This window comes from Mirounga angustirostris, unplaced genomic scaffold, assembly GCF_029215605.1.
Source record: "Mirounga angustirostris isolate CCGP_5_RB_7025 unplaced genomic scaffold, mMirAng1.0.hap1 SCAF_2, whole genome shotgun sequence".
Lineage (NCBI taxonomy): Eukaryota > Metazoa > Chordata > Mammalia > Carnivora > Phocidae > Mirounga > Mirounga angustirostris.
Window position 1 is genome coordinate 11,275,677 of NW_026991710.1, and position 144,179 is coordinate 11,419,855.

Consider the following 144,179-nt stretch of genomic DNA (forward strand, 5'->3'; position numbering starts at 1 on the left):
TACAGTTACATATGCAACAAATCTCTTTGAGAAAAGCCTGAAAACTAGCTGAACAGGTCCTCCACAGCAAAGGACACAAAGACCACATCTAGAGGAGTAAGGAAGGCAGAGACAGTGTCACCAAACCCCCGCCCCCCACCGCAACCCACAGTTCGGCAGAGTCACGAGAGATCACACACATCAGGCACACAACTCCTGGGATCTATACCGGAAAGACAGCCCCCAAAAGAGCTGTCTTCAAAGACCAACAGAGCTTGCATGCAGGAGAAACACAGGGCTGTAGGGAATGGATATTCCACTGTTAGAGGGCTCATGTGCAGACTCATTCACTCGGGAACCCTGTGGAAAAGCAGCATTTGAAAAGCGCCGAGACCACATCTGAACTAGATTGGTTTGCTAACCTTAAATCAGCCATGGGGAGAAGCCTGTTGGGACTCTCTCTGGGGATGGAGGTGTTGGCAGGCACCACTCTGGGTGTTCCCCTCCACCTTGCAGGCGCCATGTGGGTGGCAGCCATCTTCAAACTCTCCCTGCTGGCTAGCCCCATTGACCGTCTTGCTCCCACTGGAGCCTGACCCCTGACCCTGGGCAGCACGCCCCGCCCCCCATTCCTCCTCACTGTTCTTGCACGCTCGAGTTTGGAAGATTCAATATTATTCAAATGTTCATATTATCCAAAACAATTTATAGATTCAATGCAATTCCTATCAAAATTCCAGTGGCATTTTTCACATACGTAGAAAAAAATTGAAAATTTACATGGACCCACAAAAGATCATACAGCTCAATAAGAAAAAATAACCCAATTAAAAATGGGCAGAGGATCTGAATAGACATTTTTCCCAAGAAAACATGATGTTCAACATCACAGTCGGGAAAATGCAAATCAAAACCACAATGAGATAACACCTCACACCTGTCAGAATGGCTAGTATCAAAAAGACAAGAAATAACAAGTGTTGGTGAGGATGTGGAAGAAAGAGAGTCCTGTGCACTGTGGTGGGAATGTAAATTGGGGCAGCCACTGTGGGAAACAGTATGGAGATTCTACAAAAAATTAAAATTAGAAATATTCCACTTCAGGGCGCCTGGGTGGCTCAGTTGGTTAAGCGACTGCCTTCGGCTAGGGTCATGATCCCAGGGTCCTGGGATCGAGCCCTGTGTCGGGCTCCCTGCTCGGCGGGAAGCCTGCTTCTCCCTCTCCCACTCCCCCTGCTTGTGTTACCTCTCTCACTATCTCTCTCTCTCTGTCAATTAAATAAATAAAATCTTAAAAAAAAAAAAAAGAAAGAAATATTCCACTTCTGGGTATTCATCCAAAGAAAATAAAAACACTAATTCAAAAAAGATATATGTATCCCTATAATCATTGCAGCATTATTTGCAATAGCCAAGATATGGAAACAACTGAAGTGTCCATTGATAGATAAATGGATAAAGAAGATATGGTATACACACATACCCACCCATCCACCCCACACACACATATACACATGGAATACTACTCAGCCATAAAAAAGAATAAATCTTGCCATTTGTGACAATATGATAGAACTTGAGGATATTATGCTAAATGAAATAGGTCTGACAGAGAAAGGCAAATACTGTATGATTTCACTTACACGTGGAATCTAAAAATCAAAACAAATGAACAAATAAAACTCATAGAGATACAGAGGACAGATTGGTGGTTGTCAGAGAGGACAGAGGTTGGAGGGGTGGGCAAACAGATGAAGGGGAACAAGAGGTACAAACTCTCAGTTAGAAAAGAAGTAAGTCATGGGGATGTAATGTACAGCATGATGACTATAATCAATAATATTGTATTGAATATTTGGAATTTATAAGAGTAGATCTTGAAAGTTCTCATCACAAGAAAAAAAATGTTTATAACTTGTAGGAAGGCAGAGGATAAGCCCTAGTGTGATGATCACTTCATAATGCATGCAAATATTGGATCATTATGTTGTACTCCTGAAACCAACACAATGTTATATGCATATTATGCATCATATACATGTATATATGTCAATTATACATCAATTAAAAAATAAATAAATAGAAAAACAATTAGTTGTATGGTTATCTTGTATTCCATCATCTTTCTGAACTTTTAAGTTCTACAAGAGGGTTTTGGGTTTTATCATTTGCTTTTTGTAGATGCCTTAAATTTTCTATACAGGCAATCATATCATCTGCAAATGACAGTTTTATTTCTTCCTTCCTGATCTGTTTGCCTTTTATTTCTTTTCTTGTCTTATTTTCACCAGCTAGAACTTCAGTATTATATTGATTAAATGTGATGAGAGCTAACATCCATGTCTTTTTCCCAATTTTAAAGGGAAATTATTCAGTCATTCACCACTAAATGGTAACTGTAAATATTTTGTAGGTTCTTTTTATCAAGTTGAGAAAGTTCTCTGGTATACCTATTTTTCTGAAAAAAAAATTTTAATCATGAACAGGTATTGAGTTTTGTCAAATTCGTTTTCTGCATTGGTTGGCAAGATCGTATAATTTTTCTTCTTTACCTGTTAATATAGTGAGTTACACTGATTGATTTTTCAATATTGAACAAGTTTTGCATTCTTAGATAAATATCATTTGATCATGAAGCATAATTCTTCATATATAACTTAATTTTATTTATTTTTAATATATTAAATATTAAAGTTTTTTGTATCTTTTATTATTTTATTGAATATATCTTGTTAAATATTTTATATTTTTAAAGATTTTTATGTTTATGTTCATAAGGGATATTCATCTATAGTTTTCTTTTCCTGTACTGTCTTTTTTGAGCTTTCATTTCAGAGTTAATATTAGCTTCAGAAAATGAATAGGGAAATGTTACCTTCTAATTTTGGGGGGGAAAGGTTGTGTAGAACAGATTTATTTTTAAAGATTTATTTATTTATTTTAGAGAGAGTGGGAGAGAGAATCCCAAGCAGACTCTGCAGGGCTTGATCCCCACAACCCCAAGACTACGACCCGAGCTGAAACCAAGAGCTGGAAGCTCAATAAACTGCACTACTCAGATATCCCCGGAATGGATTTTAATTATTCTTCAAGTGTTTGGTGGAATAATCCAGTGAAACCATCTGGGCCTGGAGATTTCTTTTTTGACAGTTTTTAAATTACCAATTCAATTTCTTTAAGTGTTGTTGGGCTATTCAAATTATCTCTCTTATCTGTGTGGAGTCATTCACTTATTATCTTTCAAATGCCTGCAGGATCTATAGTAATATCCTCTGATTCATTGTTTATGTGGGAAATCTGAATCTCCTTTCTGTTTTTGTCAGGCTTGCTAGTGGCTTGCCAATGATATTGATCCTTTGTAAGAGCCAGTTTTTTGTTCATTGATTTTCTCTACTTTTCTGTTTTCAGTTTTATTAATTTCTGCTTTCATCATTATTATTTTCTTCCTTCTGTTCACTTTGGGTTTATTTCTCTCATCCTTTAATTTCTTGATGTGAGAGCTTAGATTATTAATTTGAAATTTGTCCTATGTTCAAATGTAAGCAGTTAGCATTAAATTTTCCTCTCTGCACTATTTTAGCTGCACTTCACAAATTTTGATATATTTTACTTTCATTTTCTTTCAGTCCAATATGTTTTTTAAAGATTTATTTGTTTAGAGAGAGAGAGAAAGAGAAAGTGTGTGAGTGGGGGCAGGGTCAGAGGGAGAGAATCTCAAGTAGGGTCCCCGTTGAGTGCGGAGCCTGATGCGGGGCTTGATCTCACAACCCTGAGATCACGACCCAAGCCTAAAGAAATCAAGATGCTTAACCAACTGAGCCAGGTGCCCCATCAGTGTATTTTTTTTTAATTTCCCTTGAGAATTCCTCTTTGACTCATGGGTTATTTAAAAGTGTATTGTCTAATTGTTAAGTGGAAATTTTCCTGTTACTTTTCTATTAATGACTTCTAGTTTGATTCCATGTGGTCAGAGAACATGCTCTGAATAATTCTCATTCTCATAAATTTGCTGTGGTTGGCTTTATGGCCCAGCATATGGTTAGTAGCTTATTATATGTCTCATGGGGTGCTTGAAAAGAACATGTATTCTGTTGTTGGGTGGAGTGGTTTGTAAATGTGTATTTGATCTTATTGGTTGATGGTGTGGAGTTCTACTATGTTGCTGATGATTTTCGATCTAGCTATTCTATCAGTTGTTGAGAGAGGAATGTTAAAGTCTCCATGTACGATTGTGGATTTTTTTATTTCTTTGTTCAGTTCTATGAGTTTTGCTTCCTGTAAAATAATTATTGATATATTAGGACTTAGGTTTGCCATTTAATTCCATCTTTTGTTTGTTCTGTTTTTCTTTTCTGTTTTCTTTTCTTACCTTCCTATGGGCTACTGAAACACTTTCAGAACTCAATTTTGATTTATCTGTGATGTCTTTGAGTATATCTTTTTGCACAGTGTTTTAGTGGTGGCTCTATGTGATAGATACAGAATTTATCACAATTTACTGGTGCCAACATTTTACCAGTTAGAATGAAGTATAGAAACTTTACTCCTCTTATGTCTCTTTACCCTACTATACTCAAAATATAATTGTCTTAAATATTTTCTCTACATACCTTTAGCACCATATCAGACTGTATTACTATTTTTGTTACAACTGTCAAACATAATTTAGAAACTCAAAAGACACCGTTATATGTGCTTACCACGTTCCTTCTTCCTTCCCTAATGTTCCAAGATTCTTTTTGTTTAAAGAACTTCCTTTACCCATTCTTTTAGAGTAGTTGTCCTAGTGACAAATTCCTTTATCTTAGACTATCTCCCTTTTATTGCTGAAGGATATTCTTACAGATCTAGAATTCTGGATTAATAGTTATTTTCTTTCAGCAGTTAAAAAAATGCCATGCCATTTTCTTTTGGCCTCTGTGATTTCAAATGAGGAATGTGCTGTCCTTTGAATGGTGTTTCTTGTATAGTTAAGGTGTTGTTTCTCTCACTGCTTTAGGAGTTTTTCTTCAACTTTTAGATGTATGACCATAATGTGTCTTGGTGTGGATTTTTTCTTAGTTCACCCTGTTTGGAGTTCACTCAGCTTCTTGAATCTATAAGGCTTATGTCTTTTGCCAAATTTGGGAAGCCACTATTTCTTCAAACACTTTCCATTCTCAACCTCTTTCTCCTCTCTTTGCAGTACTCTAGTGACACAGATATTAGGTCTCTCGTTTTTGTCATACAGGTTCCTTAGTCTCTGGTACTTTTACTTTAGTCTATCTTCTCTCTGTGTTAAGATTGAGTAATTTCTATTTTCTTTCTTTGGATTTGCTGATTTTTTTCCTCTGATCCCTCCATTCAGCTATTGAGTCCATCCACTGAGCTTTCTATTTTGGTTACTGTATTTTGAAATTCTAAAGTTTAGGTTTCTTTATAGCTTCTGTTTCTTTGCTGAGACTTTCATTTTTTAATTTGTCTCAAACATGTTTATAATTGCTCATTGAAGCATTTTTATGATGGCTGCTTTAAAATTTTTATCAGCTGAGCAGAAGGGACAGAAAAAAGAACTTGTAAACTGGGAGAAAGAACAATACAAATTTACCAATCTTAACAACAAAGAGAATAAACTGAAAAAAGAGATAGACACTCAGGGACCTGTGTGACTATAATAAATGTTCTAACATTTGTATCACCAGAATATGGAAGAGAGAAAAGAAAAAAAAGCTGAAAGAAATAATATCTGAAGACTTCCCAAATTCTAACATTTCTGTCATCTTGGTGTTAGCACTCATTGTCTTTATTCATTGATGTTGAGATTTTCCTGGTTCTTGGTAGTATAAGTTATTTTCAGCTGGAACGTGGATATTCTTAGTATTCTGTTAAGAAACTCCAGATTTTACTTCAGCTTTCTGTTTTCATGAGCTTTCTATGGTATTTCCTCAGTACTGCCAGGTTGAGATAGACAAGGTCCTCCTTGGCCTCTGTTGACACCTGAGGAGGACAGGGCAGGAGGCTCCATGATACTACTGGGAAGAAGTGGGCTATCCAACTTCTCAGTAGGCCTCCCCCAGTAACCCCAAGGATAGGAGTAAGAATGCCTCATAAATGCTCCCCACACACCATCCAATGTCACCACAGGGGTTGTATGGTCTCATTACCTCTAGACATTGGTAAAATCTTGACTATCCACTAGCTCCTCTGAAATCAGCCCACTAAGTGTCTTTCCCACAGTCCTATAGCTAGGAGAATTGGAGTGACATATTAACTTCAGGGAGGAGAGGGAGGTGAACTTCATTATTGTAGGTTGTGGGTACACACATGACACTGTAGTTGGAATGGGGGGCAGAAGGAGGGTTCAAGCCTGCTTAGCAAGAATGAAAGTCCTTTTCTAATGCCATCCAGTGAGTGGAAGGGCACCTTGTTATACCCAAGCTAGGGTGGAGCCCTAGGATACCCTCGGTGTTTGCTGACATGGGTGGGGGTGGGGCCACAATCTCTTTCTTGTGGTGTTTGGCTAGAATAGAGCAGCTATTGTCTAAAAATTATCTGTGATGTGCGACTACCCTTTTCTTGGTCCTTTGGTTTCAGAGAGCAGGCTTTTTGGGGGGCTTTCTTTTCCCTGTACCTGTTAGCTTTTCAGTGTTCTAATTTCTCCAATTCCAATTTTGACACATGTAAGGCAAAAAGAAAATCCAAGGACCTAATTAACTCGTTGTTCCTTGGGTTCCGAGGTCCCTAGACAGTTTGCCCTCTTTTCTCACCTAACAGACATTCTATGTTTGCTTTATTTATAATGTCAGCGGTTATTAGTTGTACTCAGTGGGAGGAACAGAGAAAAATCATCTATCTTCATAGAAGTTGAAGTTATGAATATTCACCTTTATTAAAATGTTATTACAAAAACAGTTTTGAGTCACATTAAATAAAATGTGAAAGCTAGAAAAAAGAATTCTAGATGAGTTTGCTAATATTAAAGTTGCAATCACACACAAGATTAAGACTTGGAAGTGGTACTTATTTGCTCATATCTGTAGCAAAGGCACATATATGTCTGGCCAATGATCCAAACTAAAAGCTAGTCTTAGTAAGCAGATAGATAACTGCCTTTGGGTGTGTGGTTTGATGCTGCTAAGTAAGCCAGCCTTCCTCAAATAAATCCTCTCTCTGGCTAGTGCATAGCATGACCAGGCTTAAGCTTTATCCCCTAGCTTATGTCTATAATACCTGTTGAAATATAAACATCCATGGAGAATATATGGTACTATTCTAGACCCCAATAGTGCTGCATGCTGTGAGAATTTACCAGTAGAGAGGAGCAAACAGATACTTAACAGAACCAAATAGATATGAGGACTGGTCCTCACAATCCCCCAAATATGTTCTTTTAGACACACATACACAGTCACATACATAATCTCCAAAATAACAACCAAATGAGCAAACAAAATATCCCATTTAAATGGCACTTTGGATTATAACTAATATATTTGTTGACAGCTGCTTGGTGTGTTCACAAGGTGCCAAGAAGTTGGGTGCAATATGTCCTCCCCACTAGCTGGAAGAAAGAAGATTTGGTCCCCTCTGTTCTCTTGCAGCCAATTCAGGAGCTAAGCTCAGTAAGTATTTATTAAGCATTTACTGTATGACAGGCACCAGATTATGTACTAGGGATAAGAATTTATAAATCACTTCTCTATGCTTTCTCTTATTTGATGGCTCTTACACCAAAGAGATGTTTCTAGGAAATTGGCTTTCTTTATCATTCACCTGTACTGAAGTTTAAAAACTGTCTTCCCTTATCCCAACACATTAATTCTCGAATAAGGTAGAAACCTCACCTATTGTTGCTCTTGTTCACCAAAAGAAGACAGTAAGGTCCAGAAATGTAAGTGTCTTGCCCATAGTCCCCCAAGCAGAAGAATTGGAGTGAGGTCTTAAATAGTGGCTTTTAACCCCCAGGCCCAAGACACTTTTCACACCACACTGAAATGCTGCTCAGGTCCTGAGAACCATTTTCCCCCGAAGCTCTGTCAGTCTTTGGTTAAAATCCTACCTTATGATTATGTTAATTTTTCTAAACCCTTCCACCAAACCAAAAACTCCACAAGGGTGGGAACTTTATCATTATAATTCATTATCATTTTATACATCTGTCCTTGTTGGTATTCTATTAGTATTTGTTGAATTAACTTCAGTGACTGCCAGAGAATCTAGTTTCTGAAGTGAAAAAATAACCCTTGATGCTCTTCCTTGTGATTAATCGATGTGGTTCACTCCCTTCCTAGCTTAGTGATCCCAGCTAAATTAATAAAATTCCCTTAGCTTAGGGTTCTTTTTGGAAAATGAGCATAAAAGTGCTTACCTGACAAGGTTGTTATGAATATAAGAAATACTCAGTAAATGGTAATTATTTAAAATATGTAAAATTTCTAAGACACTGTTTGGTTTGGAGCAGGCCTTCTTCCCTCCCCTCTGCTGGATAACAAACTTCATGAGGACAGGAATATGACCATTTATAAACCATAGCACAGTGCCTTGTACTCATCAGCCACTGGAAAGAAATTTGCTAAATGAATGGGTAAAGAATACAATACTGCAAAAGGATGTCTAATTGTCAGTGTTACAAAATATTTAACTTTACTAAGAGCAAGTTGGTACTGTATTTTGGCAGTTTAGTAAATCTATGTATATCTTCTAGACTAAAATAAAATATATGATCACCAATCACTCTGAATCTTCTCACTTTAACACATTTACTCTATTATTTATTTTACTTTTGAAGTCCCCATCAGCGCCCTACAACTTACCTTTATCCTTTTCTGGGAACTAATCATTCATTCATGCAGGCAATTAACATTTACTGAACACTTACTGTCTACCACAAGCCAGGTTGCAAAGATTCATAAGACTCTCTCTCTGCCTCTAAAGGATTTATATGCTATAAGGAAAAACCAATGCATAAACAATTTATAATTAATGGAGGTGTTATGATAGAAGTACAAAAAAGTGCTATGGTTATAAGAGTGATTCATTCTGCCTGGGGAGTTTGCTTATGGGAGCTTACATGTAGGGAAGTGATTTTTTTCTCTTTGTAAACTAAATTGACTTACTGGGAATAAAAATAGTTTCCATTTGTGTAATACTTTGCACATGCTTTCACATCCATTTATTCTTTTTATCCTCACAATGAAGGCTCTATAGTTTAGTGATTTTTGAAAAAAATATAGTCATCAAAAAAGGTAGCTAAGAGGAAATTTTTGGAAATTTTTTGAAAGCCCCTAGGTAGATGATACAAGCCAAAACAGAAGCAAGACTTTGTTAAAGTTTCACAGAAATCATTCCAAGAAGAGTTAATAGCAAAAACCCATTCCTTCCCCTTCATCCTCAGTGCCATGCCTGATCTACCATCTTGTTTGTGGGTTATTGTAACAACTTTCTAAGTGGATTCCCTGATTCATATCTCAACTCCCTCGAAGCCATTTGCTATACTGGCCACAGATGATAATTTTTACATACAAATGGAACCATGTAGCTTTCCTGCTTATAGCTCTTTTACTCTCTAGAGCTACTCACTCCCTATAGTATAAAGTCTGAATGCTTTTGCATACTGCATGAAACTCTCCATTGTCTAAACTTACCAAATTCTTCAAATTCTTTATTGGTTACTCTCTTCCAACCATTTTATTGATTTTGCTCAAAGCCATCATACTATTTCCATCTCTATGCCTTTTTTGGTCTGTAATGCCTTAGCTCTTCACCTATTTGTCTAGTAAAATGATGATAGGCATAGAAAGTGTGCAATTTTTGGTAGTTTTATGGTTTTATTAACACAAATACGACATGTACATAAGCTGTCTATTCATTTTCTTCACTGCACAGCTTGGCATTAGGATTGCTGATTTTGACGGCCAGTTGGGCTGCTCTTTCCACAGTGTCTTGGTGGTTCTTGGAGGAGACATTGTGAGCAATCTCTGCACAGTGAAATTTGTTGCACATCAGCAGCATTTCAAGCTCCTTGACATTGTGGACTAAGAACTTCTGGAAGCCACTGGGCAGCATGTGCTTTGTTTGCTTGTTGCTCCTATAACCAGTGTTGGGCAACAAGATGTGGCCCTTGAATCTTCTGCACACTCTATTGTCAATGCTTCTGGGTTTCCATCAGTTGTGCTTAATTTTGACACAAAGGTCTGATTGGAGTTGGATGAATTTCTTGAGCCTCTTTTTAATGATCTTACACTTCACTGGAGGTCTGGGAGCGACCATGATGTCGAGTAAGAGATGGCTGCCACTTCCGCAGGCAGCAGTGAGGAAGAGAGGGGTGAAAGTGTGCATTTTTTATACAGTTTATATGTAGACTTACCTAATAGTAAAATCTTGGCAACACAATTTGGCTCTTGTTTTTGTTTTTTTTTTTCCCCTTAATTCACTACTGAATAAAATACAGTTTGGGAACCACTAATCTAGTCTTTTCTCTCTCTCTTTTTTAAAGATTTTATTTATTTATTTAGAGAGGGAGAGCATGCACGAGCAGGGGAGGGGCAGAGGAAGAGGAAGAGAGATTGCATCTCAAGCAGACTCTGCACTGAGCACAGAGCCAGCCTCAGGGCTCAATCTCACGACCCTGAGATCACAACTTGAGCCGAAATCAAGAGTCTGATGCTCAACCAACTAAGCCACACAGATGCCCCTAGCCTTTACTCTTTTTTAGGAAAAGAAGGAAAAAGATCTTTATGGTTTTTCTAATTACATACCAAAGATTCATGATATTTATACTCATTTAACATAGAACTAGTCTTTTGAGAGTATATTCTGTGCCATGTGCTAAGGCACCAGCCAGGGATAAGTTATAACAAGGCAGGCATTAATCTGTCATGGATCTTATATTCTGTGAAATAAACAGACAATAAAATTAATTAATTAATTTAATTTTATGGATTGGTGGTAAGGGCTATTAAGGAAATAAAGGATGGCCTGAGAAGAGAGGTACTTTGGAGCAGATGGTCCATGAAGATCTCTATGAGGAAATCACATTTAGACGAGACATAAGAAAGAGGAGAAGCCAGCCATGTAGTTGAGAGAAGAGTCTGCTGGGCCAGGGGAAATCTTGAGGTCTTTGAGAAACTGGAAGACCAGTGTGGTTGAGCATGTGGGAGAAGGGGAGAGTGGTACAGTTCACTGTGGATCATGCAGGACCTCGTAGGCCAAGGCAAGGAAAACACTGAAAGAATGTAAGCAAGTGAATGATGCGCCTGCATCAACTGCAACAGATGATACAGGAGAAAGGATTATAAAAGGGCAGGAGTGGAGCTGAGGAGAGCAGTTAGGAGGCTATCATAATGTTCATAAAAGCATCCAGTATTCCTGAAACCTTGAAGCTCAAATAATATGTGATGAACTGCAGGTAATTTTTAAAACATTATCACCATACACAGGCGCTGTGTTGTTTAGGTCCTGAAAGTGGATTTTCAGTGATGAAACTTCTCTTTGTCTCTCCTGGTCTGGCCTTTGCCTGCTTCTCTAACCTTGTTGTAATGGCTGCACCTCACACTCTTCCCCCATTCAGGCAACCTTCTCTCCACTTCCTCCAACATGTCCTACAGTTTTACTCCTTCAGTCCTTTGCTGATCCCTCTTCCTGAGGTGCTTTTCTCATTCTGCTCTGATCATCCCACCCCCAAGCTACACATATTTTAAGGCTTAGTTCAAATACAACCTCTTCTCACAACCCTGAGATCACGATCTGAGTCAAAATCAAGAATCAGACACTTAACTGCCTGAGCCACCAAGGCACCCCCTTTTTTTTCCTCAGATGGCCATTTTTAAAACCATGTTTGAGCCTTCATAAAAGCCTTCATGAACCCTTGCCTTATTTATTTATATATGTATTTATTTAATTATCAACACCTGGCATAGAATTTGGCTATTTTAAGTAATTTCACTGACTTAGAGGAATGGAAGGGAGGAAGGGAAGAAAGAAGGAATGATATCCTTTTGTATGGTGTTTGAGGGGTGCCTTCAGTGGGCAAGAATGCACCCATGAGAATTGATGGCCCCCATTTCAATAAGATCAACAGGAAAACCATCCCAGCACAAAGCCATTAGCTTCTCATAGACCTGAGACCCCATCATGACTGCTGCATAGAGAGACCTTGCTTCAGATTTCAGTGAGACTCAGTTATCTGAGTAAGTAGAAGAATCCCTCAAAGCTACACAAGAGGGTTTATTTACAAACACTGTAAATTGTCTAGCTCTCCATTTTTCTAAATTTGTTCCCATCTTTGATTTTCTACAGTCCCGCTAAAAGACTGAAGTCTTTTCAGTTTGGTGGGAACAAAGTCATTGGACTCACAACTATTTTAGCCCAGCAGATTAAGAGTAGGAGCTCTGGGATTCTGGCTCTACTATTAGCTCTGTGGTTTTAGGACAGCTGCTTAACACTTCTCTGCCTCAGTTTGTTCATGTGTGAAATGAGGACAATAATAGAATTTTTACCATAGACTTGTAAAGTGGATTAAATCTTTAGAATAGCACTGTGCATGTAAGAGAGTACTAGGTAAATGTTAATATTTAATATTATAAATTGTTAACAGTTAAAATTATGTGTTAGTTAACATATAGCCAAGAACTACTGAATTCCTTTTCTTCATTCCATCCTTCCTTAAATAGGAAGAATGCAGGTGCCTCTGTTTTAATTATCATAACATTGCTTATTTTAGAAGTCATGGGATTAAATATATTGGCTACATTGAGGATATATTTTCACCTTCTGCATAAATATGTCTACACTTAACTTAAAAAATAGGAGTTTTTTCATCTTTGAATCCTCTGTGGTATTTGTTGCCTCAGAGTCTATATTGGCAATGGTGAAATTTGGCAAGATAGCCAAACTTGTATAATGGCAGAGAAATGGCAGAACAACCTTGCCTATGATTCATAAAATTTAAATAAGGCAGTATCTGTCAGACACACCAGGACATTTTTTTTTCTATACTGGACTGAGCTGAACACAAGTATAAAGCTTATTATCAATCTCATTTTCAGTTCCTTTGAAATCTTTTTATGAGTCTCCCCTATCTAAGGAGACCAGCCATCAGAGAACAGTCTATGTGTCATAGGGAATTAGGTTAAAAAAATGCTTACAGAAATTCAGTATCCATCGTTCTCTTTCCATTCTATTATTAAGAGGGCATATCTTATCCTCCTTAATAAATGAACCACAGAAGGCTCTAAAGAGGGTGGGACCTTTAGCCTGGCAAGGGATGCCTGATGTTTCACCATGGACAGATTCCAGATTATGTCCCCAAGAAGGATGAATAAATAACAAGTCAATAGATCATCTTTCATTTACACTTAAAGTCAACAAACCAATATTTTTTTTACACATGGGTTGTGCCTAAATTTGAACACTCATGATTATTAATAAAAGGGAGACTATGCTAGTATTCACAAGCAATTTGGGCCCACAGACATCTCACAGTCTTACCAGAACCAAGTTCCTAAGTCCCTCAAGGAAATAGAAACTCCTAGCCAAAGAGTTTTCTCACTTTTTCCACAGCCCCTCTCTCCAGATTCCTCTGGACACCTGCTGAAGCATTCCATCTTCTTGAAGGTTAGGGGAAACAACTGGACTCACAGTGAGCAAGACTGAAACAGGACATGGGGTGTAACTCAGGAGACGGGGGTTTTGCTTGGTTTTGCCATTTCCTAGCTGTGTTTCCTCATGAATTCAGTTAACTTTAACTTTCATTTACTCAATAATAATATTGCACCCTCCCTCCATCTCACAGAGTTACTCTGAGGATATTAGAATTTTCTAGAAAATGTTGTTGTGTAGACAGTTCTAAGCTGCAAAGTGACATGCAGATGTCACTCTGACTCCACTTGTTCCATAGCATGGGAGTTAGGTGCAGGTGGCCTCTTGTGTTAGACCACCTGAGTTTAAATCCAGGCTCCCACCCACTAACTGTGACCCTGAACAAGTTCATGTTTCCGTTTCCTCATCTGTGAAGTATGAATTGGAAGGGCACCTGCATGGCTCTTAGAACAATGCCTAAAACTTCAAAAGCATTCCATAAAAGTTTGGTTATGATCCAGAAAGGATTTTTTTTTAAGTGGCTACCCTTTGACTATGTGTGAGTTTGCAGGATGCCAAGGAATGGATAAGATCTACATCCCACCTTTGGAGGTCTCACAGACTTGTGAAGGGCGGACACTCAGATAAACAAGTGTTATGATGGAGATACAATGGGATAAAGCATAGGGCACAGATTCACTCCTAATCCCCTGCTCTGTCCTTTTGCTCTTACTCAGTTTCCCCACTCTCCCAAGACAGATTATTTTGATAACTGCATCCATTGTCATGGCTTCAGCTATCAACGGCGCATGAACAGAGTCAAGACCCCTAGCCCAGAATTCCACTCTCACTGCAAGATACCTCCATGTAGCTTACTCTCTTCCCCCTGTACCTGACCTGGTACCTGTTTCAACTAACCCTTCAACCTCGTCATTGACTGAACTATGATAATTCTATCACAGAAATGTTACACCCCACTTCACGACTCCTATACACACCTACTACATTCATCTTAATTGTTACAAGAGCTTCTTCAGCATCTTGATGCCTGTAGTCTCAACCTCCCTTCCCCCATCCTCTCCCCATTCAGTCACCTGAGTTATTCTAAAGCTGTTATCTGTTCACAATAATCCCTCTAGGAAATCTTCAGTGGCTTCCTATTGCAGATCCAACAGTGTCTTCTTAGGCCTATAGGACTTTTAACATAAGTCTCAGGCTCCTTTCTACTTTTTTCCATATTTCTCAGACCTCAACACACAAAAAACTGAATGCATCTTTCCAGAACACATCTATACCCTCTATACCTCTCCACTTTTGCTCTTGTTGATCCTTCTATTTCAAATGTCTTATCTGCCTTCTATCCATCCACTCACCTTCTTTCTCATCCTTCAGTGTTCAGCCCAAATGCCACCCACCACATATCACTTTCCCTGATTAGTAAATCTATTGTTCTTTCATTTGGATTTACACTTCCATGTAGGTTGAACCAAATGAATTGGCAGTTTTTGGTAAGTCAAAAATGGTCAAATAGCAGTAATTTAATATATTCCTCTTCTGATAGCATTTATCCCACTTCATTAGACTTCTTAATTTAAATGTATTCCTCACGTACCCCGTCTTCTTCACCATTGCATGCCCAGTGCCCAGCAGAGTGCCAGACAAGAAGTAGATGCTCACAAAATACTTACAGCATTCAAGGTGATTGCTATGTATGGATCATAATACTTTGTTGGCCTCCCTTAAATCTTGGTCTCAATCTTTCTCTCAGGTTCCTGGGGTCTGACAAGGGAAAAGCTAGTCACTTGGGGCTATCTTCTCAAGTCAGGAATAAAGAATTCCCCCCCCCCTTTTCCATCAGGACCCTGTTCTCTCTACCTACCAACTAATAATTACCTAACCCAGATAGGGAAAAATCTATCTCCAGGCCCATCCTTCTTTTAAGCAGCAGGTATATAATTTGTAATGTTACTATTCACTATATTCATTCATTCATTCACTCACTCATTCATTCAGTCAGTCAGTCATGGGGATCTGATTGGCACTGGGAATATAGCAGTAAATAAGGCAACTAGAGATGATGAATTTGAAATACTTTGCTCTTTGTGCCTAGTCTTCAAACATTTTTCCTCAAGAATCACCCAGAGAAATTTTGAACATTTAAAAAATCTTGTATATTTGAAGTTTTTTTTAAATTTTTTTATTAACATATAATGTATTATTTGTTTCAGGGGTACAGGTATGTGATTCATCAGTCTTACACAATTCACAGCACTCACCATAGTACCTACCCTCCCCAGTGTCCATCACCCAGCCACTCCATCCCTCTCACCCCCCTCCACTACAGCAACCCTCAGTTTGTTTCCTGAGATTAAGAGTCTCTTATGGTTTGTCTCCCTCTCCAGTTTCGTCTTGTTTCATTTTTCCCTCCCTTCCCCTATGATTTTTGTCTCGTTTCTCAAATTCCTCATATCATTGAGATCATATGATACTTGTCTTTCTCTGATTGACTTATTTCGCTCAGCATAATACCCTCTAGTTCCATCCATGTCATTGCAAATGGCAAGATTTCATGTTGGGAAAATTGGACAACCAAATGCAGAAGAATGAAACCAGACCATTTCCTTACACCACACACAAAAATAGACTCAAAATAGATGAAAGACCTAAATGTGAGACAGGAATCCATCAAAATCCTAGAGGAGAACACAGGCAGCAACCTCTTTGATCTCAGCCACAGCAACTTCTTCCTAGAAACATCACCAAAGGCAAGGGAAGCAAGGGCAAAAATGAACTATTGGGGCTTCATCAAGATAAAAAGCTTTTGCACAGCAAAAGAAACAGTCAACAAAACCAAAAGAAAACTGACAGAATGGGAGAAGATATTTGCAAATGACATATTTGAACAGTTTTAAGTGTTTTATATATTTGGGATGCCCAGGTGGCTCAGTCGATTGAGCGTCTGCCTTCGGCTCAAGTCATGATCCCACGGTCTTGGCATCGAGTCCCACTTCAGGCTCCTTGTTGGGCAAGGAGCGTGCTTCTCCTTCTGGCTACTGCTCCCCTGCTTGTGCTTTCTCTTTCTCTATCTCTGACAAATAAATAAAATCTTTAAAAAAAAAAAAAAGTGTATTGTACATTTTAAGTCACCTAAAAATTTTTATCATAAGTTCAAATTGTTGCAAAGGATGTAATTTTAGCATATATTTAAACATAATGACTATATCATTTCAAATATATACAATGAAATTTGAATATTATAGTAATTTAATACCCATGACCAGCTATTAAAAATATACTAAAAAGTTATTTTGGAAATTTTAGACCTTTCCTATTTCTCTTTGAGCTCACATTTCCAATATACTTTTTCCCTGGATTTTATACATACACATGAAATCAAAACTGTGGAACTGCATATTTAGCTCAATTTACGGAAATTGTCCATCATATATCTTATTGGCAAACCAATAAGCTAAATTACACTTTCTTTCAGAAAAATTCTGCCTTTATCTTTCTAGTTTAAATAAATGTACTAATAAGCATTGCAATATTATAAAAACATTGAGAAATAAATTACAAAATGAATCTTGTAGGATTATGAAAAGTAGTCAAATTTAAAATAATATAGATCAAATATAAATAATACATGTTCATAAATTGTAAAAGATGAATCAATATGCTAGTTCTCATTAACCAATTTGTAAAAGAGTGATGAGTGTACAGCTTATGAAACAATGATGGTGTAATTCTTCCAATAAGAATGTGTGTCTCTCTGCAGTTGAAAGACAGAGAATGGTAGAATGAAACAAACTTGATCCAACTACGTGCCATCTGAGAGACACCCTAGATGCAAAGATACAAATAAGTGGGAAGTAAAAAGATAGAAAAATATGGACCATGCAAACAGTATCCAAAAGAGAGCTGGAGTGGCTAAACCAGTATCTCACAAAATAGACTTAAAGACAAAAATGTGTTCCTAAAGACAAAAAAAAGGGGGGGGGGGGTGCCATAGTAATAAGAAAGACAACCCATCAGGAATACAAAACAGTTAAAAACACAATGCACCTAACAACAGAGTCCCCCAGAACATGAAATAAGATACATAAATTAAAGGGAGAAATAGATGATTCAACAATGATATTTGGAAACTTCAATAACCCACTTTCAGGAGTGGCTAGAACAACTTGGCACAAGATCAACAAGGAAATAGAAAACTTGAATACTATAAACCAACTAAATGTAACACATATCTATAGAACACTCTGGATCAACAACAGCAAAGTAGATCTTTTTCTCAAGAACACGTGGAACATCCTCGAAAATAGAGTATATGTTAAGAAGCTATAACACAAATCTCGGGGGGTGGAGCAAGATGGTGGAGGAGTAGGAGACCTGGATTTCGTCTCCTCTCAGGAATTCAGCTGGATAGGGATCAAACCATTCTGAACACCTACGAACTCAACAGGAGATTGAAGAAAAGAAGAGCAACAACTCTCTGAACAGAAAAGAGACCACTTTCTGGAAGGTAGAACATGCGGAGAAGTGAATCTGAGGCGATATTCGGGAGGATAGACGGCGGGGGAGGGGCCTCCGTCGGCCGCTTCTGGCAAGTGATAGAGCCGCGGAGCACAAAATCGGAACTTTTAAAAGTCTGCTCCACTGAGGGACGTCGCTCCAGTGGCTAAGCGGGGGGTGGAACCCTCCGGGACAGTGTGGTCTCAGGACCCTCGGGGTCACAGAAAGACCAGGGGTGCCTGAGTGCGGCAGAGCTCCCAGGTAACGGAGCAGGGAAGCTGCCTGCAGAGACAGAGAGGAGGAGTGGGCTCTCAGCTCGGGGTGGCCATAAGCCGTGATCCGCGGCACAGTCGGGCCCCTGCTCCTCCAGCAGGGACCCAACAAGCGGCAGATCCGGGGAGACTCACCTTCCTCCCCGGGGAGGAGCCGCGCGGGAGGGCACCGCAGGGATCTGCTGGGTTTGGAGACTCCACCCGGGGTCGGGTGCCAGAGATAGAGGCGCGCAGTCGCAGGCCGGGCGAGCACGGAGTGCGGCCGGAGACCGGGGAGACGGGAGTGACTGAGGGCTTTTCTCTGGGGGCTCACTGAGGAGCGGGCCGAGTTCTCGGCTCCTCCGGGCCGGAGATTGGGAGGCCACCATTTTCACTCTCCGCCTCCAAAGCTGTACGGAAAGCTCGCAGGGAACAAAAGCCCCGGAGAGCAAGCCCGAGCAGATTACTTAGCCCAGACCCGACAAGGACGGGGCAATTCCGCCTCCGGCAGAGACATTTGGAAGCCACGGCAACAGGCCCCTCCCCAGAAGATCAGCAAGAACAGCCAGCCAAGGCCAAGTTTACCGATGAATGAGAATGGCAGAACTCCAGCGCTAGGGGAATACAGGACATAGAATCCATGGCTTTTTTACCATGATTCTGTAGTCTTTCGAAGTTAATTTTTTTTAACTTTTTTTTTTTGAATTTTTCTTTTTCCCTTTTTCAACCAACATCTTGTCAATCCCTTTTTTAAAAAAATTTTTATTTTTCATTTTTAGAGTCATATTCTATCCCTTCATAGTAGTTACCCATATTTTTGGCATATATATATATAAGTTGTTCTCTCTTTAAAATTTTGAGATAGTTTCTTCTAACAGATCAAAATATACCCTAAATCTCTAGTGTACACTTTTTTTCTTCTCCCCTGCCTGATCACATTCTCTCCTTTTTCTTTTTTTTTTAAATCCTCTTCTTTCTTTTTTCAAACAACTTCTTATCAATTCCTTTTATAAAATTTTTTATGATTTCCATCGTTACAGTCATATTGCATCCCTTCATCCTATCAACCCTTATTTTTGTACATATATAAGTTTTTCTTTCTTTAAAATTTTGGAGGCACTTTCTTCTAATAGACCAAAATACATCCAAAATCTAGTGTGTGGCACTGATCTATATACCAGCCTGATCATATTTGATCACATTCTGTTTTTTTGTTTTGTTTTGTTCTGTTTTTGTTTGTTTTTATCTTTATCTTTTTCTTTTTTTTTTTTTTTTCTTCTTTTTCTCTCTTTCCCTTTTTTTCCCCACTGCTTCAGGTCTTTTCTGATTTGTTTAGAGTATATTTTCTGGGGACGTTGTTACCCTGTTAGCATTTTGTTCTCTCATTAATCTATTCTCCTCTGGGCAAAATGACAAGATGGAAAAAATCACCTCAACAAAAAAAACAAGAGATAGTACCGACTGCCAGGGACCTACTCAATACGGACATTAGTACGATGTCGGATCTAGAGTTCAGAATCATCACTTTAAAGATACTAGTTGGGCTTGAAAAAAATATGGAAGTTATTAGAGAAACCCTTTCTGGAGAAGTAAAACAACTAAAATCTAACGAAGTCAAAATCAAAAAGGCTATTAATGAGGTGCAATCAAAAATGGGGGCACTAACTGCTAGGATAAATGAGGCAGAAGAGAAAATCAGTGATATAGAAGGCCAAATGATGGAAAATAAAGAAGCTGAGAAAAAGAGAGATAAACAACTACTAGATCACGAGGGCAGAATTCAAGAGATAAGAGATACCATAAGACGAAACAACATTAGAATAATTGGGATCCCAGAAGAAGAAGAAAGAGAGAGAGTGGCAGAAGTATAATGGAGCAAATTATACCAGAGAACTTCCCTAATTTGGGGAAAGAAACAGGCATCAAAATCCAGGAAGCACAGAGAACCCCTCTCAAAATCAGTAAAAATAGGTCAACACCCCGACATCTAATAGTAAAACTTACGAGTCTCAGAGACAAAGAGAAAATCCTGAAAGCAGCTCGGGAGAAGAGATATGTAACCTACAATGGTAGAAACATTAGATTGGCAACAAACCTATCCACAGAGACCTGGCAGGCCAGAAAGGACTGGCAGGATACATTCAGAGCACTAACTGAGAAAAATATGCAGCCAAGAATACTATATCCAGCTAGGGTGTCATGGAAAATAGAAGGAGAGATAAAAAGCTTCCAGGACAAACAAAAACTAAAGGAATTTGCAAACACAAAACCAGCCCTACAAGAAATATTGAAAGGGATCCTCTAAGCAAAGAGAGAGCCTAAAAGCAACATAGACCAGAAAGGAACACAGACAATACACAGTAACAGTCACCTTACAGGCAATACAATGGCACTAAATTCATATCTTTCAATAGTTACCCTGAATGTAAATGGGCTAAATGCCCCAATCAAAAGACACAGGATACCAGATTGGATTAAAAAACAAGACCCATCGATATGCTGTCTGCAAGAGACTCATTTTAGACCCAAAGACACCCCCAAATTGAAAGTAAGGGGGTGGAAAACCATTTACCGTGCTAATGGACAAAAAAGAAAGCTGGTGTGGCAATCTTTATATCCGACAAATTAGATTTTAAACCAAAGACTGTAATAAGAGATGAGGAAGGACACTATATTCTACTTAAAGGGTCTATCCAACAAGAAGATCTAACAAGTGTAAATATCTATGCCCTAACATGGGAGCAGCCAATTATATAAGCCAATTAATAACAAAAGCAAAGAAACACATCAATAACAATACAATAATAGTGGGGGACTTTAACACACCCCTCACTGAAATGGACAGATCATCTAAGCAAAAGATCAACAAGGAAATAAAGACTTTATTTATTTATTTTTTAATATTTTATTTATTTGACAGAAAGAGACACAGCGAGAGAGGGAACACAAGCAGGGGGAGTGGGAGAGGGAGAAGCAGGCTTCCCGGGGAGCAGGGAGCCGGATGCGGGGCTCAATCCCAGGACCCTGGGACCATGACCTGAGCCGAAGGCAGGCGCTTAACGACTGAGCCTCCCAGGCGCTCTGGAAATAAAGACTTTAAATGACACACTGGACCAAATGGACTTCAAAGACATATTCAGAACATTCCATCCCAAAGCAATGGAATACTCATTCTTCTCTAGTGCCCATGGAACATTCTCCAGAATCGATCACATCCTAGGTCATAAATCAGGTCTCAACCGGTATCAAAAGATTGGGATCATTCCCTGCCTATTTTCAGACCACAATGCTTTGAAACTAGAACTCAATCACAAGAGGAAAGTCAGAAAGAACTCAAATACATGGAGGCTAAAGAGCATCCTACTAAAGAATGAATGGGTCAACCAGGAAATTAAAGAAGAATTTAAAAAATTCATGGAAACCAATGAAAATGAAAACACAACTGTTCAAAATCTTTGGGATGCAGCAAAGGCAGTCCTAAGAAGAAAGTATATAGCAATACACGCCTTTCTCAAGAAACAAGAAAGGTCTCAAATACACAACCTAACCCTACACATAAAGGAGCTGGAGAAAGAACAGCAAATAAAGCCTAAACCCAGCAGGAGAAAAGAAATAATGAAGATCAGAGCAGAAATCAATGAAACAGAAACCAAAAGAACAGTAGAACAGATCAACGAAACTAGGAGCTGGTTCTTTGAAAGAATTAACAAGATTGATAAACCCCTGGCCAGACTTATCAAAAACAAAAGAGAAATGACCCAAATCAACAAAATCATGAATGAAAGAGGAGAGATCACAACCAACACCAAAGAAATACAAACAATTATAAGAACATATTATGAGCAACTCTATGCCAGCAAATTAGATAACCTGGAAGAAATGGGTGCATTCCTAGAGATGTATCAACTACCAAACTGAACCAGGAAGAAATAGAAAACCTGAACAGACCTATAACCACTAAGGAAATTGAAGCAGTCATCAAAAATCTCCCAAAAAACAAAAGCCCAGGGCAAGATGGCTTCCCAGGAGAATTCTACCAAACATTTAAAGATGAATTAATACCTATTCTTCTGAAACTGTTCCAAAAAATAGAAATGGAAGGAAAACTTCCAAACTCATTTTATGAGGCCATCATTACCTTGATCCCAAAACCAGACAAAGACCCCATCAAAAAGGAGAATTACGGACCAATATCCCTGATGAACATGGATGCAAAAATTCTCACCAAAATACTAGCCAATAGGATCCAACAGTACATTAAAAGGATTATTCACCACGACCAAGTGGGATTTTTCCCTGGGCTGCAAGTTTGGTTCAACATCCACAAATCAATCAACATGATACAATACGTTAACAAAAGAAAGAACAAGAACCATATGATCCTCTCAATAGACGCAGAAAAAGCATTTGACAAAGTACAGCATCCTTTCTTGATCAAAACTCTTCAGAGTATAGGGATCGAGGGTACATACCTCAATATCATAAAAGCCATCTATGAAAAACCTACAGCGAATATCATTCTCAATGGGGAAAAACTGAGAGCTTTCCCCCTAAGGTCAGAAACACAGCAGGGATGTCCACTATCACCACTGATATTCAACATAGTATTAGAAGTCCTAGCCACAGCAATCAGACAACAAAAAGAAATCAAAGGCATCCAAATCGGCAAAGAAGAAGTCAAACTCTCACTCTTTGCAGATGATTTGATACTTTTTGTGGTAAACCCCAAAGACTCCACCCCAAAACTGCTAGAACTCATACAGGAATTCAGTAAAATGGCAGGATATAAAATCAATGCACAGAAGTCAGTGGCATTCCTATACACCAACAACAAGACAGAAGAAAGAGAAATTAAGGAGTCGATCCCATTTACAATTGCACCCAAAACCATAAGATACCTAGGAATAAATCTAACCAAAGAGGCAAAGGATCTGTACTCAGAAAACTATAAAATACTCATGAAGAAATTGAGGAAGACGCAAAGAAATGGAAAAGCGTTCCATGCTCATGGATTGGAAGAACAAATACTGTGAAGATGTCAATGCTACCTAGAGCAATCTACACATTCAATGCAATCCCCATCAAAATACCATCCACTTTTTTCAAAGAAATGGAACAAATCATCCTAAAATTTGTATGGAACCAGAAAAGACCCTGAATAGCCAGAGGAATGCTGAAAAAGAAAAGCAAAGCTGGCGGCATCACAATTCCAGACTCCATGCTCTATTACAAAGCTGTCATCATCAAGACAGTATGGTACTGGCACAAAAACTGACACATAGATCAATGGAACAGAATAGAGAGCCCAGAAATGGACCCTCAACTCTATGGTCAACTCATCTTTGACAAAGCAGGAAAGAATGTCCAGTGGAAAAAAGACAGTCTCTTCAACAAATGGTGTTGGTAAAAGTGGACAGCCACATGCAGAAGAATGAAACTGGACCATTTCCTTACACCCCACACAAAAATAGACTCCACATGGTTGAAAGACCTAAATGTGAGACAAGAGTCCATCAAAATCCTGAAGGAGAACACAGGCAGCAACCTCTTCGACCTCAGCCACAGGAACTTCTTCCTAGAAGCTTCGCCAAAGGCAAGGGAAGCAAAGGCAAAAATGAACTCTTGAGACTTCATCAAGATAAGAAGCTTTTGCACAGCAAAGGAAACAGTCAACAAAACCAAAAGACAACCGACAGAATGGGAGAAGATATTTGCAAATGACGTATCAGATAAAGGGCTAGTATCCAAAATCTATAAAGAACTGATCAAACTCAACACCCAAAGAACAAAGAATCCAATCAAGAAATGGGCAGAAGACACGAACAGACATTTTTCCAAAGAAGACATTCAAATGGCCAACAGACACATGAAAAAGTACTCAACATCGCTCGGCATCAGGAAAATCCAAATCAAAACCTCAATGAGATACCACCTCACATCAGTCAGAATGGCTAAAATTAACAAGTCAGGAAATGACAGATGTTGGCGGGGATGAGGAAAAAGGGGAACCCTCCTACACTGTTGGTGGGAATGCAAGCTGGTGCAGCCACTCTGGAAAACAGTATGGAGGTTCCTCAAACAGTTGAAAATAGAGCTACCGTATGATCCAGCAATGGCACTACTGGGTATTTACCCTAAAGATACAAAAGTAGGGATCAGAAAGGGTACATGCACCCTGATGTTTATAGCAGCAATGTCTACAATAGCCAAACTGTGGAAAGAGCCAAGATGTCCATCGACAGATGAGTGGATAAAGAAGAAGTGGTATATATATACAATGGAATATTATGCAGCCATCAAAAGGAATGAGATCTTGCCATTTGCAATGACGTGGATGGAACTGGAGGGTATTATGCTGAGCAAAATAAGTCAAACAGAGAAAGACATGTATCATATGACCTCACTGATATGAGGAATTCTTAATCTCAGGAAACAAACTGAGGGTTGCTGGAATGGGGGGTGGGGTGGGAGGGATGGGGTGACTGGGTGATAGACACTGGGGAGGGTATGTGCTCTGGAAGCGCTGTGAATTGTGCAAGACTGTTGAATCTCAGATCTGTACCTCTGAAACAAATAATGCAATATATGTTAAGAAAAAAAAAAAGATAGCAGGAGGGGAAGAATGAAGGGGGGGAAATCGGAGGGGTAGACGAACCATGAGAGTCTATGAACTCTGAAAAACAAACTGAGGGTTCTAGAGGGGAGGGAGGTGGGAGGAGGGGTTAGCGTGGTGATGGGTATTAAAGAGGGCACGTTCTGCATGGAGCACTGGGTGTTATGCACAAACAATGAATCATGGAACACTACATCTAAAACTAATGATGTAATGTATGGGGATTAACATAACAATAAAAAATTTTTTAAAAAAAGAAGCTATAACACAAATCTCAATAAATTTAGAATTTTAGTATGTTCTTTGTCCACAATAGAATGAAGTTACAGTCATAATAACAGAAGGAAATTTGAGAATTCATGATATGTGAAAATTAAACAAAATGCACCTAAACAATAAATAGGTCAAAGAAGAAATCACGACGCAAATATGACATAATTTGAGATAAATGAAAACAAAACACAATATACTACAACTTATGAGACTCAACTAAAGCAGCAATCAGAGGGGAATAATGCTATAATGCAAGATATAATGCTTGCATTTAAAAAGGAATAAAGATCTCAAATCGATAACCTAAATTTCTGCCATAAGAAACTAGCAAAGATGGGGCGCCTGGGTGGCTCAGTCGTTAAACGTCTGCCTTCGGCTCAGGTCATGATCCCAGGGTCCTGGGATCGAGCCCCGCATCGGGCTCCCTGCTCAGCGGGAAGCCTGCTTCTCCCTCTCCCACTCCCCCTGCTTGTGTTCCCTCTCTTGCTGTGCCTCTCTCTGTCAAATAAATAAAAAGAATATTTAAAAAAAAAAAGAAAGAAACTAGCAAAAAGACGAATAAACTAAACCCAAAGCAAGCAGAAAGAAGATCATAAAGATTTAGAGCACAAACAAATGAAATAGAGAATAGAAATAATAATGAACACCAATGAAATCCAAAGTTAGGTCTTTGAAAAAAATCAACAAAAGTGACTTTTAGCTAGGCTGACAAAGAAAAAAGTAAAGGACTCAAGTTACTAGAATCAGAAATAAAAGAGAGGATCTGGAAACCAACCTCACAGAAATAAAAAGGATTGTAAGGAAATACTATGAACAATTATATGCCAACAAATTAAAAACCTAGACAAAATAGATGTATTTCCAGCTAGACACAAACAACTGAAACAGAAGTAAGAAGAAATAAAAAATCTGAATATACCTAAAATAAAGGGATTGAATTAGCAATTTTAAAACTTCCCACAAAGAAAAGTCTGGGCCCAGATGGCTTTACTGGTGAATTCTACACATTTAAAGAAGAATTAATGCCAATCCTTCACATACTCTTACAAAAAATTAGAAGAATGAACATTTCCCGACTTATTCTATGAGACCAGTATTACCTGGATACTAAAACCAAAGACATCACAATAAAACTACAGACCAATATCCCCTATGAACATAGATGCAAATATCCTCAACAAAATACCAGCAATCCAAATCCAGATATATATATTAAACAGCATAACCAAGAGGGATTTTTCTCAGAAATGCAAGATTGGTCTAACATCTGGAAATCAATGTAATATATTATATTAATAGAATAAACCACAGAAACCACAATCATCTAAATAGATGTAGAAAAAATAGTAATTACTCATATCAATTACATGATGAACTAATAACATTTTGCATGTGTTGAGTTAAAATATAATACTCGAGTTAATTTCACTTGTCTCATTTTCTTTTTTTAGATGTGGCTACCAGAAAATTCCACATTACATATGCAGCTTGCATTTGTGGCTCATATTATGTATCTGTGGGACCAAGATGATCTAGATGTATCTTTGAAGACCAGGACTCTAACAGCATTGGGTATCTTTTGTGCACAGCTCCCTGTATTACTTGCCAGAGGAGAAAAGTGAGACTGAGAATGGTTAACCTGCCCAGGTTAACAAACTCCACCCTGTAGGTATGAGAACTGATACTGGAATTCAGTTCTGTCCTTAAGCTAGAGTATGCCCTATTTACATCCATCGTCTTCCTTAGGCATCAAGCCATTACCATCATTTATGTGCATGTTTTGGGTAATTGTTTCATTTTGTTGTTTTCTTTTTGCTTTTGTTATCCACTGAGCCCCCCTACCCCCCTGCCCCCCATTCCCCCCACCCCTCACCTGGCCAGGACTACCACTGAGTTCTTCTATCTGGCCTTTGAGTCTACTCTTTCCTTTAAGCTGCATGGCACATAATAGCTAGGAGTTTTTGTTCCTTTGTTTAAATATCTATTCTGTCTCAAACATTATAGAAGACTCTCTACTTAAAATATTGCTAATCATCTTCACAACCCATACTTCGCAGATGATAGTTGTTGCTCCCTTCACTTTCACAAAGAAGAGAAAACTAAGGTCCCCAAAACTGTACTGCTAAAGTTACACAGGAACAGAGGGAGTTGGGACTGAAAGCCAGGTCTCTGACTCAAGAGCACTTATGTGTCCAGCATATCCCTCTTCCCTGACTCCTAAAGTGAGAGGAATATGGATCAACTGTGGGCCCTGAAACACATTACTATTTATAGATATGATTCATGTACTTATGAAAACTTTCTAAAGTATTTTTTCATAAAAATTTGTCTATAATTATTTTCTATTGAAAACTGAAGTCTATTTTTCTTCTTGCTATGGATTATGTTCTGCAAATTTAATACAATGATGTATACTTATACATGAATTTTGGATATAAGATGATATAAACTCCTACAGTAAATGTGAATTGATAGCAGTAAGGATGAAGCACTAATCTGGGCTAATATTAAATATCCACCTTGAATGTTACTCAGACATTGTCTTTATACTTAATCCTTATATAAAGGAGGGAGGTAATGCCTGGTACAACTAAACTTCATGATTTTTCTTTGTTATCAAACATTCAGAGTTGCCAAAAAAAAAAAATTTTTAAACTTTTAATCTTTCTAAGATTCTAAAAATATTAAGATCAAATTTGATAGATGGAAGATTCTTCATCCATATGAAGTTTAAATATTTAATAGTCAAAATGCTTCCCTACTTTGCAGAGCATAATTTATCAAGTGAAAGAGTTAGCTTTCTAGAATGAAAGAAAAGAATTAAATGCAATATATCCAATATATACTGCCAGGCCTCATTATTCTAATAGGAGAAAAATTAGTATGCACATTTGAGAAGTATTTCTGAATTTTTTGGGCTATGTATTTTGAAAACAAAATGCTTTCATTCTGAGATCACTACTGCCAATTGTTATTCATTTAGTGAGGTGTTACTGAAAAGTTTTAAAGCATTACACTTTCCAACAAAGAAAAATCATGAAGTTTAGTTGTACCAGGCATTACCTCCCTCCTTTATATAAGGATTAAGTATAAAGACACTTTCAGGAACAACCACTGTCCCTGTGGCTGTGTTTGGCTCAGACATGGTGCATATCTTTGATAGCCCAAGGGACAGCTAATGGAGCAGAAGCCTGAGCAATGAGGAGATGGGGGCTTTAAGCCCAGGCTCTGCAAACTACGGGAAGCAAATTACTTTATTTCTGGGCTTTGGTTTTCCACCTCTAAAACAAGAATATTATTTGCTTTATCTAGTCACCAAGTATACTGTGACAAGTTAAGGAGATAAACAGTGAAAATCCCTTTTCCAGCTAGGATTACAATGTGTTTCAGCCGTGTGATTTCTTCTGCCTTCCTGAGTTTGCCTTAGCTCAATATTCCACATTCACCCTGGGGCTTCACCCATGACCAGTCCAGCAAGGCTATGTTGCAGCGTGTAGGACTCCAATTTAATAGGTCAGTTTCGGCCTAGAATCTCACTGTTTATGACTCTGTCTCGATAATTAGGGCCAGGAATTATCATAGCTGATACTAACAGCCTCTGTGATGCCACGGAATAGTGCGTGTGTCTTTGGTTTTGCTCTTGTTGGATCCCCAGGGCCTAGTACAGCGTCTAACACAGCAGTCACTCAATCAATAGTTTCTGGGTACATAAATGCATCAAGAAGAACAAGGAAAAGAAAGGAATATAGAAGGCATAGCCACTGCTTCCAAAGATTTATAATCCAGTCAAGGTGACAACACCTAAAAATAGAAGTCAAGAAGTGATAGAACAGTTAAGTCAGTCTACATGCCACTGAGCATGTGGCAGGAATTACTGCAGAGGTTGACGGCTCCCTTACTGGAGCTGGATGACAAATGTCCCAAGCTGCACAAAGGGTGACATAAACTGTGAAGACCTTGTATTGTGTTTGGCCCCCAAACATTAGCAGCAGGGAAAGATTCCAGATATTTTCCCTTGTCAGTGGATTCATCCTTGGATAGCATAACAACCAGAATGGAGTTTTCAGATTGGTATAGCCAAAGAAAACGATGGGAAGGGGAGTGAAATTTCGTTGTTCATTGTTACGATCTGTTCTTTTTTTTTTTTTTTTCTTCCTCTAGCAAACATAAGTCACTAATATTATGGTTCTCTAGAAAATGGCATATCTCCTTATAAGTGTGCTTTGGAAACATTTTTCTCCTTCCCTTCTTTCTTCTCTCCTTCCCTTCTTTCCATTGTTTCTCTCTTCCCCTTCTTTTCATTTTTCCTTCCTACAGCATTCACTGGGCAATTCACTAATCTACAAACATTTACTGAGCCCTTGTGTTTCAAGTAAAATGGCAGGTAAACATATGTAGAGAAATACATAAAGGAAAGTCCATGACCTAGAGCAACTCAGAGTCTAAAAGGGCAGATAGCCAAGGAGACAGATAATTATTGTCCATGTGACAAGTGTTCTAACAAAAAAAAGTTATTATGACAATATTGTCAGAGAACATAGAAGAGGGTTTAACTCACTGTCCAGGAAAAGCCAAGAAAGGCTATAGCATTGGGACTGTGTCCTGAATAGTAAGGAAGCATTAGCTGATGAAAAGAGGTAAGAGGCATTCCAGAAAATAGACACATCATGTGCAAAGGACCAGAGCTATGAAAAGACATGTCTGATCCAGAGGATTGGGTACTATGGGGAGTGACAGGTGATAAAGGCAAAGAGGCAAGTTGCAAATAACTTTTGAAAGGTCCTATTCCCCAGCAAGTTTGGATGTGATATGGTAGAAGCTAGGAAGGTGCTTATTGACCAGGACATGTGGCGGGATTATAGTTGTTTTTTGACACCATTAAAGGGAAGAGATTCAGAGAGGAACTGGTAGGAAAACCAGCTAAGAGGCTGTGCAGTAGGGCAGGACAGAGAAAAGACTGAGAGTTAAGGCACAGGTAGAGGAGTGGACTGAGGGGACAACATTTGAGCAGTATTTCTGCAATAGAATTAACAGAGTATGGTGACCAATTGTTTTTGGAGGGTGAGAGAGGGAAGAAGAGGACAACTCATGCTTCCAGCTCAAGCAACTTGTGTAATGACGCCATCAACCCAGATAAGGAGCAAAAGAAGAGGAGTGGGTCTGGGGGAAGATGGTAAGTTCAGGTATGGACATACTGAGTTGATATGTCTGAGGGACATCCAGGTCAAGCTGGTTAATGGGCAATTGGAAATACAAATTTGGCCTCTGGGCTAGAAAGAAATTTGTTAGACATTAGCATAAAGATGGTATTTGAAAACATGATAGTGGATAAGGTCACCTAGAAAGAGTATATAGAAGTAGAGAAGAGGACCAAGAAGAAAGAGTATATAGAAGTAGAGAAGAGGACCAAGAATATAAGCCTAAGGAACTCCAACATGTAAGGGATATGTAAAGAGAAGGAAGGCAATGGAGGACAGTATGAAGGGAAGTGTGGAAAAGTAGAAAAAGAACCAGAAGTATTAAAGATGGTGGTACTCCTGGGTGCTGTGTCAATTAAGCAACTTGAAGTTGGACAAGGCCAATATGGGCCTTAATATTTTTCCCCAATACAAAGCCAGGTCAATGAGCCTCCAATGAAGACTAACCCTTTCCCATTTATAGGACAAGTAGCAGTAGGAAACCAGCAGCGTGGTGGCTCAGCATCAAGTTGGCCTCACGGCCATTCTATGTGAACTCATTCTGTTTCTATGAGCTGGAGTCTTGCTCAAATTCCTGTGATGAACCCTTGCATTTCAGTCTCCTTCCTCAATAACCCATTCTCTAAAGTCTGGAATCCTCCTCTAGTCTCCTAAAACAGAAGTCTTGCCTCCTGGAGTCTAGGTTTATCTATCCCCTGGTTTTTCAATCCTGAGCTGCCCTATCTGTGTGTCCTCACACATGTATCCTGTCGATGCCTGGAACTGTCTTGCTTTGCTTATAATTCCTAGCAGCATGCGGGTGGTGTTTGGGTAACCCCTGCCAACAAACAAAGACCTTCATATTACTATAGTATACTTATAGCTATTATTTTCTAAAACTGTTATTCATTTATGGAGCAGTGCATGCAATTTAACAACTCTTGGGTGCCTGCTGTGCGCCAGGATTTCTAGGTGTGGAAGATGCAGCAGTGAACAAAACAATGTACCTTTCCTCAAGGGGTTTGCCATCTAACAGGTAGGACAGATAAACAATGTTAAGTATAAAGAGTGCCCGATGGGGGATAAAAATCAAACCACTTACGAGTAATAGGGAGGCTGGAGCGGAAGGAAGGAGTTGCTATTTTATAATGGTGGTCGGGGAAGAGATCACTGACCAAATGAGCTTGAGCAGAGACCTAAAAGAAGTGAGACAGAGACACAAAAAACATGAGAGTGAGCCCTGCTGGTATTTAGCGGACAAGTATTCCAGGCAGTGAGAATCACAAGGGCAAAGACTCTGAGGCTGACTTGGCCTGGTGTGTCAAAGAAATACGGATTCCATTGTGGGTAGAAATGGTCAGAGGGGTTAGTGGAGGCAGGAGGCAATCCTGAATAACCATTTGGTTACTGAAAATGTCTTGACTGTTATTCTAGGAAAATATAAGTATTTAGTCAGGAAAGTTGACAAGATCTGTCTTCCATTTTGAAAGGAGCCTTTCTAGCTGGGAGGCTAGTTAGGAGGTAAGAGCAACAAGCCAGGGAGAGATTGCATTGGTCTGGCCTGGTCTGCTTGTGGTGGGCATGATGAGAAGTAGTTGGATTCTGGATATAATTTAAAAATAGGACAAGCAGCATGCAATAATGGTTTGAATATGCTGTAAGAAAAATAAAAATCAAGGATGACCTTTTAATTTATTATTTTAATTTTGGCCTGAGCAACTATAACAGTGGAGTGCCATTTACCAAGATGGGGGAGTTCAATATTGGACCTTTAAATGCAGGATGGCTAGGAGACTGGGATGTCTATGAAGCCATGTCCTGAGCAGGTGTGGGATCTGGTGCACCAGTGGAGGGGATGGCCTTAGATGGGAATGTGGGGTCTGGGCAGGCCCTCCACGTAGCAGGAGGGAAGAAGGTGTGTAGGAACGGATGCACAGTGGACTGGAAAAGGGTACAGTTGAAGACCTGTGGAAGTTCTCCTAGAACTGCTTCTATTTTCTCAGGGAAATAGCCAGGTCAGCTGAGAATGAGGGGAGGAGAGAAGGTGTCAGGAGGCTTTGAGATAGAGGCGAAGGTGTGAAATAGTCTTCTAGGAACAGTGTTAATAAATTTCAGCTCATGGCCTAATCGTGGGACTTAAAATCAACTAAGTGATTTGAGATCAATTTAGCAATTTAACACAGTACATAGAATTTAAAAATAGAGTTTATTGCATGTATAAAAAGAATTGCTTAGGGTGCACGGGTGTATGTGTGTGTTCTAGGTTGTAGCTAAAATATTTTTTAAAACACTGGCCCAGAACAATGGTAGGCAATGAACAAGAGACTGTCGAATAAGGACAGGGACTGAGTTAATGATCATATGGTCAACATAGAATATAGCCTCATAAGATTTTGGCATTGTAGCTGCTAGAGGACCACAATCCCTCCTCTCACCCACCTCCACCTCCACTATAGGAAACCTTTCTGTTTGAGTATTTTCAATGATGGCATGCTCACCAGTTTAAAAGATAGAGATTTCAGGATGTAACTTTCTTCTCTATAAAAAAATGAGGTCCTCACAACACTCTGAGATGTTAAAGTGGTGAGCAGGGGTCTGGCATTTGGATTTTGGAATTTGGTGTACTTAAAATGAAATTTGACCTTATTACATAATATTAAACGTGATGGCTTTTCTCTGTTTTGGAGATCTCTAAATCCTCCAAAACAAAACCAGAACACTAGGAAATCTTGTTTTTATTCAAACTTTAGCCCAGAATGGCAGCATTTGACTTGTAAAGGTATGCTCTCTCTCTCCTCCATACATTACACTAACTGCAATTTTGGTGATGATTGAGCTAATTTTCATGCCTATATTTTCTTCCTCTTTCAAGATTTGTTGTTGGATCTGCAGATGATTCCAAATATAACTTTAGAAAAAAAGTCTTCATTTTTAAGACAGTCTTAAAGTCCTCAGTTGTGAAGTAGTTTTTCCCTGTAAAATACATTAATAAATAATAGTTAAGAATATGTCAACAGGTGCTGTGGAAATGGCCATTTATATTTTTAATTGTAATGAGCTCAAGTTATTTTCTAGACATTGTAATTTAGAATAATAAAAGTACTTCTCCAGTTCTATATTTTGCCTGATTATTAAAAATGGTTTTGAGATTATTAGCTCAAACCAATTTACTATACGCCTGACCAATTTCTGAACCATTTGAGTTTTTTAAGATTACTTTCTCCTATTGTAAAGGCAATATCAAACTTAGTTCATTAGACAGGATATCAGACATAAACGTAATACATGGAACATATTTTGCTTCTGCAATGTTGTTCTCTTTCTAGCATGCTTAATATGATTTATGTAAATTTGAAACACTGAAATAAAAGTAGAAATGAAATTGAATAGAGAATGAGGACTCATGAAAATGTACACTCTGCCTACATCAGTAGGAGTGTACATTTATGATCTGTAACACTAATCTTAGTCCAGTTGTAAATCAAAATCAAGTAGAGTCTCACAAGAAAAAAAAATTGTAACTGTGTGGTGGTGGATGTTAACTAGACTTATTGTGGTAATTACTTCCCAACATATAGATATATCAAATCATTATGTTGCACATCTAAAACCAATAGGATGTTATAGGTCAATAATATCTCAACTAAAAAAAGAATTTAAAAAGTCAAGTAGTCTGGACACCCCTCTATTGCTTTTGGGGTTAGTCTGTGTTCTGGGATTCTTTAATAGTTTCACTTCTCTAAGTGCCAAGAAAAAGTTAAAATTGCAAAACAGGATCATTCTGTTATTCGTTATCTAGACCCTCATATAATTTTTTTTCCTCTATGTTAAATGCTTCTTTAGAAAAGGAAATACACAGGATTAGTTCCTCTTCTAACCATGGAAAACTCTCCCCTTCCATTTTGCAAGCCTCAACAAGTCTGTTGCTGAGTCAGAACCTCCTTTTTTCCCTGATGTGAGAAATCTTTCTCCCTGGAAAACTCGTAAAGCTTAGGAAATGCTTAATTTTGAGTCTCCCTGGGGGGCAGGGACAGGGGAGCCTGAACCCATGTGGCAGGGAGGAGTCCCACACGGCAGTCCTGATGATGGCACATTAAATGGTTTTATGAAATACGAAGACTTGGAGCCGGCCCAGGGTTACCATGTGAGCTCGCCTCCTAACCTATTATATGCATGCATGTGTGTAGACAGCCACACCGAGCCCTGGTTAGGTTCCTGGGACTTTGCTCCTCATTGCCGAAGTGAAAACGTTTGGTGTACAGCTGGGGTTTCATGTTTGCCCTGCAGAAAACACCTTCAAGCGGCTGCAGGAAGGTCCAAACAGCACGCAGCAGGAGAAGCCAAAAACAGAAACAAGCCCGAGAAGGCGCTTTCTAGGGCGCCGACGAGAGCTCCAAGTCGGGGACGTGGTGGGGCACGAGGTGTGGAGAGAGCCGCTCAGAGGTCTGCCAGGCAGGCAGCGCCCACAAGACCTAGAGGGCCTACGGACCCCCGGGGCTGAGCCCGAAGGGCGGGGGGGGCCCGCGTCTCCGCTGCGCTCGCAAAGCGCAGGCCGCGCGCGACCGCCGCGACCGGGAGCCGCTCCCAGTCGCGTCCCCCGGCCTCAGTTTCCCCCGCCGGGCAGCACGACCCCGGGAGGCGGCCCAGCGGCCAAGCCTCATGTGACCGAGGGCGGGACCGAGGTGACAGGAAGGAGGCGGGCCGCGAGGGCGACGGGGGCGGGGCGGAGCGCGTGCGGCCACGGGCAGCCTTGGCGCGAACCCCGCGCCGGGAGGGGCCGTTGCCCAGGAACCGTCGGCGCCGCCCGCGAGCGCTTGCCCTTGTGCGCGCGCGCGCGCGGCGGGCGCTCAGACCCGAGTCTGCCGCCGGCTACCGCCACCGGCCTCCTCTTTTCCCTAGCTGCCGAAGGGGCGCGAGGAGACACGCCGCTCGCTCCCGCGCTCCCCCGCCCTCCTGGGAGCTCAAGCGCGCCCCTGGCCGAGCCTGCATATTAATGAGGGGCGGGGCGGGGGCGGGGCAGCGGGGGCGCGGCGGCCTCGCGCCCGCGCGTGCCGAGACGCACCGCGGGGGGCGGTGCGATTGTGAGGTGGCGCTGACGCACGTTCCGGAGTTCTTAAGCGGCGAGGGCGGCGGCGGCGGCGGTAGCGGCGGCGGCGGCGTCCGAGCGGGTCTCGGGAGGCGGCGGTGACTGCCGCGAGGGCTGGCGGGGCCGAAGTGGGTGCCCCTGGCTCAGTCACGGTGTTCCTCTCACTGACTCCCCCTCCTTCCACCACGGCCGTGCCGCCCCAGATCCGGCGGCTTCCTAGGCGGGGCAGCGGACGGGGCGCGTCCCCTCCCGCTGCCGCCCGCCTGATAAATGAGGGACTTAGGGTTTGGGGTGCTGCAGACCGCCCCGCTCCGAAGCAGCAGCCCCGGGTCCCTGTTCAGCAGCGGGGCGTACCGTCCCTACGCTGCGGGGCCCGCCGCGGCCACCGCCCCGCAGCCCTCCGCCACGCCCTTCGGCCCGCTCTCGCCGCCGCCGTTGCCTGTCACCGGCATCTCGGAGGCCGCCTCCCCCTTTCCTATCCCCCTCGGCGGCGGCGGCGCGGGCAGCTCGGCCGCCGCCGCTTCCTCTTCCTCCCCGTTCCTGGCGCATCAGCAGACCATGCAGGATGAGCTGCTGCTGGGGCTGACACAGCAACCGGCGCGGCCGCTCTCGGGGGCGGCGGCCGCGGAGAAACTCCCCAACCACCACCCCGGCGGCGGCACGAACGCGGGTGTGACCCACCTCCTCCCCTCCCAGGACTTCAAACCGAGTCTGCACCACCCCTCCTCCTCCTCCGCCTCCTCCTGCTGCTGCTGCCGCACCTCCTCCCCGCAGGACTTCAGTAAGCGGCAGCAGCAGCAGCTGAGCAGCCAGAAGAGGAAAGAGTTCAGCCCTCCCCACCTTCCCCACCCTCCGGACTCGAAGCCGCCGCCGCCGCTCCACTGCCCCGGCCGGTTCAGCCCGCCGCCGCCGCCGCCGCCGCCCGGCCCGCTCCTCCAGCCGGCGCAGCTCGCCCAGCGCCAGCAGCCACAGCAGCAACAGCAGTTCAGCGTACCGCACCCGCAGCGCCTCCCGCCGCAGGACTTCGCCCCGCGGCAGCGCCCGGCCGACCTGCCCCCGCTCCCGCAGCTCCAGCCCTCGCCGCCCGCAGCCCCGCGGCGCCGCCACGGAGGCGCGGGCAGCCCTCGCAAGACCCCGGCCGCGGGCGAGGGCAGCGCCGCCGAGCCCCCCAATGCGGGCTTGGCCCCCTCGACGCCGCCGGTGAACCCCGCGCCGGGCTCCATGGAGTCCCCCAACCACCCTCTGCTCAACAGTCCCAGTAACCTCCTGCCCGGCGGGGCGCTCGGCGCGGGCGCCTTCAGCAGCCTGCAGAGCCCGGACCTTCCGCACCCCGGCGGCGGCGGCGGCGGCGGGGGCGGGGGGCCCCCCGGAGGCGGAGGGGGAGGCGGCTCCGCGTCGCCGCCGCCACTGCCCGGTTTCGGCACCCCCTGGTCGGTGCAGACCGCGTCGCCGCCGCCGCCGCCGCCGCCCCAGCCCCAGCAGCCGCCGCCGCCCCAGCCGCAGCAGCCGCCGCCGCCCCAGCAGCCGCCGCAGCCGCCGCCGCAGCAGCCCGGCTCCTCGGCCGCCACCCCCGGCGGCGGCGGCGGCTCGCTCAGCGCCATGCCGCCGCCCAGCCCCGATTCGGAGAACGGCTTCTACCCCGGGCTGCCGTCGTCCATGAACCCGGCCTTCTTCCCGAGCTTCTCGCCCGTGTCCCCGCACGGCTGCGCGGGACTCAGCGTGCCGGCGAGCGGCGGCGGCGGCGGCGGCGGCGGCGGCGGCGGCTTCGGCGGCCCCTTCTCGGCGGCCGCCGTGCCCCCGCCGCCGCCGCCCGCCATGAATTTACCTCAGCAGCAGCCCCCGCCGCCCGCGGCGCCGCAGCCGCCGCAGAGCCGGAGGTCGCCCGTCAGCCCGCAGCTCCAGCAGCAGCACCAGGCGGCGGCCGCCGCCTTCCTGCAGCAGAGGAACTCCTACAACCACCACCAGGTACGGCGGGCGGCGGCCCGGCTGCGCCGCGGGGCCGGGGACCGAGACGACGAGGGCCACTCGCCCAAATGGGAGTGGGACGGCGGGGTGGAGAAGGGTGACAGGAGTCGGGACGCCAGCCCCCGGCGGGGCGGGCGGGCAGTGGCCACCGTGGGCTGCGAGGCTCGGGGAGGGGGGCGCGCTGGAAGCCGCCCCGGCCGGGCGCCCCCTCGAACGCCCGGCGCGGCGGTGGGGGCTGGGGCCGGGGCCGAATGGCGCCCGGACCGAGGGCGGCGGCGGCGGGCGGGCGCCCCTGACCCGGAGGGCCGCCGTCCGCGGTCCGCGAGCCCGGGAGACGCGGCGAGGCCGGGCGGGGGACGCGGGGCCGGCGGGCGCGGGCGGCGGCCTCGGACGAGCGGCCGCGGGAAGCGAACTTGCGCAGGAGGAACACGAGCGCCGCCGACGGTGCGTGGGAGCCCGTGAGTCTTCCCGGCCGGCCAGCGAGGGGACGGACGGGAAGGTTTTCTCCTGCCGAGCCGGTTTCTTTCCGCGCGGCCCGGCGCGAGTTCTGGCCGGGGAGGCGCGGGCCGGCCGGGACGCCCTGCCCGCCGCGCCGCTGCGCCCGCCGAGGGCCCGGCGTCGGGAGAGCAGCGGCCGGCGCGCCGCGGGCTCGGTCCCGAGCTGTCCGACGCCCGCAGACAGGAGCGGGCCCGCGGGGCTCACTCGGGCTCCGCCGCGGTGCTCCGGCACCGGCTTGGTTTCTGCGCTCTCCGTGTGGGAGGAATGTTTGGTTTTAGCTTCAGGCAGAAGTAAACTTGAATTCGGGGCTCGTGTTCGGTACCTCGAAGGGAGGACTCCCACTTTTTTCGGCGGCCTTACCTTTTCCTGAATTGGGGGGCATGTATATTTTAAGTGGGTAATGCAGTTATGAAATAACACCGGTCAGGGTTTGTTGTGTTTTTTTTATCCATCCGGGTCCTTTCTGGTTCAAGCTCTTGTTTTGTTATCTTCTCAATACAATGTTTGAATGACCGCTGGGTTGGTTAATTGGCATTGAAAGAGTATTTTGTTGTTCTTTTTTTGATCCAGTCAGCATTTATTGTAGTGATTGGTGTGTTTAAGGTCATTTTCGTGATTAAGGATCGAGAGAGAAACAAAATTGGACCTTAACCAGTGCCTGCTTACTCCTATAACTTTTTCCGTTGACCTGTTAAAGTTTTCAGGGGCTAACCTTTTAAAAGGTGAATACTGTTTAACCAAAGTAACGGTTAAGAGTTTGTTTAAATCAACCAGAGTAACAATTAACAGTTTTTGTTTTGAATCACTGGTGTCTCCCCCAGAAACGAGAATGTGGCCTATGAGAATTGAAAAGACGGAATTTTGAAATAATATTCCACTTCCTATGATTTCTGTAATCTCGAGCAGTTATCTTTTGTGTGTCAGGGTCGTCATTTTTTAAACTGGAAGCTTGCCACAGAAAATTATTTATAGGTACTTTTGTATTCTTAGAGCCATGATATAGAACATTGGAAGACCATATACCATGATTCATATTTAACTATAATCTGCTTTTTGTCAGAAGATGGTTCTCACAGTGAAGTTTAAGAGGTCACACAGCTGTCATATGGAATTTTAGATCACTGGAAGAGAACTTGAACACTGTATCAGTAAGGAAAGTAAGGCCCCTCAAGAATGGAGTGATTTGTTCATGGTCCCTGAGCTATACTTTTGAACTATGTGGAGGGGGCACTGTATATTCATGATTATATTGGCATTTAAAAAAATTTTTTAAATAGGCACCATAGATCAAGTTCTTTTTTTTAAGTTGTCTTATAAGAAGGAGGTCTCATTTTAAGAATACTTATAGTAACTTACTTACTTATAACAACTGTATGGTCCATATTTCCTTTAGCTAAATGTTAGTTGTAAGCTTATTGACAACATAATTGCTAGCAAATAATACTTTTCAAAACTCTACAGTTACTGTCTCTTAGTGGATTCTCAACTTTTTTTGTCATAGGTTCTAGTTTGGAATATAATTTACTTTTGAAAATGAATGAACTGGATGGAGATTTGTATTATTGAGATCTCTACTAGAATAATCAAAGCATGTGTAGTTGTTTATCTTTAGTATATCTCAGTGGATCCACCTATGGGTAACGTCAGATAATTGCTTAACTGTTCATGGATAATTAAGTGAAAGAAAAACAAAAACACTTTAAAAGAAACTACATTAAAATTAGAATAAAATACCTTAAAAGTTGAGTAAACAATACAAAGAAGACACATTTTCTATACTGTCCCTATACTAAAAGGTGTTTTTAGTTCACGCAAGAGAACACCATCAAATGTTACCATTATCTACTGTTGCGGTGGTGCAATTTGTTTGGGAACCCTAAAGACTAAATATTGTGCTCCTCTCATTACTCATACCTTTATTAATTCAGGACCATATTTTTAGTTATACGCCTAGCAGAATATGGTTGTTTTGAGATAACAATGTAGGTTATATCTTTAAGGATCTTCAAAGTTAATTTCAATTTTCAAGTATTTATTTTCTTTTCTTATGTATATGATTCTGAAGAAAAGTAACCGCATGGTTCTGTTTCAATAATTATCCTGAAATACCTGCTTAGTTCATTATAATTTAAAGTGGACAAGAGAATGAAAATCCATCTAGCATTAAATGAATATCTTTTCATATAGCAAGATCTCAAACCCATTACTTCTCATAACCTGTTAACCTTTCATAACGTTTAGAGATTTTATTTTTTTACGATTATATATATTCTTAGCGCAGGCCTAAATTTCACTTTGAATTATAAACTCTTTAAATGCCTATAATTTAAACAGATGTGTTTTTCTCAGCCTCTTCTGAAACAGTCTCCTTGGAGCAACCATCAGAGCAGTGGCTGGGGCACTGGAAGTATGTCCTGGGGAGCAGTGCATGGCAGAGATCATCGTAGAACTGGAAACATGGGAATTCCAGGAACTATGAATCAGATATCTCCATTGAAGAAACCATTTTCTGGTAATGTCATAGCACCACCGAAATTTACTCGCTCTACTCCATCACTGACTCCAAAATCTTGGATTGAAGATAATGTGTTCAGAACAGACAACAATAGTAATACACTCTTACCCTTACAGGTAAGAATGGTATGTAAATGGTCTTATTTCTAATGTTGATCTTTCAAAGTAAGAAATTGGGTGGTGGTGGTGGTGGTGGTAGTAGTAGTATGGTAAAATTAAGAGATTAAAACATGAAGTTTTAATTTTTAAGCATATAATTTAATTGCCAAAGGATAAAGTACTTATGTAGAGAAAATTGAGACTAAAATATTCTCTAAACACACAGTAGAAAAGAAGCTTCATAAAATCTAGAAAAACCTGTATTTCTTAAATACATTTTGAAGCTTTTAATTGGCAGCTCAAGAATGCCTTAATTTATTCATCTTTAATAGGCCACCAAAATGAATGTCTTCTCCAATATAACTAAACTAAAATGTTAAGTAATTGTGCATAGATTTGACTGTGATCAGCTGTATATATATTAGAATATACTTAGTACAGCTGTGATTATGGCAAAATAATATTAGGGCTTTTTGCATCAAATTAAAATCTGTCCTTCCTGGTTCAATGACTATTTTTTTCTAAATGTGGCCTAATAGTTATGATGATTAGGCATTTTTTTCAGGCATTTTAATGTTTTATTGATATTACAGGCTAATAAAGGTCCTTGTAGCTATTCACAATGAGACTTTTTTCCCAAGACTTTTAGAGGACCAAAAATACAAGATAGAAGGAACTTTGATTGTTTTTGTTTTCTTTCCTTTTTTTTTTTTTTTTTTTTTGTGGGTGGGTGTGGGGAAGAGAACTGCTTATTTCTGATGAAAACTTCTATGCTATTGAAGGTGAGATCTAGTTTGCAGTTACCAGCTTGGGGCTCAGATTCACTCCAAGATAGTTGGTGCACTGCAGCCGGAACATCCAGAATAGACCAGGTAGGCTGCACAGTGTATATTTTTCAGGATTTTGACTAGGAGTTTAGTGTTTATATTATGAGTAAGAGTTGTTATTTACTTTCCAGTTATACCTTTGTAAGCATATGTCAAAGAACATGAAAGCAATTTATTTTTAAAAGGTCACTTATTTAGTATAAAATGCTTCATTTTCAAATTTATCAGTAATTCATAACTATTTTATATTTCCAAAACAATTTGTTTTTGGAAAAAGGAATTATATACCCAAGAGCACCTGACTTTAAACATCAGTCAAACTGAACAGATTTTATCTTTCAGAATTATTTTCAGTTGGGGACAAAATCATATGTTTACTTAACATTCAATTTTACATTTCATCAGGGTTCTACAGAATTTTTTAGTAAATTTTTGTCATGAAATCTACATTTGTCTTGAGGTATATTTCTAAAGAAGCCCTAGCTTCAATTTTTTTACCTTTAAGAAAAACTTCATGTATAGTATTTCTTTATTCTAAAATTTGTCACTGCTGTTATATACTATCTTCTTCCAAATAATCAGTTTCTTATAGAAAAACCATAAATCAAAAAGCTAGGAATTGGTCTTAAGTTACCTTTAAGCCCTTTGTGGTTACAAAATGCTCTCTCTTTTCCTGCAGACTAAATTAGAATTCATACTGGGTACCCAGTGATGAGAATTATTACAGGACAAGTAGAAAACTCGGTCCTACATGAGGATTCTTTACTACAGAGCCAAAGCTTGAATGAGCATAGACTTGACATTGTGGGAGCCCACTGAATGGAGCTATGTTATCCTTAGCTAAGGCTCTTCCTTAGTTAATTTATCAACATGAGATGATTTTACAAGTAAGGACTCTATAAATAGATTAATAATGCATTTGTCAATAGCTTTCAAATTTGGAGGGTTAGCAGTAACTTCAATAATCTATCATTAGCACTTATTTTAGACAAGTCCTACCGTTTTACCAAAATAGTCCTACCAGGATCTCCACTTAGAAGTAAGTAGTTCTCTCACACACAATTTGTGATTTATTGTTTTGTTAATAATTTAAGTTAGCTATCCATCTATTTCTACTCTCTTCTCCACTCTGGCCTATACTTAGGCCATATTAGTGACATTTTTATGGTAGCACTTTTATGTTGTTCAAATTGAATACATAAATGCCTAGGAGATGATATGTTAGAAGATGAAAATTATAATCACTTTGAAGGTGGCAAGGGACATGTTTTTAGAGAGGACAGGACATAATTATTTGAAGAACATGTGTAGGAAGAAGCAAGAGGATATATATATGAGGAATATTTAACTGTGGAGAAGAGAGAAGACAGATTAGCTGTCTTAAAGGGACCATGGGGGCAGGGCACCTGTTGAGAAATGAGGTTATTGAGATGGTTTTAGTTGGTGGAGTGCTAGAGAGTAGATAGAGGTGATAATGAAAGGGAAGTCAGCCCCTGGGCTGCTATAAGATGAGGGCCTCCAGCACTCCCACTTAGATTTCAGTCAAAGCCAATCTGTTCTTACCTGTTCTATAACCTAGGATTTTAGGTAAATTCATTTTACATGAAAGGATTTAGGTGCTTAAAGATAATTTTTTTTTTCTTTTGGTAAACTGCTGAGATACTGTCATTCCCTTGGGACCCTTGAGCCAGAGGTGTGATATGATGAAGTTGGAAGAGCTTGGTGAAGAAAAAGATAGTGGGAAATGAACTGAACTAGAAGAAAAGGAGGTCTGAAACCTGAACCTTCTTCCTCTTTCTCAGTCCTTATGACATCTGAGGATACAGTCTATGGGTCTTTTATGTCTTTGGGTCATAGTTTCCGTATCTATAAAAGGGAGAACCTTGAACTAGATCATGAAAGGCCTTTTTAGCCAGCTCTTATACTTTCTCTGATCTATTTTGGCCATTTCTTTTCCTCCCTGTGCACCACCAACCCCCCCCAACACACACACACACACACACACACACACACTTTATTTTTAGAATACAAAGGTCCTGGTTTATTGGGGAGAAGGGGTGGGAATTGGATTGAGGCAGGCAAGGTATAGTGTATGACCTCCCAACTGGTCTTAAAAGTAATGTGGTTCTCTCTTTTGAGGACCTTCAGGGTACTTAATGATACAAAATTTGTTCTGTGTTTCTATCTTTCCATAAAAGGTTGAGGTATTTGAAATTGAGGTTTTTAAAAATACAGCAACAGCTACAAACTTCAATTGGTATTTTAAACCATTGGGTAGTTCCTCACTATTTGGCAAAGTTAAAATTATAGAAAATTCTTAAGCACTTAAATATCTGGGGCAGTATTTTCATTCTGACTTTTTAATTATACAGAACATTTTAATACTAATATATCTCAGTTAACAAATTATTTTAAAACATTTAACTTTTTATTTCTTTTAGTTTCAAATTGATTAGGCATAAAAAATATACTAAATTCTAGAACTGGAGTCTCAATTCCTGTACCTGGATACTTGAGGCCTTACCTATACCAAGAACTGGACATGTAATTAACAATCAGCAAATGGGGAAGAAATGGTTTTGTAGATTGGTTTTACTCAGTTGCATATAAAATTTGTAGGGTTGGTTGGCATTTCCTTTATTTTCTTATGGAAAGCTTCAAATATAAAACTTTTTAAAAACAAAGGTAAAGTTTTAAATACATTTCAGACTTTAAAATGAATTTTAGGTATTTGTGTTAATTTCTTTAAGGCTAAGAATACTTTTCTTTAAAATACTGTTAGGTAAGGCGCCTGGGTGGCTCAGTTGGTTAAGCGACTGCCTTCGGCTCAGGTCATGATCCTGGAGTCCCGGGATCGAGTCCCACATCGGGCTCCCTGCTCAGCAGGGAGTCTGCTTCTCCCTCTGACCCTCCTCCCTCTCCTGCTCTCTGTCTCTCATTCTCTCTCTCTCAAATAAATAAATAAAATCTTAAAAAAAAGAAAAAAAAAAGAAAAAGTGAAGTCTTAAAATGCTGTTAGGTAGTTACCCTTGCAAGAAGTCATACTTTGATGTATGAATTCTAATTGCCTTAAAATTGAATTTCAATTAGATATTGGGATTATAATATATTCATTAATACTTTAATATTTTAAATCAAAAAGTAAATATACTAGTAGCTGAGATTATTACTTGCAGGTTTATATACGGTACATCAGTTCTCTGTAAACAAAGCAACAAAATGCCTTTAAAAGTGTAATATAGCCGTGAAGCCTTACAAGATGGATGTTGGCCTGTCCTCTAGCTAAGGGATTATCAATATATTCAATTCTAGATTTTTGTTCCTGTGGAAGTTCTTGAGCATGTCACATAAACTACCTTGAATTAATTGTAGATACTTCCCACCAGTCTTTAATATCTAGACTGTTACATGACAACATGATAAATGATAATATGGGGGTCTCTTGGAAAAATACATTATTTGGTATCTTTATTCACTTTGCACAAAAAACAATATATAGTAGCAGACCAAGTCTAATTTTTCATTTAATAGAACATTCCTTAAATTGTGGTTCTTAAATGTGATGAACCTCAGGGGGCACTGGTAGTCAGCGAACTGTTAACACTCACTGAAAATGAGAAAGAATGGGTTCTCTTGTACCTGCTTAGGTAATGGATGCTTTCTTTTCAGGTTTTGTATCCTGCATTCAATTCTTTAACTGTACTTGATATATTCTTATACCGCCTATTTTCTCCTTGCCTTTCCATTTAATCCTTGTGGATACTAGTATAGCTTTAGCTATTTGGGGCCTTGAAAAATTTTTTTTTAAATTTTTTTCCGTGTCACTGTCATAGCACATTGTCAAGGTTCAGATTAATAAAGGAAGTTCAAAAAATGTATGTTCGTTATGTATGTCGTAGTGTTTTAATTACCCTTGGGATATATGGGGAGAAATTCTGTTCTTTGCCTTTGAGAAGGTGAAGGTCCAGGCGGATGAAGAAGGGGTGTCTGTGTGGAACAACCAGAGACTGAAATGAGAGAGTAGGAGACTGAACACGACATTGTGCAGGAAGACAGTAGCACATCATCCGCTGCTAATTCAGTAGAGTAGCAGTGTGTCGTCAGGAACGTAAAATCAGTATTTACTGAAGATTGAGGACAATATTAGTACAACTTGTTATTTTAAAGCAAAAACTGGAAAAGTCAACACAAAACTGCAACAAAAGCTGATCTTTTTACTTAGAAGGATATATGTTAAAGCATCTGGTATATCTTTAAATATGACAATATGGGGTTTTCCTATAATCCATCTCCTTTTTCTTTGGGTGAATACTTCATTTTCAAGAGGAAAATGTTCTGCTTGACCACTTCTTTTGAAATGAGACAGGGTTTTTAATATATCAGAGTAAAAATATAACATCCCATTGAAATGTCCCCTTTTAATTAAGTTCAAGTTCTTTTTGTTGTACTAATTTTAATATTCTTGACCTCTTTATTTTTTAGCATTTCTAATCTTTTTTTAGGTTATCCTATTTAAGATTAGGATTACTTTGTTCTTTCTGTGTTTTTCAGTCTTTCTAGGACTGTATTGTTGCTTCTGTAACTCTTTATGGCAAATGTCTGGGTTTATGAAAATAATAAAATATTATAATAGAGTGTAATTTTCCCGAAAATTAATCCCACTGCTTGTGGGATTCTGTAATCTCAGTTTCTGAAAACCCATTTAAGTTGATTCTTTGCCAGATAATTTTCATATTTAAAGTAGATTGGGGTAATCTTTTCCTCATAGAGATTCTTACTTTTGTGAAACATCTTGGCTGTTGTCATATAGTCATGTAGTCATAAATATAAGTTACATTGCTATGATTTTCCATATGTGCGCTAATCAGTTTTGGTGTGTTTATGTTTACCTTAAAATAGTTTCAGGCAGTTTGTGTGAACACAAATTTTTCTAATACCCTTATTCTATAATTAGATTTGTTTCTGTTGTTGTTTTTTTCCAGAAGTTATATTCTAATCCCCACACTTTATTTAATGAAATTATCTCTACTTTTTGAACATGAACCTATAGGTTTCATTAAATTTAGAAAGTGATTTTGAGATGTCATGAGCTCTTTGCCTGCTCAAGGCTATTTTGTGTTTAGTGCTTTAAAAATCATGTGGGATGCAGCTGATGCTCACCAAAGTATAAGTAAGCTAGTAGTTTTATAATAGCTTTGTTATTTTCCTTACTAAAGCAGGAGTTTGTTTCATGATGAGACTTGAAATGCAAGGGAAAATAAGGGGCCTTATTAAGTGGGCATCACACTGTTTCAGTTGGATATAGGCATTAAAGCTAAAGCTATCAATACATGCACCTTTTTTGAATAACCACTGTTTGTTTATTACCTAGTGGTCACTGATATTTATTGACTAGCTTGCTTTTATATTTCCCTTCTTAGCTTAAATATTGCCCATTGACAGTGTATATGGAGTTACTTCATTAATTTTACTTTAAATTTTGCTCTAAAGCAAGATCATACTCCTTGAATGGAGTTAGTGTGTGACCAAAAAAAAAAAGTGAGAAATATCATTTGGGTGGTGGTAGTAGTCACCATTAATTAAGTTCATAGGTCCACTGTGATGGGGCATAGTCTGATTCTTTTCAGAAAACATCAGCCTGAGAAGATATCCCTGAACCATAACGTGTTTTCTTTGCAAGAATTTAAGGTAAATAGGATACAAAGTATTTATAATATATCTTAGAACCTACATGATACAACATACCTCCTGAGGTTTTTTTTTTTTACTTAATTATATATACAATTTTTATCATGATAGCTTACATTTTTAAATTTTATTTTAAATATGTTTTTAATACATCTTAGCTTTGTCAATTAACATCTGAGTACCTATTCCATGGAGAATTCTAAGAAGACTTCATGGTTCTGAACAGTCTTTGCCCTCACAGAGCTCAACTTTAATTCGCAGTTTTTATAGTAGAGATAAACTACTATTGATTCAACAAATATTTGAGAGTTAGCTATATTCCATAATTAGAAGGTCCTTGCCTCTAATTAATTTAGTTTAGTGGGTAAGGCAGGAAAATCAACAAATTAGTTACAAACATAGTATGGTGGAAGCACAGAAGATGGAAATATTTGGATTACTAAAATTGTATGTCATTTTTGCCCAAGGGCCTCTCTATTCCAGTTTTATTTAATTTATTACATAGTGCTTTGAGTCTTTTGCTTTTCTCTCTAATCTGAGACAATTTTTTTTTTCTTTTCTAGAAGATAGAACAGAGCCTAAAAAGGTTTAGTAACTTACTCAAGATAAAGAAGCTCTGCAATTCTTTTTTTTTTTTTTTTTAAGATTTTATTTATTTATTTGACAGAGAGAGAGATAGCGAGAGCAGGAACACAAGCAGGGGGAGTGGGAGAGGGAGAAGCAGGCTTCCCGCCGAGCAGGGAGCCCGATGTGGGACTCGATCCCAGGACCCCGGGATCATGACCTGAGCTGAAGGCAGACGCTTAACGACTGAGCCACCCAGGCGCCCAAGAAGCTCTGCAATTCTTAAAATATGGTCTCTGGACTATCAGTCTAAGTATCACCTGGGAACCTACTTTAAATACATGTTTTCAGGGGCCACTGTAAACCTTTTGAATTTCAGACTGTGCCAGCAGAGTCCCAGCAATCTGGGGCCCAGCGATATGTGTGTTTGACAACCCTCCCACATGATCCTAAAGCATGCTCAAGTGAGAGAACCACTATTCTAGTTCACTGATTCTCTGTGCCTCCCTCACTAATCAAAGTCACTGTTAATGATGTAAAATAAAGTAAGTAAAGATAAGTAAGGAGTATGAATATAGCTGTATGGTGATAAAGCTGGAGTAAGAGCAACTGGTCTAGGAGTCTACCGTTTAGTATTACTTTGCACGCTTTCTAAATTCCTCAACAGCAATTTGTTTAGTCTGCAATACTGATTCTGGTCCCCTAGCTTTAAAAGCTCACAACCCTGATTTATTTACTCCACTTGCTGGAGTAAATAAATCAACATATTTTCAGTAAAAGCTTTTTATGTTTTTCTTTAGCTTTCTGAAAGACTGGCTCTGAATCGTCTCTGGATTGTGGACTCCTTTGGAAAACTGATGAAGCCCTTTTCTTCAGAAAAAATTATGTGTACACACACATACAGAATATTGTATATAATCTCAGATTTCATAGTCCTTCTTGAAGTTCATGGACTCAGGTTAAGAAGTGCCTAATTCTGATTTCTGTAGAGACTTTTTCCCCCTCATTTTTCTTACTCTTCCACTTTCTTTTTATGTATTAATTATTTTTTGAGAGTTAAAAATGGCCTGCCCTGCCTCTCCTTCATATACATACACCTGTACAAACACCTACACATTTAAATGAGTGGGAGTCATCACTGACATTTTGGCAATTTAGGGGGCATGGGCCAGAGCTTGCTGTCATTGTTCCCCGTGTATGTTTGTTCAGGTACATTGAGATGTGTTGGGCAGAATAACAGCATAAATTCATAGGCGTTGAAGAATCCCATTCCTTCTGGTAAGCAGGTTGACAGATTTAACATTTAGCAAACAAGACTTTCAGCTACACAAAGACTTTGTTCTGGGACTTGAGGTAGGAAACTTGTTGAGATGAGAATACTTTCCATCCTCTCTTCCCTGCATCCCTGCCTTCTTTGCAGGGTGTGGAGGGAAAGAGGATTTAGAAATGCAGAGACCAATATGTGAAGACTTCAGGGAGCAAGATTTGGTTATAAGTATTTTAGGTGTTAGTCTTTGTTCTGATATTAGTAGTTCATGCTTTTGATATTAACTGAATGGGTTGTTTATGTATTTATTATTGTGAAATTCTAAGTCAAATAATGTACACTGTTTGATAGATATTTAAAGTATGGTGCCATTATGGGATTAATTCCTTCCCCCCAAATATTTATTGTTTAAGTGCCTGTGTCTTCCTAGATATATGAGAAAAGCTTAGAAGTTAACAACTAAAAATGCTGTGTGTATAACATTTCAGAAATCTTTATAAGTTGAGATAACAATAGAAATTATTTTACTATATTAATGCTTCCAGTGAATTAAGATTATTTTTGATATGTGATTTTAGAGATGAATACAGTAAATGTAGTATTCTCCAGTACAAGAGATATTGTAACTCATGGGATCCTTAGTTACTGGTATTGTCTTGGGATGCAAGTGATTAGTAATATATTAATCAGATGTCCTGTTTTATGTAAGAAGATTTAGATGGTATATTTATCATCAGTTTTTGAAAAAGTTGCATACATCATATTGAGTCTTTTTCTCTTCTAGGATCGAAGTAGAATGTATGACAGTTTGAATATGCACTCTTTGGAGAATTCCCTTATTGATATTATGAGAGCAGAGCATGATCCTCTTAAGGGTAGGTGACTTTTTTTTTATTTCTTATATCATGCATCGAACTGTGTCTGTCTCACCATTTTTTATAAGAAAATTAGCACTAAGTAGCACCTATGTCATCTATAAGATTCTGTTATGTTTGCTAATAAAAACCTTTGTGAAATGTCCTACCTTTTCTTTTGTAGCTTATTTAGATTTATGCTGATTTATGCAGAGAGAAGTGTAAACCCGTGCCTCTTGACTTGTTATCTAAGAAAAAGCCACTGTTGAGAAATATTTTGCAGTTCGCCATAGGATCTAAGTGTATAGTATAAGTCACTTTTCTAGAATTCTATCAAATACAGAAATTTAAAAAAAAATCCTTGGAATACTTGAATTTACAATTTGCAGTGATTCCTACCTGTAATTGCCCTAAGTTAACTTCCTTTCCGATTTTTCTTCTACTGTCATAGGGTTTTAAAAGGAAATCTTTTATAGTAACTTCTCTGAGGTTTCATAAAAGTTGGGGCAGATTAGGAAAAAGAATCAGCTCCACCGATCTTAGAGTATTAGTCTTATTGTTAACTGTATCTGAAGGTATTTCATTAACATACTTGTTTTCATTTGTACATTACATGTTACTAATTATTTTACATTTCTTTGTACAATATATCTCATTGCCTTTTATTTTCATGGTGAAAATCTAGAAAAACTGTGTACTTGGGTGATAAGAGATATGCTATCTCTTGCTGCATAATAAATTATCCCAAAATTTAGCAGCTTAAAACAACAATAAACATTTATTATGTCACACAGTTCTGTGGGTCGGGAACTCAGGAGCATTTTGCTTGGTTCTGGCTCAGCATCTCTCATTTAGTCAAAACCATGGGCTACTTGGTAATTTTTCCACATTTTTAATTCTATAAAGCCAAGTAAGAATTCCCTTGAAACATTTAGCCTAAAACTCTAGAACTTAAGTGTTGGCAGCAAGGTGGTGGCTTGAGGCTGAGTTGGTAATACTGATCAGATATCTAAACATTTTGTTTTGTTTCTAGATTTTGTTTATAAAGGAGTTTCTTGTCTTTCTAATTCCTTTATTTTTAAGGAGGGTGAAAAGCTCAAGATATCATTAATGATTGTTAACAGCGTGTGGCAATGGTAATTCTCCCAAACTAATAAAGACTATTATACTTGGGTTTTTTTGGGGGGGGGGGGGGCCTTCTAACCAAAACCTAATCTAATTTTTTTAGTATCTGTATATTGGGGTCTTGTTCTCTTTCACTGTTACTCTGACAGTTCTAATGGTATTTGTCTTGGATCCACTGTTTAATAATAGAATCCAGCAGTTTATGATTATGAAGAAGTTCCATCTGTTTATTTCTTTGGCTTATCTAGAAAGAAAACGCTTAGAAATTCTTATACAAGATAAAGTCATTATTCACTGTTACCAGTGAATAATGAAACATTTTTCATTGTTGTTTCTCCCAGTCTTCTTTAAAAAGGTCTTTTGAAAATGTTAAGAGTAAACATTCTCTGCTGGAGAATTATCTCAGGTTTTCTTTTTTTCTAAAGTCTGTGTTATAATAAAACTGGGAGAAACCTAGAAAGAAGACTTTGAAAAGAAAATGGAAGCAGCCTAAGGCTAAGAGGAATTTAATAATTTAAAAAAGAATCTCAAATGAATTCAAACTCTTTTGTTAGAAAAATTATCTTTGGCCATGGGAAGGGGGAAAATGTGTTCAGCAACACCTTTTGGAATTATGTTAACAAATCTCTGTTTCTAATTGGAGTATTTTGTGTTCCACATTTATTATGGCAGGGAATTAAAAGAGAAAAAAATAAAAAGAATTGAGAAATCTTCTCTACATAGAAATAGAAATAAGACTGGTACTTCTGCATACTACTATCATATACTTATTTAAAATGATCCTCATACCCAAGTGCTGCTACATGAAGATTTTTCTTTTCTTATTAGTACAGACTTCACTGCCTTTAGGATATCATAAGGATGTCATATTGTATATCTTCCTCCTCGTATTCTGATGATTGCACATTTTCTCTGGGTGGGACCTCAGTAAACTCTGCTATAAGTGAGGTTGTGACAGAACAGAAGCCAATCTCGAAACTTTCCCCTTTTTTCCATTCCTCATCTTCAGGACAGCACTTCAGCCTATGTCCCGCCTCTTCCATCTCATCTTTCATTCCTTTCAGAAAAGCGTGTCTTCTGTTTAATACAAGAAAATTCTTTTTTTTTTTTCCAAAAAAAAAAAAAAAAATGAATGAATCATGTTATCCTTTTTAAATGTTTTCAAAAAGTCTGCCATTTGCTTTGTCTTCCTTATGGGATCTAATGGAAACGGAAAAGGGAGTTCTAGGGTAAATTTTTTTTAATTAATTTTTTGTTTCCCTTTCTATTAATGATAAAAGTTTCTAGAAAATTTTCATATAGAAAAATTTCCTATATGAAAATTTTCCACAGGAACTTCAGTGATGAGAGATTATATTGTTATGTATTGCTGTATAACAAATTACCCCTAAGTTTAGCAGCTTAAGACAACAATAAACATTTATTATCTCACACAATTTCTTTAGGTTAGAATTCAAGAGCTAAATTAGCTGCTTGGTTCTGGCTGAGGATCTCATGAGGTAGCAGTCATGTGGAGGCTTGACTGGGGCTGGAGGTTCCTTTTCCAGGGTGGCTCACTCATGTGGGTGGCAAGTTAGCCCAGGCCATTGGCAGGAGAACTCGGTTGCTCACCATGTGGACCCTTCCACGGAACTTCTGGTGTGTCCTCACAGTGTATTCAGTGGATCCCCCAGAGCAAAGATAAAGTTCAAGGTGAATGTCCCAGTGTCTTCTGTGACCTAGCTTCAGAAGTGTCACACCACCATTTCCATGACATCCTAGTAGCTACACAGGTCATCCCGGCTCAAATGGGGAGGTGTCTGCTACTCAGGAGATGTGAATATTGGGAGGCAAGCATCAGTGGAGGCCATCATGGAGGCTGGCTTGGCTTCCACAGAGATGAAAGGCGGAAGCTAAATTTGCATTCAGTTCTACTTTTCTAAAGGAAAAGAGAAAACTACTCAAGATAAAACTTCGTGTCAGTAGAAAGGAAAACAATCAAGCAGCTCTCTGGAATCCAGAGGAAGTCTGGCAAGTTACTGGCCTGAGAACTGACTGATAGTACTAACAGAGGGACCTCCCATCCCCACCGCAGCCCAGAATACTTCACTGCAGCTTGTTTCCATTTTCCCACCCTCCAATGATTTTTACAGGTCAGTAGGGAACCTCCATTGTTTAATGTTGAGGTTCTGTGGTTTAGCATAGCAGGTAGGAAGGGTCTTGTCTCATTGAAGTTCTAAAGGTGTGAAGAGATGGCAAACAAAGATGCAGCTCTATATGCACTTTATTCCACTAAGTGTGTCCACTTTTGTACCAGGCACTGTCCAAGACCTTGGTTGTAATTGTGCAAAACAGACATAGTCTCTGTTCTCGTGGGATTTGTAGCCTACTAGGGAAAGAGGGACCTTATCATCATATGTATAATATGCATATATACATATGATATAGTCATATAATATTTATATACATAAAACCCATACCTCTAACCATAGAGTGTTAGAAGTGCTGTGGAGGGAGATGATAAGGTGCTTGGAGAGGTAATAAGTAAGGGGAGGGGGGTACTTAGTTTATCTGTGGAGTAAAGAAAGCTAAGACCTGAAGGTTGAACAGCACAAAGATGAAAAATATCGGGGGAAAGTGTCAACTAGACAGAGGGGCCAGGGTGCATGGAAGAGCCTGTCACATTGGAGGAACTGAAAGTAGACAAGTCCTGGCTTAGCTTGTTGAGGGCTGCCTGACGCTCATGGGATGTAACTGCTCAGCCGGCCCTAGGGAGTGCGTGCCGTCTTTTGCTCCAGATCAGGAACACTAACACACCATTTTATGCTTTCCTTAGTATCAGTGACACTGATCTGTTTTATTTATTCTGCAGTGGTTTTTTGCCATTAACATCCTGTTTTCTGATGACTGTCTTCATTCTTGGCAAATATTTTTATTTTCAAAGGAAAAACAAATATGGATTCTTTTAATGGTTAAAGTAAATCATGCTTTGCCAACTGCAGTTTGTGATATTGCAGTTTTGTATTTGAATACCTATGTTAAATAATCTGTGATCTTTTTATGTATGTGTGGGTCAGTTCATTCTGCTTTAAACAAAAGAACAAGAACAAGACAGTGATTATTGTTAAGCTCTCTTCCCTCCCTACCCTCAGCAATTTGCAAAAAGGTCTTACTGTGTAAGCATTATTACCAAAAATTTCTTACACCCTCCCCAAAAGTATAAGAGTAAACATAAAAATTTAATTTCAGCTAAAAAAAATGATTTGAAAACTGTGGAAAGATGCACTTCATTCATGCATAAATGCTGTAATATAGCAGTTCTTGGAAAGATCTGTTTTAGCAAGTCACAATGACTTTACCAGTGTTCCCTGAACGATTTAAAGGAATTCAGGAAAAGGGATTTAGAGTATGATTTTATGCCAACACATGTTTAAAAGTGGATGCCTTTAAAACTTCTTATTTACTCTGTGTTTTTGTGTGTCTAACATCATTTTTATTACTTGACTGCTAAACTCCTGTTTTCCAAGACTCCTGATGTAGAATCTCTGCTATTTTAAGGAAGGTAACTACTGAGAAAATAAGGAATTACTTCCCTGTAAGGCAATAAGTGGTTGCGGTACTATCAAATCAATTCTTGCCTCTTTTCTTCTATTGTTCTTTCCCCTCTGATTCTCTTCGGCTTGGCAGGCCTTAATGTAAATTTGAAGTACAAAGTCACAGAGTAACTTGTATAAATTTCTAAAAGTCTGTCGGGTGAGAATTTACATTTTAGAACTTAAGAACTTTCAAGCTGGGCAGAGATTCCGAAACTCTGAGAGCATTTATTAGGCAGGTTTCAGTACCCCACTCCAAGAGACTGTGCACTCCAGGTTGTGTAAAGAGCACACTTGGAGAAACTCTGAAATAGTGGAACAAGATCAAAGAGATCTATGAAAAGTTGTAGAAGTTTTAATGACATTTATTAAAATACAACAAAGTGCAAAATAAAACTAATACCAATAATACATATGCCCAGGCAGTTAGGTCGATTGTCTTAAGTTCCTCATACACTGCTCTCACTGATTCTCTGGCAGAGAGAGGAATGCGTCTCTCAGAACTAATTTTACTTTTCGTCAGCCCACTTGTGTTTACTGAAGTCAAAATTTTTACAAGTGCCAGAAAGTATAAATGAAAATCATGTATAATAGAAAATACCTTCAAAAAAAGATGTGGGATTGCTGTATATGCTTTCGGTCTTTAAAGAAAATGTTTCTTTTTATTCTAAAAAGGAGTCAAATTTACGTATTTTTCCCCTGTATTTTGTTTTTCTTTTTTCCTAAGAAAAAAAATCATTAATAACTTTGGAATAAATCATTTATATAGAAGCCTTACACAGTTTGTTAAATTATTTTGACTTTAAGATGATCACTGTTGTAATATGCCTGAATCTTAATACTTTACCCTCCAGCTACTCAGAATTTAATTCATCTTAAGAAAAGTACAATTTTCAAGATTTTAACTTTTCTTGTCAGTGAGAATGTCTGCAGATTGAAAAGGAAATTGTGAAAATGTGTTTGTAAAAGTTCTTGTTTTAGAAAACTTGAAGTGTGGCATCATGAATAGAGATTTTTAAATTTTATTTATATTTCTTTTTAGGTAGTTGCAACAATAGGTAATTAGCAACAATATTATTTTTACATAATTAGCAACAGTATTATTAAATTTGGAAACATAGTTGTTATTTCTTCCAGGCAGTTTTGACTATTTAAACAATTTGAGTTACAACAAGCTGCAGTTTTTGTTTTTTAAAAACAAAAACCCATCAGAAACCACAGTGAATTTTTTAAAAGCGCAATTATTTATTCAGAGCATATATGGGCTTACTAAAAGCGTGTTTTCACCACAAATCTTCATTAGGACTTTAATTATGGGCTCATAACTCTTACTTTTTAAATTGAAAATAAAACAAATATTTTTTATATAGAATTTGTCATCATAAAAGTGAGTACTTGAGATAATTAGGCTTACGGATTTTAGTTGCTTATAGTATTTGAAGGGCATCTGAGAATCCCTAATGAAGGTTTTCCCTCCAGAGTATAAGACTTTATCCTTTTTTAAAATGTTTGTTTTCTTATTACAAAAAAGTAGTATGTGTTCCTTAAAGAAAATTTGGGAAAACTGGAAAAAAATGTTTTCAATCATCAGTTATTTCCACAAACTAAAATAACCACGTTTGATATTTTGGTGTATAATTTTTCTAATCTTTTCTTTTTCTACATATAAGCTTAAAATATTTGCAATAATCAAATCTTTATCAGTCCTCGAACCTGGTTAACTTTAAAGAAAAAGAGTTTAAAAAATATAGGTACTTAGGTTAAAAAGTCAAGTAGTGCCATGAGGCTTATATAACAAAAAATAGAAGTCGTCTTCTTCATTCTTCTCTCTTTGCTACAGATTCCCATTCCTTAGAGGTAGCTACTTTCGTGTAATTATTTGTAAATAATATGTTTGGCTTGTAAATTTCCTACATTTTAGGTATTAATTGTTGACTCTCTACTTTGGCTTACCCATTCCCCAACACTTACCTGCTCTGTCCTCTCAAAATGATTAGAGGATCATTTTGGTTTAAATTAGGAAGTGACAATACAAATATTCATAGATTAACCTCATATGTTTTGTATCATAATGTAGCTTTTTTCCCCCCTTACATCCTTTTCCTGGAATTAATCATTGTCTCTTGGTTTGATTGCTTTGTTATCTAAGTACTTGTCACTTGAATTCATCCCAAAATTTATCAATAGAACCTTGAAGCTTCTTTCAATATATCTGAAAACCTCAAATAATCTTAGATTGATTTTTTTTTTTTTTCCCCTGCCATCGAAGGCATCTTTCTTGCAGCCTTTCATAATTGTCACTGTGGGACTCCATAATGCTAGGAGTTCCTTTTTCCTCTGGAATCCATGTCATGATCTCCATAGCCTTTTCTTAATGCTCTATACCTTTGTTTTATTGGGCGTTTCTTCCAGTACCTTCCTTCAGGTGGGACATACATTTTAAATCTCATATCTGTAAAAACATGTTTATTCTACTATGTAAGATGATAGGCTGATGTAGAATTTTACATATTAGTAATTGAGAATATTGAAAGCATGGCTTCATTGTCTTTTATCTTACATGGTTACTGTAAGTGTATTACCATTCTTAAATCTGTTCATTTGTATGATTAATTGCCTTGTTTTGTGTTTTTAAATTTTTTGTCTTTCTTTCTGGAAGTTTTTAAGATATTTTCATGCCTGTGGTTCTGAAATTTCATAAGGATATATGGATCTTCTGATGTGCGGGGAAGGGGGTGCTGCCTGTCTTTGTTCCTTTCTACTTTCCTTCCATTTCTTTATTTCCTTCACTGCACGTCCATTGCCATTGGGTCTTTTTTTTTTTTTTTTTTAAGATTTTATTTATTTGAGAGAGAGCATGCACACAGGCCGGGAGGGGCAGAGGAAAAGGGAGAAGCAGGCTCCCTGCTGAGCAGGAAGCCCATTGACCCGGCTGTCGCTTAACCTACTGAGCCACCCAGGTGCCCCTCGTTGGGTCTTTTTAAGTTGGAGATTCATTTCTTTCAGTTCTTGGACATTTTTGGTATTTCTTTGATAATTTCTTCCCTTCTATTTTTAGTATTTCTCTTTCTGGAATTGCTGTTCTTCAAATAGTAAACTTCCTATATTCCTCTGCTTTTCTGTTTCTCATTGCTTTATCTTTTGTTTTGCTTTTGAAGGCATTTCCTCATTTATTATTTTTCAGCCCTTTTATTGATTTTTGTATTTCAAAACTTTTCTCTGAAGAACTTTTAAGACCCTCTTTAAAAAAAATTCACGGAACTTTCCTATTCTTCCTTGATATTAATTCTCTGGTGTTCTTATCTTTGAACACTATATTGTAGTGTCTGAAGATTATTTTTCCATTTCCTTATATTTATACTTCTAAGTTCCTCTTTTCTATTTGTTTGGATTGTTCTTTCTTTTACTCATGCTGGAAGTGTTTGTCAAATATCTTATGATCCTTTGCTCTCTGTTCATTTTTAAAGATAAGACACAAAAATGGTGATTGGGAAGCTCTGTGTATGTAGCTGGGGTTTATAAACTGGTGAGCATTGCTATAAACCAACCAGGTAAAACTCTCACCATGTCTGTATTTAGGTCTTTTCTTCTGGTTCGGGAAATGAACCCTGGATCTATGTCTTCCATTCTTCTGCCTGGGAGCTGGAGACCTGACTTCTAGCTGCCTTAGAAAAGCCGAAGAGGGGCCTGTGTGTCTCTCTGATTCTCCACCCCACATCTACTCTCAGTGAGAACTAGAGCTTCTTATTTCTGAACATCTCCAGCTATCTGCTACAGTAAACAGCTTGTTTCTGGATAGTCTTCACATGCACACACCAGTTTAGGTTTCAGTGTTGTCAATGATTTCTGGTCTGTCTACAAAGGCAGTTAACCACTCAACCGTTCATGTTCACAGCTTCCAAAAATTTGTTGACATAGTTCTTCTGTGATCCTATCTCATTTTCTTTGTCCTGATGAAGTTATGCCTCTTTAAAACTTCTGTACTGTCATTTTAGGGGTTTCAGAAAGCAAGAAAGATGCACACATGCATTCAGACCAACATGTTCAATTGGAAATCTTTATAATCCCTAGTCTGCTTATCTCTTTAGTGAAGCCTCCCTAACACTCCTAGTCAGTAGTAGATTACTTTGTTAAAGATTGTTAAAGAATCATATTCCTTTTTAAATGGAGTACCTTGCTCATTTATTTTTGATTCAGTCGTTTTTTTTCAATGTATGTATCTCTCACATGATACTGTGTCATGGGAGCAATGAACACCTCTGTTTTTGCTGTATCTCAAGTCAGCATTTATTGTAGTGCCAAACAAATAGAAAGGGCTCGATAAATTATTGGTTGAAGGATGAAACATTTTTCTATAGTAATTCTTATTTTTCATCAGTATTTACTTAGAACTTTTAAAAATTATTTACATGCATTTAAAATGGTTTGTGTAACCATTCCCCTACAGTTGGAAATTTAGGTATTTCAAATTTTTAAATAAAAATCAGTGAGCTTTTTCTGTTTTTTCCAAAAATAGACTTAATACATTTGTTTTTGAGGCTCTAAACACATATATTGCCAACTTATTTTAAGTTTTATGCCAGTTTACACTGCCACTGGCAATGCTTGATTGCCCATTTGTTATTCTTAATATTATTTTCATTTATAAAAGTATCACAATGTATTTGCAACCATTAGTTCAACTTGATTTTAATATTAATTGCATATATCTTAATACCAGTTTTATTGTAATAACTTTATGGTGATATATTATCTTAGCAGATGATTAATGACCTCAGTCTTTTGTTGTTGTTGTCATTCTTTTGTGGTTATACTTTACTTGAAACAAACTTTTTGATATTCTATATTCTTTGGTGTTTCTTAGTATGTTTTCTAGTATTGATTGGATAAAAGTTTTTAAAGTTGTAAATAATTCAGTGAAAAAAACTTATAATGGGACCCTGCTTTAAGAGTGAGTTAACTAGATTAATTTTCCTGGAAACTCACTTAGATTGATGGCTTTTATTAAAGAATGATTCTTTTGCTCTCTTGGGATCTGGTACTTTGGATCTAAGGGTCTTTTCTGCATTTGTATGATCTTATTCTTAGGCTTTTATGAGGCATGCATTGAGATTTGGGAGTGAGGTCAGGAATGACTGTCCTGCCCCTTGGATCTGAACAGAGATTGGAGTTATTCAAGGTTGGTAATGACCACATTCTAAGTGGATTTTACCAGACTTCCTGTGAACCATTTTCTTTCTAACTGATTTGGAAATAAAGGTAAAACATAGAAAATGAAAAAATATTAGAAGAGATGACCAAACCTGTGAAACAATGCTTTATATTTAAAGCATATGAGAAGGAAGTGTTAGATCTTTTCATTTGTATAACTTGTTCATGTGTATAATAAACACACACACATATGCACACAATATAAGACCTATGATACATATCACGTACTAAGCACTTGATACATGCCAAACACTGCTCTGAGGACTTTACGTGTATGTATCAACGTAAGTCATTCTCACAGCTAAGGTGTGGATATTAACTCTTATTTTACAGCTGGGTGACTGGTGGCTCACTAACAATAATTGTCCGAGTTTCAGTGCTATAAAGTGGTTGGACTCTTGAGTTTGTGCTTTTAACTGCTGTACCATACTGCCTATCTTGTTATTTGGTTTAATATTAATTCTAACCTAATATCTTTATGATTCTAATATGTGATTTAAAATTTTTTGTTGTTAAAAGAAGTTGGCAGAATGTGTGACATTGTTCTTTAATAATTTTATCATCACTAATGAGTAATGGGTTGACATCATTAACTGTGAATATTGGGACTTTGGAGGTCATGTTTTAGATGTATTCATTAAAAAAAATATTTGTGGAGAAGGGAAAAATTTATCTTGACAAAGGGCAAAAAGCAAGACTTGTCTTCCTCCTTCTCCTTACCATTCTTAAGAAGTTTAAAAATGAAGTAATAAACACTTACTCTGTAATTTTTCCATTTACCAAGAGAATGTCCTTCCTATGCCCCACATACAAACACATATTTAGTAGTAAGCTTTCGATTGAGCTCCAGGGTCACATAATACAATGAGATATTTCATTCATCCATTTAGCAAATACTTAGGGGCCTGTTATGTACTAGGCTCTGTTTTAGATGCTAGAGATACGGTAGAGAATAAAAAAGACAAGTCCTCTCCTCATGGATCTTCTGTTTTAAGGAAGGATGGAGACAAAAAGAACCAGTGCTATGAAGAAAAAAATATAGTGTCAAGTAGATAGAGAAAGAAAGAAGCTGCTATTTTAGAATGTTTCTCTGATGGCATCTCTTAAAACACCTGAATGAAGCGAGAGGTACAAGCTTTGGTCCTATCTGGGCAAATGCATTTTAAATAGAAGAGGAAATCGATCCTGAAATGGGAATACGCCCAAGTTTGAGTAATAGCAAAGAGGCCAGCATGGTTAGAATGGTTAGAGGATGAGCGGCCAGCGTGGGAGGATTTTAAGCAATAGAAGAACACGAACTGATTTAGATTTTAAAAGGATCACGCGGGCTGCTGAATGGAGACTAGACTATCAGGTTATTCTAATACTCTGTGAAGAGATGGGGATGGCTTGCGCTCCGGAAACCAAGAAGGAGCTGATGAAGAGCAGTCAAATCTAGCTCTGTGTTTATAATAGAGCAGTCAGGAATTGTTGACTGGTTTGTACACAGATTACACAGAATAAAGTGTAGGGGTAACCCAGGGTTTGGGGATAAGCATCCATATGAAAGGAAGACTGTGTTCTATGCTACTCTGGGGAAGTATGGGGTGAGAGGTTGCAGTTGGAGGTATAAATGTGGGAGTCACCTGCTTAGAGATGATGTATGAAGCTTTGGTAGTAGATAACAGCATGTAGGTGGGTGGTATAGAAAGAGAAGTCCCAGGAGTGAATGCTGGGGCCTCACCATTTAAAAGTTGAGGAGGGAGACATAGGAAAGAGCATTTCAGGAGTAGCTAGTGAGAGCAAACCAAGAGTGTATGGTATCTGGGAAGGGAAATATGATGCTTTAGCAAATGGGGTACTAGAGCTTACTTTTTACTGGAGGCTTTCAACTTGAGCCTACACAAACATTAACAGATGTTAAGAAAGTGATTGCTTCATTTTATCCTTTCTGATTCACATTTCTGCAATTGTAAAAGTATGTTTAAATCCAAAGAGAAGTGACATAAGTGTCATTATTTTATCATCTCTATTTTATAAGTTATTTTTATTCAGAGTAGGTAGGTAATTTGGAGAAACAACTTAAATATGTATGAAATAGTCTTTAATGCTAGCTTAAGTTATTGCATGTCTTTAAATACCGTTTTGCTTTCTATTTTAGTAATTGGTAATTCATCTATATCTTAAGTGATAAGTTGGATGCAGTCATCAAATTCCTGTTTTTTGCTGCTTGAATATACATTTAAAATGGCCGACATGAATTGCCTCTTATATATATGTATTATACAGATAACTAAAATCATAATAGACTAATAAGACAAATTTTAAGATGCTGTATGTTCTCTAGTTATTTACTGACACCTAAGAATAAATATGTTTTTCAAAATTATCTATTTTTAAATTGCATAGTATCAATGTAAAAGAAGTGCCAAGAGTAGGAGATACCCACTAATTATAGATATATTAAAACCATCATGAAATTATTATATCATATTTTCACAATAATAAATAATAACCTGGTTACCTAAAATTCAGTTTGCACAAATTTAGACTAGAGGGCTTTATTTTGTAAGGTTAGGTTCTTCTGGGACAACAGAAAACACATAAGCAGCTTAAACAAGATATTTTTTTTTCTATTACAAAAATATAACACCCCTAGAAGTGGTATGGTGATGTTCATGCATCTAGGCACCTGTCTTTTTGTTCTGCTGTCCTTGCCACCTGGCTGTGGCCTCATAATATCATATGGCTGATTCAGGTTAGCGATCAAATCTGCATTCCAGCAGGCAGAAAAGGAAAGGAAGGGAAGGTTTTCCCTTTTGGGGATACTTGCCAGAAACTGCACACACCAGCTTTATTTTACATCCCATTGGCTAGGTCTTACTCCCATGGGCACACTTTAACTACAAGGGAGGCTGGGAAATTTAGTTTTTTTTTTACCCTGGGCAGCCCTGCACCTTGGTAGGATTTGGGGTTTCTGTTACTGACATGTACAGGGGTTAATGTACAACTGGCAGTCTCTGCGCCACAGGGCGTCTAGACAATAGGGAGAAACTGGTTTTGTGGCAATGTGATTTGCTTTTTTTTCTGTATTAAAGTGTAAGTTATCTAATATACTACATAGTCACTCTGTGAATACTTTTAATGGATTTAAGATAGGAATTTGCCCTATAACTAACCATACATATGTTTCTCTGTATTATTTTATCAACTGGGAAGTCATTATAAGATCATGAGTAAGAGCACGGAGCCATTCTGCCCAGGGTCATGTCTTGCTAGTGCTATATGCCAGCACTATAACCTTGAGCAAATTTTGTGACCTTTTGTGGTACAGCGTCTGCACCTTCAGATGAGAAGATAATCGTACCTAATTCACAGGATGTCCATAAGGGCTAAATAATTGGTTGTAAAGAACTTAGAAAAGCTCTTGGCATGGAGTAAGCCCTCAAATTTTAGTTATTTCTATAAATTATCATGTTCTTAGTGAAAGTAATTTTAATACTATCCCAGGTAAAATAGAAAGGTTACTTGTCTTAAGATGTACTGATATTTTGCTGTGGTAGAGGAAAAGGGATTAGATAATTGAAAAATGAGTCTGAGTTTGCTTATTTCATTTTGGAGTATTTGATTAGTTATATTGAGAGATTTTCCTATTTGGAGAATTATATTTTAGAACATATATGCAAATATACATCCTGTAAATAGATGTCTACCTTGTGAACTTTTTACATAACGGGTGTGCCTTTTAAGTCCATTCAGAGCCAGGAAGTCAAAAGACTATTAGCAATGGAAATATCTTCTTACTTGTGTCTGTCTTAGGATAGGTAAAGCAAACAATGAACCTGTTAGAGGATAAATACGTGGCAGTTGAAAGTTGAGTGGAACCTGGCTTAAGGCTTTGCTCAGTTTTACCTCTCTAGGAGGTCTTTCCTGAGTCCCTGGTTGGTTAAATACTCCTTTGTTTTTTATATAGCATACTGTACATGATTCTTTTAACATGGCAGATTTTATTGAAGTTGTTTCTTCCTGTCTTTCGTACCACATCATAAGCAGAGACTCACTCATAGTTGTGTCCTTAGCATCCTACACACTGTAGGTGTACAAGATTTAATGAACTTGTTACAGTAGATATAGCAATACAAGCTACCACTTTCATAGGGATCTTGATTTTCAATCTCAAGTCAAAAATAACTGATTTTTCATGGCCTTAAATTGCTCTCTAAATTTAGTCACCTGCAACAAGATGCTTAGAAATAGGCATATTTCCAGAATAAGCTATGATAGTTCAGACAAGTAAAGCTCTGTGCTGTTGAAATCCAGTTTAGAAAAGGTCTGCTTTCTCTTTGTATCTTCTGCCTTTTGTACATGCTGTCTTCTTTCTCACTCCATCCTAAGGTATTACAACAATAAACTTATTTGCATGTTTTTAGAGTATGATGACTTTATTAGTCTACTGAGGTCATGCTGCATGAAATGCAGGAGTAAATAAGAGGTGGTCAATTGTCTTTTGAAGGACAGTAACGTTTGTTTTGTTTCACCACTTTGAGTCTGAATCTGCTACAGTTAAATTAGAGCCCAGATGACGTACGTGTGTGTGTATTAGTATATGTATAAATCTATAGCTCAAATATATATATATTTTAATGTCAGAATTGGATTATTTCCTTCATTGGCAGATGATTGAATTCTTTAGCTTCATAATTAAAACCCAACAGTCTGTGTTTTGTATGGAATGTTTGGGTGTAATACGGGGTCTTACAGTTGCTGAGGTGGTCGAGATAGATGCAGTTAATCTGTATTCCTTATTAATCATGTCAGATTCATTCGGATATTTATTGGTCACTATTCTGGTGGCAGCGCATCCCAAGCTGTCACAGAGTCTTTAAAGGGCTGTGCTGAAAGCTGCTGATGTTCTATCGCACAGACATTTAATTTTAGTCGTTTTCTCAATAGATTTTAATGAACCTTTCTAATAGCCCATCAGAGATTCAGGCATTAGAGGAAGATCCTCTGTTTTAACGGGCTAAAAACAATGATCATCCTCGATGTTGGCAGGTAGTCAAACAAGCGTTATGATGTAGAAATGCTGAAGGAGCCTCACGGTATGTTCAGACATGCCTTTTCTTCTTTTCCCCGGCAGTCTGCAGTACTGCTGTCCCTTCTGCATGTATCAAGTGCAAAACTCTTAAATGAAGAATGGCTCAAAGGAAATACTAGGCTACTATGCTCCTAAGCTTTAATATTTTCCTTTTTTTATTTTTAGATCGCTTGTAAACTTTGAACAGGTTAAATTTGCAATATCACTTGTAATAATATGTTGAAGACGTTTTCATCAAACATCCTTATTTAAATACAACTATATACAAAATCATATTGAATTAAGTGGCAAGTTGTGATGAGATTTGGTACTCATTTTTTATTTTAATATTTTGGTTGTATTTTGGTTAGGAATATAAATTCCTTTTCTTCAGATTTTATTTTTGGAAAAAGAAAGCTGTGGAGAGAATTATAAACAGTTTTGGAAATACTAAAAAATGTTTACATCCTATTTTAAGTTTGGAGGACCCGGATACCTACATTATTTTTACATCTCAAAAAACAAATAGGCTTTATTCTCCAGGCATTGCTCCTAAGTCACATTGTGCTCTTATCTTATGATCTGGGAACTAAGGTTAGCTGTTTTGTGTCTTGCTTTCAAATTTCAAAGATGATTTTGGTTAATATGTTTTGAGTTAAGAAATGTTTTTTTTAATTTAAAAAATATGCCATGTTCGGTAATTTCCTCCCTATCCCTCTTCCCTTTTTTTGCTTTTCAAGTAGCTCCATAGTCTTCAAATTTACCTTTCCTGTCTTTTTAAAGGTCGATTGAGCTATCCACATCCAGGAACTGATAATCTGTTGATGTTAAATGGTAAGTTTTAAAAAAACATTTTACGTTTCCAATTTGACTCATATAAATAAATATGATTGAGTACATGGTTTTCTTTACCTTCCCCATACACAGAAGTTAATTATTTTATAAGTATAAAAATAAAACTACAACTTCTGTACAGAAAGCAGAATTACAAGTTTGAATATATTCTGGCTGTCAAAGCAGTCATTGTAGTGTATTTGTGACAGTGTGATTTAATTCATTGATCGCAGACTTTGGAGAGAGTCCTGAGTTTGAATACTGGCTTTCTAGTTTATGGTGAGACCTTGTGCAGTAATTTCTGTGAGGCTTAGTTTACCATCTATGAAATGGGCATAACAATCTCAAGGTTTATTATGAGAATTAAATGAGATGATATTTGCAAAGTGCATAGAACTTGTTACTTAGTGTAGTACTTGTGCTTATGTTAACCAGGGAATGAATATACTAGTGATTCTATATAAATGTGGTGCTCACACTAACTTAATTTATTCTGACTAGGAAGTTTCACAGTGAACTTCACCAGAGTTAGAAACAGGATAAATAAACTTTCATTAAAGTTTGTTTTCTTTCTGTTGGACAAACATTGTATTCAGAATGGCAGTACTTAGCACATCCGTGACTGTGGGAGTAGACGTGGAGGATGAAAATACCCTTCACAAAGGTATTTTTAAATCAGAGGGTGGACGAAGAGAGGGAAGTAGGAAGAAGGAAGAGTAGAGATAGTACTTACTTTAAAATACATAATTATATAATTAGAATGGCTTGGCTCTTCTATTTTAACTAAAGCTTTGTTAAGAACAGATGGCAGTGAAGTTGGGGAACAAAGTCTAAAAAAAGCGAGTATAAAGCTCGACCATGTGAACTAATACTAAGTAAAGACTGTAGTGACAGAAAAGTGGGAATAAAGTCCAGGCCACCTGGGAGATTGTCAAGGGAAATAGGATTTTGGAATGAGAGAAAAATTGAAGAAGCAAAGTGTCTGGTGATGTGATTGATTGGTTCATTTAACATTGGATTGTTATATATTGAGTTGCCCACCACGTGCCAGCTTTGTCTAGGCACTGGGTTATCTGTTAGGATCTTGAAGGATGGTTAGAGGTTGAATTGTCAAAGTTCTCACCCTGGGGCCTGACTGTGCTCTCTAGGCTGAGGCTACATCTGGGCTAGACCTTACAATGGTCCAGCAGGCCACATGCATGAATTCAGCGAATTATAGTGCTTACATGTAGGACTTTGACCAGACAGGTACTAGAAATCGCATTCCAGGGCTTCTTCAGTCAACTTTTTCTCTACCATGGAATTTAAAAAAAAAAAAAAAAGCCATTTCAGTAGCTAGTCTCTGAACTCTAAATCTGTTACTAAAACTTACAGTGTTGAAATTGAGTTTACAAACTGAAAATAGATCATAATTTTTATCTTCATGACGTGATTTATAAAATAATGATGTGTTTAGGTAACAATAAACTATATATTTACCCTGACTTCCTTAAATAATTTTCTTTTGGGACATTCTATGTAATAAAAATCATTCACATTTCTATTATAACTTCTAAAAAAAGCAATTCAGTAGAAAAATAGAACGTGTATATTTCTCATACTCTGTTAAGATCCATTTGAAGGAAGGTACTGTATGAGGCAGTATGTTCGATCATTCACAGGTGTTCTGAGATTTCTTTATGCGTAGTACACTAGGGCAATTCAGAAGTATATTGTAATCACAATGGAATACATCAGTTATATGTGAGCAAAGAACTTAGGAGCTGCACTGTTTTTACAACTTACACTTTCAGCTACACTAAATATTACTATTTTTTTAAAGATTTTATTTATTTGAGAGAGAGAGCATGAGCTGGGGGGTGAGGGGAAGAGAGAGAGGGACAAGCAGACTCCCTACTGAGCAGGAGCCCCATGCAGGGCTCATCCCAGGACCCTGAGATCATGACCTGAGCTAAAACCAAGAGTCAGACACCTAACCAAGGTGCCCCATGGTTACACTAAATATTAGTAAATTAATTGATTTCATCAGTCACCTACAGCCTTGATAAATAGCCTAGATGTTAGGTTAGAAGTGTTTCATCACTTAGATGAATATCACAAGAATATTTTCTTTTAGTCAGGAGTTGAATCTTGGACAAATCTGCTTTTTCATTATGTGAGCACTCTTCATAGCCTGCCACTCTAGGGCCACATTACATACTCGATACAGTAAGCTCTACTGGATATTCTGAACTTTTTCTGGCAAGGCACTAGGGGGAGAAAAGATAATGAAACTAGGACATCAAAATGTGTTTAGGTCAGTAAGGACAATTTGATCCAAGAGAAGAAAAATTATTCTGCTCATTTGGGATCATTGTTAAGGGAGAAGCAGGAATTTATAGGGTAAGGAGGTATTTCAGTATTAAGGATTTAAGTAATTGTTTTGTAGACATCTAAGGTATTGAAGAGAGAAGTAGGCAAATGGCAATAAAAAGTAGGGGAAATTTTCCTTGAGCTGCTTTTAATTCTTGTAATTTAACTATATTCATAGCATATTGTCTCCCTAGGAAATGTGGGAATTAAGTGATATCAATACCAAGCCTTTGCCTATACTAAGTTATTATTAAATATTATTGATGAAAGAAATTATAGCATCTCAATACATAGACTTTTAAAATTATTATTTTTTAGTATATCACAGATTTAAACTCACTGTTAACAATTGATTAAGTTGTATTATTTAACCAGCAAGCATAGCTAATATTATTGACTTTGAAAATCAATATTTGGTAATAAATTATACATCAGTATTTTTTTGTGGTGGTTTAGCAATAGTTAACAGTAGTTGGGCACGTGATCTGATAAGCACTGGGTGTTATACACAACTAATGAATCATTGAACACTGCATCAAAAACTAAAGATGTACTATATGTTGGGTAATTGAACTTAAAAAAAGAAAAAACAATAGTTGGTACCACAGACTCTGGAGCTAGATTATCTGGGTTTAAACCCAACTTTGCTCTTTCTGTGTGACTTGGACAGTTCACCTAACTTCAACTTGACTCAGGTTCTTTATGTCAAAAGTAGATAAAATGCTGCCCGCCTCGGGGATTGTTTTGAGAAGTGAGGGAATTCATTCATGTAAAGTGTTTAGAACAGTTCCTATAAGAAAAGAGTTAGCTGTGGCAATGGGTGATGATGAAAGGTGACAAAATGACTTTGAAACAATACATTCATGTCCTCTGAATAGATGAGAAAGTGTTGGAGAATATAAAATTAAAAGAAGATGTAACCAGTGTTTTCAAGTATTTGAAGGAAGTTATGTATAGTGACCAAAGAAGGTTTGTTTTATGTTATTGCAGGAAGCCAAACCAGACCCATTTGGAAGGAACTATAATAGGAAGAAAATTTGGGTCAAAAGCAAAATGACTCTCTTGGGCAGTGTTTCCTAAAGTATGGTGTGCATGTTCCTTGTGGTACCCAAGATGACTTTAGTGGTACACAAATACGTATTAAAATAAATGCATGACTACTTAGAAAACACAGAACTGGCAGAAATCTGTGATGTTACTAGGCTATTACTAGGTGCCAGGCTTGAGCCCATTTGCTAAAAAATAATACATAAATAGTATTACAGTTGTTATGCAGATAAGGCATATGTTGTAAAGCTTTCATGATTCTGCCTTCCTGGTCAATTGACATTATAGTTAAACTTTGAAATATTCCTGTAAGAAATGAACAGGGAATGGGGTAAAGGTCAGGAAGTTGGTCAGACAAGATAAAACTGTGAAATATCTCTGGCAAATCCTTTGAGCCTCTGTTAACTCTGAGAAAAAGAGGTATAATCCCACATCTATGTGTCTCGGGAAGTTGTATAGATTAAAAAAAAAAACAATAAAAAATGCCATAGAAATACGACTGCAAGTAGGCTCCTGTTTCTGAACACACCATGTCCCTCAATCTAACTAGAAATCAAGTTGAATTGACTGGTGGAGACCACCACTATTGAATAATATTGTAGAAGAGTCCAAGTTTAATATCCGGAAGCACTTTAGGGAAGTTACATTATATAGGAATGAGTAGATTGTCTAAAAAACAAAAGTTAAATACTGTCTGAAATTAGATTGACAGCCTGAATGTTTATATTTATAAGTGTATAAATCTGACATATTTTATTGTCATTAGGAAAGAACGAAATAAAACAGAGCCACCCTGTTTTCGTAGTGGTGAGAACTAATTCAGAATGATGTATCATTCAAGTATTTGTTTCTATTTGGATCATGTTGTGTTCCTCTCACCCCTCTCCCAAGGAAAAATAGCTTATATCTTTATTAGAACATATGGCTTTTCAAAAGGAGAACAAATAGCAGAAGTATGGGGTGATGCAAACTAATTTGAAATTTAAATTTGCTGTGATTAACCACTTGCAGCCATGTTTGTAATCAAGAGCTTGCTCTACTTTTTGGGAGGAGAGAAGTTATATTTATCTTTTAACTAAGAAAATTAACTCAGTAATGGAATTGTGTTTCTGAGGGCAGATATTCTAAATGTACTGTATTAAGTCATGAAAATAGGAAACTTGAGTACATAATCAGTTCTTTTTTATGCTGATGGAAGTAAGTGGAGTAGATAACAGATTTATTTTGGATCTTGAAAAGGATTCTGATTTGGGGGTATATTTCTCTCCCTGGCTTTGGCTTCTTAGAGCAAGAAATAAGAATTTTTTTAGTTTCACACCAAGAGAACTTTAACCTAAGTATTTCCAGCTAATTTAGTATGTTTACCCATCTCTTCCTCCAGCTGCAGTAATTCATGTACCACAGCTGTAGCTAAGAGCCAATATATAAAGGCACAAAGACACCAAAATGAATGTCAGAATCCTCCTATTTCTTTTTTATGGGTTAGAACCTAAATAAGATTATTGATAACCCAGGACCAAATTAATTGTAAAGTCACTTGTATAGAAAAGGTCTTTTTTCACAACCTTATTATCTCCATGAAAAAAATATATATATAATCTAACATACATGCATATACATGTATACACATATATATTTACATATGTATGTTAAATAGCCAATTCCTTACTTTTGAATGAGTTGTACTTTTTTATAATGCTTTATAAAACTTATGTACCTGAAATTTAATATTCTAGATAGTTTTTATACAAAAATTGCTCCCTTTTTTTCTAAGTCATATTCTAAATGAGTTTGGAGGGGCATATGTTTAAAGAAGTCTTCTTTAATTAAAACATAACGAATAATAATTTAATGATTTTCTTTTCTTACTGGGGGCTTTTCATAATTCTGAATCAGAGTTATAGAGGAACATACCCCAGAAATTCCCATAAGAACACTGGTAGGAAAGTGAGTACACAGACCATTGTTTAGTGTGATGGTAGCAGATTGGTTATTTCCATGACAGGGGATGGGAAATGTTTCACATGGTTTAGCTTCATCTGCAGTCAGTTCTATTTTTGGTAATGTAGAGATTTGGAATTTGAGAGTTGTCCAAAAAATAAGTGGAATAGCTCTTTACAGGATTCTAAAATTCCTCAGGTATGAGATAGTTGGAGAAATTTTCTAAATAATGTGTTCAAGCCTAGGAATGAGATGAAACCTAAGATGTTATGAACATTTGTACATATTTTGACTATTTTAGTATTGAATAACCTCAGCAAAGAATATAACGGCTAAGAATATAAACTGGTTATGATGTCTTTAATTTTCTTAGTAGGTCAAGAATTATTTGTCGTGTTATTACTTCAGTATAATTCATAATTTGACTTTAAACTTGATGAGAATAGTTTTATTTGCTTTATAAATGATCCACCTTGTACACCCATGAATGAAATCCCATAAAGCAAATTTATACTGGATTAATACCATTTAGATCATGCCTAGAGATAAGTAGGAAGTCTAACTCCTAAGATTGGTGTTGTGACTGTTTGGGGCCTATTGGCCATTTCCTCACTTAATACAACTATCAAAACTTCAGTGAATTGATTCCTCCGTGGTCTGTTCTTGTTAGCTCTTTTAAAATTGCTCTTAGATTTTCCACAGTAAGTCTCCCATCTCTTTGAGACCCTGACTTTTTTAAGGCTTTTTTAAGTCTTGGGAGACTTCCACAGCAAAAATGTTACTTCCACCCCTACCCTTACCCTAAACTAATATATAGGTCAGGTAAGCTATATATAATATATACAGGTAATGTACATATAAGCTATATATATACACACAAACACACAGGTAAGTTTACATATAAGCTAATGTACAGGTCAGTCAGTCTGCTAGGCTGTGAGGTAATTGGAGCTACCGAAAAGGTTAAATGTGCAGTAGTTCCAGCTAAATAAAGACAATAGAGAGGCAAAGATACAAATGAAGTTTGTTTTTTTTTTTTATAAAAGACTCCATTGTAAGCATTGTATTTATTGACTGACTTCTTGAAGTGTAAATGACTAAGGGTTGACAAGTTTGTTTTTCCCATTGTTACTATAGGGGAATTAATGCTATATTATTCTCACCTGTGGACATACTTCTTTATGTTAAAGCCTTATATTTTGTAGAACTTCTGTAATAGAATGCAGTTAATGATGTGATGTGAAACATTTTCTTTTGATTTTTGCTTTGTACTTTGGAGGAAACTATATTTCTGATGACTTTCAATATATATTTTGATTTGAGATTTATTCAGAAAGTTTCCCAGGCCTAAAAAATTCATGAAACTTGTTAAAATCTTGATTTTAACAGTCATTTTTTGTTTTGGTCTACTGCTTTGATTTCATATTATATTAATTCCAGGGTAAAAATACTCATTGTATACTCAGATTTTGGGGGGAGGAGTTATTTAAAAATATGTTGTGGATTTTATCAAACTGGCAATTTCTTATGGAGAATAAATTGCAGTATTTTTCTCCCTAAGGAATTATGTAAACTTCTAGTAATGTAGATTGAAATACTTTTCTGCTTTATACTTTTACAGTATTGAACCAATGTGCTATTCTATGATGATGCTAATAATAATTTGTGTCTGAATCCCTCTTACCCCAGAGATAGAGACATAAACACTTACAGATTATAAAATGTACCAGAAGGATTGAAAGCATTGTTAGCTATAGTGTATCATTAGTCATTTCTTCAGTTAAGCAAGTTTGAACATGGATTAAGTTCTTTACCTTCTATCTAAGCTCTATAGGCTTCAGAGTCTCAGTTTAACATTGTTATATCTTTTCATTCTTCTGTGTCTGCCAATACTTTCTTCACACAAGGCTTGGTATAATGTGAATTGGGTTTGAATAGCTATTTGTTGGACTGTATCTCCTGTATCACTCTTTATAATTAGGAAAATAAGGATTTAATTCAGGTTTTTCCATTCATTATTTGGGATGCTATTTAACTGTAAGGTGTTAACATTACTATCCTGATCAGATGAAAGAAATATTTATTCATGAATTTGAGCATGAATGAGAATAAATGGTTTATTTCCTGTTCATTTTTTGTACAGTTCAGAATATATATATAATAAAAGTGCTTTGTAAATGGTAAAACACCATACAGATATTATACAGTGACTTTGTCCTAGCTCTTAAAACAAAGTAGCACTGATTACCAGATGCCCACTTAGCTTTTCATATCACAAGTATTTGTATGGGTGGGCTTGTTTTTAGTTCTGACATTTTACAATTTGTCCTTTGTTTACATGCAGCAAGGAGTTATGGGCGAAGACGAGGTAATTCATTTCTGTTTGCTATGGTATAACTGTTCTTAATTGGGTTTTACTGATCACCACTGTAATTAGCCTAGATTTTTTTTCTGCACTGTCCAAAAACTCACAGAAAAGTTATATTTTGATTTGCGCACTTGTCAAAGTTTTGAATCCTAAATCTCTTAACCTTTAAAGCACATTTTCATACTAATATGGTTATTTAATAAATGTCTTTTAAACTGTCCAGATTTTAACTGTTTAAAGTAATTTTTATACCTTTTAAAATAAAGCTACTATTTATAGTTTGCTTAAGAAATATGTTTAATAAATACTAGTGAAGGTGACATGCAGTATGATTTTTCTACTTTCTAAATCTGTAACTGATTATCTCTGGTATATAATTTACAACTCTTTAGTTTTATGTCTGACCCAGTTGAAAGTAAATACCATATAGGCTCTTGTTAACACTGATGTGTAGAAATCATGTTGCTAATATTTCTCTGTGTCTTCTAAGAATATAATGCTTTCCTTCTCCCTCTCTCTACACCAAGTAGGCACACTCAAACACTCATTCACACACTCTGTCTCCCGCACCATTCTTCCCCTCTGGGTTCTTGCTATCTTCCGGACAAAATGAGGACTGTGAAAGGCTGGACTACTAAACCTCTTTGGACAGTAGCTGACATGTTCTGTGGCTTAAACTTGGCTTCTCTTTCTCATGTGCAGACCGGGAGGGAGCAAAGTAGATGATGGGATGAGAAGAAGCAAAAGTAATTTTACACAACTAGATTATCCTCTAAGTGTGCAATAATCATGATATTTAAATAGCTGTTGTAAGTACCAAAATGAATAAAAAAGGATTTTCTTTGACCCCTAAAACCTCCTTTGAGCCATGGAGGGCAGACAGTAATAATAATGCCTTTTGATAAATTTTATAAATATGTGCCCGTGGTTCAATTTCTTTTCAGGTAGTCATGAAGTATGTGTGCTTTGAAAACAAACAAGCTCAAACTTTCTGCCACCACTGATGACAGAAACAAGTATTATATATTCTTAAGGAGTATTTCCAGTTTTGTATTTCACATTGTCTGAATTTAACTTCATTTTTGGAATTTGGTTTCTTCAAATGCTTGACTGAATCTCTTGGTTCTTTAGTTTTCTGACTAAAAAATTATAGGATATAGAAACTCAAAACTCAGAAAACTAAAGCTGTATTACCTTGTAAAGGTTATTGTTAGCAACTGAGAAGAGGGGGAAGGTTTAGAATTTTAGTACCTATTTTCACATCTATGGACTGTCTTATTTTATTTCACTGTACTATTTTAATATGGAGCTTCAATTCTTTTGGAAAAACCCACTTACCAAGCTGTGATTTTAGGTATTTTTGAAACTAGAGCAATTTAATTTAGGATCTTTTCCTTCTGTACACTTTTCATCTTTTAACCTTAGTAACTTATGTTTAATTTGGCATACTACAACATAAATATTATGATCTAGGAAGTTCTTAGGAGCACAGTATCAGAAAGTCATGTTGTTTATCTTCTTTTATCTCAATTCAGTAATTATAGACTATTTTTATGATATTAAGAAAAAGCAAAATTTTCTGCTTTCAGATAGGAACTTGCTACTATTCTTTATGGCTCCTAGAGGATAGAGATATAAAGATTTCCTCTACTTCAGAACTGCCTGCCAGCTTTGGAAGAAAGAAGACTCACATGGTTTTAAGGCTTCTGGAGAAGCTTTCTTTAGGATGGAATTGATAGTTGTCACACTTACTTGGCTTAACATGGAGGGGTAATGCCTGAATTTTCCTTTCAAATTATATGGAATTAGTAATTTTTTTAGTTGGTCCTCTTTGAATAGTCAGAGTCTGCTTTTAAAATTTCAATTTTGATGGCCAGATGAAAAGTAGACCTATTAGAAATACCTATTGAGAGGTTTTATTTGAATTTGAGCGTACTTTAACACAGTAATATAACATTAAAAAAAGAAAGAAAGAAACCCACACACATACCAAAGGAATGACTCAGAAAGGACTAGAAGTAGCCTGGCTCTCTTCCTATTTTCCACTCATTTTTTCCCCTTTCTACGCTAGATACAATATCATTATCACACTGCTAACCTTATAACTACCAAGATCCCCCTTGTATGGGCTTCATGTTTAACATTTTGTCCATCAAAGGAACTGCATCAATTAATTTTATTTAATCATTTTTCTTAAAAAACAAAAAAAAGTCTGATACATATCAGATCTACTGCTCATGTGGGATGTGTCACAATGAATTGATATAATTCTTACCAAAAATAACACATTGCTCTTTACCAGTGCAATGGTGGGTGAACAGTATTATTTTCACAGGGCATTTTGACTTTGTAGAGCAGTTTGGGAAGAACTGTTTGTTCTTACTTGCCACCTTTGACTCACATTTAAACCCAGGCATAGAGGAGCTGTTTTCATTTAAAAGATTTCCCACTTGACTGCAGTCAGACCAAATTGCTACCAAAATGACTTCATGTATTTTAATTTCCTTAACAATGTCAAGAAGAACTTTAAATCAAGCTGGTTCTAGATATAAATATATAAAATATACTTTAGGAATATTCAAAAATTAATTATACTGGGAATAATTAAGAAGAGCAAATATTTCTTTCCCTGTTTTTTAGCTGGGACCTGCCCCAAGTCCTATGTATCTCTATACCCTGGGAACCATAAAAAGTTCTACTTCAGAGCTGCCTGGGGACCAGGATTGGGAAGGAGGAGACTCATATGGGGAGCTGACTTTAATATATGGAAAACTATCTTTTGTATTTATTGTCCAACGTTTCTTCCATTCTTTCCAAGAGTGAACACACTGGTCTGGGGTTGGATTAGGGTGGGAGTGTGAAGTGAGGTGTGGAATATAATTTAAATTCTCTCTCTCCACTTCACATATTTTTATATTGCAATCTATCCTTGTAGTACAGGATTAAAGGGCTACTGTGCTCCCAGGGAACAAAAATATATAGGATACTTTAAGTAATAGACATAGACCCTGTTTTAGTTGATAGGGCTAAACATCACAATGCAATCTGTTGTAGCAGGTAATCCCAAAGCTTTGAGTTAATAGATTGTATATGGAATGAAATAGGAGAAATTATTTTAAAAGGGAATGAAATTATGGAAGTTCAGTTAGAGAGGTTGGATATATTTATACTGTGTAGCTATTTAGATTTATGCACTGTAATAAACAAGGAATTATTAATAATATAGTACACCATGTGTTGCTTTAAAATTGACCCAGGATTTTCTGATTTGGTTAGATTTGATTCAAATTTGTTTGACTCTTAATCTTGTGAAGTAGCCAGAGTAAGGGTACACCCCCTAAATATCACCACTATCAAATCCTTTTATGATGAAGTCAAGGCTGAAATTCTTCATCTTTGATAAATACTTTTGATAACTGTCAGAGAATGAACAAAATCTCCAAAGCATGAAAAATTAAAAAAAGCCAGAGTAATACTGTAAGACAGAGGTCAGCAAACTGTGGCCCACAGGCCAAACTTCCAAACTATAAACAAAGTTTGTTGTTGTTGTTGTTTTAAAGATTTTATTTATTTGACCGAGAAAGACAGTGAGAGAGGGAACACAAGCAGGGGGAGTGGGAGAGGGAGAAGCAGGCTTCCCGCGGAGCAGGGAGCCCATGCAGGGCTTGACCCCAGGACCCCAGGATCATGACCCGAGCCGAAGGCAGACGCTTAACGACTGAGCCACCCAGGCGCCCCTGAACAAAGTTTTATTAGAACACAACGATGCCCGTTCGCTTTTTGTCTGGTTGTTTTGGAGCTACAGTGATGGCAGAGTTCAGTAGTTACAACAGTACACACAACAGTGTGGCCTACAAAGTCTAAAATATTTACTGTCTGACCCTTTACAGAAAAAAATTTGCTTACCCCTCCTCCTCGAAGAGGCCAACTGTACCTACTCTACACCTATACCCAGCCATACCAGTATCTAAAAGAAACAAAATTTTAGTGAACTTATCAGATATATTATGTCCAGAAAGTAATTTACAAAGACATACTAGGCTATAATTGATTATTAAAATTAAATGTCTTAGCCATCCTCTCTGAGAAAAGGATGAACCTGTTATTGGGGCAAAATCTTTTTAGGTGGAAGGGTACCTTATAGCTTCTTCCTCAGTTCTTTGGGAAAGCATGCCTTCTCAGTGATTCTATCGGATTAAACAGATGGTGCTTGAGAGAGTTCAGTCTTGGATCTGCCTCTGTTGTTTTGATAGTTTTTTTGATCCTTTCATATTAAATAAAAACCATGCCATCACATTGGTAGATTTTTCTGCTCCAATAGAGTGACTGCTAGGGTCTTAGAAGATGGGAAGAATATTCATATTCATCCTTAATTTATATAGTTTTTTTTTTTAGAACAACATTTAGTAAATGAAAGTACAGGATAATGCATTGAGATCAAAGAACTATGCTTAGATTCAAATTTTGTACGTTTTGTACATTTCTAATTTTGTCAAATGTTTTCTTCTCCTTTCCTGCCTCCCCCTTTGGATGTGTTGAGAAATTTCTTTAATCTGGGCTTCCAAAATAAGGTCAAAATCTGAAAAGTCAGTGTAGCAATGATTTGGGCATATTAACAGCCACCAGAGTAAAGTTAGTAATTGCTTACAACCCCTCTGACTCCAGGCATGTGTGCAGCACAGACCTGCCCACACCAGGAAGCCGGGTGTCGGGGCCAACCGTCCTGTCACGCAAGCATCCTATTCATAATTTAGTCTCTCTCCCCATCTTCAGTTTAGGAAGCTCATCATGTGACTTTTATTATTGGTTGGAGTAAACATTTTTTATGGGAATATAGAAAAGTCTCAAGCATTCTCTAATCCCTTTTATTAAAATATTTCGAAATGAGTAATTTGAATCTTAATTATCCATAACAAACGAGGCTCATATTTGTGGTAATGGCTGTGTTTCTTACTCTAAAACCTTTGCCAATTTTGTGTTTTGGTAGAAGGTATATTTTTAGTCTTGTTAGAGGAATGTAGATCCTAAAATGTTGCCTTCATATTAGAAGGATTTGGGTTACCTGTTAAAGAGCCCTGGCAGCAGGGAAGCCATCTTAGACTCTTTTCATCTCCATCTGTCATTCATTTCTTATTACTTCCTCTATAATCTTTATTGTAACTGTTTTACCTTTAAAATTTTTATTGTGCATTTTAGGTGACTAACTTACTGTAAGGTATTTTACTTGCATTTGTTAAGTAGGGCTTTTGAGCACATAGTTAAGAATGTCTCCAGTTTTCTATATTTTACGTTGATACGGCCTCTGGAATGTTTCTGTAGTTCTGCTCAAGCAGGTATCTTCTACCTATAAAGAGTGTCCCCTCTTTTTTCTTGTCTACATTTTTCTATCTAAATCTATCACATTCTTTGTAAATCTCTTAAATAACTTCTAGTTAGAATCTCACTCTGATCGATCTTGCCATTTGCAACGATGTGGATGGAACTGGAGGGTGTTATGCTGAGCGAAATAAGTCAATCAGAGAAGGACATGTATCATATGATCTCACTGATATGAGGAATTCTTAATCGCAGGAAACAAACTGAGTGTTGTTGGAGTGGGGGGTGGGGTGGGAGGGATGGGGTGACTGGGTGATAGACACTGGGGAGGGTATGTGCTCTGGTAAGCGCTGTGAATTGTGCAAGACTGTTGAATCTCAGATCTGTACCTCTGAAACAAATAATGCAATATATGTTAAGAAAAAAAAAAGAAGAAGATAGCAGGAGGGGAAGAATGAAGGGGGGGGAAATAGGAGGGGGAGACGAACCATGAGAGGCGATGGACTCTGAAAAACAAACTGAGGGTTCTAGAGGGGAGGGGGGTGGGAGGATGGGTTAACCTGGTGATGGGTATTAAAGAGGGCACATTCTGCATGGAGCACTGGGTGTTACGCACAATGAATCATGGAACACTACATCAAAAACTAATGATGTAATGGATGGTGATTAACATAACAATAAAAAAATTTAAAAAAAAAGAATCTCACTCTGATCTTGGTTATAACTCATCTGCATTGTATTAATTTTCATGTTTATGTACATGCATGTGTTATAAATGTATGTATATTTAGACATACATATTATAAGCAAATATGGATGTATATACATTTTAAGTTAGAATCACTAAAGTAGGATTTCTTTATAACAGTTCATCCTTCTTACCTTATAGTATGGGCAAGAATTTTGAGTCAAGAGTTTCATAACAATAGCCAGAGAATATAAATGAGGTGTTTGATGTCCAAGATCAAATGATTTCAAAAAGTAGGAAAAAAAAAACCTTAACCCTTCGAACAGTGCAACAGTAATTATAGTTTAAAATTCTTTTGACTGTAGGGCTTGTTAATCAGTATCCGTTGTTGCTGGTTTTAACAGCATGGAAATCTCACCTTTAAGATTATTTATCTGGAGGAAAAAAACACTTCTAATTATTATGGTAAGAACCTTAGGAACAACCATATCCAGTTTTTCTTTTAAAAGAAGAAGACATTTGAAAATTTCATAAATAATTGCTTTTAAATACTTAACAAACTTCAGTCTCAAAGGGAAATTGTAAGATGTTAAGATTGTATAGAAGATAGAATTGAAATTACTATCAGTAGTTATTTATTTTTATTAATGAATAGAATCATTGTATAAGTATACCACAATTTGTCTCTTTCCCAAATATTTACAGACATTTGAGTTGTTTTCCATTTGGGACCTCTTATAATAAACTACCATAAACATTTTTATTCCCTTTTTCTTTTCTCTGTGTGTGTGTACACATAAGCACTCATTTCTCTTAGATGTATAACTAAGAGTGGAATTGCTAGTTCATAGAGTGAATGTATGTTTAACTTTATTAGAGACTACCAACTCGTTTGCCAGTTTTATACTCATGACTTTGTATTGTTAAGCTTTTTAATTTTACCCATCCTGATAGGCATGAAAGTGACATCTCATTATTGTTCTAATCTGCATCTTCCTGATAACTAAGGGTGATGTTGAAGCACCTTTTCATATGCTTATAACCCATCCATTGTATTCTTTTGTAAATTTCAGTACAAGTCTTTTGCCCATTTTTAATTCAATACAAGTCTTTTGTCCATTTCATTTAAGAAGAGTTCTTTATGTATTTTGTCCTACTTTCAGTAGTTGCTTGCCTTTTCACTTTACTGTCTTTTGATAAGCGGCCAAGTATTTAATTCTGATGGAAGTCCAGTTGTTTTCTTTTATCATTAGTGCCTTTTGGTCCTAAGAAATTACTGCCTATCCCCAAACATCATGAAGAAATTCCAGAAACTTTGTTGTTTTATCTTTCACATTTAAGTCTTGAATTTATTTTTGGTATGGTGTGAGAATAGGGATCAAGGTTCCTTTTTTTTCCCCACTCCAGCTGGATATCCATTGGTTCATCACCATTTATTGAAAAAAATCTCCCTTTCCACAGTGAACTGCATTGATAACCTTGAAAAACATCAAGTGACTGTAAATTTGTGAGTCTCTTCCTGGACTCTCTTTTGTTCCAGTTAGCTGTTTGCCTGTCTTAACATCAGTGTTACATTCTTAATAATCATAGCTAACTAGTATGTCTTGAAATCAGGTTGTATAATCCTCTTTTATTTTTAAAAACTGTTTTGAATCCTTTGATTTATCATAAATTTCAGAATTTCCTTGAGATTTCTAGAAGACAAAATTTTCTTGGATTTTGAATGACATTGTATTAAATTTATAATTTGGAGAGAATTTACATCTCACATGTTGATTTCTTCTCTCTCTTCATTTCCTTTAGTCTTGTAGAATTTCTCAGCGAATTTTTGTTTTCAGTGTAAAGGTCTTACATACCTTTCGTTTAATTCATTCCTACTGTTTGATGAGTTTTGATGACATAAGGAATGGCATTATTTTAAATTTTTTCCCAATTAGTACTATCATCTAGAAATAAGTTGATTTTTGTAAGTTGACTTTGTATTTGTCCCCTAGCTAAATGCACTTATTTCTAGTAGTTTGAGTCTTTTGAATTTCACTTTCCGTATGAAATCATGTTCTTAGCAGGAACAGCTTTATTTTTTCCTTGCGAGTATTTGACACTTTATTTTTCTCATCTGAAAATCATCTACCTCAAAATAATTTGAATAGAAATAGTGAACATTCTTCCAAACCTCAGGGGGAAAGCATTTGATAGTTTATCATTGAAGATGCAAACTCTGAGTTTTTAATTCTCTTTATCAGATTGTGGAAATTCTTTCCTATTCCTAGTTTCCTGGGAGTTTTTAATCATGAATGGCTGTTGAACTATCAGGTGCATTTCCGATATCTGTGGAAATGACTGTATGATATTTCTGTTTCCTTCTGTTAATGTGAATTACAGTAACTGATTTTCTTTTTTTTTTTTTTGCTTACTCTTTTTTTATCAAGTGCAAACCAGCAATTTAAGAAAACTTTGTCTTTTGAACAGAGAGAAGAGCAGAATTTTAATCTTATATCACTATACTTTAAAAAATTTTTTTTCCATTTATTTGTTTATTTATTTAGTAAACTCTAACACCCAACGTGGGGCTCGAGTTCCCAACCCCAAGATCAAGAGTGGCATGCTTTACTGACTCAGTCGTATATTCCTGGGGGTGAACTCCATTTAATCATGATGTGTTTTCCATTTATGTATATTTCTAGATTCAATCTGTCAGTATTTTCTTTAGGATTTCTGCCTCCTATGTTCATAAGGGATATTGGAAGGTAGTTTTTTTTTTTTCTTGTAATGTTCTTACCAGGTTTTACTATCAGGGTTGTAAAACTAGTTAGGAAGTGTAGCCTTTTATTAAAAGTACATAGACTCTGTGTTGGTTGATGTCCCCTTTTCCATACTTAGTATTGGTAAATTGAGGGGTTTTTTTAAAAAAATATTTATTTGACACAGAGAGAGAGAGAGCGCACACGAGAGCAGGAACACAGCAGGGGGAGTGGGAGAGGGAGAAGCAGGCTTCCAGCCGAGCAGGGAACCCAATGTGGGACTCCATCCGATCCTGAGCCGAAGGCAGAGGCTTGACGACAGAACCACCTGGCACCCCGAGTTTTTTTTTTCTTAATAAACTTGATAAACTTTGCTTAAAACTTTGCTTAGAGGTGTATCAATTTTATAAGTTTTTGAAGAGCGATTTTTTGGCTTTGTTGATTTGCTTTCATGTTAGTCTATATTTTATGTCATTGATTTTAGTTTTTTATTTCCTTCATCCTACTTTCTTTGTATTTAATTTGCTATTCTTTTTCTATCTTTTTATGGCAGAAACTAGGATTATCTAAGCATTTCTTGTTTTCTAATATGCATTTAAAACTATAAATTGATTTCTCTAAGTATGGAAATTTTCCTCTAAACATATAGCTTTTGCTACCTCCCACAAATTTTATATTGTGTTTTCATTATCATTCAACTTCAGTCTTTTGAAGTGTAAGAACCTGAAAATACATCCTAGTTTCAGAGCAAAAAAAGAGAAAGGTAATTTTTGGTTACCTTTGGTTGAAAACCATTGGTATTTTAGTCCAAATCATTTTATAATCAAATTTTACTTCTCCCCGCATATATAATTTTACCTTTATTGCCAGTCATTTTCAGGCACTAAATATATGTGTGTATCATTCTTACAAAGCATGTTTAAAGTGTACTGCACATGAAAGATGTCATTATTTAGTGGTTCTCCTTTTATAGCCATATTAATTTAGGTTATAGGGAAAGATAATTGGCAAGATAAAAAGTGAAATTTTTGATGTATACTCTGTTAACTCCTCTTTTAAATGAGTACTTAATTCCATAATTTTTATGGCTTCTTGAAAGTGGTCATGATTTTCTAGCAATGAAAATTTTTTTTTAATATTTTATTTATTTATTTGTCTGAGAGAGAGAGAGTGAGCACACAGGCAGGGGGAGGGAGAAGCAGGCTCCCCACTGAGCAGGGAGCCCGATGCAGGACTCGATCCCAAGATCCTGGGATCATGACCTGAGTCGAAGGTAGATGCCTAACTGACTGAGCCACCCAGGCACCCCTAGCAATGAAAATTGTTAGTATGGCCAGTGTGTGATGTTTCTTAGACTTTCTATTACATCCTTTGTTCAGCTGAGCCTTGGTTACTAGATTTTAGACATAGATTATAGATTTTTGATAGTTATTTTATTTACTATAATTTATTTGTTATAGTTAAAACTATTATAAAGTCCAACCTTAGAAGTTGAACCAGTTATTCACAATATTGTTTGTAATGGATCTTGATGAGGTTTATTTTCTTAAATGAAATAGATAAAATACTTTTGAAGGGCTTTCTTTTTGTTGTTCACACAGACTATTGACATTTGTTTTACATTGGTCCTTATTTCTGATAGCAAAGGTATTGGAGAAGTTAAATTAATATTCACAAAGTTAACTCTGAACAAGGACATCTTTCAGAACATCTTATTTAAATTGAATTTGAATCTGTATAATAATTCCTTATTCCTATACAAATAGGATCTTCCTCCCTGTTTTTGGTGTTAGAAACTTCAGATTCTGACTTCCAGCACCCAGCTAACTACAGTACAAACATATAACCCCCTTCCTTCTCATCCCAACCCCAGTTCTCCACAGGCCATCACATTTCACATTGTCTTTGTTTATATCACTTGTATCATTATGTGTTGTATTTTTCAAGATGATATATTAATGACATTTTAATGTTGAATATTACTTGTACATGTTAAGGCACATGCTATAGATTCTGTGCATAGTCTCCTCATCCAAAAAAAAAAAACCTTTCATTCCATCTTGAAAGAAAAACAATTTCCCTGCATTCTTATTTTCTCTTTTTCCTTCTCTAATAAACTTCTAAAGAATCATCTTCTTTTGATGTCTTTATAATAAACTCTACAGTACGTAGCATGGCTCCCATCCAACTTTATTAAAATTGCTTACCTTCAAAGATCATGCATGTCCTTGAATATAGTTGTCATTTTTTAAAATGATTATCTTAACATCTCACACTGTTACTTCATGGCTCCTATTTTTGTTTGTTTTTACTTTTATCACATTTTTCTTTGGCACTGTGTTACAATAATATTTTGACTTCCCTTATACTTATCTTACCCCACTCCTTTCTTGAGCTCCTTGAATGTTCCATTACTACCTTTTAAGTTTCTCAAGGAACTGCCTCATCATTTCTCTCTGGAGTTGTCTAGTGATACTACAAAGAACCTTCAAGTGTCATTTCTGTAAAGTTGACTCTCTTCTAAAAAATGTGGCTTATTTCCTTTCTCCACACCATTTGCAACCCCCTATCTTATATTTAATTCTGAATATCCTCTCAGTCTATGCAGCTTCACATACCTACCCTTCTTTTTTTTTTCTTTCAAGGTTTTATTTAAATTCCAGTTTCTTACCATACAGTGTAAGATTGGTTTCAGGTGTAGAATTTAGTGATTCAACACTTACATACAACACCGAGTGCTCATCACAGTAAGTGCACTCCGTAATCCCCATCACCTATTTCACCCTGCCCACCTCCCCTCCATCGACTTTCAGTTTGTTCTCTGTAGTTAAGAGTCTGTTTCCTGGTTTGCCTCTCTTTCCCTGCCACTGCCCCCACCCTGGGTTCATCTGTTTTGTTTATTAAATTCCACATATGAGTGAAATCATATGGTATTTGTCTTTGACTTATTTTGCTTAGCATAATACTCTCTAGCTCCATCCACATTGTTGCAAATGGCAAGATTTCTTTTTGATGGCTGAGTAATAGTCCATTGTACATATATACACCACATTTTTATCCATTCATCAGTCGACGGACGTTTGAGCTCTTTCCATGATTTGGCTATTATTGATAATTCTATAAACATCGGGGTGCATGTATCCCTTTGAATCAGTGTTTTTTATCCTTTGGGCAAATACCTGGTAGTACAATTGCTGGATAATAGGGTAGCTCTATTTTTAACTTTTTGAGGAACCTCCATACTGTTTTCCAGAGTCGCTGCACCAGCTTGCATTCCCACCAACAGTGTAAGAGGGTTCCCCTTTCTCTGCATCCTTGCCGAAACCTGTTGTTTCTTGAGTTGTTGATTAGCCATTCTGACTGGTGTGAGTGATAATCTCATGGTAGTTTTGATTTGCATTTCCCTGATGATGAGTGATGATGAATAACTTCTCATGTGTCTGTTAGCCAACTGTATGTCTTCTTTGGTAAAATGTCTGTTCAGGTCTTCTGCCAGTTTTTTAACAGATATGTCAGTGTCTGGGGCGCCTGGGTGGCTCATTCATTAAGCGTCTGCCTTCGGCTCAGGTCATGATCCCAGGGTCCTGGGATTGAGCCCCGCATCGGGCTCTCTGCTCAGCGGGAAGCCTGCTTCTCCCTCTCCCACTTCCCCTGCTTGTGTTCCCTCTCTGACTGTGTCTCTGTCAAATAAATAAAATCTTAAAAAAAAAAAAAAAGAATGTCAGTGACATTTGCAAATGTCTTCTCCCATTCCAAAGGTTAGCTTTTAATTTTGTTGATTGTTTCCTTCCATATCTACCCTTTCTTATACCAGTTTTTGTCTTTATTGTCCTTATATTTAGTTAATGATTCTTATTATTCATGTTCTAATGCTTTCTTTTAGTTTCTCCTTTCCATTTTTCTGTTTTGTTTCCCAGATATCTACTCTTTACTGCTGTAGTTATCTCCTCTGTTCATCCTTCCTGATCTGCTCATTTCTAATCACTTTAACCACATTTGCTATATGTCTTCCCAAAGCACCAGTAAAATTATCTTGCTTGAGCCCACATATCCATCTTTTTGTTTATTTTAATCACATACTAAATAAAACATCTCCTTTAGCACTGGCATTCAAGGCTAAGTATTCTGACCAGCCTCAAAGCTATTTTATTACTTGCAATCTCCTTATTTCCAACATGTAGTAGTTAATTTTGACTCCTCCCTATTTCTTAAATAGATTCATATTTTCCTCTTTTATGTTTCTCCTTCCACTTGGAAAATTTACTCAAAACCATGTTCTTTTTTTTTTTTTTTTTTAATTTTTTTTAATTTTATTATGTTATGTTAGTCACCATACAATACATCATTGGTTTTTGATGTGGTGATCCACTATCCATTGTTTTCCTATAACACCCCGTGCTCCATGCAGCACGTGCCCTCCTTAATGGGAGACGATATTTGCAAATGACACTACAGATAAAGGGCTGGTATCCAAGATCTATAAAGAACTCCTCAAACTCAACACCCAAAAAACAAATAATCAAGTCAAAAAGTGGGCAGAAGATATCAAAACCATGTTCTAACATTTCTAATGCACTGAGTAAATACCACTGGCTTTCCCTTTTTACCGCAATTGCCATTCAGTTTCACTTGAGGATTTAAGAAATTACCCATTTATTAGGCAGACTACTCCCTTCCTCCAACAAACTTCCTCTGAAGTACTTTGAAGCTTTCTTATGGATATGTGCAATAGTTACATGTATAGATCTTATCTTTTCTAAATGTACATCCCTGAGAACAGGGGACTATATTAAGTCATTTTATTTTTTAGAATCCCATGGAGTCTAGCATCAGGATTGCTGCAGAGAATTATACAGGACGTGCCCTGTACAAAGGGTGTACCCCCTGAATGGTGGGCTTAGATGGGGACCAAAGCCCTAGAGGGGATGCCTTTTTCTGTTTTGCACATGTGCAGAAGCCCTGTCTCCCCTCTTATATAATTGTCACATATGTAAGTCTTACTTGTTGCCTTTGTCCTTACTTACTGTGGTCTGCAAGTGGCTTTTTATTATGTGCTCTTATCTATTTAGTCTGTGCCATTTCCCTTTTGCCACCAGTTTCTCAAAGGTTTCTCCTGTAACACATCCAGTTTAAACTGTCCCCATACATCAGATTCTTGCTGCTTTCCATAAAAAATTGAAGTGATCTAGTGTTTGCAGTATAATTGTTGTCATATGACTATGTTTATTTCTGAGTCATTCTTCAGACTGCTTCTCTTTTGAATCCAGGTAATTAAAACCTTAAACTGTCTGAATTTCCCTTATTTTTTTTATGCCTGTGTCACCTTATTTTAAGCCTTTGAATTTGTCATTGCTATTTTAGTGCCTGACTTTAGCATTTCCCTGTATCTGAGACTCAGGTTATATTTGTTCTTATATTTTAGGTCGTTCTTCCCTCTTTCCAATAGATGATGGCCTGCTCGATGATGGTCATAATGATCAAGTTGGTGTTTTAAATTCACCCACATGTTACTCAGCTCATCAAAATGGAGAACGAATAGAACGCTTCTCTCGAAAAGTTTTTGTTGGTGGTCTTCCTCCAGATATTGATGAAGGTAGAGTGATAATTTGAGCTTAAAACAAACAAAAACTTAAAATACAATGTGATTGGGGGTATGGAATTTTTTACCTCAAGATTTTCAGTCAGAATGGATATCCATCTCTGTTTTAAATGGTCTGTCACCTGTTGAAATATGAAACAGGAGATAATTGAACAGTTTAAAGATTTTTTCTTTATATGTTAAAATGCATACTGTTATTTCTAATAAAACTTAAAATCTTTTGTATTACCATAATACAAGACACAAACTAAAATACCTGCAGTGCATGATAGTCAAAAGTTTAATTTCCTTAAGAATAAATAGGCTGTTAGAAACAGGTAAGAAATAGGTAGTAAAACCCAAAAGGGTAATGGAAACAGAACATAGTAAAAATAATCATGTATAATAATAACAAAAGAAAATAATTCAAAGTAAAGATTAAAAATACTGAAGCTGTCTAATGTTTGTGTAGTTGTGGGAAATCTGCCACTCTTATTCACAACTAAGAGGATGTTGATACACTTTGAGAAATGTTTCAATTACGATTCAAATATCCACAACCTATTCTAAGTGTTAATTAGTATAATAAGGTTTTCATGTGATGAAATAACCTAGAGTATATCATTGTATTTGACTTGTATTTGTCTCAGTGAAGCTACCTGGTGTGTGTCAGACCTTAGTATATTTTATGAGTGTGATAATTCTACATGTCTTGTTCTAGCAGACCTTTTCTTTCCCTATGAGATTTTACTTATCAAACAGTAATCGTCTCTTTGTTTAACTTGAGATAACATTGGCATGTTTTTCAAGCCAGTAATATTTGTAGTTTGGTATACTATCAATTCATTAGTATCTACACAATGTTATATAAAATTTTAAAACTCACACTGAATTGATTGCTCTGGCCAATGTGCTGCTTAAAAATAAATTTATTTTGACTACAATACCTATTTATTTCATATATTCTTTTAGTAAGGGTATTAGATGTGTTTTGAGTTTTCATATTCTAGTTTAGCTTAGGGTACTTAGTACTTTTAAATATTAAATCTTTAACTTATAAAATATGAGTTTGGGAGGTTTTTTTTGTTTGTTTGTTTTGTTTTGTTTTGTTTTCCAAAATGAACCATTAAAACTAATTCCTAATGTGTATTATTGTACTTTTTTAAGACGAAATAACTGCTAGCTTCAGAAGATTTGGGCCCTTGGTAGTAGATTGGCCTCATAAAGCCGAAAGCAAGTCCTATTTTCCACCAAAAGGTAAGAGTTTTTATTGTTAATATTTTCTAAGGAATCAGTTTTATGAGAGCAAATAAGACAATATCAATTACTTTGTGTTTTCTTTTCTTTTAGAATTGTGTATCATCCTATCTTTATATAAAAACTAATAATTTGTGAAGGCTGATAACATGTGTCAAGTGAGGAAGAATGGGCCTAAGGACTATCATAGTTTCACTTTAAGCCACTCAGGAACCATTAGACCCTCGTCGTGCTTTCTCTATAATGATTTGACAATAATTTCAAAGACTCAAATCAACAAATGTTTTGAGGGTTTTTTTCTCTGTTTGAAGCATCCTTCTAAGTAACTTGGGTACAGACACAGAAAAAGTGTCCCTCTATGCAGTGAAATTAAGATCTATTTGAAGTGAGAGAAAAATATAAACACATGAATAGTATAAATATTGCAAGATTTACTTAAGTGTTCCAAACAATAGCAGATAGCAAAAGAGTAATATTTACTCTGTGGGTGAATTTAGCTAGAGGAGAAAGTGACTGCTCCGAACCCCCATTATATAAAGAGATCAGATGTGAAGAGAATACCTAGTTGTGCTAGTAACTTATTGCTAGGATGCTACTGTGGCTTGTCACCATAGCACAAGATCACAAATCACACTCTCATTCGTGTGAGCAAAAGCAAGGCCACCATCAGTGGGGAGCGGAAGTAAGTACCCCTTGCCCACAATGAGCAGGGGAGGTGAGTGGAGAGAATTAAACATGAATCCAGTCAGGTTGCTAATGGCAGATTCTCTGAAATGAATAAAAAGAAAGGGAGAGGTTGAAAAACTAAGACTTTTCTTTGAACATCATTGAAATAAAATTTTAGAAAAACAAAAACCCTGTTATTCTCATGGCTAAGTGAATTTTCAAGCCTGGAAAAAAGACTCCAATAGATATGTTAAATGGCCTGATTTGGGCTCTGGGAAAGGAAACATGTTAGAATAGTTATTGGCATACAAAAACTAGAGGTTTCTGGTACTGAATTATATGGGATATCTCACTTTTCGTCACTGAGAATTCTAGAACCTCCATTACCAGTTCACGTAGATTTTTAGAGAAATGGAATAACACAGTGGTTTTTGTTTTATACCTTTAGATCTTATATTTATGGAATCAAGAACATCTTTTGAGCAGGAATTCTGAATCCCAGGTCTCTATGAGAATCTGGTTAAAGCTATAGACCTTTTTCTATGTACCCCAAATTTTCACCCAAATTTGGAATTTACTGGACTTGGAGGTCCTGATACTTAGTTTAGAGAGAAAATTAGCTCCATATAGATGTGGATGTTCATTTGTTCATCTGAGTTTTAATCTGTTACTGAGTTTTAATTTATTGCTGAGTTTTAAGCTGAATTTTAATATGTTGTCCATTGTTTCACTCTCTTGGCCTTTTATAGTTTTTTGAGTGTTCAATAAAAATGCCAATTAGTTTCTAATATTCCAGCCTAAGTTACCAGTGCCCTGGCCTACTTCAGGAATGTGACTAGTCTGTCCATACCTCTGGCTCTCTTCAGTTTTTCTCCCATAGCACAGCCAGAATAATCTCTCTGAAAACTCATCTGATAGTGCTGTCCCTTGACCATCTACTTAAAACCCTTCAGTGGTTTCTTTTAGTTAGAAAAAAGGCAAAAATCTGTTTGCCCTGCCCAGCCTCCCCATCTCTCTGGTTTCTTCTCCCACTATTGGTTCTTGTTCCGGTTCCAAAAACCAGCCTTGTTCTCTCCTGCCTTAGGGCTCTTGTGTATGGTATTCTCTCTCACCCTGAAGGCCCTTCTCATGTGTCTTCATCTACATACCCCCGTTTATCTGTTTAAACATTGGTTGCTCACAGGATACTTTGAGGACCCGCCTAACGTTCACAAATTCCTGTTGTAGGGTCTCCTAGCACTGCTCTGCTCTTTCATAGCACTTGTCACAGCTACGGTGTTACATTTTTACAACTCTATAAATCTGTGATGATTTTGCTAATACTCAATTCTTCCCATACTCTGTAAGACTCTGCCTTTACTCGGGTGCCTGGGTGGCTCAGTTGGTTGAGCGACTGCCTTCAGCTCAGGTCATGATCCTGGAGTCCTGGGATCGAGTCCGGCATCGGGCTCCCTGCTCAGCGGGGGGTCTGCTTCTCCCTCTCCCCCCTCTTGTGCTCTCTCTCTCTCTCACTCTCTCTCTCAAATAAATAAATAAAATCTTTAAAAAAAAAAAAGTGGCATGCTCAGGGGCGCCTGAGTGGCTCAGTCATTAAGCATCTGCCTTCGGCTCAGGTCATGATCCCAGGGTCCTGGGATCGAGTCCCACATCGGGCTCCCTGCTCGGCAGGGAGTCTGCTTCTCCCTCTGACCCTGCTCCCTCTCATGCTCTCTGTCTCTCATTCTCTCTCTCTCAAATAAATAAAATCTTAAAAAAAAAGACTCTGCCTTTACTCATCTTTGTATTCTTGGTAATGCACAGAATAATAATTGGCTAACAAATGATATAAACAGCTATAAATACTACAGGATGGAGAAGTTCCTTTGACCTGAAGTAGGTGGGGAAGGCTTCACTGAGAAGTTCTGAATCAAATCTGAAGGTATTGTGTAATCTATATAGACATAAAGGGGTTGAACAGAGTTCCAGGCAGGAATTGAAATACAGTTTTAGAAAGGAATGAAAATTGGTTTGTGTGGAGACAGGTATACATTTTTTGCCTGAGCCTCTTGTTCATATAACAGGATGATGGACTCTAAGCCTAGAAAGATGTGTTGGCACAAATTTAATCAAACAGAATAGTTGCTGTCTTTGTTGCTCTTGTTGCCATTGTTGTTGTCATTGTGGTTTTTGTGGTGATGGTTAGTTTATTTTCTCAGACTGAAAACAAAACAAAAAGACCTCAAAAAAGTAGCACTGGCAAGTCATAGTTTTTGGTACAATTATAGTTAATTGTCATTGTCAAAGACCAGTGTTTCCAAACCTTGTTCTTTTAAGCAGTTTTGTCATTGTTGTAATTCATTTTCCATGGTTTGGAAACACTGGTACAGAAATATCCAGTGAGCCCTTGGATATGGAGCCACACATGTACTTATGTTTCCTTTACGGTGAATAAGGTTCACCCAATGTGAGTATTAATTTGCTGTATAGTATGTTTTTGGTAAGAGTATTTTAATATTTAATGGTTTTCCTTAGCTAGATCATAATTTACCTGCCATGTTGCTTAATTAGTTTTGTGATACAAACATTTCTTCCCTAATAATCACACAAATCATTAAGCAATATTAAGAATATTGAATGTAGGGGTGCCTGGGTGGCTCAGTCAGTGAAGCATCTGCCTTTGGCTCAGGTCATGATCTCTGGGTCCTGGGATCTGAGCCCCGTCAGCGGGGAGCCTGCTTCTTCCTCTGCCCCTCCTACCGCTCGTGCTCTCTCTCTCTCTCTCTCTCTCTCTCTCTCTTTCTGTCAAATAAATAAAATCTTTAAAAAATATATTGAATGTAGGGCACCTGGGTGGCTCAGTTGGTTAAGCGACTGCCTTCGGCTCAGGTCATGATCCTGGAGTCCCAGGATCGAGTCCGGCATCGGGCTCCCTGCTCAGCAGGGAGTCTGCTTCTCCCTCTGACCCTCCCCCCTCTTGTGCTCTCTCTCTTTCATTCTCTCTCTCAAATAAATAAATAAAATCTTTAAAAAAAAAAACAACAAAAAAAAACAAAAAATAAAAAATAAATAAAAAATATATTGAATGTAAAGTATTACTTTAAAAACTAAGCAAAATTAAAATATTAATATCAAAAATTAATATCACAAATCTTAACATTAAAAATACTGAATTTAAAATACTGTTTTAGTAAATTGGTCTTATATCCTCTCAATTATTACAAAACAGTTATAACTCTCAAATCCTTAACTTGGATCAAAATTAAAGCCTTCACTTAAAACCAGTCTTCATTTTTTATTCAAGCATATTTAAATTATTTCTAGCAGTTGGAAATGTCTACAGTGTGTTTTCTTAATCTTGCATAATCACACCTTTGGAAGTTTCTATTGCAAAGGTTGGTTTGATGGCTTATTTATGCCATTAGGTATTATAAATTTAAAATGAAGCACGTTTGTGTCACATCAGACCTTTGTGGCAATTACAGCCATTGTTGGCAATAAAGCTATGTGTTTTGATTTCTGCATAAAACATGACCTCACATTTACCATTGTCTAATGGAATAAATAGATGTGCATGGCCTGCTTGATGACTTCTTCGTACTAGAACCAGATTACAATCCTCTAGGTTTGTTTGCATAGAAGAAATCTTGTCAAGGAAAGGGGTGTATTTTGGTCAGTTAGTTATCAGCTTCTAAGGAACAATTACGTAATGGTGAACTTGCAGTGTAAATTTTGATACCTTCTTTTTATAATGAAGTCTCTTCTGCTTAACGATTTACAATCTGTTATCACAAAGAAAGGAAGAAGGGCATATTTCCCAAAGGTACAGGCATCTAAGCAAGAGCTTGGGTCCAAAGTCCAAACATAGTCTCCAGACGATTTGAAAGGAGTGTTCCACAGCTCATCCCAGTTGAGAGTTTGAGTTTAAGGTTCTGACCCATGCTGGAGTACCCATTTTCACTCCAGCCTCCTTAAGGTAGTTTTCTTAGTACAATTTTGAAGTTGTCATGCTGACTGTGGTTATTTCCCCCTCCTTATGGAAATTGTTGGGCCTTTCCAAGTGTGCTCTAGTCCAAAGTGTGCACCAGAACGTGTCTTAGCCTGAGGGCATTTCTAGGAATCTTCTGCTCCTAATATGCTCAAGGGGTTAATCCTGCCAAGTTCTTGAATAAGACAGTATGTTGGGAGACCTTGGGGGCTCTCCTGGGTTTGAAATTACTCCATCAACTGCTTGCTCATCTGACTGACTTGGGGCAAATCATTTTAACTGCTGGATACCTCGGGTTTTTCTTCTATAAAATGGGAATAATGTCTTACAGACTTGTTGTGGAAAGCAAATGAAATAATTTATGTAAAGCTGTTAGCAAGGAATTGTATAGTAAGCACTCTATATAGGGTAGCTAATTAATGAGTATCTGTTTTTGTGTGTATTCCGTAGGATATTATGTTCTCCTATAGAAAGTCTAATGGTTCCGGTTCTATCTGATAATTTTTTTTTCTTTTCCTAAAGCATGTATTTTCTAAACAGTACTGAAATTTGGGTGAAATCACTTACTTTGCCATATTGCCTCATTTTTAATGGTTATTACAGGCTATGCATTCCTTCTCTTTCAAGAAGAGAGCTCAGTTCAGGCACTAATTGATGCTTGTATTGAAGAAGATGGAAAACTGTACCTGTGTGTTTCCAGCCCCACCATCAAGGACAAACCAGTAAGTAAATACTACATGAACTTTAGGCTACAAATGCGAGTTTTCCAAAAACTGATTTGAAGTAATTATTAATGATAAAAAAGTTAAAATACCATGTTAAGAGTTCAGTTTTTAAAAATTTGGATAACTTATAGTATCTAGATTAAAAAAATAATTTGTTTTCAAATCCAACTGAATTTTGAAAAATAAAAGGACCACTGTTAATTGGCACAAAGCAGCCTAAGTTGTCAAGGGAGTAAGACCCATTATAGCGATGTGATTTTCTTCATAGGTTCAGATCCGTCCTTGGAACTTAAGTGATAGTGATTTTGTGATGGATGGTTCTCAACCTTTGGATCCTCGAAAAACAATTTTTGTTGGAGGTGTTCCTAGGCCATTAAGGGCTGGTAAGTAGAATGTTAACAAATGTTGCTTCTTTTTTAAAAAAAATTAAATATTAATTCAGTAAATTTTGGGGAGCTATTATGTACATGGCACTATTGGGCAGGCAAGGGGCAGATTCCTTATGCTCCAAGAGTTGTTCACTACAGAATTCTGAGAAGTATTCTTAAAACTATCAAGTAAGTGGAGAAGTGGACACTCATCTATCAATATTAATAGTTAACTCCAAGCAGACTCTGTAAGAAGAATCCAAGTACTTCTGACTTCTTAAGTGTAATTCTCTAAAATATAAGAATTTGGGGTCTGTTTATTTTATGTGGGTTGATTCTGATATTTGAAGAAGTATGGGATTTTTTTTTAATAGTGCTTTGATAAGTAAGAAACTTCTGTTCATGAGTAAGCAGAAACCAGAGATTTACCAGAAATGTCATCTAGGAACATAATTACAGACCTAAATGTCCACTGTACAAGCATGTTTTATGATTCCATGTGCCCTGTGAAGTGTGTTAGTGCCTTCCACCACTGAGAACATCCTCTTCCAGTCAGTATAGGAGATATATGTTAAAAGAACCATTCACACATGTAAATACTTATAGAACATAACTGCTACAAAGAAAGACTGTAGAAAATAGAGCATCAAGGGAATGTGGTATAGTCTGATATTTAGAGATACTTGTATTTGAGCTGACACACAGTAGAAGAAATAGAGTTGAGGTGGCAGGTGGGTTGTGAGGAGTGTGTTTCAGACAAAGGGAAGAGCATATTCAAAGATCTTTAGTGGAGGGAAGTGTGGAGGGCATTGGAGGAACTGAAAGAAATCCAGAGTAGCTGACTAGGGGTATAAGAAGAGGGGAGAGATTAAAAAAAGGCATTGAAAAAGTGAATAGGAGTTAGATCATACAAGTCTGATAAGCTAATTCGGTATTTATCCTCAGAGCAAGGGGAAACTAATGAACTTTTACATAAGTGTAGCCAATGACATGTTTTGGGGGCAGTTGGGTTGAGAGTAGATATGGGTAGACCATTTTAGGAGCCCATTCTTGGAAGACAGGAGAAAGATAATGTGAGTTTGGATTGAAGGTAGCAGTGGTGAGGAGCGAAGTGAACGCATGTCACAGACGATTTATGGGGTAAACTCAAAGGCTGAATCTCAGCTTTCAGTCTTAAGCCACTACGTAGATAATGGTACCTTCTACTGAGATAAAGAACACTGGAGAAGGAAGATTGTGGTCTTGGTTTTGAAAGCAAGTTTATGGTACCATTTCGAGCTCCTAAGTAGAAATTTTAGTTAAGCCATTTATATCTGATAACTAAGAATTACTGTTGCTACTGTTTTGAAAATAAATTTTGACTGGCCTTGCTATTGTTTTTGTTTTGTTTTTTTTTTTAAAGATTTTATTTATTTGACAGAGAGAGAGATAGCGAGAGCAGGAACACAAGCAGGGGGAGTAGGAGAGGGAGAAGCAGGCTTTCCGCCGAGCAGGGAGCCCGATGTGGGACTCAATCCCGGGACCCCGGGATCATGACCTGAGCCGAAGGCAGATGCTTAACGACTGAGCCATCCAGGCACCCTGGCCTTGCTATTGTTTTGACAGTAAATCAGAAGCAAAACGTTAAGGCTATTGCCATGATCAGATAAAAAATAGAGTTTGGAAGAGGATGTTAGTTGACGGAGGTGAAGAAATTAGATTTTAGAGAGGTCTGGAAAATCAGGTTCATAGGATTACATGTATAGTGGGGCAAAACAGAAAATAGAAAGGATGAAGCCAAGGGTCTTGGCAACTTCATCTTCTCTATTGCTTACCAGCTGAGTCAGCAGAAACTCATTGGAGCAGATTTAATGGGATAGTGGAAGATCAGGAGTGCCATTTCAAACTAAGTGATGAAGGTCTGTTAAATATCAATATGAGTTGTCCAGGACAACAACTCCAGTTGACCGTCTCCTGATGGTTGCATAGATGAGTTTGGAGTCCAGAGAAGAGGCCCAGGCTGGAGATAGGAATTTAGGAGTTGAAAACAGATAGATGGTATTTAAAGCCATGACATGGGATGAAGTCACCATAGTCACAAGTATAGAGGAAAAAACCATGGACTGAAAGAGTATTCTGACATCGAAAAGTTAAGGAGTTGAAGAGGAACCAGCAAGGAAGGCTAAGAAGGAATTGTGAGGTGGGATGAAAATTAGTAGAAAAATGTGTCCTGAAAGCCAGATGGAGAAAGTAGAGATTAACTGTGTTCAGTGCTGCTTCCAGGTAGATTGACCATTGTACTTGACAGTGGCATGAGCAATTAAAAATGGAGTCACAGGGTGAAAGTTTTGAACAAGGAATGGGAAGAGAGAGGGATGAGGTAGTAGAAGAAAAAAAAATTAACAATTTGGCTGTAAAGGGAGAACATAGAAATTAAGCAGTCACTGAGAGGGAGAAAAATAGAATTAGGAGTTTTGTTTTGTGTTTTTTTAAAGATTGGGAATGATCTTTAGAGGGAAAAACATGATACAAAAAGGAGAGAGGAGAATTGCCAAGTAATTCTGTATTGAGAGCAGATTGGGTCCAGTATGCAGGTGAAAGGATTGGATGTAGAAAACAGGATTGGATGTATAAAACTATCACCCTATTGACTTTTCCTTTTTAAAAAAATAGTTAAAAACTGTTGATTTACTGTGTTCTCTCACATTTGATGTGAATTTCTTTTCCTCTTCAAGTGGAACTTGCTATGATCATGGACCGGCTGTATGGTGGAGTTTGTTATGCAGGAATTGATACAGATCCTGAGCTAAAATACCCAAAAGGTGCTGGTCGAGTTGCTTTCTCCAATCAGCAGAGCTATATTGCTGCCATCAGTGCTCGGTTTGTTCAGCTTCAGCATGGGGATATTGATAAGCGCGTAAGTTGCATATTGGGAAAGCATTTAACATCCTATAATAAAGTGCTGATCCAAAGCTTACTACCCCACCGAATTAATACTATAATTCAAACACTTTATTTTTTTATATATCTTTAACTCTTAGAGTATTATATCGAAATATCACTGAAATATAACATTATTGAACATACAGATTTTATTTATTTGTCGGGGGGGGGGCAGGCAGAGGGAGAGGTAGGTTCCCCACTGAGCAAAGAGCCCGATGCGGGACTCGATCCCAGGACCTTGGGATCATGACCTGAGCCAAAGGCAGACGCTTAACTGACTGAGCCACCCAGGTGTCCCCATGCTTTGAACTTTAGATACAATATACAAAATATAAATGTCATTGTAAAAGCATGTCAAGTTGTGGGGTTTTTTGTTTTTTGGGTTTTTTTTTTTTACTCCACCAATAAGGGCTTAATACCTTTCTAACCATAGAGGCAGAGCTTGTTTTAAGAGCTTGTACCCTGGGTGCAGTTAAGCGTCTGCCTTCGGCTCAGGTCATGATCCCGGGGTCCTAGGATCGAGTCCTGCATCAGGCTCCCTGCTCGGCGGGGAGCCAGCTTCTCCCTCTCCCTCTGCCCCTCCCCCTGCTCGTGCTCTCTCTCAAATAAATAAAATCTTTAAAAAAAAAAAAAAAAAAAAGGAAGGAAAGAAAGAAAAAGAAAAGAGCTTGTGCCCTGGAGCCAGCACGCCCAGGACGCCCTCTCCGTCATGTGCTCCGTAACCCACAGGACGTTAACCCTCGGTTTGCTTCTTTTTCCCCACTTATCAAATGGAAAGCAATAGTAGTATCTCTGTCACAGCTACTTTGAGGATTAAATGAATTCTCATATGTAGAAACATTTAGAGTTTGGCACTGAGTGTTATTTACGTGTTTTTATCTTTTATCATTAAATTTAAAATAATGTTCTGTGTATATTTTCATAAGTCTAACACACAAGATTATTATCCTAAACTTTAAAACATTTACTCTTTAGTAGTAGTACCTCATTGTTTAGGTAATCACAATAAAAACTTTTTAGGAAGTCCTATCAATGTTAACTAAAAGCCACCCCATTGAATAATTCCTAGTACTGATTACCATCTAAAATAGGGAAAAGGAGTGACCCCAACTCAGTTGTTCATTTGCAACTCTATTTCATACTAAAATCTGTTCATAGTTCCTATGTACAGCTAAGCAGTATTCTAAAATAATCATGTTTGCGTTATAGTACGGATGAGATATGCTAAGAATAAGAGGTAACTTAACTTTTTTTACATCCAAATTAGTAGATATAACTTGAGTCTGTATTTTCCCAGTGTAACAGTTTCTTGAAGTTTCTTCTTTGAGCCTGTCTGTATATATTAAAAGACTATTTTGGAGGCAGGGGAGCTGGTTAAGGAATATGGTTTGACTAGACCATGGACTCTAAAAGTAGTCATCAGTTTAATTACCAAGCCATCCCATTTAGGGGGAAAAAAGTACAGCATAGGTTCAGTTCATACAAGCAGAGTGATTTTTTTGCATGTTACTTAAAATGTTGCAAAACACACACACACACACACACACACACATATCTAAGTGGAAGGTCTCTGCTTTAATTCCACTGTGCAGGAAAATTTGTTGAACTGGAATTCCTCTAGTCCAGTGGTTTTCACGCTCAACTACAGAAAAAAGTCATCTGGGAATTGAGAAAAGTCTTGACATCTGGGTTCCCCCATCCCCTGACCTCCAGAGATTTTGTTATAATTGGTCAGGGGCAGCAGGAATTTATAAAGCTCCCAGGTGATTCTAATGTGCAGCCATGCTTTAGACCATGTATCTAGTCTAACCCTAACTTTTGCAAAGAAGTGATCCAGTCAACTGAGGAGATTACCTACATTGTATATAACTATAGTTATTTAACATGCAGGAGCAAGGGTAAAAAATTGTTGCAGTGTCTTACCTACCTCTCCTTCTTTGTTTCCAAAATGATAGTGAAGGACCAATTATTTGGGGCAGAGTATTGATTCCTAAAGAGCAACTCAGATGCAGAGCAAGTGAATTAAGAAACGCATGCATGTCTTCTTAAAAAGGCATTGAAATGCCTCCTAAGAGAAAAGTTTATTTTTTAAGATATGTGCTGCTTAAGACATATTTTGAACTTTATCTGAAATAACAAGAGATGTCAGTCTGGTTCAGTTGGTAGAGCATGTGACTCTTGATCTTGGGGTTATGAGTTTGAACCACACATTGGGTATAGAGATTACTTAAAAATAAAATCTTTAAAAAAAAAAGAAAAGAAAAGAAAAAGAATTTGAGCCTTAAGTATTTTGTAAGTCACTAGTATTGCTCACACACACACACACACACACACATAAAAAACATTAATCTTTATACCTTTCATGTCTCTAGTATGAATGTAGTTATTAAACCATAATATCAGATTAATTTTAAATTTATAACTGATAACCCAAAGATTTGGGGAGCATTAAAATTGTTCATTCAGCTTACTCTTTTGGCTCATGAACACTTTTGAGATTTAATCCCTATCTTCCCAAAAGCTGGGACACACTGTCACCACAAAAGTGTAATTCATTGTAATTTGGTATGTTATTCCATGAGTAATATTACTCACTGTGCCTTCTGGTACTTACTGAAGGGAGCTGTGCTACAGTTCAAGTTGGATAATTAAATATGAATTATTTCATTAGTTATGAATCCAGGCGACAAAGTATACAGGTAGGTTCTCTGAAGTAAAATAAGGAAGGGCATCATAATAGAAAATAAGAATAGGTACAGAATTGATGAAACTCCAACTCCTTTTCACAAATACAAGAGTTAATTTTTAGAGATTATTAAAAAGAATAATCTAAAATCGTAAGTCTGAAATCCAGTTTTCTATCTTTAAAGTCTGTGATTTTGAAGGTAATTAGATTAGCTTCATAAAATGATACCTAGAAGTTTGAAATACAAATAATTGAAGTCATTGCATTTTGAAATTTTATTCAACAGTTTTACATTAAGTAGCTCCTGAGCACTAAGAATTTTATGAGGTATTATGGAAATGAAGTAAACCACACAGACACTCTGTCTTTAATTACAGTAAAGCCAAGATATATAATCATGAGAAAGAAACCCAGAAGCATATGTAAATGTACCACATTTATTCAGATACAGTTTCTACTTTGTGCTAAATATTCTGCTAGATCCTGGGTACTAAGTATCGAGCAGACACTTTCCCTGTGCTCATTTTGTTAATCATCTAGTAAAATGAAATCCAGTAATTCTCATGCCACTTTGGGATATTCTTTGGTAATTTCTTTAATAACAATACTATATATAGTTATATATACATAGTTATATAATATTATAATGAAGATAATCAGAAATAGCAGCCTGGCAATCAAGATAGGATCCATAATGGAAAAAGTTGAAAAATAAACATAGAGCATAAAAATTTTAGACTGAGTGTCAAAGATCTTTTAAAAAACCAAAGGCCAGGGCGCCTGGGTGGCTCAGTCATTAAGCATCTGCCTTTGGCTCAGGTCATGATCTCAGGGTCCTGGGATTGAGCCCCACATCGGGCTCCCTGGTCAGCAGAAATCCTGCTTCTCCCTCTCCTACTCCCCCTGCTTGTGTTCCCTCTGTCAAATAAATAAAATCTTTAAAAAAAAAAACAACAAAGGCCAATGGAAAAAAACCTCCAGCAGGAAAATATGCAAAAGATACAGACTGTTCAGAAAAGCAAAATGTTGAATGTACGTAAAATGTTTATCCAGCCCTAATCAATGAAATGCAAATATAAACAACTTAATTCCATTACCTTTCTATCAAATGTTTGTTTTATAACCCTTTTCATCAACTTTTGGGTTTTTCCCTGTTCATTGTTGCTGTTGTGACAAAAAATGCTTCAGAAAATACCCTTATACGCTCATTTTCTGCACACATGCAAGTATTAATACATTCAGAATAGAAACTGTTGGTTTGTTATTTTTTACCTTGGGCAAACACTACTTTATCTCTAACCAACCCTTTAAACACTCAGATTTCCCTCCTCTCCTCAGGAAAGGCTGAGGTCTTAGGCTGCCTGGCACCGTTCAGTCAGACAAAGGTAGTAGCCCTACATTTGTAGTAATTCTTAGGCAGCACTGGCTTACAGAGTCTCTGCCGTGTGCCAAGCACTGCCTTCAGTGCTTTTACCTGCGTCATCTAATCCTCGCAGCTCCGTGAATTAGGTTCTAGGATTCTTCTGACTTGACAGGGAAACTGAGGTTGAAAAGACTTGACACTCAGCTGCCTGGGCTCTGAGGTCTTCTGAGTCAGGCCTTCTCTGTGGGCCTTTGACTTTATATCTCATAAATTCACAGAAGTCTAGACATGCCCTTAATAAGAGTATCCAGTTCTGGTGTGTGTGTACCAAGTAGTTACAAGCAGGGTACATACAGAAGTGTTGCCATAATCATTGGTGGTTTGGGGTTGGGGTGTCTCTCAGGTGCTACTGGAATGAAGGGGAAAAGGTGTAAAAACCACTTGTCTTCCATGCCCTTCTCTTTTTCACTCACAATCACCCTGCCCCCAAAATATTAACACACAGGTGTTTCAAAGATGTTACTTCACCGAAGGTGAGGGTAGAATGTTTTACGAATCAGTTAGATGTATAGATTTTTAAAGTATTTTCTGCCTTTGAAAAATACAGTAAATACCACTCAGTTTATAGTCCTCTGAAGAAAAAGTATCAAAATAAAATTAAACGCTCCTTTAACCACATGGTCACTTACGAACATGAAACATCTTAGACAAAGATGATTAGTGCCGGAACAGAGTGACTTCGTTGTTGCTTTTTGTTTTTGCTTTGGTTTTTTGTTTTTTAACCTACTACATGGTAAAGCTATTTCCATGGGAAACTGCCTACTTTCTCAATGTTTAATGCTGGTCCTTTTCTCGAGAACGCCCTGAACATTTTAAATTCACTAAAATGATTTCTGAAGCAGAATTAATGGGAGATGTTTTTTGTCTCTGTCTCCAGGTGGAGGTAAAGCCATATGTGCTAGATGACCAGATGTGTGATGAATGCCAGGGCGCACGCTGTGGTGGAAAATTTGCTCCCTTTTTCTGTGCCAATGTCACTTGCCTGCAGTATTACTGTGAGTTTTGTTGGGCAAATATCCACTCCCGTGCAGGACGTGAGTTCCATAAGCCATTGGTAAAGGAAGGTGCTGATCGCCCACGTCAGATCCACTTCCGCTGGAACTAAGAATAGCACACCGGCCTCTGTGTATGTAACAAGGAAAGAAAGGGTGCATGTGGCTTACTGTGTCTGAAGACGTGACATGCGGAAGAAATAAGTGCATTCTTCTGCTTTCACCCCAGCTACCAATACATGCATCTTTATCAGCAGCCAAAACACTACAAGCCTCTTGTTTTTCACCAAAACCCTACATCTCAGGCTTACTAATTTTTGTGATATTTTCATGTTAAAATAAAATGTTTTTTTGTATTTTCTCCAAGTTATTTTTATACGTAAAGTTAAAATTAGATATGAGAATGTTTTGCGTAGGGGCAAACAGTCTGCTGCTATATAGTGGGTGAAGCGTGCACTTATTTCTAAACGTGGGTTTTTAACTTCAAGATCTGCCCCAGTAATTTACCAAAGGTAGCAAAATATAGTGAAGATGGAATATGTCTGCTACAAATGCTTATTTTTATTGTTGCTATTTTCAGTGTATACATAAACTAAAAATTAGGGTTGATTTTTTTGCTCTCCATTTTGACTTGCAAGAAATAATACCTCAAGATAATCTGATTTATTAGCTATTTTTAAACATTTTTAATCACAAGCTGTATTAGCTTTGCTGCTATATAGGTGTTATGTGTAAATGCCACCTATTAATACGGGATTGAAAACGTTAGAGACACACTGCATTGCAGATAAAATGCAGGCAGCACAATATGGCCTAAACTGCCATAGTTTTAGAATGTGAAAAAAATGCATGTTTACTTACCTGTATACACCTTATGCATGCACTAGAATTATTAACAAGAGGTGAGGTATTGCAAATGTTCAAAAAAGCTCTCTTGAATCTAGGTAGCATGAACAAATTATAAAATTTGTTTAAAAAAAGCAAACTTGCATGCATTATTGTGACTTCAAGTTAAAAATTTGTCCTACATGTGTACAATATGCAAATTAGTTTTAGATTAGAGAGTGCAGCCATTTTGTGATCTGGTCGGTAGTGGAATTCGATTTTATGCAGACTGGATGTAATATTTGTAATCCCTGTGCAATTTTGTGATGTGCGGTTCTAATTCATGTGCAGTGATATAGTATAGATAAAAGATTGAATAAAAGAAAAATACTAGAATTTTAAAGAAGGTTGATTTTAGCCCCTTTGATAGTTCACGGTTAAGACATCCTTTATAAACCAAAGATGGCCAGCACACTGCTAACCAGTCACCAAATGTAAGACCCACAGGAAGCCCATATCTAAACAAATGGACTTTATAGAAGAATGCAAAACTTAGTAAACCTAAGTAAAGTCAAAATGGAGATGGGGAAATATACAGATGGCTAGTTGCATAAAATTCAATTTTACCTTAAAGACAATGGTGAAATCTGGCTTAAACTTGCTTATGTGTTTGACCTATGTATATCGGGGTCTTCTGTCTAAACTGGGGTCACTGTTGCATGGAACATTGTTCTTAACGGTTAAGAATTGCTTTTTTTTTAGATTTTGATGAAGGAATTTTGGTAATGACTTTGCTTGCAGTTTTTTTGAGAAAGTGGCATGGAAACATGCAATAGTTAATGAGTTTCTCTTGGTACTGAACACTATTAGAATATCATTCGTGATATTTTTTCTCTTTAGAGCATTTTTAATGCAACTAGCCCCTATATTTTAATGTAAAAGTTACTCTGCAATCTAAGCAAAGCACCCAACAATGGTAGATGTTTTTTAAAAATGCAGAACTAAGGTTCTTGACTCTAAAGAGAGAAAAGTACAAGGGTGTTGCCTTATTGCACCCCCTTGGGACAATCCTTCACGTGAGCAAAGTGTTGATCTTAATATAGGTTGTGTCTGGTGTGCTTTTTTGTACTGTAAAAATATGTGGTTCATGTCTAACTCTGCTGTTTTATTGTGGTTGTGGTTCAAGTTTTTAATGTTTAAAGTTGATGCTGTTTTCAGAAGAGCTTTTTACTAATTTATTTGTCGATGTTCCCTATTTGTTACTTAACCATGATCCTCCAGATTTTTGGAGTATTCTTTTCTAACCTTAACCCTGCCAACCTTGATCCATTTGACATTTGTTATGCACTATTTTTATATCTCTGTGAGAGATTTTTCCAACAGTCAGCTATTTTATGGCACACTTTTTTTGACTGATGACATCTCCTTTGCTATACCTCAATTTTTGGAATTTAGAAAAGAAATCAGTAGTTTTGCAATGTTAATTATTTAGATATTTAATTTCGCAGATTTTTTAACTTTATTTTCATAATTTCTGCTTAATGTTTAAAATTGAAGAGCCTTTTCATGTATTAAATAATGAACACTAAAATAAATTATATGATGAAAATAATTGGAGATGTTGAAAATCACTTTCCCTTCTTAAACAGAAATAAATATTGGGAATGGAGGGAAATGAAACAGAACCCCCTTTTCACCCACGGGTAAAAATGGCAGAAATGTATGGTTTGTTTTACCTTCGTTTCTGTTGTAGTTAAAGCTTGTCAGTCTAATCTTTTGTCCTTCCCCACCTCACCCCTACCTCGTTTTTTTTTTTTTTTTGCCTTTTATGTACTACATTCTTATTTTCTAACTGTTAAACACTGTATTGGAGTTTTTTTTTTTTAATTTACAGATCATATTTATTTTACTATTTTTGTAGAAAATTATTAATTTTGATTGTATTTTTGTATTTTCAAAGCTTCACTTATGTTCCCTAAATGTTCATATTGCTGCCCAAAAGTATGACTGTGGAGGGAAAAAAAAAAAAAACTTTAAAAATCCACACTTTTTGTTAAGAAGGAAACATTTAGCATTTATATATTTGTGTATGGAAAACACTTGATATTTATCCCTGTTGCATCTGGCTGCACAGAGCCTCTCCTCAAAGATGCTACAAAACTTGAATATAACACATTTTGGAAGGCTGACTAACCTCGATTCTGTGTTGTGATGTGCAATACTGTTTCTAATGTTTGTATAAAAAAAAAATAACAGTGTAAACCTTTTTAATGCAAATTTATTTTTTTCATTGCATATTTTGCAGATTTTATCCACAGTGTCATTTTTTACTGTCAGAAAAGATACCCCTTTTGTCATTGCAACTATTTTTTAAATCCAGAAATCTTTGTACTGATGTAAATGATTGTAGTTATTTTGGATAGTGTTTTGCTAACAAAAGGAGAGACTTTTTTCATGCATATTTCTATTTTGTTTTTTTGGGTTTTATTTTATTTTAATAGTAGTAAAATACTTGGAATAATTTTTCATATTCTTGTCATTAATATTATTTTGTATTTTTATGTGGAAATATATAATTTTATGACACTAATTGCTAAAGTTTATTTTATGTTGAATTATTTTTGGAGCTGAAATCTTTGTAATATTAAAGCAACTAGTTTCTAATTCCCAGTTTCTGTATAGAATCGCACAAGTGGTTTATGGAGTGTTTGGATTGTAATTATAAATGGTTCTTTGATATGCAAATTAATATTTTCAGTTGATTTTATTTTATATTCCTAATGGGGTGTTAAAGCCGTTTTTTATTTTTTTCTAAATAAAAAGAGAACCCATGCTTTTATGGACACTAGGTAAACGCCTTCAGCTTAAATTTTTTCGTTAAAATATTTTAGTTTATTTTATTGTTATCTTCCAGATGTCTAAATCTCCAGTCTGTCTGTTGTACTGGTAATTTAACTCTGTAATGGAATAGTTTGCTGCCAACTATTTATATTAAGTAATTTTTAAATATTTGTAATATTGTTGACTGACTAATAAACTATTAAGTTATTGGCATAGTTGTGGAATCTTATTCTTCAGATCTACAAAGATTTTCATCAACGCCAGTAAACTTTTATTTAGGGAGCTTTGTGACATGAATATATGCAGCCCAGGGCCCTCTGTAGCTCAGTGTCAGGACTGGGAGGGAAACTTGGAGACAGTAGCCCAGTATTTCTCAGTATTTTGACCCCAGGCACTCCTGGCATCAGGAGTTCTCCTGATGTTCTCCTCCCCACTCTCGCCCTTTAGCCTCCACATACATTCGGTAGAAATTCTAGGGTGGTGTTGCAGTCATCCCAGATCATCCGTGTTTACCATATTTAAACTGACGCTGCATTCAAAAAATGAAACCCTGTTGATCACTTTGCTATAACTGCACAGTTTCCAGGATGCTTTTTCAGACACCCTCTGGTTGGAAGTCACTTGTCATTTCCCTCCTTATTTTCAGCACAGCCTATCAGTTCTTCAATGGCCACATTATTGATGAAAAAGAAGGAGAAGAAGAGGTATAGGCTTAAGTTCTTCATCCTACTGATGGCTAAAACAGCTCTTGTTTTAACTTTAACAAAGCTAGAATTCTTAAACTGGTGTGCAGGCATGGTGGGGGATGGAGTTCCGTTTCTTTTTTAGAAAATATTTTTAAAATCACTGATCGTAGTCCATTTTTTTGCTTTACCTTTGCGGACATAGGTATCCCAGAGAGGGGAAACCCTGTATCTCTTCATATTCTACAAGACATCACAGAAACTCCTTAAATGGGCTAATCTTGACATTAGCAGCACTCAGAGCCTGTCACTGTCACCCATGTCCTCCAAGCAAATCATGCATCTCCGCACACCTGCATCTTGGCATATGCTACCATTTTTCTATTTGGAGTCTTACTTCCTTTCTGGCCAATAAATCTTCCATAACAAAAACGAAGAGCCTCTTCTGCATTCTGGCCTATCTTTAAGACTTAGCAGGAGTTTCTCATTGTCTTCCCTCCCCAGCTGCTGACATAAAGATTATCTTCCTGTGCTCCCATCCCCTTGTTATTTAAGAAAAGAATAAATTTTGAATACCTACCAGTGTTGGACACTAACAATGCAGGATCCTTGGTTGCCAGGCCATTTTACAGCCCTGTAGGTGAAAAATCAGGTTAATTCAATCTCAATGTAATACATAAAATAGACCATGGTGAATGTGTATCAAGGGCAAAGGGAAAGACTGCTGAAGTGATTTCATGTCTCTGAAATGATTTTATTTAAGAATTTCTCAGGAGTTAGCATTTGGAATTTTTGTATGAGCGAAAAATTAGAACAACGCATAACTGAGCACTCACAAACCATTTCTCAGAAAATTACTTGAAGATCTATTCCACCAAAAAGAAGGAATAACAGCAAAATATCCCAGCAACGGGAAGACATGTTTTACTGTGATTTATAATATATGTATTTGGTCTTTGTTCTGTTTCTGGTACAGAGCTCCTAAAATCCTTGGAATTTCCTGGGTGGTAAGAGTGATAAAGAGGTCTTGATTTTCATAACAAACCCCTTTCAGTCACACCTGAGTTGGTTAAGGAGGTGACTTTTGGGAAGCACCCAAGGGTTGGGAACCAGCCATGTGATTGGAGGGTAGAACTTTGAGTTCTACCCGTTCAACCACCTCCAGGAAGGAGCCTGGGGCTGGAGATTGAATTGATCACCAGTGGTCAGTGATTTAATCAGTCACGCTAAGTCGTGAAACTTCCATAAAAACCCAAAAGGACAGGGTTCAGGGAACTGCCAGGTTGGTGACCAGGTGCAAATTCGGGGACAGTAGCTCAGTTCGGAGATGGCATGGCAGCTCCACACCCTTTCCTCATATCTTGCCCTATGAATCTCTTCCATCTGGCTGTAATTAGGTTAAACCCATAATTAGCCAAACCCAAGGAGGCGGTTGTTGGACCTCCAATCTACCTGTAGCCAGTCAGTCAGAAGCACAGGTAACAGCCCGGATTTTGATGTCTGAAATGGGAGGGTGGGCAGTCTTGTAGGGCTGAATCCTTAATCTGTGGCATCTGATGCTATCTCCAAGGAGATAGTGTTTGAATTGGGTTGAACTGTAGGATATCCTTCAGGGGTCAGAGAATTGCTTGGTGGTGTGTTGGGAAAAACACATAACTGGTGTCAGAATTGTAACATGGGATAGTAGATGCTGTTGTGGGTAAAGACACCAGTCTAATTTATAGCTAGGAAATAAAATGTGGCCAAAAAGCTTACCACAATTCGTAAATAAGTCCAAATAGTAGAGACATGATTTAAAACATGGTATCAAGATAATACTAAAAGTCAAGGTATTTTAAACAAAACAGAGAAGAACCTAGAGGAACATTTGAAATGATGACAAAGGTTTAGAGTGGAGGAGGATAGATTATAGATATTGATTAATTTATTGTAAATAGGAAATTATTTCTCAAATTGCAATATGTAGCACGTATATATTTTCTAAAGTCAAATACATAAATCATGAAAAGAATAACATACTGCCCCAATACTTTTTCACCCCCAGTACTCACTCCTGAGAGGCAAACACTTTAAACTTTACAATATCATGTTATTTACCTCCTTAGATCTAAGTAGTTACTTGTTTCTCAGTTTAAAGCTTTGTTGACCTCCTTAAATAGATGACAGATGATAGATAGATAGATGATGATAGACAGACATAGAGAGATAGATGATAGATGATAGATAGATAGACACTTTGTTGACCTCCTGAAATGTGCATTATTTTGTTTCCAGACACACACCCTTCATGTACCTAACACATACCCTCAAACCAGACTGTTCATTTTGTGAATAATTTGTCACATTGATGTTTATTACTTGCACAATTTTCTGTAGGTTTCATACCTCACTAAAAGGTTTATTTTTAAATGGGCAAGAAAGCACTGCTTGCTTCATAGAAGGGACAAGAGAGAGAGGATCACAGGAAGAAAGGCAAAAACAGAAAGCTAGTTTCCATGGTAACTGAATTCCAGATCTATAGGATTTTTCTAAAAATCTTCTTATGAAATGTAATGCACATATAGAAAATGAATTAAGCATTAATTGGCACTATGAATAATTTTAAAACTTGTCAAGAAAATAGAAAATTATTGAAAGCAGGGACTCGCACAGGTATTTATACACTCATGTTCATTGCAGCTTTACTATTCACACTAGCAAAAGAGTGGAAACAGCCCAAGTGTCCGCTGATGGATGAACGGGTAAACAAAATGTGGTGGATATATACAGTGGGATATCATTCAGCCCGAAAAGGCAGGAAATTCTTAAATGTGCTACAGCATGGATGAACCTTGAAGGCAGCATGCTAAGTGAAATAACCCTTCGCAAAGGACAAAGACTTTATGATTTCATCAGATGAGGTACCCAGAGTAGTCAAATTCACAGAGACAGAAGTAGAATGAATGGTGATTTCCAGGGGCTGCGGACAGAGGGAAATGGAAGTTAACTCTTTAGTAAGTACAGAGGGTGAGCTGGGGACAATAAAGTTCTACAGATGGATAATGGTGATGGTTGCACAGCACGGTGGATGTACTTAATGCCGCTGAATTGTACACTTAAAAATGGTTAAGATGGTACATGGCTGTGTTATGTATATTTTACTACAATAAAAGAGAAAATTGACAGTATCCAGAAACCTTTCTGTGTCTTCTCAAGCATAACCATCCTTCCCATCCTCTCTGAAGCAAACCCTTTCCAAGCTTTCATATTTGTTTAGTTTTATCACCTAAGCATGAATTCCAAAACAGTATGATTTTTAAACTCTTAATTAAGGGAATCAAAGCTATGTATTTATGTGTCTGCTTTTGTGCTACATTATTTTGCGTAAAATACACCTGTGTTGTCTGTAGCTGCCATTCATTTTCACTGCCAGATAGTATCTTTTTTTCTTTTTCTTTTTCTTTTTCTTTTTTTAGAGAGGGCAGGGAGAGTCCGAGGGAGAGGGAAGACAGAGAACCCTAAGCAGGTTCCACACCCAGCACAGAGCCCAGTGTGGGGCTCTATCTCACAACCCTGAAAACATAACCTGAGTTAAAATCAAGTCAGAGAGGCTCAACTGATTGAGCCACTAGGCACCCCCACTGTCAGGCAGTATCTTATGGTACAAATATACAACATTGTTGATGGGCATTTAGATCATTTTCAGGTTTTGGCTATTGTGAAAGGTGCTACTGTAAACATCACAATATTTCCCTGGGTATGGATGCCCCAATTTCACGAGAATATTACACAGGAGTGAATTGCTTGAGTCATAGGGTACACAAGCTTCCACATACTAAATAATGCTGTTTTCTAAAGTGGTTACACCAGTTTATACACTCACTAGCAATTTGCATAAACTCTGATCTTCCACATCCTAGTCTAGACTAGGTTCTGTCTGCCTTTATTTTATTGTCGATCTTGGGGTAGTTTTCATTTCCCAGATTACTGATAAGGTTGAGCACATTTACTGTGTAAGTGTTTATTGGCCATTTGGATTTCCTCTTTTCTGAAGTGCTCTTAAGTTTCTCACCTATTTTTTATTGTGTTTTTTTTCCTTACTGATTTGTAAGAGCGTAATTCCAGACATGAGCCCTTTGTCAGTGATATGTCTTGAATATATCTTCTTATTCCCACAGTTGGCCTTTTCACTCTCCAATGAATAGATGTTCTTAATTTCGATGTAGTCCAATGTGGTCACCATTTTCAACTGTGCCCTTACCCTAAGATCAGGTTGATATTCTTCTACATGGTCTTCCAAAAACTTTATATTTTTACCTTTTATATTTTGATCCTTGTGCCTCTGGGGTTTTGTGTGTGTGCACACATCCTGTGCGATGTGATGTCATTGTGAGCTAACTAAAAGGATTTGGGGTCTCTCCAGAGATGTCTTCAGAGTCCTTATCATAGACTTTGCACTGTCCTCAGTGCTAGGAAATCCAGCTTTGAAAATGCCATGAAAAGACTAGTTTTTAGAAATAACACATGTTTGTTGTAAGATATTACAACATGGAAGAAGTATCTGTAACAAAGTAGTCCCCTTTTACTGCCTGCCTACCTAACAATCATTCCCCAGAGGTAATTGCTGCTAACATTTGGTGTGTACATTTCTAGACCTTTCTCCTACACACAGGTAAACATATATGGAACCCCAATGTCAGCTCCTTGCCATTTTCTCCATTTGTACCATTTCAAAGTCGACCACGTATCAACCGGGCTGCACTATCGAGCTCAGCCACTGGTTTCCATAAGAAATCCCCCTAGCATAAGCATTTCTTGATTAGTGTGGACTTTACTGACAATTTAGGGTCAAGAAGATATATTGTACTGTATGCTATTTTGTTGGCCCCCTTCCACCCAGTCGGGAGCTAATTTTTTTGTACCTCATTTTTCTCTAGCATGGTGATCTCCTCTTTTCTCTCATGGTACTTATGACAATATATGATGATATGCCCAATACATATTTATGCATTTAATGCTTATCACCCCTCAAGACCAGATATGAGCAAGCTGCAGCTCATGGACCAAAACCAGCCCACTGCCTGTTTTCACAGAGTTTTGCTGAATTACAGCCATGTATTGTCTACGGCTGCAGTCATGCCTACAACAGTAGAGTTGAATAGTTGCAACAGAGACCATGTGGCCACACACTATCTAGCCCTTCACAAAAATAGTACGCCAATCCCTGTTCTAGACTATGGGCAACATGTATTTTCATCATCTTATAACCAGCATCCAGTACCAATGCCCAGCCCATTCAAAGATACCTGCCACTGAGAATTACCTACAGTCATGAATTTCAAGGATTAAAATATCTCCTTTAGTCCTTTTATTATTATTGTCAGTCATATGAAATGTTTGCTTTAACCAGTGGTAGGAACCATTCAACAAATGTATTGAAAAGCTCATTTATTATTGGTGCACTTGAGAAATTTCATACACAGCACATCCCCAAAGACCAAATCCTATTGGTCCTATGAATGTCTTTGCTTGACCTCAATCTTTAAAGAAATATGTATTTATATACAAGGGAATTTAGCTAAATGCCATCTCCTGTTAAGTAATCAGTGTAAAACCTATGCACCAAACAAGTAAACAATTGGTACTTTTGGTGTCTAGTCTAAAAACTCTTTGTCAAGCCCTAGATCCCAGAGATTTTTTCCCCTATGTTTTTATTCTAAAAGTTTTATAGTTTACATCTTACATTTAAGTCTGTGGTCTATTTTTAGTTAATTTTTATATGAGGTATGAGGCTTAGGTCTAGGTTTATTTTCTTTTTTTGCCTGTAGATGTCTATTTGCTTGAGCACCATTTATTAGTAGACTATCCTTCCTCCACTGAATTGCTTTTACAACTTCGTCAAAAATCAGTTGGGCGTATTTGTGTGGGTCTATTTCTGGGCTCTCTATTCTGTTCCACTGATCTGTGTGTCTATCCATCTGCCAATACCACATGTCTTGTTTACTATAGCTACATGATAAGTCTTGAAACCAGATAGATTCTTCCTACTTTATTCTCCTTTTTCAAAATTACTTGTAATTCCAGTTCCTTTGTCTTTCCATATAAATTTTAGAATAATTTTGTCTATATCTACAAAACATCTTGCTGGGATTTTGAGAGGAACTGTTATACACATGTATAAATCTGAGAGAACAGACATTTTACTATGTTGAGTCTTCTACTCCATAAACAAAGTATGCTTCTCTATTTATCTCTTCTTTGGTTTCTTTCATCAGCATCTGGTAGTTTTCAGGATACAAGTCCTACATTGGTTTTATCAGATAAGTATTTCTCTTTTTAATGAGTAATTGTAAATGGAATTGTACTTTTTTTTTTTTTTCTTTTGCAAGATAGGGAGAGAGGCGAGTGGGGCAGAGGGAGAAGGAGAGAGAGAGACTCTTAAGCAGGCTCCACACCCAGCACAGATACTGACATGGGGCTTGATCTCACAACACTGAGATCATGACTGAGCTGAAATTGAGAGTTGGAGGTTTAACCAACTGAGCCACCCAGGCACCCCCAGAATTATACTTTTAATTTTGGTGTTGATGTGTCAATTGCTAGTACATAGAAATTAAAGTGATCCTTGTGTGTTTATTGTGTATCCTGTGACCTTGTTGAACTCACTATTGGCTCCAAGTTTTTTGTAGCATATATGGGATTTTTCTACACAGACAGTTATATCATCCACAACTAGGGACAGTTTTATTTCTTTCTTTCTGATACATACACCTTTTCTTGCCTTATTGCACTGGCTAAAACTTCTAGCATTATGTCATACAAGAGTGGTGAGAGGGGGCATATCAACATGATATGCTCTTGTCATACAAATACTCTTAATTCAGTGACATATGAAGACCGCTATAAGGAAGTGATACATCTGCCTTATTCATGTAGAAAGAGCTTTCAATCAAAATGTGTTTGTTTGAAATTGTAGCTCCTGATCTTAAAGGGAAACTATTCAGTCTTTCATGGTTAAATAAAATTCTAGGTATTCTAGGTGCTCTTTTTTTCAAGTTGGGCAAGTTTTCTCTTTTCCTGTTTTTCTGAGAGTTTTTATCATTAATGGCTGTTGAATTTTGTCGAATACCTTTTCTGCAACAATTTACATAATCACGTGATTTTCTTTACACTGTTTTATGAGGGATTCTACTGATTGATTTTTCTGCACTGAACCAACTCTGCATCCCTCGAAGGAACCCCATTTAGTTATGATGTATAATTCCCTTTTTATATTGCTGAATTCTAGTCAGCTCTATTTTAAGAATATTGAAAACAAGCATCAACAACTGAGACTCCCTTGCATGGTTCTTGGTTCTTGGCTTGTGGAAGGTAATACCACCTCTGGGCCCACCTGGTTCAGAGCTCCACTTCCAGCTGTACCATTTCAGTGCCCAAGAGCCACCATCTCCATTCTGTTGTTTTCTGCATTCTTAATATTCTCTGAGCCAGCCTCCAGCTTCATTGTGCTGCCTACCAGAGGAGACCAAGGAGACGTGACTAATGCATATAATGTGGTACCCTGGATGGGATTCTGGAAATTCCAGAAAATGGAGAGTAGGGAAAAACCAAGGTAATCTGAGTAAGTATGAACTTTACTTAGTGGTGTGTTACTATTGGTTCGTTAATTGTGGTAAGTGTACCATATTAATGTAATATGTTAATAATAAAGGAAATTGGTCATGGGAGATAAGGGAAACTATATTTGCAATCATCCCATAGAAATCTAGAGTTCTTCAAAAAAAAAAAAAAAAAGCTTATTTTGAAAAGACATCTCCCCCTCAAAACCTTTCTGTTCTTGGTTCATACCTACCTGTTTTTATATCATAATTTCTTGGTTTTTTTTTCTTTATGAATATGGTGTCTTCCTTTATTATTTTGAGATTTAATCTATATCATTAAACTCCTTATTAGAAGATGGCTCTAATAGAATTTCTCAGGAATAAATTCTTCTGTTCATTGAGGTTGTAGGCAATCCTTCTTGATAATTGTTTTGATCACATACTTTGTAATTTTTGCTTTCAGATTCATCTTGAGTAGACATTCCTTATGGTTTTTTTCCCACTTATAATGTCCATTCTTCTGGGTCTTGTGGTTTTGCAGAGTATTAGATTCCCCAGTCCAGAACCAGGTTTTATATTAGCACCTCAGACCTCCTACTCGATGGAACTTTCAGAGATATTAGCTCAGATCCCGCTCTTGTGCACCACCCAATAGGAGCTATAATCTTAAAAAGAGCGAAACAAACAAGCACGGAGGGAGCCAGGGGAATACATCCACAGTATATGAGACCTCTGGTATAGTATATGAGACCTTGGTACACCAACTCCCACACTCTTGTCCTCACCTCTAACCCCAGCCATTGCTCTGGTGAACAATTCCATGCAGGTTTTGAGCTGTTTCAGGCTGACAGTGCTGCACTCATGTGCATGCTGATCTTCCCTCGTTTTTTGCTCCAGATCTTCTCTAATGCCTATGACAACCCTCTCAGCACTTATCCATGAGAAACCATAAATGTGGAGGAAATGAATAGCCCATGGGGCAACCTCAGGAAATGAAGACTGGAGACAATGGTTAATTGCTTCTTCCTTGCTTCCCTCTGGTGGAAAATGCTGAGGCATATTGTTTTCTTCTCACAACCACTGAGCTAGTAGGACTAAACATGAGTTGTTCACCACAGTAACCAACTCTGAGGTCTTTATATTGACTTTGCTTCCTACCTGATTTTACTCTCCCTCTTCCTTTACCCCTGCTCTCTGTTATCACATCCAAAATAAACCATTTGCACATAAACCCTATTCTTGGACTCTGCTTTTGGGGGAATCTGGAATGACATATGCCCTGACCTCACTGAAACCAGTAGGAAGTCAGAGGCCAAGGGTGCTCACTGACGCAGTCAGTTAGCCTCTTCAGTCACAGAGGAGGGTTAAGAGTGGATCTGGAGGGGCAAATGGAAAAGAAAAAGAATACTCCCCAAAAGTTTATTAGCTCCTCCTTAGGACCAAATAAATAATTTTTATCAACATGATATGCTCTTGTCATACAAAGACTCTTAAGTCAGTGACATATGAAGACTGCTATAAGGAAGTGATACATCTGCCTTATTCATATAGAAAGAGCTTTCAATCAAAATGAGTTTGTTTGAAATTGTAGTAGATAGCTTATGGGATAGAATGAAGGCAGCGCAGGGTCACCACCTGGCAGTGACACTGTCGAGCACTACAAAGCATCAGAAAGGAGACTCACAAGATGGTCTTCAATGACTCCTCCAATTTTAAGTCAGGGCATAAGTTTCTACTAATAAAATGGAAACAGCCTCCCTCCATGACTTCAGGGGGTGATATGAGCAGTGCTTACTGAGACACACTCGAGTTTTTTTGAAGGGATGTGTTTCCAAATAGGCACCACTAACAAGAGTTTTCCTCAACCAGGAGGAAGGTCCACCATGCAATGGTAAAGGAAGAGAAGTTTCAAAACAGAGCTGCGGTTGTATGTCAGGGGGTGCGGTGGGGGGAGCTTTGTAATCTGTATTCTCTGATAATATGTGCCAAAGTGAACAGAGATGCAACATGGAGAAATCCAAAATGGAATGTGACCCTAGGTTTCGGCTCTCCAGTGGCAGGACCTAAACGGAGCCTTTGTTCAGTATTTGGCACATTGTTCTCAAGGCAGTAATGGTCCATTTGGGGAGACATATGACACCCTCAGGGAAACTGGACTTGGAAGAAGCAGAAGGAACAGCCCATGCAGGAGAAACAGTGATGGTGTGTTCTTTGACCCAGCTAGGCTCTTCCCTGCATACCAGGATGCTTCTACCAAACAAAGATCCTTTGGAAAAGAAAGAGCAGCTCCTTGCTGATCTTGGTTATGAGCAGACTCTTTTATGTGCAAGGTAGTTGTGAGAAATTGGCTCCTATTAAATGTCAGATGACTGTGTTGATTTGATTTTGTGTACTGGCATAATTTTATAACAAGTCAAATAAGTACCAAGAACAGTACATTTACTTGGAGCCAGAAAGCCTGGGAAAGAACCTCAGCTCTAAGAATGATAACATCAGCTCTGCTCATCATCTAATATAATCCTCACAGCACCTCTGTGAGGTCGGTGCTAATATTAGCTCCATTCCACAGTGTAAACTGAGGCACAGAGAGGTGGAATAATGTTCCTAAGTTTACAAAGCTGGCAAGTGTCAGATTTGAGATTCTGACTCAAGCCTTTCAGACCTCATATCGCTGTTTTACAAACTGAGGGGCCTCAGTGAATCCACTTACTCCTTCTGAAGGACAGTTTCCTAGTATTTTCAATACACCTAATAATGCTTCTAGGATTTAAGGGAGAAGCAAATGAATTTATTCAACAAGCACTTCTGGAGAACTGATTGTGTTCATTCAGTATACTGCATATCAACAAGAACTTTCCCAGAACAACATATGGTACATAGATGTGTTTATTTAGTTAGAGTGAATGTGTCATTCTTTGCCTGTCATAGCACACAACACCTCTTTCCCCTCAAAATAATCTTTCCACTCCCTTCAGCATCCCTCCATTTAAAGGAATTCATTTAAGGAATGGGTGTAGCCTTGGTGGGAGGCAGGACCCACTTCCCACCATGGAGAGATCCTCCCTCTGTCTCTGCACAATATCCCCTAAAACCACACCGTAACAGGAGAGTAACAAGCTGATCCTTGGACAGTGAGTGGTCCTTATAATCACCGTGGCCCCAGCATGAAGATCAGGCTCTTCTGGCAGTTCTGCCCATTTCTCCAGAGTTCCTTTGGCCTTCATCCATTTCCCAGCCTCAGTCAATTCTGAGGGATCCCTGGCATCCCCTTTCAGTGATGGGGAACACCTCTCACTTGGACTACTGCAACAGCTCTTAACTTCCCTCCCAGCTTCTACCCTTCCTTGTCCTACTTTCCAGCCAGAATTTTAAATATAAATCAGATCAAGTCACTTTCCAGCTAACTACCATTTACTGGCCCCCAGCATGCTTGGGGAAAATTCCAAACCACTCCCCGTACCCTTAAGGCTAGACACAATCTCGTTCCTGCCCACCCCGTGGCCTACCTTGCTATCACACCCCTCCTGCACTCAGTTCCAGCTGCCTTGGTGAGTGTGTCCTCCTCAGGACCTCCATGTAATGTCCCATCTGCCCAGCAGCCTTTGTCAAGTGGCTCGCTCCTTGACTTCATTCAGGAGTGTGCTCAAATGGTATCTCTTCAAAGGGTTTTTTCCCAACAACACTATTGAAAATAGCACTCTCACCTAACCACTTAACTCTCCTTTATTTTTCTTCATAGTATGTTTCATTGCTTAAAGTTCTGTTCTTTCTTTTTCTCGTTGTTTTCCAGTTATAATCTGTTTCACCCCCTAGAACATAAGCTCTGTAAGAGTATGGATCTTGTCTTGCTGTTTCTCTAGGGCTTACAACTGTGCCTGGCATATATTGAGATCACACACACACATACCTAGACAGAGATATAAAGATACTTTGATATATATACCAAATAATTGAGTGAAGTGATTATTATAATACTACTGTGGTCAAAGATTTTATATCAGTGATGATTAACTTTATGTGTCAATTTGACTGGGCCATGACATGCTCACATATTTGTGCAAACACTAATCTGGGTGTGTCTGTGAGGGTGTTTCTGGATGAGATTAACATTTCAATCAGTAGATTGAATAAAGTCGATTGCCCTCCCTAGTGTGGGTGGGCCTTAGCCCATCCTTTGGATGCCTGAATAAAACAAAAGGTGGGGTAAGGGAGAGAATTCATTCTGCCTGATTGTTTTCAAGCTGGGATGTTGGTCTTCTGTGCTCTGACAGGAATTCATGCCGTCTGCTCTCCTGGTTCTCAGGACTTCTGACGCCGACTGGAGCCACACTGCCTGTTCTGAGGGGTCTCTAGTTTACACATGGCAGATCGTGGGACATCTCGTCCCCCATAATCACATGGGGCAATCCCTTAATAACTCTCTCTCTCACACACACACATTCACACACACACACACACACACACACCCTCCTATTGATTCTATTTTCCTGGAGAAGCATTACTAAATACCACACCTTTGATGTTTTTAAAGACAATTACTTTGATTTTTAAAATTACTCATTATAAATGTACCATTTTATAGAAATTTAGAAAGTTAAAAAAAAATATCTTGATAATCCCACTGTTTAAATCCAACTGTTAATTCATATTTTGTTTCATTTCTTTTCAGTATGTTCCTACACATACAATTGTTGTTTTTCAAGATGTAATTACACTGTATATAACTTTATATCATTTTTTGTATTAAATTATAGACATTTTTCATTGTTCGTTTGGTCTTCATAACCATCATTTTTAATACCTGCACAAGAGGGGAGTATATGTGCCGTAATTGACTTAAATTCCCCCTGCCTGTTGCAAATCTAATTTGTTTCCATTTTTCATTATTACAGTAATAAACATCTGCCTGCATAAAGCATTTTCCATACTTAGAATTATTTCCTTAGGATATATTGTCAAAAGTGGGACAATTATATCAGAGTGTACAGATTTACTTCTTGCTACGAATTTCCAAATAGTTTTCTAGAAAAGTCCTTCCAATTTATATTCTCCCCAGCAGAATATGAGAGTAGCCATCAGACACACATTGACCAGCACTGAAACTGATATTTTTCAGTTTTATAAGTAAATGAAATCACATAAAGCTATTTGAATTTGCATTTCTTCTTTTGCTAGTGGGTAATTGGGTCTTTTCTGATCTCTCCATTGTTATTAACTTTCATATATACTTGCATGGGACACAATCAATTACCTATTATGGCTTTATATGTTTTAATATGTTTAGGGCTGGTCATATCAATACTTTTTCCTCATTATTCTTTTTATTGTCTTTTCTGTTTGCATTTCTAGATGAATTTGGGGATCATATTGTTAAATTCCTAAAAAAAAAAAAATTCCCTTTGGCATTGTGACAGGACTTGTTTTAGTGAGTGAAGTAGTCCCATTAACATTCAGTAAAGTCTGTCCCAGGAGGAAGCTTCACCGCCGCATATATGAGGAGCGTCTTGCCTCAGGAAGTCTCAAGCATCATGGTCTCCCTTTCTGGCTTCCCCACTACAACCGGAGGCTTTCTGCTCCAAGTGACACAACACCCAACAACGAGGTGGCCTGAACCACTGGCAGTGACTTACCCCTCACCAAGAAGAAATCCTCAGGCGGGGCTTCTCTGGGTTAGCTCATCAGCTCCACAAGGTCTCCAAAGCTTTGCGTTTTCCCAGGTGGTCTATCCTCAGTGGGTCAGAGCTGTAGCTGCTGCAGCCTCAGATCAGGGAACCATGGCATCTTAGCACAGTCCAGACTCTGGCTGGGCAGTGGCTCCTTACTTCTGCTAAGGAGGGAGATCCTTCCCAGGAATGGTCCCGCCAACTTTCCCACACATCTCACTGGACAGGTTGACGTCACGTGGCCGTGCACTCTTCAATCAGTGGCTCATGGAAGGAATTGCCCTGATTGGTTTTGGCCACTCATCAGTCACGTGATGGGACTAGGGCAAGGCCTGCTTCACTGAGCACTTAAGAGGGGAAACCTAAAAATAAAATAAGGGCGAGTGGGAGGCAAGAGGGAGGGCATTAGCTGTAGAGGAACAGTGACTACCACCCCAAGATTTGCTCAAACTCTACATTGGGAAACACAGATTATAGAGTTTAGCCTTGCTCGGGTGTGGATCCAGGTTTTGTAGTTATGAAGCTTATATTTTGGGGGGACAGATATCCTATACAAAATTAAGTATGGAAAAATATTTATTTAAAATGAGAAAAAATATGCAAGTCATGTATTTTAAAAATTTAATAAATTACCACAAATACCGCAAACACCACAAAATAATATATTTTAGTTATCTGGCCTACCCACCTAGAATAAACTTTAAATTGGTATAACCCACAATTCTGAAGAATATACAAAATTAGCTCAAACACAAAAGTAATTCAAAGCATTTTATTGAGCTACATAATAGTGCGCAATCAAATTAATGTTGTTTTACATACACTGACATACTGGTGTACATGTATAGAGCTTTAGTCACTGGGATATTTGTGTCTTTAGCGGACTTCATTAACGGCAATCTTGAGTGCTATTTCACCCGGAATGTCCAGCTTTCTTGTACATCAGATCTGTACATGCGGGAATGCCAAACAGGTGACTTCTTGGGGCAGTGTTTTCCCTGTTTGATAGTCGTAGTAGCATTCTACTCCTGTTTAACAAGATATCAGAAACTTGTGGCTTAAAACAACACAAATCATTATCTCATGATTTCTCCAGGTCCAAAGTCCAGGCACAGTGTAGCTGGATTCCCTGCTCAGGGTCTCACCAGGCAGGAAACAAGGTGTTAACCAGAATGGCAATTCTCATTTGGAACTCAGCATCCTCTTCCAAGCTTACTGGTTTCACTGGTTATTGACAGAATTCATTTTCTTGCACCTAGAAGACTGAGCTCTAAGCCTGAGACCGCTATCAGCATCAAGAGGCTGCTCACAGGTCCTTGCCTCGTGGCCCTAGTAGGAATTTCACGACATGGATGTTTGTTTTCTTCCAAGCTAGCTAGGGCGCATCTCTATGACTTCCTTTTCTGCAGTCAGCCAGAAGAAAAATCTGTGCTTTCAAAGGACTCATGTGATTAGGTTAGCCCCTCCACTTCTCCCTGGATAATCTCCGTATTTAAAATCAACTGATTTGGTAGCTTCATTGCATCTGCAAAATCCTGTGATAGCAGTACCTAGATTAGTGTTTGACTAATTAGAGGAAGGTGTCTGTAGACCAGGGCCAGGTTATACTTTTTTTAATATATATTTTGGGGCTCATCTTACAATTCTGCCTACAGAGGCATTATTTATTACACACTTGTGCCTTAGAGATCCAGTAATTCTGACATGTTTTATGGTGCCATCCCCTTCAGGACTACAGTAGTACCTTATCATATATGTATTCCTAACAGCTTCTATTTTGCCTAGGCATTGATGAGTACTGAATTCTCTGTTAGTGATTTCACATGGCAAGACTGAAAGAATTTTCCAAAGATTAGTTTCTGGGCTCTACACATTTCACCCTTTGTTTCTTCTTCACTACCTTTGTCTGTCTTCTGAAAAAAACAAAAACCATGTTCTCTGGTCAGACGAGTTGAGTTTGCATTGCATGTCAGATCTCCTTCCAGCATACAGAGGCCCTCAGTTCTTCAACCACAGTTCCAAAACCTAGAAAGCTCTGAACCAGCGCTTTACTTAACTCTGATGGTGGCAACACCTAACTTGAATTCAAGTAGGGCTACTTATAGTCCTTGTTATCTCAGCATCAATTTTCACATATATCTCTGGGGCAGTATAAGGGATTGGGTATTGGGAGGTGCTGCCCAGACTCTGCTAGGAGTTTTAGGGCATAGCTTTCTAAAAATTCTAAATTCTGGAAAAGAAAAAAAGGCTAAATACTCTAACCATAAGGATTTTAGTTAAGATAGTGCAGACAATTATTAAAGGTTATGAGACATCATACTGCAAGACTTTTTAACTGGCACATAAACATGATTATTTGCTCAGGGAAAGATGTCTTCCACCTCTCCTGACACCAACTGATGTACTGCAATTCCATTCTGGTACTACCCACCCAGAATCAGTGTGTACCCTGCCAGTTAAAGGGCATGGCTCCATAAAGACCATCCTCATTTCAGACACCAGCCACAAGTGAAGTCCCAGAGCCACACACACTTCTGACCAAATGGCTACAATTTGGGGGTTTCCATAGTCCCTTCTGATTTGGCAGTTTGCTAGAAAGACCTATAGAACTCAAGAAGGTGCGATACTTATAATTACAGTTTCATTATCAAAGATAGCATTCAGGAACAGCCAAAGGAAGGGATGCGTAGGGCAAGGACTGAAAGAGTCCTGAATGCAGAGCTTCTGTGCTTCTTCCCCATGAAATCAGGACACATCACTCTCCCAGCACACTGATGTGTTCGCCAACCAGGAAGTTCCAGCTAGAAGCACCTGAGTGGCTCAGTCATTAAGCATCTGCCTTCGGCTCATTTCATGATCCCAGGGTCCTGGGATCGAGCCCCACGTCAGGCTCGCCGCTCCGCGGGAAGCCTGCTTCTCCCTCTCCCACTCCTCCTGCTTGTGTTCCCTCTCTCACTGTGTCTCTCTGTGTCAAATAAATAGATAAAATCTTTAAAAAAATTTTTTAAAAAAGGAAGCTTCAGTGTCCAGATTTTTACTGAAGCCCCATTATGTAGACCTGATTGATTAAACTGTTGGCCACATCATTAAACTCAATCTCCAGTCCCCTTCCCTTCTTCAGAGGTCAAGCTGGCTCAAAGTCTCAGCCCTCTAATCATGTGGTTAGTTTTTGCGGTGACCAGTTCCCATCCTGAAACTATCTAGTGGCCAACCATGAGTCATCTCATTAGCATAAATTCAGATGTCGTCCAAGGGATGCCTGAATAATGGACACTTCTATCACTTGGGAAATTACAAGGATTTCAGAAACTCTGTGCCAGGAACATTGGATAAAGATCAGATCAATTAGGATACAACATCATCTCATGGATGTTAATATTCCTAGAATGTTCTTCCTTTACCACTAACAGGGCCACTGCCTAAGATGAACGACCCAGTTTCTGACTCCTATTCTTCTGTTGATGTGACACCCAATAGAAAGAAAGGCTCTTAGGATGTCTCCATTGGGTTAGTGCATAGCTCCAATTCCTTCTCTGCCCCTATGTGGGGACCACGGAGAGTTATATTCAAATCTTATCTATATTTTAGTGAAGACATAAATATACACACTTCTTTTTTTTGGTCAAAATTATTGCTTCATATTTTATAATTAACTATCAGTCTGCTTTTGATTTGTATTTTCCTTACATTTTCAAACTAGCAATTGCTAGCTTAGAAAAATGGCACTGATTTATATATATTTATCTTCTCTCTGGCCTCTTTACCCATAAACTCTTATTAGTTCTAAAAGCATTAAAATTGATTCATTTGGATTTTTCTAAGTACTAAATCATAGCATCCTCACATAACAATATCCCTTCTTATAACACTTATATCTAGTCAAGGCCTTATTAGTCTGTCCAGGACATATAGAATACAATTAAATAATGATTGGGATGCTAGGAGCTTGGAGGTCGGTTTTATTCTTGATTTCAATGCAGAAACTTCTGGAATTTTATCATTACGCACAATATTGGCTGTTTTGGAATATACTCTCTCATGCTAATAATGTAGACTTCAAGTTCTTACATATTTAGCATTTTTATTATTAGTAGATGTTAAATTTGTTTATGGCCATTTAACATCATTATTGTTTGCATATTATTTATGTTAAGAAGACTAGTAACAATGTGTTTTATGTTTTTTGTATAAATGTATGACTTGGAATTATTATTCTAGAGTCTGGGATCATCTGTACCAGCTAATTCTATCATATAGATAAACTCTCAGTTAAAGAATCCGTCCAGATATTTTTACAGATACCTTTATTACATAGGTTCTACCTAATTATTAGACTCAAGATTCTAATGCTTGCCATGGGCAGAGCCAGGTAAAGTGCATGGTCGGCTCTAGCACTTTGTAAACAATCAGTGAATATAATGTAATGTAACATCACCTAAACTGTCTTAGGAAACAAATGTTCTACTATATCAGGGGTCAGGAAACCATAGCCCATCAGCCGCATCCTACCCATTCACCACCTGGTTTTGTAAACACACTTTTATTGGAACATAGTCACTTATGCCCTATTCATTTACATACATACAATGGCTATTTTCATAGAATATGAAAAGTTCAGTAATTGGAATAGAGACTGTTTGGCCCACATAGCCTAAGGTATTTATTATTTAGGCCTTACAGAAAAATTTGCCTATCCCTGTTCTAGATACAAAGCAGTATTCTGAGAAAAAAAGTGGGAAAGTGTTCTACCATCACATAAGCCCAAGAAGTGGCATATGTCTTCATGAAAATTTAAATTTTACTCAAACAAGAAAAAAATCTGGAGTTCTGCATAAGTATAAACATACAGATACATGAACAAGCTCACACATGTATATCAACTTGATTTTACACCGTGAGTTTACAAAATTTTTTTTTGAGCTATAAATCCATTTTTCCTTGAAGAACTATGCCTGTCTATCAGGACTCGAGTACCTGTGCACACTTGATGAAAGACATTCTTTCTTTCTTTATTATCTGCCATACACTCCTTCATTTTGTCATCTCATCTCTCCCTCCCTTGATCTCCTAATCTGTTTTTTAAAGTACTTTTAGGGATGCATAGATGGCTCAGTTGGCGGAGTGTCGGACTCTTGATTTCGGCTCAGGTGATGATCTCAGGGCAGGAAGGAGCCCTGAATCAGGTTCCACCCTCAACAGGGAATCTGCTTGAGATTCTCTCTCACCCTCTGCCCCTCCCGCTGCTCACACATGTGTTCACACTCTCGCTCTCGCTCTCTCTCTATCGATCAAAAAAAAAAATCTTAGAAAAATGCTTTTAACACTTTATCTCTTGTTCCTTCCTAATCCATCTGCCTCAACGGTTAGTCATAGTGACCTTGGTTGCTGCTAGAGTCAGTTTCTATTCCTAACAATGATTATTAACTTACCTGCAATATTCCCGAGGCAGCTATTTGAGAGGCTACAAGTACAAAGACATTTCTTGGGAGTCAGGCAAAGGAGGAGTGGTCCCACCCACACTTGGACCTTTGGCAAGTTCCTTGACTCCTATTAGCTGACTTTCTTCTTTTATGAACTAGGACTAAGAATACCTGCTTTACTGGATCAGGAGGATGACGTGGGTTAATGCTTGGGATGTCGCTGGCCTGGTTCCAGCAATACAGCAAATGCTTACTAAGGGTCAGTTTTCTTCTACAGAACTGCCGACACCATTGAGATATGGTTTTAGATGGAGGCTATCTGTGGGAGGCAACATACAGCAGGGGTTGAGAATATAGATGTTAGAGCCAGAGATACATGGTTTCAATTCCCAGGTCCCCCTTTTCCTACCTCTGTTACAAGTGAGTTTCTTAACCTCTCCTCCCACCCAGAAAATGAAGATAACCATGTGACTGTACAGGGTTCTGATGAGGACTTAGTGAGATTAGTATGAAAAATGCTTAATGCCCCATCAGTGAGAATTACTCTATGTATTAACATTATGGTTGTAGAGGCCTCATGCTATAGAAAAGGAACGGTGAATTGGGGGGTTAAGGGATGCAGCTTCCTTGGGTCGCCACTAACTTCTTATGTATCCATATCAGGCTATCTAACTTCTCTGAGCTATTTCATCATCTTTACATTGTGGGTTTGAGACAGACAATATTGCTAAACATTTTAGAGCATCTTATGGCCATAGCATATTTTCACCCTCTTGGTTTCCCTCTGTAATCCTGACAGTATATATAAGTTTCTACAAAATAAGGCTTTATGATGACAATACACCTCGATCAGAACCACTTCTTTCCTTTAGCTCTGGTTTCTTCCATGTAGCCAAATCATTTCCGACGTCCACAAAGGGGGTCCTTGTTAGGTGCTGTTTTTATTAACAAACAAATGTTCCAACTTAATTGGCTTCTGGGCTAATGAATTTAATTTGACAAGGTAATTAACCAGTGCTCATGAAGTTTCTGAGTTATTCCTTGCACTGTCATATTTGTTTGGCCTGCATTCACTGTTCTATGTGCTGGTGTCCCCAGGGTTTTCCAAGGCACTGAGGATCAATGGGACAGACTCCATCACTTGCCTTGAGGCCCCTCTTGAGTTCATAGTTGAGTTTATTCCGACGCTGGACTGAAGGTTTCCCTGGCTTCATGCCTAGCCTCCAGGGTAGCCACTGGCCCCTCCCATGGACTGAGCTTTTTTTGGGTCCTTTAAATGACTTTGGTATGAATGGAAGCACTTTTGAGGCATGGGAATCTGGCCAACAAAAAGCACTGGGAAAGAGCAGATTTATCAATTGTAGAGGCAAGCCAGTGATAGCAGCTCCAGGTGAACTTTGCCTCCAGAGTGACTCTGACCTACCTTGTCACCACACCTGTTTGCCATCCTCAGAAAGCATCAAAGTAAATTGAGACATCCATTGGTTCACCTGGCCCAAGTGGAATGTCCCCTCCCGGAGTCGTAACGTGACATTGATTTGTGGCAAGGAAAGAATTCCATCCAGTAAGACTCAATGCAAGATTGGATCATTTTAGAAATAACTGAGAATGACAATTGTAATGTTTCATCCCTGCCAAATCAATATTCTGAAAAATATGTGAATATGGCTTCAGGTCAGATTTTTACTATGTCAATTTTTCATTATTTTTTTTTCTCTTCCAAGTCCCTTTGGGTTAGAAGAAGAATGGGGGGAATCATTGTGGTGCATGCAATTTACTCTGCCCTTTGTTTTCTTGTTTTCTGTCATTGTTATTATTTGTACAAGACATGAGGATAGCAGTTCTAATTCTAAGAATTTATTATAGAGAAGTAATCATATAAATATTAACAATAATAATAATGATAATTAACAATTCTTGGGCCTTAGATTTGCCAGGGATTGTGCCAAGCACATTATGTCCCGCATTTATTCCATCTTTGCAACCATGCATTGGATTGCAGATTCGTGTCCCCCACCCCATTTTACAGAAGAAGAAATGAAGTTTGGGGAGGATAAGTACATTGCCAAGGTCTCATGCAAGGTAAAGGAAGTAAGAGCTTCTGGTTTACCTAACTCCTAATCACTTTGATACATTGTGATGCCTTTAACGGTATACTGAGTATTGAAATAAAAATATAAGAATAAAGAAATAAAAAGAACTGGAAGGATATTTATACTAAACTGCTAATAGTGTTTGACTCTAAGTGGTGAGATGGCTTTCACTTCCTTCTTATTTTCCAAATTTTCTGTTTCTAAAATTTTTTTTAAAGATTTATTTACTTGAGAGAGAGAAAGTGGGGGGGAAGGGGTAGAGGAAGAGGGAGAGAAAGAATCTCAAACAGATTCTCCGCTGATCGGGGATCCCTACATGGGGCCCGATCCCACCACGCTGAGATCATGACCTGAGCCAAAATCAAGAGTCAGATGCTCAATCGACTGAGCCACCCAAGCGCCCCAATATTTTCCAAATTTTCTTAAACATTAATTTATATATCCCCCAACACTCTCACTCTCTCTTGCTCTCTCTTTAAATATTTCTCCCCAACTGCTCTTATTCCAGCAAATGGCTCCACCACCTACTCAAAAGAAAACAGCAGCTAGGGGCTGCCCCAGGCGTCTTTATTTCTCTTGACCTCACAAGACTCATCAATAAAATTATACCCCCAAATATCTCTGGTAGCCCCCCCTTCTCTCCACCCCCAGGGACATTGCCTCATCTTTCCTGACTTCTCCCACTGTCATCACTATATGGTAGCAAGAAAGATCTTCTGAAAATGTAAATCAGAATAAGGTTATTCCCATTTTAAAATCCTTACATGGCAGGTGGAATGAAATGCAAATAAAATCCATGCCCCTGTCTTATCCAAGCTCTGTATGTGTCATTGATTCCCTCACTAGGCTTGCATCATCAAGGCTTTTCCCCAGGTCCTCAGACATTCTAGAACTTTCTTTCACATTGTACCTGCTGTTTCCAAGGCTAGGGCCCTCACACACTGGCTTTTGAGGAGCTGATTCTTAGTCAACTCTTGTTCATTCCTCATGTTTTGCTCAGATGCCTCTTTCTCAGAAAGGACTCCCTGGTCATCCTATCAAAAAATAGGTTACTCATCCCATTATGTTCCCAAAGAACCCTGTTGTTTTCTCCTTCAGAGCATTTTCCACTACTTGAAATCATTTTGTGTTTCAAATTCTTTTCTTGTTCATTATCTGCCTTCTTCCAAAAGATAGACACATCATGAGAGAAGGGACCATGCCTTTCTTATTCCATGCCTGGCACAGACCCTGGCTCCCAGCAGTGCTTGGTAATCACTAATAGCAGAACTGTATTGTGTTGGGGACACAAACTGCCTGTGAAGCAAGCTCAAACAATTTCAAACCATTACAAATTTACTCTTGAAACAAGGCCATGACTCTGTGGGAGTCAGGGACCAACTGGACACCTGGGAGGCCTCCGACTTAACTTCTGTGTAGAATATATCATGTATTAAAGCATAACAAGTGAAAATGAGCCTATCTGAAGTTTGCATTATAATAAGTCACAATAGCAACTGCAGAATGGTTTACAACCTTGAGGGGCAAAATATTTTTTTCAGAACAAAGTATTTGACCACTGACATTGAACAGTGTTATGAGGGCATAGTGGTAATAAAAAACAGACTTCCAGTCGGTTTTAGTGCTGTTTTTAGGTTGTCTTCAGATAATGGACCTTCTTGTCGCCTGAACCAGGACGAGCCCCTCCAGTTGCTGGGATGGATTGGGACTCACTGACCATGCACAACTTCTGCAACCTTTGGCAAGAGTTGTGTCTGTCCTGCTGTGGGTCCTGCTGAGATCACCGGGACTTGGACTTTCTCTTCCAGAAAGCAGGTATTCCCAACAGCTTGTTAGTTCTTAACTAGTTGTTAAGCGGTTGTTAATTCTCTTGTTGTGAGAATTAAATAAGAAGAGAGTACAACATTTTAAATGCTTGGTAACAGCATATGCCGTTATTAAGGGTAGAGATGATCTTGTTAGTCTTTTTTAGGTTCAGCAATAAAACAATGGTAAGAACTTCATCGACATTTATAAAAATGATTGTGATGAATCTTATCTTTTTAGCCTCTCTCATTCCACAGATGGTCCTTAGGACCTCAGAAAGTGTTTGCTCTAAGTTGTGATAAAAGATCAGACGTTGTCCCCACCCAACCTTCCCCTAAATTGCCCCTCAGATAGGCCCTGTGGTTCTGGGATTGGGTCCTAGGTAGGCAATGAGACAAAAGGATTTTCATCTCAAGTTCTGGTCTGGAGAGGGCACCTACCACCTTTCCCATTGGATCTACTTTTGCTTTGCTTCAGCGTTCTGCTGGAAAGGCAGGGTGGACAGAGCAGGGAGCTGAGGGCAACTAGACAGAAGTTCCAATCCCAGTACTCCTTCTTATGGGCTGTATGACTTTGGGCATTTTACTCAACATCTCTGAACTTAACTATTTTCGCCCACCAATGGAGGTAATACACTCCTTTTCATGGGATTAACATAAGAATCAAATAAAATAGCATTCCTTACCCAATGTGATGTCTAGTACACAGTAAGTGCCCAGTAAATATTAATTTGTTGATGTCTTCTTTCAAGCCTCTTTGTGGGAAGAGAGTGAGAGAAGGAGGTAAGGAGGAGAAGAGAGACAGGTTCAAAAGACAAATCATTTGATGCCTGCAGAACACAGCAGGTTTCTTGGAAAAGCCATAAAGAGCAAGAAGCGGCACTCAGCCGAGGCTGCGTCCATGACCACGGGCTCAACCCTGCTGTTTGCAGATGGGGAATTCTGGAATGGCAAATATTAGACCAAGGCAAACGGGGCTTTTGTGAATGTCTTTTGGGCTGCTTTCTGAGCGGTGTCACTTTGTATGCCAGCTCTCCACCTCCGTCTGTTCCCTGGCCTCCGGAATGTGGCCCCCACGGTGGAGCCTGAATCGTTACCAGGGCAATGACGATGTCCTTGGCTCAGAGTGTGCTGATGTGGGCTTGAATGGCTGGTCAGGGCTTAATGACCAGGAGGAACTCCTGATGTTCAAGGGCAGCGCTGGCATTAAGATGGCATGAAAACCTGCAACCCCGTGGAGATTTGTTCGCTCCTTTCCCCCATTCAGGATTTCAATTTATTTTTATCTCCAAGGCATCCAGTTCAGGAGCCACAGGGCTTTTGATCATGATATTTGGCGGCAATATCTCTGACCCTGAAAGATCCTGTTATGGACTGAATGTTTGTGTCCCCCCAAAATCCATATGTTGAAGTCCTAACCCCCATGTGATGGTATTAGGAGGTGGGGCCTTTGGGAGGTAATTAGATTTAGATGAGGTCATGAGGATGGAGCCCCCATGATGGGATTGGTGCTCTTATAAGAAGAGATCAGAAAGCTTTCTCTTCCTCTCAGGGCCATGGGAGGATAAGCAAGGAAGCCAGCCTTTTGCAAGAAAGCTCTTTCCAGGAACTGCTTAGGCCAGCCCTTGATCTTGGACTTTCCAGCCTCTAGAAGTGTGAGGAAATACATTTCTGTTGTTTAAGCCACCCCAAGGCATTTTTTTTTACAGCAGCCAGAGCTAAGACACCTCCATAGAAATGTGTGTGTACTGGAGTCACATAACCTTGTGTTCCGATCCCAGCTCGGCTGCCTCGCCTCACTTCACCGAGCCTCAGTTTCCTTGAAGAGTTAGAAGGGACAGAAAAGAGAGTATTCCACTTATCTCTTTACTGTATAATAAACCACCCCCAAACGTGGCTTAAGACAACAATTATTATTCAGAGAGTGGCCTCTCTCTTCAACCTCTGCTAACCATCTCTGTTCCCCACCGTCTGCCAGACAAGGCGTCCTTCATTTGGTTGGCATTTGGGCCTTCTCTCTGCTTTTGCTCTCTTTTCTAATTTCCAATGTCCCAAGTAGAACTCAGGAGCCACTGGGATGTCCTTCGCCTTTCTCTTAGGATAAGAGAGATTTGGGGATAAGTCAGAATGTTCAAGTACATAGTACCATTGTCTGGAATCCACAAGCCTCCTAAACTGGGAAGCCAGCACCACTAACTACAGAGTACACATTCCCAGCTTTTGAACATTTTCCTTATGGCATTTATTACTTTTCTATGCTGCATACAAAATTACCACAACATTCCAGTTAAAAATAATACCCATTTATTATCTCTGGATTTTGTGGGTGTGAAGTCCTTCAGCTCAGGTTATCACAAAACTGAAATCAGGGTGTTGACCATGCTGAATTCTCATTTGGAGGCTCTGCTTCCAAGTTCATTCAGGTTCTTGGCAGAATTCAGTTCCTTGTGGCTAGAGGACTGAGGTCCCCATTTTCTTATTGGTGTCAACCTAGTTTACTTGCATCAATTCCTGAACAATATTCCCACCAGTCATGGAGAGAGGTGCCAATCAGGAGAAAACACAGGGAGTTCCCATTGTATTAGCAATGCTTTATTCCTTTAACTGGGTATATGGTGTTCATTATTAATTTTCCTACATTTGTGTATATCTAAAATTTTCATACATTTGTGTATATCTAAAATATCATAGAAAAATGTTTACCATGAAAAAATGTCCCCATAGAGACCTGTAACATTATATTAACCTCTGTAGGCCTATTTTCTCTGCTGAACCAAAGAGCTAAACAGAACAGGGCAGCTTACTTCGGTATCCACAACCACACACACGGTGCTGATACAGAACTGCCTCTGAAGATCCATTTGTAGACGAAGAGTAGGATGCCCTGGTAGTTTGTCAAGCTGATTTACCTTACCTTTTACAAATTCCATCCAGGCATTAAACTGAGCTAAGCATCCCCCTTCCCTGACTCTTTCCTGAGCTTTTCACTGATGCGTATAGTCCTCATTGGCCTCTCTATGAACGCCAGAAAAGAGAATAGATATTTTATGGAGCACTAAGCAGCAGACACAATTTTGTCTCATTTCATCCCACCAATGTTTCTGTGGGGTACATACTATCCTTGTGTTAGAGTTCATTCATGCCAGGGTATATAGTAAGTATCTGCTATTGACCATGTGTCATAGAAAGCTCTGGAGATACAACAATGGAAGCAAAATGTCCTTTCTTCAAGGAGCTTTGAATCAAAATGGGAAAGTAGGAACCAGGCTCAGAGAGGTCTGTGATCTCTCAGCGAGCCAGACTCGGACCTCAGGACACGGTCTTCACACTAGGCAGCACGCTGGGTGTTTCTGCTTTGCTTCCTTTATTCTTTTTTTTTTTTTTTTTAAGATTTTATTTATTTATTTGAGAGAGAGAGAATGAGAGACAGAGAGCATGAGAGGAAGGAGGGTCAGAGGGAGAAGCAGACTCCCTGCCGAGCAGGGAGCCCGATGCGGGACTCGATCCTGGGACTCCAGGATCATGACCTGAGCCGAAGGCAGTCGCTTAACCAACTGAGCCACCCAGGCGCCCTGCTTCCTTTATTCTTACAACCCAATAGTGTAAGATGTACATATTACAAATGAAGGAACTTGCCCTCTGAGCAACTCACACAGCTGGTGAGAGATTGTACCAGTTTGAGGAGTGCCTCCTAAAATGCCACATCCACGCTGAACCTCAGAATGTGACCTTATCTGGAAATCTTTGCAGATGTAGTGAAGGTGAGGTCATACCAGATTGGGGAGGGACGGTGCCGGCTGTCCTTATGAGAAGGCCATAGAGGGACACACAGGAGGAAGGCCATGCGGTGATTGGGCTGAGGCAGAAGCAAGCGAAGATCACAAAGGACTGTGGCAAACCCCGGAAGCCAGGAGGGAGGCCTGGACTGGCCGTCCTGCAGAGTCTCCCACGGAGCCAACCCTACTGACACCTTGATCTCAGACTCCTGGCCTCCTGAACTATGAGGCAATAAATTGTTGTCTTAAGCCACCTGGTTTGCAGTAATTTGTTACGACATCCCTAGCAAACGAATACAGAGACAGAGGCCGGAGTCAGGCCCATGTTTGACTCCAGAGTCCAGCCCCGACTGGCCTCTCTCTCTTCCCTTAGCAAGGCTGAGAGGAGAATGAGCTGAGACGAGGGAAATGTGCTTTGCAAATTTTGATGTGTTCCTCAAAGGTTGTGGGCTTTTATCATGATTGTTTTAAGACACTCTGTTCCCAACATTATCTAAGAATTCAGTAAAATTTCATTATTAAATACAATGAGATACAGGACACAACCCCTTCTCCATTGTTAAATCAACTCTTTAAAACAGTATTTCCAGAATTCCTCCAGCTATCACTCTGCTCCTGCTCTATTCAGAAAAACATCCTGGTTGCCCATGCCCAGGATGGTGTGAGAAAGCCCCCAAGTGATACCTGAAAACCAGCCCATTCCCAGTACTAATAAATCACCCTAGCTTGTGCCAGGTCCATATGGATGGGGACAGACAGGGACATCCTGGACAAGCGAAAATGGTGTTATATATAAACTTGGTGTTGGATTTTGTTGTTGTTTTCTTATCATCCAACAAGGACTTAAAAAGTCGTCTTTGCATACAATCAGGTTATAAATAGAAAACAGTCTGCTCTCCTAAGAGGATTTTCTCTAGGACAGGAATGGGTTTTTGTGTGATTGTCTGTGTCCCCTCCGTTCCCACCACAGCCACCCACACACACGCACGCATGCACACACACACACATACTCCCTAAAAGGAACCACATGCTCCGCATTTCCCCCAGACCTCACTCATTCCTCTCTGTCTTCATGGCCGGCCCTCCTTCTACTGACCTGTAAGAATGTTAACAATAAAAACTTTATTTGCATAATGTGGCTGCATGCCCTGCACTTTTCAATCCCCATGTTACAGATGGGTAAGATGAGGCACAGAAAGATTATACGAGGTGACCCAGCTCTTTTCCTGTTCTTGTGTTATCTCTATAATCCTTTTGTACTTGTGCTCGGGCCTTCCTGAGATTTTAAGTTCCACCCTAAGTGGCTAACTCCAGGATTTCGGACTCCAGCCAGACTTTATGATCTGGGCTCATATAAACAACTGCATAATTGCATCTTTACTTAGATGTCTCAGACCTCTCAAACACAAGGTGTTGGAAACAGAACTCCCTCCTCCCTCCCCCACACATAGGATAAACTGTTCCAAAGTGGTTACTACCCTCCCCCACCCCTTTGCCCTTCAGTAAATACACTACCATCCTTCCATGCAGTTGCTCAGTCCAAAAAACAAAGAATTTCGCATGATTTTTCCTTTCCCATCTCTCCCTCCCTGATCACACACAGTGGCAATTCTCATCATTTATAAAACCTTCCAAATATACCCCTAACTGGTCTACGTTTTCCCATCTTCGCACTTGTCCAGACCCACTAGGAGACAAGAGTCTCCTGACTGGTCTCCTTACTTACGCTCAGTCCAAAGGACCTTCCTGAAACCAAAATCTAGCCCAGAATTTCCCTGAATGACACTTAGTACCTCATGTAGTCGGGGAACAGGCCTTTCCAATCAGTCTTGGAAAACTGGCTAAGAAATGCTATTTCAAAAACCCTGTGGCCACCAATTTGATAGCTTGGAAGTAATGAATGATGGGGGATGGATGAGCCTCACCAGGTATCCACTTTGCATGCCCCCGAACTCCAGGGCTGTGCCTGCTCCACCATTAAGCCCTGGTCAGCTTGGGCTGACCTCCTCACCCTGGCGATCCCTCCACGTTCTGCCATAGTGGCCACATTCCAGAGGTGGGAGGACAGGAGCAGAGCCCACAAAACAATGTCAGACCTAAGAGGTCATCCTAGGCTGTGGTAAAGGGATTGGACTTTATGCTTAAGCAGTGACACAGGTCGGGAGCTTGTGTAATCCTCCCTAGCTCAGATGAGCAGTTCACCATGGAGGTTTGGTCCTGTAGGACGGCAGAACCACCATGTCCAAATCTCAACTTGAAGGGCAGGTTGAGGAGCAGGTATGGAAGGCAAGATCCTAGCACCCAAACAACAAAGAGCTGGATACAGAACATACTAGAACAGAGGTATGGAAAGATCCATTCGGTCTGCCTAAGAAGGATTCCTGGACAGAACCATGGAATCAACTACCAAGTCTTTCTCCAAGGCACTCCTCAAAGAAACTTGAGAGCAAGCAGGGGAAAAAAGCCAGGGATAAAGGTGGAACCTGAGTCAGAGGGAAGAAATAAGGATGGGATTCAGTGGCTGAAAGAAGGTTCTTCAAAGCTCTCCTTTCCGATCAGTGTGGCAAACGCTGTGGCGTATCTCACACAGATGAATTGCATGGTGTAGGGGAGAGAGCACCAGGCTGGAGTCCCAGCTCTGACATTAATAGCTGGGACACCTTGGGAGAGCCACTTAGTCTCACTGAGCTCCAATAGCTTCACGTGGAATGTGATTACTGGGGCTCTTTTTAGTAGTTAAATTGCAGTCTTCTAACAACAACAACTACAACAAAAGGATTCCTGGAGAATTTGACATTTAAGCAATCTTTAAGGAGATCATGGAACAAAAAGAGGGATGATCTTTCAGTGGAGAGAACAGCCCGTGTGGAAGGCACAAGAACCAAGAGCATGAACACACTGGTGGAAACCAGGGCTCCAGAACCGGGGCCAGGGGATGGGTAGGTTTGGGTGGGTGCCTGGAGCCTGAGAATCAAATTCAGCCCAGATCATTGGCAATATTCCAAAAGAGTCAGGTTCGGAGTGGAGGGACACACGTTTGGAGTGGGGATGCCACTGTGATAGGAGAGCAAATGGGCATTTAAGGGAAGGGGATGCCACAAAGGAAAACAGCTCGAAACCCACTTCTGAGATTTCCTGTGGGCATCATGGGCTCTGCTCTGCAGCCCACAGCACTCTGTGCTTCCCCCTTCCGCAGCAAAACGTACCGCCACTGAGCTGCATTTATGTTCCTTGATGGCAGAATCGAGCTTTCTGTTTAGGAGACTCAGAACAATCAAAATTGGGCTCAAGGTATAGCCTGCTCTTTTCACTTCATAATCTCTGTATTGGGACTAATGCCCATGTCCACTCACCTCCATCTATAGCAGAGCGTGGAGCGGCTGCCTGGTGTTCCACAGCATAGTTTAGGGAACCACTCTGTGGACTTTGAATATTGAGCTGTGCCTAACATTTCACTTTGATAAATAAACTGCAGTGAGTACTCCTGTATTCATACCTTTTCACATTTGTCTAAATATTTCTTTAGGATAAATCCCCAGAAATAATTTTTTTAAATTAAAGATATATACACTTCTAAGGATTTAGAATATTCTGCCAAATTGTTCTTTGGAAATTTTCTCTCTCTTGTGTGGTATCCGAAGGTGCCTGTTTCCCCACAACATGGCAAACACGGGATTATCATTCTTCTTTCTTCTCCTAACCTAATAGGCAAAGAATGGTATTTTACTATATTATTGTAGGTTGTGTTTCTTCCATTATTGATGAGATTAAACTTCAATATGTTTATTCATCATTTATGTTTTTTTCCTTTAGAAAATGACCAGTTAGTTCATTTTCTCTGCCCATCTTTTTTCCTTCCTTTCCCTTTCTTTCCTTCCTTCCTTCCTTCCTTCCTTCCTTCCTTCCTTCCTTCCTTCCTTCCTTCCTTCCTTCCTTCTTCCCTTCCTTCCAAGTAGGCTCCACACCTAGTGTGGAGCCCAGTGCCGGGTTGGAACTCATGATCCTGAGATCAAGAACTGAGCTGAGATCATGAGTTGGGCACTCAACCAACTGAGCTACCCAGACGCCCTCTGCCCATCTTTCTATTGGGGTATTTGCCTTTGTTTTTGAATGATATAAAATATTTTTATGAAGATAAGCTTTTGTCATTTATATTGCAAAAATATTTTAATCCAGTTTGTCTTTGTCATTCTAACTTTGTTGTTGCTATTTTAACTATTCAGAATCTGTTTCGTGTGATGTAGCCATATTTAGCCTTCATTTCTTTTGTGGCTTCTACCTTTGGGGTCATGCTTTGAGAGTCTGTCCCCACCCTGTGATTATGTAAATGCAAACCAGATGTCAACACAGTCACTCCAGCTGTGCCAGATGCAGTCACGGGCACTGTCTGTAGGAAGATCAGCTCATTCACCAGTTTCCATAATAAATCCACTCACACCAATTGTTTTCTGGAGATTGAGGGAGGGCACACAGGTGGGGATTCATGATGGAGGACACATTACCATTAAGTAAAACCACCTCACCATCCGTGTCTCTTTTAGCCAAATCTCCTTTCCATTTCTCTCTCTAGTGAGCACCAAAACTTCTTTTATAATGCAGAGCAATTAATGAATCACCTTTTGATATATAAGCTTTCCTTGAGGGTCTCGACCTGAAACCCAAGCAGTTGATCAAGCATTTCTTCTAAATAAATATTCTACTGCCTTCCAAAAGATTTTGATGAACACATATCTTTCCAACTCATTACGTAAATATGTTGCTCTATTTTCCTTTAGTGATTTATAGTTTTTACCTAACATTTGAGTATTTCTGTTATTATTTGTGTCTGGACTATAAAACTGCAAGAAGATTATTAGAATTCTTGCCCTCCCTCATCCCCAGTAATGGACTGGGAGCTTTAGGAGGGTAGCAAGTGTATTCGTTCACTTTTGTATCTTCAGTTCTTTTCACAGCACCAGATGCATAGTAGGTGTTGAATAAATAAATATTAACTGAATGGGGAAGGTACAGTGAGACACTATTGAGGCCAGATTTGGAATTCCCCCAATTCAAATGAGGTTTGCCCTCTCCAAATGAAACTCAGGAACTTTCTCCGCTAGACTGATTGGAATTTTTCACCTTTGTTTAAAGTGCTCTGTAGGGAAAGATTCATTTTAGCTTCCCTGGACCTCTTTTCCCTTCTTTTGGTAACTCTACCCTGACTTCCCTTTGAGAGGAGGATGAGCAGGGATGGGCAAGTGACTTAAGCCAGACAATGATGGGTTCCCCAGGACTGGTGATGGAAGTTTCAGGAAAGAGGTGCTCTCTTTGACTGAAGGTGTGGGTCAATGTACTAAACTGATAAGAGTGTGGAGATATGGTCTATAGTGACTGCCTTGGTCAACCTACAGAAAGAAGCCAACACAGAGGAACGCAGAACTAGGAGATGAAGACAGATTTTTACAAAGATTATTTGAACACTGGCTCTAATCTACATATTTCATTTATGAAAACAAACACATTTCTCTCTTGGCCAATTTGAGTTAGATTGTTATCTCTTGCATACCCACCCCCAAATGTTGCCCACAGTCTCAACTAAGACAGACTAATGTGTAACCCCTGTAATAGAGACAAGGGCTTATAACATAAAGATGTCAAAATCATTGACAATCTTGGTCATTGTTTCCCTGGTCTATCCCTGTGAGCTTCCTGGGCGTATGCTAGAATCCATAAATAAGCAACTTCTTGGAATAGAGCATTAAGTAGTATTGATTGAGCCTCCTACTATGCATCATGCATCGTGAACACATTTGTTATCTCTATTCTTTCCACCAGTTATGTAACATTACTCATAAGGAACTGAGGCTTTTACTAAGTCATATCAAATGTACAGGCCACACTCATAAACATCCCAAACAGCAGTTGTGGGGTGGTTATGAGTATGGTCTCTGGAGCTAGACCATTTACACCCGATGTCTAGTTCTGCTACCTAATCTCTGCAGGACCTTGGAGAAGTTACTTAAATTGTGTGTGCCTCATTTTCCTCATCCTTGAATGATAATAATAGTAGAACTGCTTTGTAGAGTTGTTCAAAGGATTCAAGGAGATTGTATAAAGAACAAAGGCTGTCAATTAGTGAATGCTCAATAGGAAATTAACTATAATAGTTTCTTGGTATGAATAGGCAAGACTGGACAATCAGAAACCCGTATCACTATGAAATCTTTTTAATATATTGTGACAAGGGCCCTGTTTTAGTTGTTTAAGTTGGATACCCAGAACATCCCCCTACTTCTTTAACATCCTGACCACAGAACAGGAAGGATGTGAAGCTTGGGGTTCTGGTATGATATTTTCCTCAAAGTAGGGGAACATATCTGGTAGAGAGAGAGTGTGTGTGTGTGTGTGTGTGTGCGTGTGTGTGTGTGTGAAAGAGAGGGAGAGAGGGAAAGAGAGAGGAGACTGATAACATTATCTGGGCCCTGAATCAACTCAGAAGGCAGCTTGGTTTTTGTGTTTCCCATTTATGGAAGCCAATAAATCTTACTTGTCCTCAAGCAAATTAGGTAGGACCTCTGTCAAACAGATATAGTCCCTTAAACTTTTAAAGGAGTTTGTAGATGAATATTACGTTCCTCCAGTTCCTGATGAATTATATCTTTCAGCCAGAGCAGAAGACAGCTCACTTTCTTTCTTTCATTCATTCATTCATTCATTCATTCATTCATTCATTCACTTTACAAATTCTTATTGAGTATCTACTCTGTGCTCACATGACTTAATTATTTCTGCACTAGCTACGACTTTAGTGTGGTGGTCTCACTTTGGTCACTGTGAATCCTCCTTTCCTTCTTTGGAAAATGGTGCCAAGTATCCCTAAATTTCCTTTGTTGTGGTGACCAAACAAGACTTTTAGTTTGAAAACTCTGAAGTGCTCTATAAATACAGGATGATAACTCTATGTTGTAGAAATCTGAGCAAGGAACAAGACTTCTACAGTATTATTAATGCTGATTTTATAGCTCTTTTGGGAAGCAGGTAGGATATAATGACTAGTTAAAATGTCTGTGGTAAATTAAACTTACCACAAGGATTCCATATTGAATGAGCACAGAGTGTCATGTGTTGGTAAATATGTAAGTCTGAAATTGCCTATCGATTATGTGAATTCTTTTCATAGACTTTCTAGAGTTTTGTAGGAATTCTTTCAAAGGCAAAGTAGAGCAATAAAGTACATTTCTTGTCACTGTAAAATAAGGTAGAACATAGTAAGCAAAATATTAATTTTAAAATGCCCTTTCTAAGCACTCAGTATGTGCTAAGCCCTGTGTTAAATACTCTAAGTTTTTCTCAATTAAATTTCACACTGCCTTGTAAATTTTCCTCATCTTATAGCTGAGGAAACTGAGGGAAGTTACAGATCCAGTCCCAAATCATAGCACTTGTAGATGAAGGGGCAAGTCTAGAGTAAGTTTGTTTTCCTTTTTTTTTTTTTTTTTAAGATTCATTTATGTATTTGAGAGAAAGAGAGAAAGAGAGAGTGTGGGGGGGGAAGGGGGCAGAGGGAGAGGGAGAAGGAGAGAAATTCTCAAGCAGACCCCACGCTGAGCACAGAGTCCCATGCAGGGCTCGATCCCAGGACCCTGAGATCATGATCTGAGCTGAACCAAGAGCTGGATGCTTAACTGACTGTGCCACCCAGGCGCCCCTAGATTAAATTTGGTTTTCTTAATGAATGTTCTTGGGAAGCCTTTGTAGAAGGTTTAGCATCTGAAGTAGGTATTTTAGAGTGGTAGAACTTGAACTTGGAAAGGAGTGGGGGCAGGAGATGTAGTGTGAACAACACAAAAAAAAAGCATGGAGGTGAAGAGCAGGATGCATGAGTGGGACACAGAATGCAAAACTGGGGAATAAGTTGTTTGAAAACAAGGGAAAATTAAGATTGAAAAAATATCTTAGGGACAGACTAGGAAAGGCTTTGAATGGCAGGATCAAGAGTCTAAGCTTGTTTTCTAGGCAATGGAGAGAAATAGAAAGTTAAAGCCATGACATGGCATCATCAAAATGCGACCCAAGGGGGCCACTCAGCCTGCCACGTGCACAACCGACAGAAGAGAATGATCCTAGGCCAGAGACACTGAGCAGGACACTACCCCAGCACTGCAACAAGACAGATTTTGTGTCTACAAGTGAAACGTGAAGAGCAAGTTTGATTGTCAACGCCAAAGAGATGTCTTTCTGATGACCTATTTAAGACGCTTGGGTTTCGTTTGCTGGCTTTGTTTTTGCAGAAAATCAGCTCTCTGGCTGTAAAGTCTAGTAAAGCATGTGATTGCCTTTAAGATTTTGCAAACACACAGGGAGAGAAAAGGCTACCCTCCCTGCAGCTTCTTGAGATTTCCTCATCCAAAGACTCTCTCATCTTGCCAAGAATGTGCATGATTTGAGCCAGCTCGTTCTGGCAATGTTCCCTTATTCCTCCTGGAGCCCCACCCCCAGCAGGGCTCTCACCAGAGCCCAAGTTCCATCCAAAAGTTAGAAAAACTGCCAACACCTCCGAGCCTCCTATATGATCCCAATCCCTCCTAGTTCAAGTTTGGCCTTCTGGCTGAAAACTGAATATTTTGGACTTTGAAGAAAACATGCTGTTTCCTCTGATGGCATCTGCTGTGTGAAGGGAAATAGACTGGCCTTTGTTACTTTGTCCACCGTAGAAGGTTATGGGCAGTCCCCAAAGCTGGGGGCGGGGTTGGTGGCAGGAGGTAAGGTCTGGTCAGTTGACTTAGCATAAGGCCTGCATTGTCCTGGCGGCCGCTTGGAGAAACAAAACTTTTCAAGGAGCTGAGCTGCCCACTTGGGCTCAGAGCCTGGCGGGCCTGATTACCCAGCACTTTTTCCTGAATGTTTCTCATCTTCTAGGATCTTCTTGGGCTTTGAACATAGCTACCACATTGATATGCAAGGTGGTGTCTTCCACACGTGGAATGTTTTGTGAAACAAAAGGCAAAGCAGAAGAACCTGGATAATCAAAGGCTGTGCATGTAGGCAGCTGATTCGTAAAGGCAGGAACAAGGAAAAGTCACCATTGGCTACCAAGCATTGATAAAAAAAAAAAAAACCTGCTCTGGGAAAGCTGCTGGACTGGGCACAGATTGAATTTGCATCCAAGACCACCTGCCCCTGAGCTCACATTCTCTCCACCAACCCCGTGTTTTGTTTCATGTACTTTTGTTCAGCAGTAATGTTTTATCTTCAAATAAAATCTTACCTAGGGTGCAAATATGCAAACTCTATGTAAAACCATAAGTGACATGCTTGTATAAACAGAACTGATTTGTTTAAACTTATAATATAAAATTGAAAGACAGTGAAACCAATGAGTCATTTCTCGTTAACACAAAAAAATTAAAGTCGAGGGCACAAACAACAGTCATAGTTCTCTGTGAGCTGCAGGATCTATTTTTGAATTTTGTTTTTGTTGCACAGAATTGAACAAACGTCTTTTCTACCAGATACATAGCAGCCAAGGATTGGCAGTACCTAAATAGCTAATCTTAGAGTCTCAGCATGCTCATTCTTCAGATAAACTAGTCCAAATATTACTGAATTGAATTGCTATTAATTTTTAATTATGATTGCATTTTTCAATTTTTAATTTTATTTTATTTTGAGCGAGCGAGAGAGAGTGGTTGGAGGGAGAGAGAGAATCTTTTTTTTTTTTAAGATTTTTTTTTTATTCATCAGAAAGTGAGAGAGAGCGCGCGCGCATGCACAAGCAGGGGGAGTGGCAGGCAGAGGGAGAAGCAGGCTCCCTGCTGAGCAAGGAGCCCAGTGCAGGACTCACTTGATCCCAGGACCCTGAAATCATGACCTGAGCCAAAGGCAGACGCTTAACCGACTGAGCCACCCAGGTGTCCTGGAGAGAGAGAATCTTAAGCAGGCTCCACGCTCAACACAGAGCCCAGTTTGGGCCTCAATCTCATGATCCTGAGATTGTGACCTGAGCCAAAATCAAGAGTTAGATGCTTAACCAACTGAGCTACCCAGGAACCCCCACATTTTTTATCATAAACTTAAACATCTAAGTCAGATCAGTAGCCCTTAAAATGTATAGTTGTCTGAGAAATTGCCTGTGTTGGCCCTGTTGTCAGGATGCCATGTCTTACCTTTCAACTTTCCTCGCCTAATATATAATCATGTAAAGGTGTGGTGTATAATGTTTCCTATATATACAGTTTTACGTGAGAGGACCAGATTGAACCTGAATTAAAAAGAAAAAGAAACAAACGAAAAACAGGAGACTTTTCAAATCAATGCGACGTTGCAAAAGAGTTCAGATACACACATCAGAACACCAGGAAAGCTTTAATATAAGGCCTTCCCCAAGGTGAGATAATCTAGCAGCTCAAAGTAACTCACTGATGGCCTCAGCTGAGTTAAAGTTTAATCTGTAAGGCATCTAAATGTGTGTTTTGTAGAGACAATTTAACAGGCAGTTAAAAACGTGTAAGAAAAATAGTTTAAAAATATTTCCAGAGATGGGGCGCCTGGGCGGCTCAGTCGGTTAAGCATCTGCCTTCGGCTCAGGTCATGATCCCAGGGTCCTGGGATGGAACCCCACACTGGGCTCCCTGCTCAGTGGGGAGCCTGCTCCTCCTTCTCCCCCTGTCCTTCCCCCCTGCTTGTTCTCTCTCTCCCTCTCTCAAATAAATAAATAAAATCTTAAAAAAAAAAAAAGAAATATTTTTGGAATTTCTAAAGCATTCTTTTAAGAAACTGCCCTCTACTCTCTCTCCAAGATTGCTCACATAATCCCCAAGCCGATTTCAGACACAAGCCCAAGAAAGAACAGGAGGTTTAGACAAGGCTGTTGTAAGTGGGGCTCTGGGCACATGAGCATTTACTTAGTGATCAGTTCCTGAGCAATCATGTCACGATAGGAGTCATGTTGATGCACA

At 38.6% G+C, this 144,179-nt stretch overlaps 1 protein-coding gene across 10 annotated transcripts; it reads left to right on the forward strand.

Moving 5' to 3' along the window:
• Positions 1 to 35,502: 35,502 nt before the first annotated feature.
• CPEB2 (cytoplasmic polyadenylation element binding protein 2) lies at positions 35,503 to 106,437 on the forward strand. Of its 10 annotated transcripts, XM_045881464.2 has the most exons (12): positions 35,505 to 37,413; positions 40,261 to 40,542; positions 41,307 to 41,396; positions 49,655 to 49,745; positions 65,472 to 65,522; positions 73,207 to 73,230; positions 87,398 to 87,568; positions 88,721 to 88,810; positions 94,044 to 94,162; positions 94,434 to 94,548; positions 97,248 to 97,429; positions 102,442 to 106,437. In XM_045881464.2, the coding sequence occupies exons 1-12, from the start codon at positions 35,719 to 35,721 to the stop codon at positions 102,667 to 102,669; spliced, it is 3,138 nt and encodes a 1,045-aa protein (XP_045737420.2). In that variant the 5' UTR covers positions 35,505 to 35,718; the 3' UTR covers positions 102,670 to 106,437. The 10 variants fall into 10 exon arrangements, with proteins under 10 accessions (XP_064440363.1, XP_064440361.1, XP_045737423.2 ...); XM_064584291.1 differs by lacking the exon at positions 41,307 to 41,396 and having other exon boundaries at positions 35,504 to 37,413; positions 40,261 to 40,551; XM_045881467.2 differs by lacking the exon at positions 41,307 to 41,396 and having other exon boundaries at positions 35,504 to 37,413.
• Positions 106,438 to 144,179: the final 37,742 nt, after the last annotated feature.

Bases quoted from the DNA above. Each gene is read 5' to 3' on its own strand.
- CPEB2 (XM_045881464.2), top strand. From the start codon at position 35,719: ATGAGGGACTTAGGGTTTGGGGTGCTGCAGACCGCCCCGCTCCGAAGC. The intron at 40,543-41,306 runs GTAAGAATGGTA...ATGCTATTGAAG, and splicing joins ATACACTCTTACCCTTACAG to GTGAGATCTAGTTTGCAGTT. The intron at 97,430-102,441 runs GTAAGTTGCATA...CTCTGTCTCCAG, and splicing joins ATGGGGATATTGATAAGCGC to GTGGAGGTAAAGCCATATGT.